Raw genomic sequence first — 104,884 nt, forward strand, 5'->3', positions numbered from 1 at the left:
CTCCGGGGGAGCCCCTGGCGAACGCTAACCCCGCCCCTGCCTCCAGTTCTGCCTTCCTCAGAATGCCATGTGGTTGAAGTCATAGAATGTGAGCCCCTTCAGATTAGCTTCTTCCACCTAGTAACGTGCATTCCAAGTCTCCTCCATTCCTTTTCCTGGCCGGACAGCGTTTTTTTTAATTCATCTGACTGCGTCAAGCATCGCAGCCCTCAGAGTCTTCACTGCATCACGTGGGGTCTGTCCTTGGGCGGCACAGACTCTGGTTGTGTCTCTTGGGCTCAGTAGTTGCAGGAAGCAGACTTTGTTGTTCCACAGCAGGTGGGATCTTAGTTCCCTGACCAGGGGTTGAACCCAGATCCCTTGTATTGCAAGGCAGATTGTCAACCATTGGACCAAAAGGGAAGTCCTGCTCATCTCTTCTTAACACTGATAAACATTTCATTGTCTGTACCGCAGATTACTCTTCACCAATTGCTTGCGCCCACGTCCTGTCAATTAGGGATAAAGTTCCTATAATCATACACGTCAGGTTTCTGGGCGCACACACTTCACTTCCTTTGGATAAATACCAAGAACTATCATTGCTAGATCAGACTGTGAGGTTTAGCCTTGTGAGAAACTGCCAAATGGCCTTCCAGAGTGAGCTGCACCATTTTGTATTTCTACGAGCAATGACTGCAAGTCCCCGTGGCTCACATCGTCACCGGCATTTTGTGTTGTTAGTGTTTTGGTTTGGGGCCGTGCGAAAAGACGTGTAGTGGTGTCTCCTTTTATTTCCCATCCTGGGAAGTCTGGCATGCTGCAGTCCATGGGGTCACAAAGAGCTGGACATGTTTTAGCGACTAGACAATGCCATGCAGTGTTGGGAACCTCTTCACATGCGTATCGCTGCCTGTATGTCTCTGGTGAGGAGTCTGTTCAGATTTTCTGCCCAGTTTTTAAAATTGAGCTGTTGGGTTTCTTAACTGGTGAGTCATACTATCCACTTTTCTACCATTTACATTTTTAACTTAATATTCTTCCCAAATTCTGGCCAGTTCAGTTCAGTTCACTCAGTCATGTCTGACTCTTTGCGACCCCCTGAACTGCAGCACGCCAGGCCTCCCTGTCCGTTACCAACTCCCGGAGTTCACCCGAACTCATGTCCATTGAGCCGGTGATGCCAGCCAGCCATCTCATGTTTCACCCAGCTTCATGTCATCCTGGTTACTGGACGTGTCTCACTGGGTCACTGTGCCATACTCTAACAGGCCCCTTATGGAAGAGCACTTTTCAGATGGTCTCCAGCTTCTCACCTCCTTGAATGTTCTGGTGAACATTTGCTCAGACAGCTGCTTGTGTTTGTTTAGTTCTCTGCTGCTACGTGGTAGACCTGTGAACTTAGTCGTCGAGAAGAAACAGTTTATTCAAGCTCACAACTTATATGAGTCAGGCATCCCAGCAAGGCTCAGTTGGGTTATTGTTTTGTTCTGTGCAATACGGTAAAGATCTCCAGAGCAGCTAGAAGGTGGCATTCAACTGGTACCTGCACCAGAGCACCTAGAGTGCAGCCTCTCCAGCCCAGAGCTTTTCTAGAGAGTTCTGAGAGGCCCCAGTGGAAGCTGCCAGACTCTGTGACCTCACCTGGGTCATCCCAAGATGACACCTCACCACATTCTGTTGGTCAGGTGAGTCCCTGGGGCCAACCCACACTCCAGGGGAGGGGAAGGTAGACCCGTACTTCTCAATGGGAGGAGTAGCACTGTTGTGGCCATATTAATCAGCCCATCATCTTATTAGTTCTTTAAGATTAAGCTCAGAAATTGTATTGCTGGCTCAGAGGGCATGTTGTAAGTGCTGGTATTTCTAAATGCACTGGCCGAGGGGACAGTTAAACTGACACTCAACTGAGTATGTTTCTACTACAGTGAACCCTAGATTTCATCAGGCTTTATTATCTTTGCTTAACATGATATGGGGGAAAAAAAAAAAGAACCTCAGTGTCTGTGTCTCTCTGATTCCAAGTGTGGCTAAGCAGAGTTTCACAATCTGTTGGCTGTTTGTAGTTATTCCATCACCGTATGTTCTTCCCCATCATCTGTGGAGAAACAAAGGGTAGTGGCCTTCACATATCAAAGACACAATCTGTCTTCTTTCATTCACATAAGAAGACTTGATGCATTCTGTTACAAAGACCACTTTGCTGTTTAGTTGCTAAGTCAGGTCCGACTCCTTTGTGATCCCACGGACTGTAGCCCGCCAGGCTCCTCTGCCCATGAGATTTCTCAGGCAAGGATACTGGAGTGGGCCCACCATTTCGTTCTCCAGGGGATCCTCCCGACCCAGGAATTTAAACCCACATCTTCTGCACTGGCAGGCAGACTCTACCAGTAAGCCACCAGGGAAGCCCAAAGACCGTTTTAGAAACTGCAAAGCTGAGCGATGATTCCCTCACTATTGTCGACTGAAGGAAAAAACTGCACAACCTAAACGTTAAGAATCAAGTTTTATCTGGAGGACTGAGAGACTGCTTCGAGGAGGTGAGGAAGGAACCAGGATATATGAGAGTGTCTGAGCAAAAACCACACAGTCAAAACATCAAGAGAGTACTATTGATTAACCAGACATCTCAAGTGAGTCGATTTAACGCTTTTCTGTGTACGGGAAGATGCAAGCACGGGCTCCTTGGACTCACTCCTCTGGTGTGCGCCTTAATTCTCTGGGGCCAGGATCCTGCTTCTTAGGGGCAGCTGCAGCTGCTGCTGGCTTGACGGGTGCCACATCCTTTGTTGACTGATACAGCAGGCAGCATTTTTCATCCCTGCTTTTTATTTCTGTGTGCTCTGGATAAATCTCTGATAACAGATTTCACCCTTAGGACTACTGACACTCAGCCCCGCAGGCCTGTGCTGGGGTGGGGGAGGCACTCTCCGTGCGTGTCGGGGGCCAGCAGCACTCCGGGCCTCACACTCGATGCTGTCAGACCTGCACCCCGAGTCGCGATGGTCAGAATGCCCCCCAGCTGAGAGCCGGTGCTTGAGGGTAAGGCCAAGCTACTCTAACAGAGAAACCCACTCAAGCTCAGTTACGCAGAAAAGGTAGAGCTTTACTTCTGGAACAGTCCAGGAGGCGGGCAGCCATGTTCCATGGGGTCACTCAGGGACCTGGACTCCTCCCAGTGTGGCATCTGCCCCCAAAGGGCCTTGCCATTGTCTCTGCAGTCAACCCTGGAAACGCGAAGACAGGTCTGGGGGCAGGGGCAGAGGCGCAGTCTGCCATGTGAAGGAGACGCACCACAGCTGCTCGCGGCTCCCGGGCAGGACAGCCAGAGGGCCATGTCCACTCGCAGGCACAGCTGGGAGGCGGCAGCCCACAGGGCATGGTGTGCCCAGCGCATCTCGTTCTTCTGCAAGTACATGAGTGCTGCAGAATGAATATCGCCCCTCAGCATTCACAGGCTGAACCCCTGAACCCGCAGTGCGACTGTGTTTGAGAGATGTGAGGAAGAGAAACCAGACCTCTCCACATTTGTGCAGCGGGAAGGCTGTGTGTGGACCCAGTGAAAAAGTGGTCATCCGCATGCAACCCAGAGGGAGACAGCAGCCCTCCTGGCACCTTGAACTTGGACCTCCAGAACCGTGAGGAAAATGTGCTGTTTAAGCTACCCAGTTTGTGGCATTTTGTTCTTGCAACCCAGCTGAGACAGGGAGAGGTTTTGGTGGATAGCAGTGAAGACTGACCGATCCCTGGGATGGAAGGTGCACCAAGCAACAGGTACAGTCAGGGCTATAGGGCCTCTACTTAATGGAAAGTCTCAAACCCACAAAAGCAGAGAGAACCTAACGGACTCCATGTGCCCATGGGCCAGTTTCAGCAATTACCAACTTCCCTTCACCTGCCTCCATGCACATGCAGGCCCAGCACCCTAGCCAGGATCTCCTGCACAAAGCAATGCGCTTTGCCCACCTGTCAGGCCTCCCTGGTGGACTCGCACTGTTCAGGGCAGACTGGGCTAAAAACCTGCCACGAGACTTAACTGTCAGCGCAGCAGGGCACAGAGGAACTGGACACACAGATGCCTAGGCTCTCCTACTCCTGTGTCAGGGGTGTGAGGTCAGTACCGGATGCGTGGAGGTGCTGCAGCCACCCTGGGGCTGAGGGACAAGCTAAGAGAACAGGTGAGTTGCTGACCCAGTGTCCGAGATGACTAGCGGCAGAGACAGTTCTTGGCCTCACTCTGGACTCTGTTATGCGAAATAACTAGATTTCCTGATGACTGAAGCCCCTGAAGCTGGCATTCCGGCTGTTGGTGGCGTTTAGTCGCTGAGTGCTGCTTCTTTTAGCCAAGTGAGAAACTTCACTGTACGTTTGCTAGTATTTCCTGCTTTTAAAGGGCATCCACGGCTCCCCAGCATGCAGGGGCAGGCCAGCCAGGCTGCCCCCATTTCCATGGGCGACCAGGAAGGCTGGGCTCTCACAAGCTGAGGTCCTGCCTGTGTTCCTGCCTGTCAGCCTGGTGAACTCATCCTGCTGATGTGGTATAAGGCTGTCCAACCTCAGGAGGGTCTCTACTGTAAGCCCATCATCCTTTTGAAGGCAAGATGTTAAGTTTCAGAAAAAGTTAATCTAAGGCAATATTGGGCTGTTAGCGTATCAGCGACCTTTTGTAGATTGTACCGCAGTAACAAAAGGCCCCAAAGTCGCGGTGGACTCGGCTCAAAATTGTTTATTTCCAGCTGGTGCTCCCTGTCAGCGGCACTGGTGTAGCTTGGCTGTGTTCATTCCAGAAGTTAGTGTTAGTCGCTCAGTCGTACCCGACTCTTTGTGACCCCATGGACTGCAGCCCTCTGTCCATGAGATTTTCCAGGCAAGGATACTGGAGTGGGTTGCCACTTCCTTCTCCAGGGGATCTTCCCAACCCAGGAATCGAACCCAGGTCTCCTGCACTGCAGGCAGATTCCTTACCAACTGAGCTACAAGGGAAGCCCAGAACCCAGCGTGAAAAAGCAGCCGTAATTGCGCAAGTGCAGGTCTCAGACTGGGGAATGGAAGACGAGGGTGGTGACCTGCACACCAGCTTTCTTCCTGAAAGTCGGCTCCGGTTACTTTACAAGCTCAACATGAAGGACGAAAGCCAATTGGGAATAACGGAATCTACCACCCTTCCAGGATCCACAACCCAATCAAGCAAGGGCCCATCAGGAAAACGGAAGGCTACCACAGGGGTCTTGGGTCACAGCGAAATCAAGGGCTTGCACAAGTGAGGTGGGGGCTGCCAGGACCTCAGCCTCAGCACTGAGGTAGACAGTCTGCAGCTCGCGGGGGTCCGCGGCTGCCCCCAGCACTCTCGGCCGCCTCTCGTCCGGGAAGCCGGCGCTTCTCGAGGACTCCCCGGAGAGCAGCCCTCAAGTCCACGGCCACATTTCCGGCCGTCTCCGAGGTCCTCCGCGGCCAACTCGAGCGTTCTGGGAAACGCGGCTCCCAGCACGTAACGGGCCTGACGCTGCTATCCGCACCAAACTCCTAGGGTGAGGTCGGAACCCCCACGAGTGTGCCTGGGGACGAGCCGTCGGAGGCCACGAAGCCCTGAAGGCAGGACCCCTAGACAGGAAGGCAGTGTTCGCGCCCATAAGACGACAGCCGCCACCCTGACGGAGCGCTTCCGGGGGCCGAGCCGCTGGCCCTCAAGACTCCCGCCGCCGACGAGTGGGCAACAGGCAGGCCCCAAGGCTGCAGCCCCGTGCTTTCGCTGGAAGCGCGGACGCCCGCGCCAAAGGCGACGGCCTGCGCGCCGACAGTCTGACCCGGAAGAGGCGGTGCGACAGAGGCACCCCCGACCAGTCGCCCCGCTTCCGCTGTACTAGTCCCAGCCAATCCGGTCACGCCGGCCCAAGCGAGCCAATCCCGTTGCGCGCCGCAGACGCCGGCCCGTGTGAACCAATCCCCGTGCGCGCCGCGGACGCCGGCCCGTGTGAACCAATCCCCGTGCGCGCCGCGGACGCCTGCCCGCGTGAGCCAATCCCCGTGCGCGCCGCGGACGACCACAGCCAATGGGCGGTCCGGATGGTCCGGGGCAGTGGTGGCGGGAAGGCGCGGCGATGGCGGGCCGCCGCGGCGCGCTCATCGTGCTGGAGGGCGTGGACCGCGCTGGAAAGAGCACCCAGAGCCGCAAGCTGGTGGACGCGCTGTGCGCCGAAGGCCACCGCGCCGAGCTACTGCGCTTCCCTGGTGGGCGCGGCGGGCCGGGCGAGCGGGGTTTCCGGGGGACCGGGGATGGGGACGTGACCCGGGGCCTCTCCGGGCCCTGAGGGTGGGAAGCGAAGGCCTCGCGGGCCGGGCCCGCCCTCGTAGATCCGCGGGTCGGGGCGGAGGGGCCGGGCCCGTGTGATGGCTCCTGAGCCTCAGCCGGACGCGTCTGTGGTCATTAACGCGCGGCTGACGTGCAGTCAGTCAGTCCTGTGTTTAGTGAGTCTCAACACGTGTACAGCCCAGAAGGCGTCTTCACAGCCAGAGTAATGACCGTCAACCCCTAAGTTTCCTGGCGCTGCTTTGTAACCCAAGTCTCCGTTTTGTTTTGGGGTTCCTCCGCCCGCCCGCCCTTGAGTGTTTACCTTCTGACTGGTTTTGTGTCACATTTTTAATTTTTAACGTAACACATTGGTCTTGAAAACGCTTGTAAGAATGTCATCAATACTTAGGTATTCAAGAGAAGTTCAAGGTTTACAAACCAGAGGTGGCAGCGGTAGAGGGAAAATGCTTCCTTGAATATTTGTCGTTTTAATTTTTAAGCGAGACAGTCTGCAAATGTTATACAGTTGAGCCTTTGAATGACATAGGTATGAGCCGCTTGGGTCCACACAGACACCTTTTTTCAATAAACAGTACTCTGCAGTCCTGGGTTGGTGGACTGCAGGGACGGAGGACCTCGGATACAGAGCCAGCTGCAGCACTTAAAAATCCTTCTGGTGTCAAGGCAGGTCCTGGAAGCAGTCCCCGTTGGCTGGCTCTGCCTCTGGTTGCTGCTTCCTACCTGAGCTTCCTCCTCCTCAAGCTTTGTTCATCCCAGTGGCTGCTCGCTGCTGCCCTTCCTCGGGTGAAGGTGTGAGCCTCTCCAAAGCTGCAGTAAAATAAACTTCAGAGTTGGACGGGTCAGGGCCAGAAGTTCCGCACAAACTGTTCCTGATGTCCATGGCGAGCCTGGTCTCATTTTCTGTGTGTGTTCTCTCTTGTTTTAGAAAGATCAACGGAAATTGGCAAGCTGCTCAGCTCCTACCTGGAGAAGAAGAGCGAGGTGGAGGATCACTCGGTGCACCTGCTCTTCTCTGCGAATCGCTGGGAGCACGTGTAAACACCTTGGCCCTGCCACCCTTCCTGCTCTGCACTCCCCCGCGACTCTGGGCTCTTGTATCTGAGTGGCTGAGTCAGGCTGGAGGCCGTCCCTTTACACATTCTTTATTCACAGATCCCCAGAGCTCTAGTTAATACCCCCCACCCCACTCCGTTTGTGACGTTAGGTCGTTTCAGGTGCACAGAAAAGCCGATGGAGACGAACAGAGCGTCCCTAGCTCGTCCTCCCCCTCCCGGAGTCTCTATTTATGCCTTGGATGAACTGGTGTGACATGTCACTGAGGCTGACAGTTGATGTTGGGGTTTGCCCTCTCCCGCCCCCTCTTTGCTTTACATCACCTTGGTGGGATCCCTCTGTACCCAGCACAGCTGTTGACAGCCTGTGGGGCACACTCCCAGGTGCTCCTGTTGCCATCTGCACACGTGTGTGTCAGCAATACGTATGTCACAGGAGGTGTTCTAATGAATAAACGGGGTCCTTGGGGACAGATCACCTCACGGCGTGCTTCCTAACTGCCTCGCGATCTGCGTTCCACTCTCCTCTCAGCTCCTGCGGCCTGCTGTCCCGAAAGGCTGCTCCACTGTGGATGGAGCAGTTCCTGCGGGTGGGCGCGCAAGGGGCTGTGCCTGGCGCCCTCCCACGAGCAGGCTGGCACCGCTCCCTCTGGCCTGGGTTGAACCAGGATCTTGTCTGGAAAGGCCTACCCCTTCCACGTGTTAGATGAAAAGGAGGACAGGTTTATTTGTTTCTAATTTTCTTTTTGGTTGCACTCAGACTTGTGGGATCTTAGTTCCCCAACCAGGGATTGAACCTGTGCCCTCTAGGTGGAAGCACAGAGTCTTAACCATCTCGCTTCATTGGGATGACCAGGGAAGTCCCAGGGAGGTCATATTTATAACCTTTAGCACATCTAGGGTTTCTTGACCTGGGTGTTTTGCTTTTTGCTTTTTGTGGGTTAGTAGAAAATAACATCAGATCAGTTCTGAATAAGAAACAGGACCGCTTGCCGCCTCAGCCCCGGCCTTGCCCAGCTGTGCCCGCCTGTGCGCCCCGGCCCATTTGTCTGCCACAAGTCCCCTTCAGGTCACCCCAGCCACTCCCATCAGAGCAGTTTTCTCACCCGCGGAAGTCCTTGGCTGACAGGTTGAATTCTGGGCCGCTGTCCGGCGCCGTCGTTCGCCAGCTGCGTGGCGTTGGTCTTGCTCGGCGTCTCAGCCGGAGCTTCCTGGGCAGTGCGTGGGCAGAGCGCCCTGGCCCGTGGTGCTGTGTTGCGGCGCTGCCTCCACCTCCTCCCCGCCTGTCAGAACCTGCTGGTCCTCCAGGGCCGTCCAAGGATTCATCCTGAGGAGTAAGCGCGCTCTCGCTTTCCACGCAGTTCAGCAGCGCCTCCCAAGCGTCACCTGCAACAATGTGCTATCACGTTTGTTTTGCCCCTTCCTCTCTTTGTAAAGATCGCAGGCTGTTAGCGAGATGCTGGGTTTATGTTTCTTCCCGAGTGGATTTGGGTTTGCATTTTTGGCGCGGTACCACAGAAGTGACGTGGGTCCTCTTGAGGGTAGGAAGTCCCCATGTGAGCCCACTGAGCACCCGTCTTCCTGAGACCCTGGGCCCCCTGTGGAGGGCGTCCTCAGCCCCTCCTGCCCTCAGCCCCCTCCCAGAAGGAGAGGCATCTGTCGTCCCTCCAGGCCGCGCCCACCCTTCTCCCCTTGTCCCGGCTTCTCCCTTCCTGGCAGGGCCTGGCCCCCTGTGCCCAACGGCCGAGCTGCCCCTGGGCCTCTGCCAGCTCCAGCTGTGTTCACAGCCCTGGTGGACTTGCCTTTCTGCACCTGCTGTTGCTGGGCTGTCCACGTGGCATCCTAGGGGGAGGATCAGAGCTTCGGGGAGTGAAAGCCCGGCCACACGCTGCCTGGGTGCAGCCCTGTCCACATTGCTTCCTGAGCTGCTCTGTGTCTGCAGGGCTCTCTGAGTCTGAGACTCGGGAGCTGAGAAGCTGGGACCAGGGCTCACAGGCATCCCCTCTCTCGTAGGCCATTAATGAAGGAGAAGTTGAGCCAGGGCATCACCCTGGTCGTGGACAGATACGCCTTCTCCGGGGTGGCCTTCACCAGCGCCAAGGAGGTGAGTGCCACTCGGCCTGGCGCGTAGTCTGCGCCCCGTGTGGGCTCAGCGGCCCCCGTGGGTGCAGAGCCATCAGAGCGGAGGCCCCGCGTCAGCCCCCAGGGCCCTGTGATCCCCTCTTCTCCCAGCCACGTGGACAGGACGAGCAGCCTCTGTAGGTGCGGGTTGTCCCCGCAGACACGGCCAACACATTTCACGTCAGTCACGCAGGGGTCGGTGGGCAGACCGGTTTCATCCAGCGCCTTGTTTTCAGGAGAGACGGTGAGAGTGTCTAGGGTGCTGTTCTCCTGAACCCCGGTTCCAGGGAGCTGCTGTTTCACAGGTACAATGGCCCGTGTGACCGCACGGCCCTTTGTCCTGCCTTTTATTGAGGGTGTTCAGACAGACCCCAGCAGAGAAAGGGCACCTCCAGCACCAGCTCCTGCCTCAGCATGCTCGTCTCTGTGACCCGCCAGACACGGTGTCAGCCCCCGTGAGCGTCTCGGTGCACGTCCCCAGGAGCGCTTTCCAGACCCTCGTCCCAACCCCAGCGAGTGGGCAGCCATCCCCCAAAGTCCTTCAGTCCGTGCTCAGGGGTCCCGGCGCCCAGATACTGTTTGTTCACCTTAGGTTTTTACAGTTAGGTTGAACCAGAGTTTGGCTAATTAAGTCCCATTCTTCAGATGTCCCTTGACACTCTTAATGTGTAGGTTTCTGCCTCTCTTTCCTTCTATTTAAATGTTTGTTGATGTTCGCAAGGCTCCTGCCAAGACGCACACTCTGTCCGATAGTCTTGTAACAGTCTTTGATCGTGATTAATTCACAAAAGGTTGCAGAATGCTGACCATTTCATTCTGCCTGTCCTCCTGGCACAAGCAGCTGGGGCCTCCTTTAGGAGAGTCCTCCCGAGGGTCTGGCCCCTCGGCTCCGTCTGTGAACATCACACGGGCTCGGGAAGGGTGGACAGGGGCCCTCGTCCTGTGCTTGGGGCTCTGAGCCCACAGCTGGCTTCTAACCCTCAGGCTTCACTGTGGCCCCAGGTCACACGCATCCTGGGTTTTCCTCCAGAATGGAAACACTGCTCCTAGAATTGCAAGGGTGAAGGAGAGTGGATGTGTCACAGAGGGCACATGGGGTACTGGCGAGGGTCTCCCCCTCTCCTCAGGACGGGGGCCACCCTGGCCTGGGCTGCTGCGTGGCTGGAGGGTATGGGGTCCTGGGCCCCGGGCGCCCATGGACAGAGCACTGTTTCAAGAGAAACCACACGCAGCCTAAAGGACACCCGCTGTCGAGTGAGAGTTCTCCCCGACACCCCAGCTCCCTCTCCCGCTTCTTGGCGAGTCTGGGACCGGAGACGAGACCGCGTCACGCTGGCTCCCTCTCAGGGCGGCTCTCTGTCCCCAGAACTTCTCTCTGGACTGGTGCAAGCAGCCGGACGTGGGCCTCCCCAAGCCCGACCTGGTCGTCTTCTTGCAGCTGCAGCTTGCGGAGGCAGCGGCGCGGGGCGAGTTTGGCCGCGAGCGCTATGAGAGTGGCCCTTTCCAGCAGCGGGCCTTGCAGCGCTTCCAGCAGCTCCTGGCAGACCCGAGTCTGCCCTGGAAGGTGAGTGCCGCCCGGGCCCCGGAGCTGGTGCAGGAGGGGCCGCCGCCAGGCCAGGGCAGGGGCGTTGGGGCTGCGGTGCGGCAGCTCATGCGTGCTTGGGTCCAACACGGGACCTCCCAGGCCCTCAGCATGGTTCCAGCGCTGGGCCATGCAGGCCAGGGGCCTCCCCCGTCGCCCTGGCCGCCACCTCTGCTGTGGTCCCCACAGCCTCAGGGCACTTCCCAGCCCCGGCCCATCTCCAGCCTCCCTGAAGCCAGTGTCCATGGCTGCAATGGGCCACACACCTGCCAGCTGGGCTCACGCGTCTCCCTGCCCTGTGTCCGTGCCTCCCGACTGCCCTGCTGAGCAGTGTGGCCAGGGCTCCCCGTGCAGGTTTAAAGCAACCCCTGACCTTGCTGTGTCTCGGGGTGCTCAGGGCTGGGGGGAAGGGCGTGGTTTTACCCAGGCGGAGGCTGCAGTGTGGGGCCTCAGCTGCCCTGCCCTCTGCTGGACGGTTCCATCAGCTACCGAATGCCAGAGTTCTCTATTTTTTTGGTTTTCTTCACGTTTTTTTCCTTAATTTGTTCTCACCAGTTTTCTGTTTTTTGCCGTGCCCTGCGGCGCGTGGGGTCTCAGTTCCCCGATGAGGGGCGGCACTCAGCCCCTTGCAGTGGAGGTTGCAGGGCCATAACCCCTGGACCGCCCGGGAACTCCCCCTCTGGCTTTCTTTCTATTGTACGTGGTGTAGATGATCTGTGGCTCACGCTGTGCTTCGGCACCTCCTGGGAACAAGACAGGAACCCACAGCTTCGGGAGTGGTGGGGAGTTGGGGGGAGCGGGCCGCGGCTGCCTTTCTGCCAAGCTGTCCTCTCAGCTGGGTTCCCAGAGCTCTAGGAGCTTCACTGATGGTCCTCGTAGGGCAGGTCCCCTCGCAGAGTCTTGGCTTCTGTTGATCTGAAGCTTACTTAGCATTTTTCACATCTTTAAAGCAGTAACAGACTTAGAGAAGACTTCTGGGGACCGTTTGACGATACATGTCAGTGCCTGCCGCCGTCCCGTGTGGGCCTGGGCCGTTCACACGGGGCCTCTCCTGTGGCCCGGACACAGGACCCGGGCTGACGTTTGTGACCACGGACATGGTGCCCGCTTGTCGCTGGCCTCCTGCCTCTGAGCGTCTCAGCTCAGTGTTTCTAAAGCCCACAGGCTCCTCGTCACGGAGCCTCCGCTTGCCTCGTGGTTGGGGTCAGGTTGTTGCCTCTGCTGGGTGGTCGCTGCCAGGTCATGGGGCACGCGCCTTCAGCACCTCCGTTCCAGCCGTGCTCCCCTCCACCTCGGTCAGGTGGTTCACGGTGACGTCCCGCTGCGTCCCTCTGAGGAGGGGCTTTGAGTCTACATGAAACCAAAGCGCCCACAGACTGGTGTGCAGGGCTCACCAGCAACCTGCCTTCCTCGCTGTCCGAGGCCCACATTGCCCAGGTCTGGCCTCCAGGAGGCCACTTCACCTCGGGGCCCTTTCCAGTCCCGCGCGTTACGGTCTCGGGGCTCATCCTGGGCCTCCCCGGCCCAGCATCTGCAGTGACCCTGGCTCCGCCCTGTGGCGGGGCTGTGGGGCACCACGCACAAGGTCACATGGGAGCTGCCACCTCTGAGGCCCGTGCTGGGGGTTGCGGTAGCTGAGGGCCTCTGTTCCTGGGGCTCTTCCAGAGCTTGCTGCCCTGCGGCTGCCGAGAGGCTGTGCCCAGCGCATGGCCCTCTCTCAGGCAGAGAGCGGTTCCTTGTGGGCTGGCTCCCTGGTGACCAAGGGTCCCGTGCTGTTCACTGGGCGGCGGGGTCTCAGCAGCGGGGATGCAGGTGGGGAGGAGCGGGTGCGGGCCTGCCTGGGGCTCCGGGTGGTCCAGGCGCAGCGTGGAGGGGGTGGCTGCCCTTAGCACGTCTGCTGCTGGCACCAGGGTGCCGCGGGGCAGCTTGGGCCCCCGGCAAGGCTGGGGGTGAGGAGCCGAAGCTGTGCCCTCTGGCCTAGCCCGCCCACTGAGAATGTTAACGCCTTGTGTCCCCCGCCTCGCACAGACAGTCAACGCCTCCAGAAGCATCGAGGACGTCCATCGGGAGATCCGCGCGCTGTCTGAGGACGCCATCCGAGCCGCCGCACACAGGCCCCTGGGGCAGCTGTGGGCGTAGGAGGCCGGCCCCCTGTGCCCCAGAGACGCTCGTAAATCACTATGCTTCCTCACGGAGGCCTCACAGCTGCACCCAGCAGTCCCATCGGGGTCGCTGAGACCCTCAGCCTGTCCTCAGGTGCCATCAATAAAGACAGATGGAGACAGCAGTGGCGGCTGGGGGCCTGGTGCGGTGCAGCATCCTTGCCTGGGGCCCCTGTGCTGTCAGCCGGCCTGGCCCTGCCTGGGCTGAGTGCCAGCCTCACGACCTGGCCTGCAGGGCCCAGCCCAGCCTTGTCGGGGCAGCATCTGTCTCATCTGAATACGTCTGATACATGTTGGTCATTCTGTTGAGATGGAAGACGCAGCTGTATAACCCTCTGCATCCTGTCCCGCAGTTACTCCAGGACGAGCCCTGCGGTGGGAGGCGGGCAGGGTCCCTGTCTACAGGGCGCCCCGGGGCTCAGCGCTTCGAGGGTGTGGGCCGGAGGCTGGGTCCCAAGCAGAGCGAGACCAGGTGCCAGGTCCAGGGTCTGGAGCTGGGGGAAGGCCCCCGTGCCCCCTGCATGGCAGAGGTGCCCAGGCCCCGCTCCTGCACAGCAAGGGCGCCCCCCAGCCCAGCTGCACAGACGAGGCTGCCCGCCCACGGGCTTGAGCAGGAGGAGCAGCCCAGCCCTCATGGGAGGGCGGAGCAGCCAGGGTCCCTGCACCTGGACGGCCGTGTGGCTGCTTCACAGAGGGCCCCACCGCAGGTGCTGGGCCAGCCTCAGGGGCGTCCACCCACCTGGCAGCACACACTTGAGGTCGGGGCAGCAGGTAGGGGCCACGCGTGCAGCTGGACCACTGCGTTCAAGAGTCCTGAGGGCATCTGCGGGGATGGTGGGCGAACCCTGACCTGCCTTCTGACCTCTCAACACGACCGAGGCCACGTGCTGGGGGAAGAGAACACAGCGGGGGCAGGGGTCCTGAGGGCTGGCCGTCACGGAGGCCATGGGCCTGGGCGGGAGCCCCCTGCCGGGCAGCCCTCTGGCCCAGGTTAAGACGGGGCCCCGCAGGCTTTGGAGGCAGAAAGGTCTGGTCGGGGAGATGCTGCAGCGTGTGGGGTGTGGGAGCTTGGCAAGGGAAGGAGCCAGGGCCCCGGGGACGGCACTGCTGACCACTGACCTCCAGGGTTCTAAGAGGATCCTCAGCTGGAGTGTGGAGGCTCCAGAAGCCAAACAGGCTGCTTCCAGAAGCCAGGCCTCAGTCTCCGGCCGCAGCGCTTCCTGTCTGGCCCTGGTCCCCGCAAGCCCACCACAGCGGGCAGGTGGGCAGAAGCAGGGCGCGGGAGGGCTCAGTGTAGCTCCAGCACTCCCGCCAGGACCTCCTGGGCATGGCAAGTGGCCTCGCTCAGTCCTTCCTGGTGACTCACTAGGTGACCAGCTGAGGCATCCACCCGTGAGGGAGCAACAGAGTCTGACCTCCCTGCACGTCCTGCTTTAAACGCAAACCACAGGACGGCAAGGGTGCTCAGCCATCTCGGTCATGTCCAACTCTGCGACCCCGTGGTCTGCAGCCCACCACCAGCCACCTCTGTCCATGGGATCCTCCAGGCAAGAATGCTGCAGTGGCTTGCCATGCCCTCTTGCAGGGGATCTTCCCGAGCCAGGGATGGAGCCCGTTCTCCTGCGTTGTAGGCGGATTCCTTACAGCCGAGCAACTGGGTGGTTTTCCCAGCAGTCGTGCACAGATGTGAGCTGGACCATGAAGAAGGCTGACCGCTGAAAAATTAATGCTTTCAAATTATGGTATCAGAGAAGACTTCACAGTCCCTTGGACTGCAAGCAGATCCAGCCAGTTCTGAATATTCACTGGAAGGACTGATGCTGATACTGAGGCTCCAATGCCTGGGCACCACATACAAAGAGCTAACTCCTTGATGCTGAGAAAGACAAGGCAAGAGAAGAGGGTGACAGAATGAGATGCCTGGGTGGATCACGGACTCAATGGACGTGAATCTGGGGAAACGAGGAGGTGGTGGTGGGAGGGAAGCCTGGTGTGCTGCTGTCCACGGGGTCAGTCGGACGCGACTGAGCGACTGAACACAAGAACCAGCGCCGTGCAGAGCAGGTCCACGCAGGGGGCACCACCTGCCCAGGCCTGGGAGCCACGAGCTCGCCATGCGTGTCCACCAGGTCCTTCCCAGGGGTCCTGACACTGAGAAAACACTGTCCCTGTTCTCACCATGTCCAATTACAGCTCCGGGAAAATCAAGACACACACGAATTCTGTTTTCTATTGAAACTGTTATTATTTGCAGTCAGGAACCGCGAACCGCATCACTAGGAGTGAACACTCTTCAATAAGCCTTTCCCGACACACACGAGACGGGCCCTCTGGTCTGTGGTCCCGGCCGGCACCCCTGCTGCCGGCTGAGCAGAGGAGACCCCGTGCGCCAGCGGGGACAGAGACCCCCCAGCTCTGCCTGAGGGACGGAGGGGGAGGAGACAAAGGGAGACGAAATAACTTAGGCGGACAACACCCGGCAGGTGGGGGCTCCTGGGAGGGAGGCTGCCCACACCTGAGCTCCCAGCCGGTCTGCACTCCCAGGTGGGACACAGGCCGTCGGTGGGGCCCGAACGCAGGCTGAAGGTGGCAGGTGGCCCCGGGTCAACGTGAGCAAGTCCGGGTGTGCCCCCGCTGTGAGGGGCGGCACACCCGCCTCACGCCACAAGCGGAAGGCTTGACCCTCGGGCCCCAAACCATCTGAAGCTGTGCCGACCAGGAGGGAGGCCCTGACGAGGAGTGAGGTGGGGGGTGCTCCAGGGGCAGCGGGCGAGACAAGCAAGCGGCAGCAGGGGCCCGTGGCCTCCCTGGGGCTCCAGCTGGGCGGCACTGCTGTCTGGCACGGCGCGCAGCAGCATCTGTGGGCCTGGCCGCCTGCCCCCACGCCTCTCCTCCTAGTGCAGGACGCCCACCGTGCTCCTTGGCCCTTTTCCCACGGCACCCTGCAGACTGTGTCTTCAGAGCCCGTCTAGGGATATGCCCAGCGGCAGCCATGTCCGTCATGGAGCTTCAGACAGGGCTTTAATTCCAAGATGAGCGGCCGGGCCAGGAGGGCACGGGGCACCGGGCAGGGCTGGCAGTGCGACGGGAGCGTGCGCCCGGGGCTTCCGTCACGCGGAGGCAGCTGGGCTGGGGCGCTGGGCGGAGGGCAGCGGGTGGATGAGACGCGGCGGCCAAGCGCCCCTGCAGGGCTAGTGAGACCATCCCCACCTGCAGGACTCTCAGAGGGACAGGATCTCAAAGTCTTCGTCTTCTGAGTCAAAGAATCTTTCCAGTCGCTCCGCATCAGAAGAGTCTAGAAAAAGCAAGACAAAGCCTTGGTAGACGCAGGAGTGGGTCGCTCAGTCTGGGGCTGAGGGTCAAGTGCCCGAGGGCACACAGGCCTCATCCCACATCCCACCCGCGTGCCCCGTGAGGAGCACGTCCTGCCCAGGGCCCGACTGTCAGGGCGGCCTGGATGCAGATGGGGGGGCGGGGCAACTGAGACTGCCCAGCTGGGGCGCCGTGCTCCTGCCAGGGTCTGAACAGGCAGCAGAGCCCAGCGCTGGGACTCAGGGACAAGGGCCCCCCACAGGAGGGCGCCCAGCCGCACCACACGGGCCCCCTCTGCACGAGCTCCACTCACACTGGGAAGGTGTCCCCAGAACCACAGGGCTGCAGGGACCGAGCCCCAGCAGCTGCTTCACCGCAGAAGGCCTAGCCTATCCTGGCTCCCAGGAGCCCGGGGAAGTGTGAAGCGGACTCGCGTGCTGGGGTCCCTCACGAAGCCCCAAGGAACTGTGCTGGGGCTCAGGCCAGCGTGAGAGGCCACGGCTCAGCAGAGCAGGCCCTGGGGAGGCAGGGTAGGACAGCGTCACACAAACCGCACTCCGGGCCGAGACCCTGGGCCTCTGGACTCACCTAAGGACAAGTTGAGGACATCGGGACAGGCCAGGTGGGAAGGCTGCTGCTCCACCAGCTCAAACATGGGCAGGGCGCCTCCCAGCAGGGACAGCTGTCGGCAGACTATGCGTCAGGCCACGGCGGAGGGAGGGCCAAGCAGAGGCAGGACCCACCAGGCCGAGCGGCCTTCCTGGGCGACCCCAGGGATGGGAATGCCAGGGGGCCTGTGACCACAGCAAGCATGGCCGGGCATCCCGAGGCAGGCAAGGCAAGTGTGGCCCCGCACAGGGCGGGGCAGCTGAGTGGGAAGCTGGACCCCAGACTCCCAACCAGCCTCCAGCCCACACCCCACGGGACGGGAGCCACCACCAACCTTTCTCACTTGCTGACACCAGTCGTTAAAGTCATCCTCAGTCTTACAGAAGAACCCCTGCAACCAACGCCCACAGTAAGCAAGGCTACCGGGCCCATGGGCCCTCAGGTGCACCTGGACACACCGGGCCTGCCTTGGTGTCTGGCCGCGGTGCCCACCCCCCTCCGCCCAGACAGACTCAGACCCAGCCGCGTTCTCACGAGCTCACAGGCAGGCTCCTGTGAGACCCCTGCCGATGCCCTCCCAGGGGCCACGGGCCTCTGGGAGTGACCCAGACCCAGAGGCAGTGCGTCTGGGGTCACCCCTTCTCAGAACCAAATGCCTCGTGTCCACAGCTTGGGTGACCCGTACGTTCTGATTTCTAGGGATCCCTGCTGCTGCTGCTGCTGCTGCTAAGTCACTTTAGTCGTGTCCGACTCTGTGCGACCCCATAGATGGCAGCCCACCAGGCTCCCCCGTCCCTGGGATTCTCCAGGTGAGAACACTCGAGTGGGTTGCCATTTCCTTCTCCAATGCATGAACGTGAAAAGTGAAAGTGAAGTCACTCAATTGTATCCGACTCTTAGCCACCCCACGGACTGCAGCCTACTAGGCTCCTCCATCCACGGGATTTTCCAGGCAAGAGTACTGGAGTGGGGTGCCACTGCCTTCTCCAAGGGGTCCCTGGCCTCCCGCAAATGTTTTCTGAGCCGAACCAACCCTTCCCGCCTTGCCGTCAGCAGAGCGTGAGCGAGCAGGTACATTCTTAGGGGCCACCCAGCAGACACAGCAGCTCAGAAACCAAGCGGAAGTGCGCGGGGTGGGGAGCCCGAGGAGGAGCCGCGGCGGGGGCGGGGCCAGGGCCGCCCTGCGCGGGCTCTGAACCGCGTGACGTCACGCTAAGCGCATGGCAGTGAAATTCCGGGAACCGGGGGCCTCCCTCCTGCAGCAGCAGCAGGGTAGCGCTGACGGCGGACACGGGGGACGCACCACGGCGATGGACGGGTCGAGCTCCGTGATGCTCATCCTGCCGGGCGGGTGCTGGCAATGGAAGCTCTCGTCCGGGACCGGGCAGCGGTCAGCGGCCGCCACGGCCGGCTGTGTGGTGTGGGGGTCCAGGTAGATGAGCTCCTCCCCTGGGTGGGCGGCGGGCGGGTCAGCGAGGGCAGGGCGGCCCCACTGCAGCCCCCAAAGCCACGCTGGCCTCGCGGAGGCGGCCTCATGTCCAGTGGCGGGGGGCACCCTGAAGACCACCCTCTTCCTTCAACCGCAGCAGACCCCCACTCACCAACGTAGCCGATGAAGTAGTGGGCACTGTTGGGCTTCCCTCCGATCACCCCCAGGGACTGGGGCATCCGGAAGCAGTGCTGTGGGGAGCAGCGCTGTGAGCAAGGGCCTCCCCCCGCAGGGCTGCGAGCACAGCCTCGCAGAGCGCGGCTCCCGACCCCGAGGCGTGGTTCCTTCGGGGGAGCCCCAGGCGGGGTGACGGGGACGGCAGGGCAGCAAGCAACCGCACACGGGTCGGCCCAGCCGCGGGTGGGGCAGGCTGCTGTGGGGAGGAGCTGGCACGACCAGGGCGCAAAGAGGGGATGGCGGAGGACTCCGGGGAGCAGCCCCGGCCGCAGGAGGGGAGGGGCCGGCACAGACCCACCTTGAGCGTGCCCGCGTAGGCCGCGTTCACGTCCGCCAGCCCCAGGCGCAGCGGGATGAGCAGCACCAAGGGTCTCCAGGGCGCCGTGCACTCGCCGCCCTCGGCCCCCGCCGGAAAGCCGTTGCAATGCCGCTCGGAGTCTGCGGGGAAGGCCTCAGCCCCGGCACACGGAAGGCCGCTCCTGCACAACCTCCCTGCAAGAGGCAGACTGTTCTCAGGGCCTGAACGGGAGGAGGCGCGAGTCCACCGCCAAGACACAGCTGTGAACAGTCCAGTGCGCCAAGTACAGCTCAGACCTGGAAACTGAGCCTAAGGTAAAGCTGCCACTACAGGGAAAGACGGAGCACACGCTCCCTGCGTGTGTGCAGCTGGAAACTCTTACTGTGAGACGCAGCACACACAGCAAGGGAACACTTGCGTGCACCTGGGAAGCCAGCCCCGCGGAGCCACCAGCCAGGCGGACGCAGCACTGACCGCAGGCCTGAGGCCCCCTCAGCAAGGACAGCACCAAGCGGAAACGTTTCTGCTTTTTCTTCCGTCTAAACACATCCGCTAATCCCTCAGAGAACAGGTTTACTCCCGAGTTCAGTGTAGGAGACCCTCCAGCAGCCACAAGCACCCCAGGCACCCAGCCATGGCTCCTGGACACCCTTCCCCGCTAACGGGCCGAAAGCACAGGGCGAGAGTGTGCCAGGAAAGGGGCTACGACAGCACACAGGCCACCGTCAAGGAGCCAGCCACGCCTGGGGCGGGAGGCACGACCCACAGGGAAAACACCTTGAATTAGAAAAAGGTCCGTGAGTCCACTTGCTCGAAGAGGGCCAACAGATACCCGAGGCAGGGATGGGTGCACTGAGGAGTCAGACCCCACTGGGCACCGCCTCAGAGCCCATCAAACACCCTCTCACGTCCACTCACAAATCAGAAGGGGCCAGGGGTGCGTCCTGAGCAGGTGCCCCCAACCCCTCAGACCTTCCTGAGGAGTGCCATGGAGCCGTCCCTGGCTGTTACTGGGGGCTCTGGAGAGCCTTGAGGGAGGGTCTGGGTGCAGGCACCCCTCCACGCCGCTCCAGGGAGGGGAGCTGTTCAGTCGGCAGCAGATGGCGATCTGGTCCCTCGGGCCTGTTGGTGCTGCCTCCATAAATGCTGGGAGGACTTCCAGCGTCTCTCCCATTGGCTGCCTCTGAGTCCTGTCCTTGGGAACCCGCGTGCTCTCCTGAGTAAAGTGCTCCTGGGTCTCTTAGCTGCTCCAGCAAAGTCACAGATCCGAGGACAGGGTCATGGAGCCTCCAGCCAGTCTGTCGAAGCACAAGTCCACCACCTGGACTCGCCCTGGGGTCTTCAGTGGGGGGTGTGTGTGGCGGGGGGTTCAGCAGGCCTGCAGACGGGCTCAGAACTGAGCTGAACTGCACCACGCCCAGTGGGTGTTGGGGAACTGCTGGGCTGGGAAAACCCACGCACAGGGGTCGGCGTCAGGCTCTCCCCTCCTGATTTCCACACACATTTCTGGGCTTCTCCTTACCCCTGACGCAGCTGCTGGTGCGGTGCACACTGCTGCGAAGAGCCAGCTCTAAAAGGTAGTGCTGCTACCACACCTCCTCTTAAAGCGTTATCTCTGCACACGGCTTTATTAACGCCACGTTTCTGAAGCTCCTTCCGTCGCCGTTACCGGTCCTTTCCTAGGCTCTTGAACTGGACTTCACTCCGTCACTGTTCACTGTGCCGTCACCAGCATTAAAGGTACGTGCTCTTCCCTGAGTCTTGCACAAATCACCTTCTGATGTGTAACTTTTAAGCTTGATTTTTTCAACCCAAAAGCTGAGACAGAAAGCTTGACATTTCTAGGTAGTTCAGGTCCTGTCCTTTTTTCCTGCCTGCTCCACGTAGGCTCACGCGACTGCCCCGTGGACGCATCTGCCCTGATGCGCCGTCTCTCAGTTCTATCTCAGTTCTGCTTTGCCAACCAAGAGGCCCTTCTGTGAGGAGGACACCTTCCTGCTGGCACAGGGTCCCCCCACGCCTGGCCCAAGACAGAAGCGGCTTGCACACCCCACGCAGCCCACCCCGCGCCGCGCCGACAGGCCCTGTCTGTGCATTCCAACCCCGTTCAGACCGCCAGCGTGCCTGAGCTCTGCTCTTCCCTCAGAGACAACAGGCAGACCACGCCTCTGCCTCCAGACCTTGTGAACCCGGGTGCTCCTCGGACCTCTAAACCTTTCGCAGCGTCTGGGGGCCAGGAAGACGCGGCGGCATTCCTCGCGGGGCGTCAGACCACACACAGGCCCAGCACACGGGCACCCTCCCGCCCTGCCTGGGGCCGGCGAGGGCCCTCAGCCCGGGGCCCACTCACTCACTGACGTCCGCCATCACCACCGTGTTGTCCATCGCTACGTGCACAGCCAGGGCGCTCCAGGCGTCGAAGACAGCCAGCTTCCTGCCGGGGAGGGGAGGGGAGGGCGCCCCGATGAGCCTGCCCGGCTCGAGCCTCCTGGCCTCTGCCAGCCGCGGCTGTGCAGGGGAGGTCGCGCGAGCAGCCGTTCCCAATCAGGCCAGCACACGGGCAAGAGTCAGACGCCAAGCCCAGGCCTTGCCCAGCTTGAGGCAGCCCGGCCACCCCAATCAGCCCCGCCTGCGCCCCGCGAGACGCTGAGCTGACAGCGCAGTGGGAGGCACCGCACAGGGCAGGCGCCTGTGGCCGAGGAGTCACGGCCTGACGGGAGGGGGCTCTGTCTAATCTGGGGGCTCTGCAGGGGCTCCCAGGACCCAGGTGGGCACACCCTCACTAGAAACAGATTCCGACCCCTAAGACCACTCGGCACGGTGACCTCTGAGGACCTTCCTGAGGGTTCTGAAGAGGCTGAGAGAGTAAGAGGCCCCTCACTCCCTTCAGCAGCAGAGGCCCAGGCGAGTCCACGCACCCCGGGCACGTACTTAAGGACCTGGGCGACGGTGTTGGGCCCGTACCACTGGCCGATGGACTTGCCCTCGCCAACGCCCATTTGTGCTGCAGGAAACAGAGCTGGTTAGCGACCCTCGCCCCCCGCGTCCCGAAACCCCTCCCCCTACCCAGCTGAGAGGCCGGGAACACTGGCCGGGAAGCCTGCCTCATGGCAGCTCCTGACTAGTGCCAGGATGCACCACCGCCGCCCGCAGGGACACCCTTCTCTCCAAGGCGCGCCCCCTTGGACCCCGACCCCCAGCCCCGTCGGGGGAGCGGACCGAGGTGGCGTGCAGCTCGGTGAGCACAGAGCTCCGCCCCCTCCACGTGGGTGGAGGCAGGACACGACCACCTGGCCTAGACGGCGGGTGTCTGGACAGGCAGTGCTGCCATCACGGGTGCCGAGGAGCAGCCCGCAAGGCCTGCGAGCTTCTGTTTACCAGTGCCAGGCTGACAGCACGGGAGCTCGGGCAGAGAGGCGCACGGAGCCCCTAGCCCTCCCCACAGAGGCGCCCTGGAGGCCATTGCCCAGCGTGCCACGCCCCCCACCTATCTGGTGGATGGAGTAGCAGCTGTCCTTCCTGTCCAGGAACGCCTGCAGGACGCGGCAGTAGCTGTCGGGCTGCCTCTTCCGCTGCGCCCACCTCCAGTCTACAGGGGAAGACACGCAAGTTCAGTCTCCCCAAACACAGGCAAGAGGCCGTCATCGCTATAAAGCACTCGAAACATGCGTGGTGCCCAAACTTCCTGAGAAATTCCCCAAGTGGGAGAACCAAGTTCTTCAGGATCTCAAATATACACGTGCCAACACATCAAACCAGATGCACACGAAAATGGAAACTGGTTCGGTGCTTTAAAAACGGCTTCTGAAACACAAACGCTTATGAGCGTCTTCAGAGCCACTTTCTTTAATCAACGAAAACTTGCAGGTTGTTACAAAGAAAACCCCACAGCCCTGAGAGTGATGGCGATGCCCCCGCCCCCGAGAACGCGCTGACGCTGGGAGACTCACCGCGGCCCAGGTGCCGGCACACCAGGGCTTGGGCGAAGATCATCTGTCCACACCTCAGCATGCAGCCCCAGCCCGTGTCCGAGGTGGGGCCGGTGCCCCCTGCCATGGAGGGCGAGAGAGGTGTGCACCGTCAGGCCCAGGCCGGGCCTGCGCGGCTCACCGCGCCAACGACCCGCCGAGGGACACGCCCTCACTCCCCTCATCAGGGGCCGACGTGTGAACAAGTCTCAGAGAAACAGACCGTCTAGACACACGCGAAGAGACCTCAGCCTCACAAGGGAGGCCGAGTGGGAGCAGCGTCCCTGGGTGTGCACCAGGCCCCGAGGTAGAGGCGGTGGGACCTGCAGACACGCAGCAGACAGAGCCTGCCCTGGACGGCGGGCTCAGAGCGGGCTGAGCGCCTGCAGGCGCAGCCTCGGCAGCACGCGGGTCGCCCCACCGCGCATGGTGGTCTCGTGCGGCGGTCAGCGGCACAGACCACGGCCGGGAGAGCCGCCGAGCGCCCCCGACGGCCCCTTGCGCAGGCTGCCGCCAGCTGCCCTGCCCTGGGGCTCAGACAGCGCTGCCAGCCCAGCGGCTCCAGCCCCATCGGGGCCCAGCAGGAGCTAGAGAGCGCCTGAGGTGTCTGACAAGCCCACCACAGGACGTGGCCCCTGGACAGGGAGGTGCCCCAGGCTCCTGAGCTCTGGGGACAGATGGCAGCCCCCTGAGGAGGGAGCTGATGGAGACCGGGCGCCAGGGACACAGGGAGGAGCTTCACCTTGCCCTTCAGGGCCTATAACCAAGAGTGGGACCCGTGAGGGCAGCCAAGGGGTGCGACCAGCGCTTCCCAGCAACCAACCCACAGCGCCACCAGCTCCAACCCGGGCCCAGCACAGAGGCCCAGAGCCTCCAGGAGCAGAGGCGGCCTCAGCACCGAGAGGGGCCACGCGCTTCCCGCTGCACTCCACTCTGCGCTGCCCACGCCAGGCGTGGCTCATCGCCCAGGCCCCAGGCCCCAGGGAGCAAGCGTGGCTCACTGTCGAAAGCATCCCCGGCGCGGCAGGGCTGGGGCCCTGGGCTGCGGTCAAGCTCTGCAGCCAGCAGGCTGCCTGAGGGCGACACCGGGGACGAGCCCAGGTGCTGAGCTCTACCCTTCCCGCTCGAAGCTCTCCTGAAGCAGGCGGCACTCACCAATGGCCGGGAAGTTCTTTCTGTACGTAAACCACAGTCTCGATGCCACGTCGGCCAAGATCTCGTCCTTTTCTAGAGGGTGAGAGAAGGGACACGCACACACAGCAGTAAGCGCCCAGACCTGTGTCTCAGGAAGTCACAGGCAACTCACCGTCACGCCGCTCTCTGCAGGAGAGCAGCGCACCTCCGCGGGCCATACCTGTGAGGACACTGTACTTCCTCCCCAGGATCCAGACGGGCTCTGAGGTCTCAGGGAAATCCTCAAACTCAGCGAATCGGAGAGTGTCGTAGGTCAGAGTAGCTATGGAAACCAAAGAAACACTCTGATGGCCGTTTCCTGGTTTTATAAACGAGGATCAGAGATCCCGGACAGCGTCTCTGTACAGAGCCCACATGGAGTTCAGGGCCTCCGTGCGGCCACCACAGGGAGAAGGGGGTGCTTGGCGCTGGGCAGCAGGGGCCAGGCCCAGGCACAGAGGGGCGGGAGGAGCGGCCCGCACAGCAGAGGGGCCGCCTGCAGTGCACGGGGCGCGGGTTTGATCCCCGGGTCAGGAAGACCCCTGGAGAAGGCGTGGCTACCTACTCCAGTGTTCCTGCCTGGAGAGCACCACGGACACAGGAACCAGGCGGCTACAGTCCACGGGGACACAACTGAGCGACTAACACTTTAAGCCCCTAACTGTTTCAGACTCGAACCGAAGAGACAGACAGGCCCAGACCTCCATCTCTGCACGCGGGGCTGATCTGGACGGCACACATGGCGGAGCAGCAGCAGTCTGGCCGGGCCACCTGACCTGGCAGGGTGCCACTGCAGGAGCCAGCGCGGGGCCTGGGGCTGCGGGCGCCCTGGAACCTGGGGCACACCCCCCACTTCCCGCCGAGTTGCGTGTGCGCTGTGTCCACCTGCGGCCCACCCACCGCGCAGCTTCAGAGAGGCCGGAGCCTGGCACACACCCTCCCTCTGCCCGGGCTCCCGACGCGGCAGCTCAGCCACCGCCCACGGGGCGTCCCGGGCACCCCGTTCCAGGCTGCCGCCTCACCAGCTCCAAGAGCGCCCCCACTCCCTCCACTCAGCTCTCCAGAAAATCAAAGACATGGAATGAGCTTCTCCCACACGTGACTTTATTTTTCAATGACAGCCCTACATTTCGGTGAACAAGTTTGCTAAAACAATCCAAAGGCCACAGGATGTAAGGCATCAGCTGCAGCCGCGTGCTTCCCTGCAGGAGCCGTCTGTGCCGACTCACCTGCGTTTCTTTGTCCGGAGTCCTGGCGCCTCACGGCGTCCTGCCTGCACCGCCAGCCCCAGGAAAGGCGGGCAGAGAGGCACAGGTCCCTGCGGAGCCCTCACAGCTGGCGGTGCCTGGGCAGTCAGCCTCTGGGTGGGGAAAGCTCCTCGCCCATCACCCAGGACACGTGAGAGGATGCCTGCAGCACAGCCGGGACGCAGCCCTGAGCCGTTCCCAAGAAGGGCTCACGAGAGGCTCCAAGGGCGGCATGCGGCACCAACGTCAAGGACGGAGGCACGCGGTCTGCTGGCCCTGAACGGCTGCACTGCTGCTCAACCAACCTGCGCCCCAGGGCTGCGGAGGGCACTTGCGACACCACACGCCCGCAGCGAGGGGCCCTGTGCTCAGTGTGCACCAGGAGCCCTCGGCGCCGGGGCCAGCCCTGCCTCCTGCCCGTCGCCCGGAACCCCACGGGCACAGAGGGGCCCTGCGCTTCCAGAGCGGCTCCCGAGGGCCCGGGGCGAGGCTGCCCTGCTCTGAGGGCCTGCCTTGTCCGCGCGTCCCCCACATCCACCAGGCTGGCTTGCGATCAAGGAGTAGTAACTTAACCTCCAAGTTTCTCTCTAGCCCTTTCCACGCAGGGTTGTTTGTGCACGTGACTGCAAACACCGAGCAGGAATAAGCCACAGTTCTGTCTTCTCAAAGAGAGAACACACCCGTGCCTCTGCCTGTGGAAGCCATCCCCACATCTTCAGAGGGCACGGCCTTCTCAGACCTCAAGGCTTACACACCTGTGGACTCACGCCCGCCAGGATGACTCCAAGGGTGCAGGGCCAAGAGGACCTGTCTGATCTCAGCCCACAGCGCTGCAGGGCAGTGACGCTCACCCTGCAGGATCAGAGCTCAGAACCCGAGGTGGCCCTGCCTACTAAGCCCCGGAGTGCTCCGAGGGTAGCGGGACACGCGCACATCAGAGGGCTCTGGGATGCTCCGGAGATACCAGCTTCCAGTGAGATGAGCAAGGAAAGGAGACGCAGCTGCTCTGACGCCGGTGACAGCAGCCGCCCGCAGTGGGCGGGTTCTCATCCAAGAAGGGACACACGAGGAAGCAGGCACGGCCCTCAGGGTAAAGCGCCGACTTTACAGGCCACACAGCCAACTTCAGAGGGAAGGGGAAACACGTGTCCTCCCTGTCAACATGTCACTGAGTCCCCCGCCGTGACTAACAACATTACAGGCTGGGCAGCCTCGCAGCCTTCACTGCCTGAGGCTCCTGAAGGAACCACGTGGGCAGGAAGCCGCCAGGCTGGGCAGCCGCGAGCTGACAGGAGTCCCGCAGCCCACACCTCCCACTCCTCCTGGAGGCGGGACCCTTCTGGGCACAGGTCACGGCTCCTATGACATCGGCCTAGGACACCCCAGGCCCGGCTCCCCTCTCTGCACCCTGCGGTCTCTGCCCACGCCCTCCTCCCCTATGCCAGTTAACTCGCTGGCAGAGCTGGAGCCAAAGAGAGAAACGGATCAGCACATGCAACAAGGCCCTGGTCCTCCCAGGGGGTCGCCGGGAGGGCAGCACACCCGTCTCCACAGTCTGAGCTGTGACACCCGGGACAACGTCCTCCAGAATCAGCCCGGTCCCCCAGGTGATCTGAGCAGCCCTGGCCCCGAGAACAGGCCCGCCCCCAGCGCCAGCACGGAGTCCGCGGACCTGCAGCTGCAGCCAGAGGGGCAGAGCCAAGGGCTTCCCAGCCTGGGGGGCACGGGCCAGCCCCCCTGCCCCCGACACCCGCCACAAGCCCCCGGCAACCCCTGACCTGAGGCTCGGCCTCTGCGGTGAAGGAAGGACAGACCTCTCCAAATCCCAGTCACTTCTACGGTTCGACTTTCTATTGTGATCTGACTCTGCAAGCAGAGAACCCACCTGCTGGCGGACACAGGACGCGCAGTTTTGAGCCTCCGTTTCTTCACCCAGGAAGTAGGGCGAGCGGCCAGCTCTGCCCACGGGATGAGATTGCAGGCTGGCGCCAGGGACGCAGGACCCCAGCCCGGCTCTCAGCCCCTCCTGCCCCCTCCCCGTGAGCTCGGGCCATAACGTGTGTCCAAGGAAACTCAATCGCCCTCCGCCGAACTGAACGCCACTGCTGTTCGTTTTCAGTATTGATTTCGCCAAAGTATGTTTCCGTGCTTCTGGAGGGCAGAAAGCACTGCAGAGCACCAGGTCAGCAGGGACTCCAACAGAAACCCTGATGCCTTTCCGTTCTTAAATGGGCGCTCACAATCGCTAAGCCTCACACAGACCGATCCACAAGAGGAGTCCATCCTCAGAAGTTCCTGCACTGACTTGTCCTCAGACTGACCAGCTCCACCAGCTCAAGACCAGCAGTCTCCACACTCGGCCTGGAGGGCGCCTCGTCTCACAACACAGACCCGCAAGGGGAACCTCGGGATCCTCGTCTATGAAGCTCACAGGCCTCCTGAGCTATAAGGAGCCCGACTTCGCAAAGAATGCCAGTCTCCAGATGCTTGGGTAGTGACTCTGATTTGAAGTAAGAGAACACAGTAGAAGCAAGACACGTGCCATCTACTTTGAGAAAGAAGGCTTTTAGAAACATTTTTTTCTACCCAGTCACCTCTTCCTCCCAAGGGTGTCCCTGATCACACCAGGAAGAGAAAACACAAAGTCCACAAATAGAATGGCAATTCTATTTTTAAATGTTTCAATTTAATGTTATTAACATGATTGAAAAATAGCAAACTGTGCTCAATACACTTAACCAGATGACTTGGTCTCAACTGCACAGTAACTCAAGCAGGGAAGAGCACGAAAGCACACACCATGAGAACTCTTTAGAGCTCAGTGTAACGTACCACACTTCAAAGACGTTTTCCCAACGTGTATATTTCTGGGAGATTATATTTTATAAATACGTGTTATGCTTTGTAAACATGTGTTATGTATGCTTTTAAAACAAAACCAAAAGAAGGGTCTTCCCTTCTTTTCTTCCATACGAAAATGCTTATGTTTAAAATCACAAGTTTGCAAGTAGTTTTTTTTCAAATCCCAAATAGTTTATATGAAAATGCTGGCATTGGAAGGACTGATGCTGAAGCTCCAATATTTTGGCCACCTGACGCAAAGAGCCGACTCATTAGAAAAGAGCCTGATGCTGGGAAAGACTGAAGGCAGGAGGAGAGGGGATGACAGAGGGTGCGATGGTTGGATGGCACCACCGACTCGATGGACGTGACTTTCAGCAAGATCCGGGAGTTGCTGATGGACGGGGAAGCCTGGCTTGATGCAGTCCCTGGGGCCAGAAAGAGTGGGACACGGCTAAACAGCAACAGTTCTCAATGAAAAGATGAAGCAAGGGAAGGAGATAGATGGAAGGAAAGAAAAGCTGGAACTTTAGGGGCACCAGGACACTGCCCAGGGCACCCCAGTGAACACACCGGAGAGAAGGGGCTCCAGCCGGCCCTCAGTGAGCCTGACTGCCCTCCTCATCCCCTGCGCGTTACACCAACACACGGGTTTCCATCATACACAAACCCTGCAGCCCGGGAACACCCACAGGATAGGACCGTGTGCATCACCAGCAACTCACGTTCTGCTGCTTCCATCACCAACCACCTACCTGTCAGACACAGGCAAAGCCCAAAGATGAAGCACAAGACACCAACCCTGTCCTCAAGGAGCCGACAGCATGTCAAGTCCAGTGCCAACCAGAGCAGGCTGTGAGGACGGGCCTGGGGTCTGGCCTGCCACCCGCAGCCCGGCAGCAGCCCTGGGCCTCCAGCCCCGCCTCCCCTCCCACTCAGGCCCTTAGAGCCCTTGCCCAAACCAGCCGCACACACTTCTACCTCCAGCCCAGGCCTCCGCTCTCAGCTCCAGGCCCGCAGACCCGAGGCTCCTCGGACGACACAGCACAGACGCCTAGCAGGTGCCTCACTCTCGCCCCCTGCAAGGCCCACCTCCTAACATCTCCCTAGCAAGGGGGGCTCCCCAGGTCTCCCCGCGCGCATCTCCCAGCTCAAGCCACAGACCGCGGCACTTCAAACCCCTCTCAACACGTGGCTGGCCCTCACCCTTCCCACCACCACTGTCCTCCTTGCCCCGACCTGCAGAGGTACCAGATCCCAACCCCCTCTCCCTGCGAGGACCCGGGGCTCCAGGCCCGCGCCTGGCTCACTGCGGCGGCCTCCTGACGGGCCTCCTGCTCCTCTGCAGCAGAGCAGCCAGTGCAAGCCGCGCTGCTCCTTGAAAAGGCCCCCGAAGCAGCCCCGTCCCACTCACATGCCACGAGCCAGCAAGTCCAACGACCAGACCCTCTCGCTGCCCCGCCTTCAGTTTGCTCACCCCCACCCACTGCGCCCTGGCCACTGGCGGAGCAGGCCACAGGCCCTTCCCCCTGCACCACTTTTGAGTCCCAGTCAAAACTGGCTGCCTCTGTGGTGAGATCTTTCCAGGCCATTCTGGTGATTCCAACTCCCTCCTGCTGGGGCCACAGCACTCTCCCACGAGCCACTCCGTGGGTGTCACGTCTAACACGTCAGTCAGCACACACTTTTTGTCTACTTCGTTCACGTCTCTAGTCCCAAGATGTAGAACAATGCCGGACACAAACACACACTCAGTAATAAACACAGCTATTGAACAGATGACTGTAAAAACCACCAGAACTGCATAATGTTTGGCCAGGAAGGCGGAACCTGTAAGGACTCCAGGAATCAGGGCAGGCTGGACATTAATGATCCCAAAGGACGCACAGCGTCAGGTCAGAAAGAAAACTGACCCACACACCCTAGACGTTTCTGTCAGCATCAGCAAAGGCCTTCACATGCAAACAGCTCTGCTTTGAAGCAGGGATCAGGGTTCCATGGAGCCTCCATCATGTGGCTGCTCTTAACTTGAACAGGACGGCTTCCACGTTTAAGGTAAAATGACCACCATAACACTGTGCTTTCCACCCTAACCGAGTCTCTCAAGGGATGGTCTTAGTAAGTAAGTAATTCTATTCCTTCCCCCATCCAGGGGAGTAGTCCTTTTTGTTTTAAACAGCTTCACAACACATCTGGTTAACATTTTGGGAATCATGGCTACCATCTCCTACTACTACCTAACACGTTGAACTAACAAGATGCCACAAATCACTGAAATATTGGCCATAAAGGTTTATATCACAGCTTCCAAGTTGACAGTCCAGTAAATGCCCATTGAAGCTGCTGTCCAGGAAGAAAAAATGAAGCAAAAACAATGTCATCCAGGATAACAGGGGGGATTAAGCCAGAGGAGAGTCTGTACCGTTGGGAAGGTTCTTAACACAGATCACTTCCTACAGATTTTATAAAAAGAGTAACCCTGCTGTGAGATGGAAAAAGAAGGCCTTTCAAGGTGTAAGAATGCTTTCAAGGATACTGGACAAAAATCCCCAACAGCGTGCCAGCAAAAATTAAAGAAGTGTCCCCTCCGCAGCAGAAACACAATGAAAACAGACGGAAACAGCGCACAGAGAGACACGGATGCGCACACACCCTCCCAACCCAGTCCCACACATTCTGCACTGCTGTAAGCAAGCTCCCAAGAAGTTGAGACACGATGAGGCGGAGTCCGTCTGTCCTTTCAATCAAGGGGAACGCTGGGGTCATTTATTAGTTACTGAATTTGAAGAAGAAAACATCCCTGCGTTGTGAGTACTGAAGTATGCCGCTCGCCTGCAGCCTTTAACTTCGTGAGAGTTGAAGTTTCCCCTTCTCAACTCCGGGCGGGGGGGGGGGGGGGGACAAAAGCTTCCCGCCGCCGCGTCAGAGACCGGCTTCGCCTGCCCCGCCGCGCCGCCCGGCGCCCCCGCCCGCGCCCCGCGCCGCCCCTGCTCGTCCCGGCCGCCGTCGGGCCCCCGGGAGCGGCCGCCGGGGCGCCAGACACGCCGACCCTGACAGGGCTGTCAGCGCCTCGCCGGCCGCCCGCGCCGCCTCAGGGCCGCGCCCCGCCCCGCGCCGCGCCCGCGAGGCCCCAGCCCAGGCGCCGGCGCGCAGCCGCTCGGCGAGGGCCTCCCCGGCGGACCCGCGCCCCGCCGGCCCTCACCTGCGTCCATCTTCGCTCCAGGGCCGCCGACTGAGCGCGGCGTCGCTCCGACGGCCCCGCAGCGCGACGCGACGGGCCGCCGCCCGGGCCAATCCGGGTCGCGCGGCGCGGGCGCGGGCGGGGCCGGAAGTGCGGGGCCGGAAGTGCGCGGCCGCGGCGCCGCCGCCATCTTGGCGTACGGCGCGCCCGGCGCGGCGGCCCGGGCCCGCGCGCGCGGCCTCCCGGCGGCCTGCGTCGCGCCCCCGGGGATCCCCGCGGCGATTCCCCGCGGCCGCGGAGGCCGGCGCCAGGGAGCCGCAGGGCGCCGGGGCGGGCGGCGGGCCGGCAGCGCGCGCGCGCCCGCCGGGGCGGCCATCTTGCCGTACGGACGCGCCCCGGGCGCCATGTGGCCGGCGGGCGCGGCGGGCCCGGGGCGCCGCCCCCGCCACCCCCGGCCCCGCGCGTCTCGGGCGGCGCCCCTCCTGGCGCCGGGGCCCTCGGGCGCGCCGAGAGCCGGGCCGGGCGGCCGGGCGGCGGGCGGCCGGGCGCCGCCATCTTGCCGTACGGCGGGGGCCGCGGGGCCGGCTCCCACGTCCCGCAGCCGTGTCGCCGCGCGCCCTCCCCTCGGGGCGGTCCCGCTCGGGGCTCGGCGCGGCTAGACGAGGGCCGGAGCCTGGCGGCGGCCCGAGGCCCGAGATGGTGATCTGCTGCGCGGCCGCGAACTGCTCCAACCGGCAGGGCAAGGGGGAGAAGCGCGCCGTCTCTTTCCACAGGTAAGCGGGCTCCGCCTGCCGCCGCCGGTCCGCCGCCCGCGCGGCCCGCCGGCCACGCCCCCGCCCGGCCCGGCCCGGCCCGACCCGACCCGGCCCGGCCTGGCCCTGCGGGGCGAGCGGTGCGGCGCGGCCCGGCCGGACGCTGGGGCGCTCGGGGCGCCGGCCCCGCGAGTGAGTCAGCGCGGCGCTGTGTGACCTTGGCCCGCCGGCGTCTCTGGGCCGGGCTCCTCGGGCCACCGCGGCCCCCGGAGCCCGCGACCCTCGGGCGGTCGTAGGCCGCCGGGTGCCCTGAGCCGCCGGGGCTCGGGCTGCCGCCGCCAGGCTCCGGAGACGGGGCGCGCGGGGGACGCGCTTCCTCGGCGCGGCCGTGCTCTCGCGCCCGCGGTCACTTTGCTGCCGTTTCGGTCGCGGGGAGCCCGCCTGGACCTCTGGATCGGGACGAGGCCGAGCGAACGCACCCCGCGCCCCGGGGACTGACGCGCCCCGGGGCGCTGTGTCCTGGGGGCCCCCCGGACGGCCCCGGGTCCCGGGGGGCGCCCGGCCGCGTGCTGCCGGCCCGGCCCGCCCCCGCCGGGGCGCCGCTGCGAGTCGTGGCGCCGCGGAGGGTGGCCCGGGACGGGGTGGGGGTCGGCCTTCTCTCTGGCTTGGCCCGCACCAGGAAGGCGCTGGGACTCAGCCCTCTTCAAAAGCGAATGGTTTTCTGCGACCTCCCCGCCTGCAGTATCAGAACGTGAGCAGAAGAACCTCTGTCCGAACAGCCTCCCGCCGCAGACTTTTCTCTTTGCTGTTTCAGGGGGATGTTTAAGTTTCCAATACCTGCACGAAGGCTCTTTAGAATCTCACTGGAAGTTGAAGTTGGTTAGCGCTAAGTCTCAAATCGTCACAGTCTGCTAAGATATAATAGGTTATTGCAGATGCCAGCTCCCTGGTTTCTCACGTTCCCTCCGGAGCCAGTAGTTTTCTCACCTGGGAACTGGGGGTGGGGCGAGAGTCTTAGGGTAATGGGCTCCCAAAGCAACGAGGAAATTTAGAAGGTCGGAGTGGTTGGGACTTGCTGAGGAGGTGGTCTTCCAGCAGCCCACCCCCACTCGCCGCCGGGCCGGTCCCGCAGCACTCCGGTGGGTTAGGCGGCCTCAGATGTGGCGAGCAGCCGTCCAGCGTGGGCGCACCACCCCGACACGTGCGCGCGCAGCTCCACTAGAGTTTTCTAAACAGAGACCTTGCTTGAATGAAGAAAGAGAAGTTAAGTATTTTATTCAGTATCTTCCGGGGGCTGGTTGCTCTTTAAAGGGAGTGGTCTTACTCCTGGTGGTGGACGTCTGTCGGGAGCGCAGGCGCCCCCTCTTAGAGCTGTCTCACACCCTTGGCCCCGTGAGCGGCAGCTGGGGCACCTTGGGGTGGAGTGCCCTCCTGGCCTCTTGCCCCCATCTCTGTTGGCTGACTCCGGACCTGGCTTTTAAGTGGGGGGGCGGGGTGCCTGTGGGCAGCCATCCTTCCTCCTCTCGGCGCCTAGAGTCCTGCATCCCAGTTCACCGTGAGGGCTGGCCTGCTTCGAGCTTCCAGGAACTACTTCCGGGAGCCTTCCTGCTGTCTCGATGCCTTCGGCTCTGTCTCTCCCAGCACTCTGCCCTTGCAGGTTATTTACCGCAGCCTAGGAGGAGGTATTCGCCTTCACCTCTGATTTGCCCATGGACTCTAGCTTCTTAAGGGTAGGCAGTGTGAGTCTCATCTTTCTGTTCCACTAATAAGTTGCAAGTACAAGGTGTTCCTTAGATCTTTGCTAAGTTTGTAAATGGGAAAGTCAGTACAGGTTTGGGTATTTGTAAAGACTGTTATTCTCCTGTTACAGTTGATAGTATTAGGGGAGGCTTTTTAATTATTTTTTCGTAATTTTCTATTTGTCCTGCAGATTCCCCCTAAAGGACTCAAAGCGGCTGATGCAGTGGCTGAAGGCTGTTCAGAGGGATAACTGGACCCCCACCAAGTACTCTTTCCTCTGCAGTGAGCACTTCACCAAAGACAGCTTCTCCAAGAGACTGGAGGACCAGCACCGCCTGCTCAAGCCCACGGCCGTGCCGTCCATCTTCCACCTGGCGGAGAAGAAAAGGGGGGCTGGAGGCCATGGCCGCCCCCGGAGAAGGGACACCGGGAGGGCCTCGGCGGGTCTGAGGGCACAGGCGAGTGACACCGCGGTAGGGAAGGCAGCTGCAGGGGCACCGTCGTCCTCAAGCGCAAGCCCAATGGCCAAGCCAGAGCCCCGCAGGCTGAAGCGGGCCGTACCGCAGGGCCGAACCGCGGCCAGGGTCGCCCGGGAGACCGCTGGTCAGGAGTGGTCGCGGCAGCCTCCGGAAGGACGCGGGGAGGACGGTCCGGCCTCCACCGCCACCTCCAGCAGCCAGGGAGAAGCCGGCACAGGGGCCGTGGATGCTGGCGACGAGGGCGCCAACCCCGCCGACGGCGGCCAGGTGGACAGGAGCGGCGTTTCCGCGGACGACTTCACGCCCCCGGGCTCCGGGGCCTGCAAGTTCATCGGCTCGCTTCACTCCTATAGCTTCTCCTCCAAGCATGCCCGAGAGAAGCCGGCCGTCCCCCGGGAGCCTGTGGAGCGGAAGCGGCTGAGGAGAGACGCCGAGCCCAGCCACAGCGGGAGTAGCCCCGGGCCCGGGAAGGGGCCGGCACAGAGCCCTCCGCGCGCCTGCCCCCCCGCGAGCTCGTCGCTCACGGCCACACCGCAGAAGCCAGCCCAGGGCGCCTCGGCGCCTCCCACCGACGTGACCCCGAAGCCGGCGGCTGAGGCCGTCCAGAGCGAGCACAGCGACGCCAGCCCCATGTCCATCAACGAGGTCATCCTGTCGGCGTCGGGCGCCTGCAAGCTCATCGACTCACTGCACTCCTACTGCTTCTCCTCCCGCCAGAGCAAGAGCCAAGTGTGCTGCCTGCGGGAGCAGGTGGAGAAGAAGAACGGCGAGCTGCGGACCCTGCGCCAGAGGGTCAGCCGCTCGGACAGCCAGGTGCGCGAGCTGCGCCAGAAGCTGGACCAGCTGCGGAGGCTGAGCCTGCCTCACCTGAGCAGCCTGCTGCCCCCTGGCCGCGGTCAGTACCCGAGCCCCGGCCCAGGGGCCCCCATGCGCTGTCTCCAGGCCCCGCTGGAGGGATGGGAGCCGGAGCGGCGGCTGTAGCTGAGGTTTTTAGGCAGCGCGGAAGGAGGTGTGGGAGACCCAGGGCGGCCGGGAGGGCCCTGGCCAGGGAGGCCCTTCCGGTGCACACTGCAGGCAGAGTCCTGGGGAATTAGGTCTGAGTGTAAGTTAAGACAACTCAACCTGCTAGAGATGAGAAGAGAGTCTAAATCAGAGGGAGGTTCTTCACAGTTGCATTGTGATGGCTATCCCTGACATTAGGTAGTTTTGAATGTTAATACTAACCTTGAAATTGCAAACACCTATTGAAGTAGAGTACGTTCTAGTAAGAACACTACGGAAACTCAGAAATTTGTAACCCAAGAAACGGTAAAGACTCCACTTTCCCATTTGGGCTTCCCAGATGGCCAGACTAGTTTTTATGCTTTTATTTATGTATTTTTGTATCTATACAATTAGGTTGGATATATATTTTATATGTTATCACTTTTGTTTCTGCTTCCCCTCCTAGTTTACTGTTTGTTTCTTGGAAAATTTGTTCTGAGGATAGTCTCTCTTGCCCGTTAAGTAGATGAAGGTGGAAACCATTTTCCTCCCACGTTGTGCATTTAGTCTGAATCCGCCTTTGTCTTCCTGGTTGTAATTAATTGCAGGTGAGGAAAGGCTGGCGTGTGACACAGGGTCTTCACGGTTTCCTGGACTAAACCCCGCCCCCCCACCACCACCGCCCACCCAGATCAACAACCAAAAATGAGCAAAACCCAAACCCATCCTGATGTACTGGTCAGAGTCACACACTACATTCTCTCCTAGTGTTTTACAGCGGTTTTGTAGTTTCTCGTACCTAGTAACTGCTTTCTGGCACTTTTTCTGTTCCTCTTGGTCAAACGGCCCTCAGTGTATCACTGTAGCAGCTCTTTCCACGCCGCCTGCGCTGATGAGGTCTCTGCTGCTCTTGCTCCTTCATTCACCCTCATTTCTTTCTGCCCTCTTATGTCCGTGGCTTTTTTGCTCAGGAGGGCAGTGCTGACTGGGTTGAGACAGTGCGTGTTTCCCGATCCTGCAGGTGAGGCTGGCCCCTTCTGCCGCTTTGGCTGTGCGCCACACACCCACCTCCCGCTGCTTTCTGGGCAGTTGGTTTCTACAGCATTTGTAATTTTAGCCTGATTCCCTCTTTAACCTGCGTTATTTAGGAGGGTGCCATGGTTTCTGGCTTGCATAGCCTGGGGGAAGGGAGCTAATTTGTGTTTCATTGTTCAGGCCCAGTGCTTTGGCAACCTTAGAGAATCTTCTGAGGTTTCAGGGAGGCCCAGTACTGTCTGCGCGTGGCCACCTCCCTGAGCCTCCCCGGCAGGGAGGAGAGCTTGTGCTCTTCCCAGGCTGGTTACATTGTTCTTGTCAGCACTGAATCTAGCTTATTTCATTGGTCAGCTGATCTGTTTCCTAACTTATTGTATCCACTGCTCTGGGTTTCTGAGAAGGGAGGTAGGCCTCTCACTTGCTGCTCCGAGAAAGTCTTTGCAATTTCACCTGCATTTATTAGGCGTGTGAGTGTGCCTGCACGTGATCAGACAGAAAAGCCAGTTTTGTCCCATTTAAAGTTTTATTTATCTCCTTATTTTCAAACCTTTTCTATACCTTTCAGTTCAGTTCAGTTCAGTCGCTCAGTCGCGTCCGACTCTTTGCGACCCCATGAATCGCAGCACACCAGGCCTCCCTGTCCATCACCAACTCCCGGAGTTCACTCAGACTCACGTCCATCGGGTCCATGATGCCATCCAGCCATCTCATCCTCTGTCGTCCCCTTCTCCTGCCCCCAATCCCTCCCAGCATCAGAGTCTTTTCCAATGAGTCAACTCTTCGCACGAGGTGGCCAAAGTACTGGAGCTTCAGCTTTAGCATCATTCCTTCCAAAGAACACCCAGGGCTGACCTCCTTCAGAATGGACTGGTTGGATCTCCTTGCAGTCCAAGGGACCCTCAAGAGTCCTCTCCAACACCACAGTTCAAACGCTTCAATTCTTCAGCGCTCAGCCTTCTTCACAGTCCAACTCTCACATCCATACATGACCACAGGAAAAACCATAGCCTTGACTAGACGGACCTTAGTCGGCAAAGTAATGTCTCTGCTTTTGAATATGCTATCTAGGTTGGTCATAACTTTTCTTCCAAGGAATAAGCGTCTTTTAATTTCATGGCTGCAGTCACCATCTGCAATGATTTTGGAACCCCCAAAAATAAAGTCTGACACTGTTTCCCCATCTATTTGCCATGAAGTGACGGGACCGGATGCCATGATCTTCATTTTCTGAATGTTGAGCTTTAAGCCAACTTTTTCACTCTCCTCTTTCACTTTCATCAAGAGGCTTTTTAGTTCCTCTTCACTTTCTGCCGTAAGGGTGGTGTCATCTGCATATCTGAGGTTATTGATATTTCTCCTGGCAATCTTGATTCCAGCTTGTGCTTCCTCCAGCCCAGCGTTTCTCATGATGTACTCTGCATAGAAGTTAAATAAGCAGGGTGACAATATACAGCCTTGACGTACTCCTTTTCCTATTTGGAACCAGTCTGTGCCTTTATTTTGTACCTATATTTTAACTCAACCCGAGAGCCATTTTATATAGTAACTTAATACACTTACAACTGGGATGATTGGTAAATTGAAACTTGGGCCTGCTTCTTCACCCTTTAATCTGTTAGGCTTTCCACGCTGGTGGGTGACTGCCAGCGCTCGTCCTGTCTTTCTGTAAATGCTTGAGTGAATCGGCCCCCAGCTGCCCTCCCGCCCGGGTGTCGTCTTGTCTGATCTGCACGCTGTGTCCGCAGGTCCCCATCACCCCCGTAGCTGGATGCTTTACCCACCGCTGTGCATCACTAGCGATTTTGCCCTTTTTTGGGGAAACAGTTAATGATCTGAGGGGAGCTCCCGTGACAGTGACATTCTGAGAGGAGTCGAGTTTGAGACGGCCCTCAGGTCTGGAGCCAGAGAGCCAGCGCCCAGCCGCTTAAAATGGCACCCGTGTGTCTGCAGCGTCAGGTAGAAGGTGTTGCAGAAAGGGGATGCTCAGCTGGGCTGCAGCAGCTCCAACCAGAGTGGAGGAGAGATGGCTGCCTCGGCCACATGGGGTCACTGGTGGCCAGTCTCCTCGGACTGATGTGGACAGAGCTGGGTGGGGACCTAGTGAAGGGAGGGGCCGCTGAGGGTGGCCAGGGACCAAGCTCTAAGAGGGGTGGCCGTGAGGGGCCTGGGGAAAGTGGGCAGCAGCTGGGAGAGAGCGTGGCTCCCTTCCCTCAAAACGGGGAAGTTTTGAGGAAGAGCCTTGAGGACTGAGAAGAATAGCCTGGGCCTGAGGGAGGGGCTGCAGGAGGGACTGAGGGAGGGGGCCCCTGGGGGTGGGAGAGCACCAGGGAGAGGGGCCTGGGGAGGGGAGCATCAGGGGGAGCGGAGCACCAGAGGGAGGGGCCTGGGGAGGGAAGCACCAGGGAGAGGAGCACTGGGGAGAGGGTCCCAGGGGGGGAGCACCAGGGAGGGGAGCATTGGGGAGAGGGTCCGGGGGGGGGGGAGCACCAGGGAGGGGAGCACCGGGGAGAGGGGCCCGGGGAGGGCAGCACCGGGGAGAGGGTCCCGGTGGGGGGGGGGGCCCACCGGGGAGGGGAGCACGGGAGAGAGAGCACGGAGAGAGGGGCCCGGTGGGGGGGGGCACTGGGGAGAGGGCCCTGGGGAGAGGGCCCCGGGGAGGGGAGCACGGGAATAGGGTCCCGGGGAGGGGATAACCGGGGGGAGAGAGCAAGGGGGGAGGGGCCCGGGGAGGGGAGTATGGGGGAGAGAGCCCCGGGGAGGGGAGCACGGGGAGGGGAGGGCCCAGGGGAGGGGAGCACCAGAGAGAGGGCCCCGGGGAGGGGGGCACCGGGGAGGGGAGGGGAGGGGCCCGGGGAGGGGAGCATGGGGAGGGGAGGGCCCCAGGGAGGGGAGCACGGGGAGAGGGCCCCGGGGAGGGGAGCACCGGGGAGAGGGCCCCGGGGAGGGGAGCACCGGGGAGAGGGCCCCGGGGAGGGGGGCACCAGGGAGGGGAGCACGGAGAGAGGGCCCCGGGGAGGGGAGCACCGGGGAGAGGGCCCCGGAGAGGCGGGCACTGGGGAGGGGAGCACGGAGAGAGGGCCCCGGGGAGGGGAGCGGGTGCCCCGAGTCCCCACCTGCGAGCCCCGCCCACTGCCCCGCAGACCGGCTGCTGTCTCGGCCGCCCTCGGCCGCCCGTCAGCGCGGGGCTCTCCGGTCGCCTCGCAGGGCTCTGTGCTGAAGGGACTGCGCACGTGTTTATCCAGCCCTTCATCTTCAGCCAGGCCCCCGCTTTGGGGCAGAACAGCCACAACAGCAGCCGGGCCGCTGGGGCTGCAGCTTCTGGGTCTGGGAAGCTTGCCCCCCAGAAGCTGCTGTTGAGTGGCGTTTCCGCAGAACGGGCGCTCTCGCCGAGCCCAGGCTCGCTCCGGGTGTGCGGCTGCACCAGGCACGCTGCAGGCATTTGTGTGGCCCAGCAAGGGTGAGCGTTTTTGCGCCTCATCCCATCGCTGCCCGGCCCTGGCCACGCTGTTCCCACCGTGCTCGCTGCCCTGTGAGTGCCCCACAGACGAGGATGTCCACTGCCAAGTGTGATTCAGCTGTGCCCCAGGTCGGTAATTTAGTACTTGCCTCAAATCTATCTGAGTTTGTTTCCTATTGTTTTACTCCTTATACGTTCAATTCTTGAATTAACTTGGAGTTTTAGAAGCTTTTATTGTGGAAATCTTGGACATGGACAGATGAAACAGAAAAGTATAGTAACCCCGCTGAACCAGCTTCCCACCCCAGCTTCCACATTTAGCAGTATTCTGATAATCTTATTTCATCTGTGTTTCTACCTCCTCCCTGCCTTCCGTTGATTATGTTCTAATGAATGAAAGTCGCTCGGTTGTGTCTCTTTGCGATCCCATGGACTGTACAGTCCTTGGAATTCTCCAGGCCAGAATACTGAAGTGGGCAGCCTTTCCCTTCTCCAGGGGATCGTCCCAACCCAGGGATTGAACCCAGATCTCCCGCACTGCAGGCAGATTCTTTACCAGCTGAGACACCAGGGAAGACCTATTTTCTAATAGTTTGGGTTTTTTCTTTTAAGGAAAGTTTTACATTTACAGAAAAATTAACAGACAACACAGGATTCCCCTTCCCCGCTGTTTCCCCACTGCTAGCACCTCACACTTGCACTTGTGCTGGAGGCTCACTCTTACTAGTCATGAGCCCGTGCGCTGATACGTTGCTGGTAACCAAGTCTCAGAGGTCACATTTAGGGTCACTGTCTTATATTTGAGGTTTTTTTTTTTTAACCCACTGACAAACTTGTTAACAAAAAAGAATATCTTTCAAAGATACAAATCTCAAGAGGATCTTAAGACCAACTCTGTAGAAGAAACCAAAATATTGGACGGATAGGAATTTTGGACCATTGAAGGTGAATCTGCACCACCAAAAAAAACACAGTGGGGAAAAGACAGAAAGGAATCTTAAATGAATGCAAATGCAGGAGCCCCCAGCCCCGCCCTGGTTAGGGCCTGGTGGGAGGCGAGCCCTGCAGGCCGCTTGGCCGGGGTCCAGGCACACCCCAGGGATGCCGGGCAGGTCGGCCCGCGGGATGCCTCCTGCTTGCAGTCTGACGGGCACATAGGCCACGTGTCCTCGGAGCAGCAGTGCAGAGTCATGTCCCTGTCCTGAAGCTCTGCCTGCCTGCTGACGCTGCCCCTCCCAACCCTGCAGCCACTGGTCTTGGGACTGTCTGCACCTTTGCCTCTTCAGGAGGGTCCCGGGACTGGGAGGGCAGATGCTGTGAGCTCGGGCACGCAGCCTCTTCAGGCTGCTTCCTGCACTCAGCAGCATACATGCAGAGCTCCTCTGTGTCTTTTTATGGCCAGATAGCTCATTTCTTTTTTTATCATTGTTGTGCCTTTTTTTATATTGAGTTAAAATATAAACAACAAATGTTTACCGGAACAGTCTGCGCCTTCGGTGCAGTGGCGTTAAACCCTTGCACGCTGCTGCACAGCTGTCACGCTGGCCATACTGCAGCTCAGTTTGCATCTGAGACCGTCCCTATGCGTCAGTGTCCTCGCCTCGCCCAGACGCCAGCAGCCACCATTCTGCTTTCTGTCTCTGCAATTTCGACTCGTGTACATGAGATCACACAGTATTTGTCCATCTGTGATTGGCCTCGTGTCCACAAAGTACGTCCATGTTGTCGCATATTATAGAATTTTCTTCCTTTGGAGGCTGAGTAATATTCCACTGTATGGATGGACCACATTTTGTTTATCCAGTCATCATACAGTGGACATTTGGGTTATATTAATTGATTTTAGATTGGTGAACTAGGCTTGCATACTGGAATAAACCCAAGTGATCATAGTATATATGTATTTTTTATGTTGTTAGATGGTGTTTGCTCATGTTGAGTTTTGCATCTGTGTTGATGAAAGAAATCCGCAGTTCTACTTTCTTTTCATAGCTTTGTCTCATTCTGACAGTAGAGTGGTTCTGGCTTCATAGACTCGTTTAGAAGGGGTTCCCTCTGCTTCTCCCTTCCAGAGGAGATTGTAAAGAATAGGTAACATTTTCCTGAGACGTTTGATAGAATTCACTGATACTCTAGAAGGCCATCTAGGACTGATGCTTCCTGTGGGTCAGTGATTCAGTTTCTCTGATATAATAGATATAGGCCTGTTCAGATTATTTCTCCTTGTATAAATTTTGGTAGCACTGTCTTTCAAGAAATTGATCCATTTTACCTAAAGTATCAAGTTTGTAGGCATAAAGTTGTTCACAGTCTCCTTTAAACAGTTGAACGTCTGTGGGATTTCAGTGGAGGTTCCTCTTCTATTTATGGTGTGGCAGTTTGCGTTTTCTTTCCTCAGTTAACTCAGCTAGAGTGGTACAGCTTTATGGACCTTATTGGAAAAGCCGGCCTTTTGTTGATTTTATTTTCCTGTTTTCAGTTCCAGTGGTTCCTGCTCTCTTTTATTTCCCTTTTCTTCTGCCTGCTTTCAGCCTAACCGCCTTTCCTTTTCTGCTTTCCTAAGGTGAAGACTTGGGTGATCGATTGCAGTCATCTCTCTGTTTCTGAGCTACGCGTGCAGGTGTGACTGGCTGCCTTTGTTTCCCCGTTTTCAGTTCCCGTGGTTCCTGCTCTGTGTTTTCCGTTTCTTGCGCTCGCTCTCATGCGCTCAGCTTCGCTGCCTTCCCTTCTGTGCTCTCGGCTCCCAGTGCCGCTCCCTTTCCAATACACGGTTCAGCTCCATGCGTCTCTCTCCCCCCGTTGCTGCCGCTGCGTGCCGCAGATTCTGGTAAGTTGTGGTTTTGCAGCTTCATTTCCATTCACTTTTTCTTCTGTTTCTCCTGAGACGCCCTCCTTGGCCCGCTCAACGCTTAGAAGCGTCTTGTCTAGCCCTCAGCTGCTGGTGGTCTCTCCGCCCTCTCGCTGTCCCTGGCTCCGGGTTTAGCCCCGCTGTGGTCTGAGGGCGGCCTTGTGGGAGCTGGGCTCCGTGCGCGTGCTGGCTGTGTTCTGCGACCCCAGCAGGAGGCCTGTTGCGCTGAGTGGCTCTTGTGAGCCTGCGCCTGAGCACGGTGTGTGTTCTACTGATGTTGCCTGCAGTAGCGGTTAGTCAGGGTTCTTTGGAGAAATGGAACCAGTAGGCTGTCTGTGAGTATACGGAAGTTTTTTGCAGGAATTGTCTCCCACAGTTATGGATGGCAAGCTGGAGAACCCGGAAGGCTGGTGGGGTGATTCAGCCCGTGCTCCAAGGCCTGGGAGGGGGTGGGGAAGTCCTGGTCCACCTGGAGGCCCCCGTGCAAGCAAAGCGAGTCTGCCCCCCTCCACCTCTCTGCCCTGTGAGGCCCTTAGTGCCCCCGGCGTGCGAGGGCCACAGGCTTACAGCGCCCCGTTCAGATGCTGACTTGCTCCTGGAAGCCCCTCACAGACACCCCATGAAACAGTGTCCCGCCAGCTGGCTCAGCAGCGCCGTAGCCCAGCCAAGCTGACGCCTAAAATCGGCCGGCGTAGTGGTCCGTGACTGGGGCGCTCGCGTGCGCCTTACTGGCGGCCGCCTGCGAACCTGCCTGTTCCTTGCAGCGTGTTGGGGTCTCCCACTGTGACTGAATTTGAGCATTTCTCCTTGCGGTCCTGTTTCTCCTTGTCTCTTGCTTTGATGCTGTGTTGTTAGGTGTGTAAGCATTGAGAATTATTACACCTTCTTGGAGAACTACCCCCTAGCTTGTTATGTGATGACGCTGTTCTGTGTCCTCGCCGATTTTTCTCGCCCTGATGTCTGCTTTCCAGCTACTCCAGCGGTCTGCGAGTCTTGCTGGCTGGTGCGTCTGTCTCTGTGTGTGAGGCGGGCCTCACGGCAGCGTGCAGCGAGCCGTCGTCTGCAGTCTGCTGCAGTGACCGCCACCTCTGGGCGGGGCGCCTCGGGCCACTCCAGCGCCCTCTGGGCACTGCCTCCCCTGGACTCCCGTCTGCCCCGTTTGTATCTGCTTGCCGTTGGCTTCTTTCGTTTTGCTCCTCCTTTCAGCCTTTGGTTTCATTCGAGCGTTTCGCTTGATTTCTCTCCCTTCTTAGCGTGTCAGTTATGCTGGTTTTTAGTAGTCGTCCACAAGTTCACACTGTCCATTTACCGCCAACCTGTGTCCACTTCAAACAGCTGCGCTGCTTCATGGCCATGCAGGCGCCTTGACAGAGGGTCCCAGCTCCTCCTCTCGTCCCTGAGGACCTGCGGTCATTTCTCCCACTTACTGCTGTCCTCGCCCTGGTACTGCCAAAGATTTGAACAAGCCTCTGTCCACTGTGCCAGTTAAGAAAAAGAAGCATCTCATCGCTCCCTGCGTTTGTTCCCTCTCCGGTGCCCTCCTCTTTATCGAGACTCGGGTTTTCTGGCCGGTATCATCCTCCTTCCCTCTGCGGCACTTCTGGCATTTCACGCAGGGCATGTCTGCTGGCCGCAAATCCTCTCAGTTTCTGTTTGAAAAGTCTTCATCTCCTCTTTCCTTGGGAGGGTCGGGTCACTGGATGCAGGCCTCTGCCCTTGTCCAGCTCGCATGTCTTCCGAGGAGCAGTTCATTGTGGTTCTCAGCGCTCTTGCTCTGCAGATGAGGTTCCCCCTCTGGCCTCCCTCACGGTCCTCCTGTCTCAGGCCCGCTGCAGTTCAGGCGTGACGCGCCGAGATGCAGATGTTGTGGTATTGGCGGTGCTTGGTGTTCTCCGAGTTTCCTGGATCTGCAGTTTGATGTCTACTGTTGACGTTGAGAAATTCTCAGCTCTTTTTCCTTCACATATCTCTCTCTATTCTCTCTCCCTTCTCGTCTGCATGGACCGCTTTTTATTGTCACAGGTTTCCCTGATACTCTGTTCTCTTTCCTTCTTTCTGCATTTCAGTAGGGGAAGCTCTTACGGACAGGTATTTCCCGCCCCTCTTTCCTCAGCCCTGCCGTCGGCGTTTTTCATGCTTTGTCCACATTCCCTCTCTCTTCTTACATCACGTGTCTGTTCTTAGACTTTATCTGCTTTTCCCATTAGAATCCTTAGCATATTAATCACAGTTACTTCAGATCCAACTCTGAGAATTCCAGAATTTCTGCTCTGCATCTTCAGACTCTTCTTTCTTGCCTTTTAGCCTGCCTTGTATTTTTGTAGAAAGACGGACGCGGTGTCATCAGGGAACTTGGGGCAGGCGGGTGCGTGGTGCGGCGCGTGGGGCGCCCTGACGGGGGCTGGTCCCCGGTCGCCTCCTGCAGCCGCGCTTGTCAGCGCTTCACGTTCTTCTCGTCCTTGCTTGCTTCCTCCTCCTTGACTCTGGGTTTCTCGAAAGACTTTTCATAGAGTCTGTGCCTTGCGGCACTTTCCCCTGTAATCCTGTTGTTATGCTAGAGCCCTGAGGAGTGGTCTGGGGGAGGGGAAGCATTTCTAATCTTCTGATTAAGTTCAGCGTTTTAGTGGCTGGTGTTCCCGGGTCGTGACCTTCACAAGTGTTTCTTCCCTTCCTCTCCGCTCCTTGGGTGAGACCAGGGGCCAGTGTGGGGAAGGGCCTCCCCACCCCGTGAGATGATCTGGGAGGTCTTCACACCACAGCCCAGGCCCTTGTTTTGGAGAAACAGGGCTTGCGGCCAGGGACTCTGGTGATTTCTTTCCTTTCTTTTCTTGCTGTCTCTGGTGAGAACCAGGCGGGTTCCTGGAAGTGAACCCCAGGACACTGTGGGGCCCCTGGCCTGGAGTCCCGTGCAGCCTGCTGTCCCCAAGAGTTCTAATAGTTTCTCAGTCGAGACTTGGATTAACTAGATAACCAACGATAACGTTTATCTGCAAGTAATAATAATTTGGACCCTTTCTAGTATGTCTTTTGTATTTTATGGAAGATATACTGTATTTCCTGACATATCCTGTGTTCCTGGGTGTGCATGGGGGCCTTTCCATCTCCTGGATGATGAAGCGAGGGCCTCGCCCTCATTCCAAGGCAGCAGCTTCCCCTGGGTGCCTGTCCGGGGGAGCCAGCCGGACCTCCCGTGCTGCATGGGCCCTTCGCCTGGCACAGCCAGCGCTGCCGGGCCGCCAAGGCTCTCCACCCTGCCTGTGCCCTGGCGGAGAACACTGGAGTCTTGCAAGGCGATAGTGGGGTGCGCAGTGCCTCAACGGCGTCTGGCCCTGGGTCCCGGTGGACAGATCTGCTTGTTTCCTGCCCTGGGGGCCGTGGGCCTCTGCTGACAGGTGTGCCAGGAGTTTCCAGAATGTGTGTTCCAGAAGCAGCTTTCCTGCACACTGGCTGCACGAGCCACCGTGCTGCACGGGCCTGTCCCCGCTGGCCAGCAGTGCCGGTCAGAGGGCCAGGTCCACTCCTCAGTCTGCCCTGGCGGCTGGCCCTCTGGCCTGGCTGACTCTCATGAATTCGCCTCGGCTCCGCAGCTCCTCTCAGCTCGATGGTTTGGCTGTCTCGGGTCCCCCTTTGTTCCACTTTGTCCTGAAGAGGCCCCTGTGTTGTGGAACTACAGTTCCCAGCATGCCTCCTGCAGGCTTGGCAGTTGCTTCCTGCGAGCTGTTGGCGGCCAGGTGCAGCGTTTCCCGTGTGTTGGCAGAAAACAACCTTGAAGGACCTTGGCGGCGCCTGGAGTATAGGAAGCTTAGGGATGGGTAAGCCTGCGCTCACTGTCCCAGGCCCTAAGATGAACGCTTAAATTCCTTGGAGAAAATTTAAATGTCTGATTCTGCGTGTTGGTTGAGATCTTAATGAAAGAAAAGTGAGACTAGGGACACAGCACGTCGAGGCCTGTCTGATGTGCCTGAAGAGGTTGGAACGGCAAGCCGGCCGGCCAGACGCCTGTCTGTCGCGCCTGCCCTTTGTCTGACTTTCAGTCTGTGCTGTTTTCGCCTCTCTGGTGAAGTGCGGTCAGGGTGGAACGCGCAGGTCTTACGGGCGGCGCTGGGCGGCGCTGGCACGTGTGTGGGCTCGTGTGCCACGGCATTCGGCTTTCAGGAGCCTCGTGTTGGTCTTTCTGTCCTGCAGCACTTGAGGGAAAACACGGGGCGGGCCCGTGGCCCAGAGTCGACCGCGATTCCAGGGGGCAGAGCGGGCGGGAAGCCAGCAGGACCTGCCCAGGCTCTGTTGTTCTGGCCCGCGTTAAATTCATTGCAGTTAAGAGCCCGTGATGGCAAGCGGAGAGGACTGGGTCCGAAGTGTCTCGCAGAGCAGAGCCGGACGTGGGAGCCTGTGGTTGTAAGCGTGCGCTCGGAGGGCACCAAGGCTCTCCTGACGGCCAGCAGCGCGCTTCTGCCCTTCCACTCCCACGCACACGACTCCTTCCGGCACTGAGAGAAGCACCGGCTTAGCCACGTCTCCTCGCGCTCCGCCCAGAAGGCCTCCTTTGCCCCCGCGCTCCGGGCGGCACTCCGCCCCGCGGCCGCTGCCTGGGCTGGGGTCCTGCGCCCTCGTGTGCGCTCCTGCCTGCCGGCCCGCGCACAGGGCACGAGGCTGAGTCTCTTGGAGGCTGGGCTCCCAACCCTCAGCAGTCGCCCAGCCCACTCTTCCCGAAGCGCCCCCACCCCCCGTCCAGGGGCCGGGCCTCTAGGGCTTCTGGCCTGTCCTGGGGGCAGCGTCCACCGTGGTTCCTGTGGCCGCGCGGCCCCCAGCACGCCAGCCGCACCGGGCTCGCCCCACCTCCAGCCTGTGTAGTCTGCAGCCTCGCTCCTCATGCTCTGGTTTTGGGGCTCTTCGGGCTCCTGCCTCCACCTCCCTGGCCCCCACCCCCTGAGCTGGTCAGTCCCTCCTCTCGCCCCGGCTGTGGCTTGCATGCCCAGCTCCTTCCCTGCCTGGGCCCCACCAAGCCTTGCGCAGGGTGGGTGGCCTTTGTGTAGACCCAGCCCAGGGCCGAGGTCAGGGAACAAGATGGGGGGCAGGACCAGTGTTCGTGGACCTCCAGACACCCATCTCCTTGTCCCGTGACCCTGTGGTGTGAACAGCCCAGTCGGGGCCGGCCCCAGGACCCCCAGCCCAGCTCTCCTGGGACCAGCTAGGCCCTCCCCTTGGGGAGCAGCTGCCCCCATGTCTGACCTCCCCATTCAGGAGCAGCTGGAATCCTATCCCTTTAGAGCAAGAGTCCCCAGCCTCTCGGATCTAATGCCTGGGGACTGAGGTGGAGCTGACTTAATAATAGCAGAGATAAGTGCCCAATACACAGGATGTGCCGAGCCATCCTGAAGCTGCCGACCCTCCCCTCCCTGCCCAGTCTGCAGGAGACCTGTCTTCAGGGGACACGCGGGCGCCGGTCCACCCGGCTCCTCCCAGCTTACCTCTGTCCCAGGACAGCCCCTGCACTCTGCTGGAGTCGCTTATGAAAACCTCTCTTGCCTCCAAGCAAAGGAGCCTACAGTCGAGCCCCCTCGGGGCGTCTTTGATCCGCCTTTGCTCCATGCCCTCCGCCGTCCAGGCGCTGGGGTTCCAGTGAGTCCCTGGGCCCCCGGGGCAGCGGAGAATCTGAGCAGGCAGAGCTCAGGGGCTCCGCAGCCCTGCGCTTCTGCGGACCTGCCTCAGCCATGTTCTTGCACGCACCCCAGCAGGTTCGTGGCTTGTTCCTGCTGCGCTTGCCAGGCAGGCGGGCTCACGGGGACGAGGGGCTGCCGGCCTGTCCTGCTCTGGGCGGGCAGCACCTCTCTGTCCACAGCAGCTCCCGGTGCGTCTCCAACAACCCCGTCTCCTCGCGCTCCGCTTGGAAACCCAGCCGAGGCGGCTGCAGCTTCCCTCGGCGCTCTGGGAGCCGTTGGTTCGGGCTGCAGGGGGTCTCTGGTGCCAGCAGCCTCAGGCTCTGGCTGGAAGAGGGAGGGGGTGAGAGGCAGAGAAGGCCCCCACCCCCTCACGAGCCACGGCCGTGCGGCTCATGCCGGCACCACTGGGGTGAGGGCGTGTGAGGCGCCGCAGCCTGCCCCTCTGGTGTTAGTGTGGGCACGTCTTTAGGAGTCGGGGGGTGTAACCCCCACGCCAGCGTTTCTGTGTCCTTAAAACACCAGACCCGGGGCGGCCCTGTGCTGCTGTGACGCGGGCAGAGGGCCAGGGGGCGGCGCCTGCTCTCTTCTGAGGCTCGTCTGCTTCGTGGCCATCTCGCTGTGAACAGCTTTACCGCAGCGGTCACAGGGACGAGACAGAGCTGTGTGCGGGCGAGCCGGCAGCCCGTCCTCTTGTGCCTGCAGCTCCCCTGCCGGATCCACGTGCCTGTTCCGGATGGTTCCAACCAGTAGAGGTGTGGCACCCATACGTTTCTGTGTCTGGCATCTCTTTCTTGACTTGTTTCAAAGAACGTCTGGACCGTTTTAATTTCTAGTCTCGTTGCATTGTGATTGGACGGGGAAGAGAACGCTTCAGTTTTTGGAAGTTACAAGTGCTCTCTGACCAGTTAAAAGTCAGTCTTCATGGGTCTTTCAGAGGAACTTCATGGAGTGTTCTCACTTCAAGCTGCGAAGCGTGTGTCCTCAGGGCCGCCTCATCCGTTATGCTCTACGCGGAGTTATTTCTGTTTCGTTATTCGGATCCTGCGTGCTCGCACGTGGAGAGGCGTGCAGGGGTTTCCTGCAGTTTCTCTCTGTCGCCCTCTGCACATCTTCAGTAGCTTCTGCTGTATAAACGCTGCTGCTGCATCTGGGGCCTGAGTGTCCACAGACGCCTCCACGGCGACCGTGCCCCGCGTGCTGCGGGGCCGCTCCGCATCCGCTTGTGTGCGCTGGGCCTGGCCTGCCTTCTGCCTGATGTCAGGTCCTGATGCCTGATCCCGGCTGTCTGCCTTGGCCCCACCTTCTGACACCTTTCCAGATTACTTCAGCTGCATCTCTTGTTGACAGCAGACGTTGAGGGTCTTGCTTTGAGATTCCGTCTAAGCAGCTGTTTCTTCTAACGCGTGGCCCCGGGTGCGTGGGGGTGCTGGCTCTCTCACCATCTATGGTGCGCCTGCTCTGCTGCTTTTAAAGCGAGTCTCCCCTGCGGGATCTGCTCTCGGGCCGGCAGCCTGGAGGCAGTGGCTCGGGAGTCGGTGGGCCCGGCCCGCTCCCCGGCACATGCTCCTCCTGTGCAAGCCGAGCCCAGCGCCCGCGCCTGTTTGCCGCAGCTGCTCTCACGTCTTTCAGTGAAGGCTCGTGGTGACCTCTTAGCAGATTTCACGGCACAGCATCCCCTGAGTGTTGAGCGCTCCTCTCCAGTGCTATCAATGGGAACATGGTGTGCGTTCCCACCTAATTTAAATTTTCTACTAAATGCGTCAAAAAGGTAAAGGGAGATGAGTGAAGTTAGCGTTGATAAACCATTAAACTCAATATTGTATGAAACGTTTGAACATGTGGCCACCAGTACTTCAAGATTGCTGGGGTGGGTGAAGTTCTGTATTTTAGGGTGAGGTTTTGAAATCCCACAGGGGGGTCTTGTGCTGGAAATGCGTCTCGGGAGCAGCCGCGTTTCACAGGCTCGGTGTTGGGTGTCGGGAGGAAGGCTGTGGGGACCCGCCTGCCCTCCCCGCCTCCGGGGAGCCACCCCCTGCAGCTGGGCTGCGCGCTGCGTAGGTCTGGCCCCCCTCTCCCAGGCATGTTTTCCAGGCCTTCCTCGTGGAGCTTCTTGCTGGCACTTCCCTCCTCTGAAACCAACTCACGCCGTGTCTGCGTGTTCTGTTGGCCTCCCGACATGGGAGGGCATTCGGGGCGTTCTGGGTGAGCTGTGTGTTCAGGCCTCGGGGCCGCGTTTCCGTCTCTCTGGGGCAGCTTCCAGGGCCGGAGGGCTGCCGGCCTTGGTTTCCTGCCCTTGCCGCTGCCCCCCTTGCTGCCGCGGCCGTTGCTGCCGCAGGGCCGCATCCTCCTCCAGCTGCTTCCTGCAGCCGGGGGCCAGGGCCCTTCCGGGGGCTCGGCCGGCCTTTCCCCGCCCCCCCGGCCCGCCAGCCAGGGATTCGTGCTGCACCTTCTGTCCCTGAGACGCCACCCTGTGAGCTCACTCCCGCGTGTGCTCCCGGCACGTGTGCGCATCTCCCGTCAGCTCGCTGCTGAGTTCCTCTCCGTGGATGAGCGTCAGCTGCGTCACCCAGAGGAGCGAACAGAGCCATGTGTTGCCAGAGATCAGAGCAGCGGGGTCTGCTGGCCCTGAGACCGCCAAGTCCGAAGCTCCTGGTCTTTACTTCCACCAGAGGTTGTGACTGCAGTCCTGATTTCGGTTTTTCTTGCTGTCTAAACGTGAGAGCGTTGTCAGTCAGCTCCAGCGTCACCATCCTCAGCTCTGACTTTCCACGGGCGATTTGGAAAGGGAGTCCTGGGGGAGACAGCCAGGCTGGAGGAGGAAGGAATGTGCCTCACCCCCCCGCCAGGCCGCCCCATTGTTGCCTGGGGATCTCAAGTCGGAGGGGCCACCCTGCCCTCCGCCCGCCGGTCCTCGAGCCCAGCCCCCTGCGCGCCGTCCCCAGCGCTCTCAGTCAAGGGCGTTGCTTCTCCACCGCCAGAGCCCTCTGAGCTTCCCACAGTCATTCTCCCAGACCTCATTCCAGCAGCAGTCGCAGGCCGTGTGATCTCAGGAGCCAAGATGCTTCCAGAGCACACGTGTCCCCGAGGTGTGTGTACGCCTGAGAGGTGCTTCTGGAGCACACGCATCCCCGAGGTGTGTACGCCTGAGAGGCGGGTTCCTTTGTGCTGGCGTCTGGGGCTTGTCAGAAGCTGCCATTCAGTAGTGTGGTCCGAGGTCTCCCTGGGGTGCGGGGTAGGACTCCATGCTCCCGCCGCGGGGGCCCAGGTTCGACCCCTGATGGGGAGCTAAGATCCCACAGGCCCCGTGCTAAGCAGAGAAGAAGTGTGGCCCCTGGCGGGCTCGGTGGCACCCGCCTCTCCTCCCCTCTCCTCTCCTCTGTGTCGTGTGCACTGTGTCTGCCTGAAGACACTCAGTCTGAGGTGCAACCGGGTGTGGGAAGCCGGCAGACTGGGACCTCCTGTCCCCATGCCCGGTGGCCCGTGCGGGCCCAGCCCCACCTTCCCACGGCCTCAGGGAGTCCCACGGGCCAGAGGACCCCGCGAGCTGGTTTCTGGAAAGCCGCTCAGCAGCACCTCCACCCTGACTGCGGGGGTGTGGGGCCTGGGCACCGAGCAGAGTGGTCTGCGCGCCCACACTCGTCTGTGGTCCCGTTGCCCACCTGCCGCCGGCCCTCGAGGCCGGCTGTTGCCCTCCCCCTTAGTGGCAGGGCCCTTTGGTGCCCACGGGTAGCAGTCTCTGCCCGGTGCTGCCGCCGTGGGCCCCGCCTGGTGGGCACGGTGTGCCCTCCTGGCCCAGGGCCCCTGTCGCACTGCCCACAGTCTCACCCTGCCTTCACCCGCAGCGCCAGGCTGCCATGAGGGGGCACCCTGCCCAGCCCGGGGGCTGGCGATGCTGCCTTTCCAGCCCCCTCTGAGGCCCTGGGCCCCTGGCCTCCCCCGCCGCCCTGCCATCCTCCACGTCCCGGGAGCTGCAGGCTCTGGAGTTCGTCCAGCAGGACGGGGTCTGCTGCCGGCGCGGTCTTGTTCTCCCCACCAAGAGAGGACGTTGAGGCTCATGTTGGCTGCTGGTGAGGTCAGGCCCTGCGGGTCAAGCTGTGATGACCAGGGCCTGCAGGTACATGGTGTGCGGTCCACACCAAGCTGCCCAGGACGGCCAGCAGCAGTCGCTGACGCCCCTCTCTGTCCACAGAGCCCCCCAGGATGAGCCCCATGGTAGAGCCGCTGTCCTGGATGCTGGGCACCTGGCTATCAGAGCCGCCGGGAGCCGGGACCTTCCCAACGCTGCAGCCCTTCCGGTACCTGGAGGAGGCTCACATCTCGCACGTGGGCCAGCCCATGCTCAACTTCTCGTGAGTGCCCGCCCCGCCCCGCCCCACAGGATGCGTGCCCGCCCCGCCCTGGAGGATGCGTGCCCGCCCCCAGGGACAGGCTGGAAACACTGAGCGCAGTCTCAGCTTGTTAATGCAGACGGGAAGCACGCATGGCGCCCTGTGGAGATCAGCCACCCCAGGCCTCGCTTTCCTGTGGTCCTACCCTGAGCCAGCCAGGGTCTCAGAGAGGCTGGGGGATCACGGGTCTCAGAGTCTGACCGGGCCTCCTGCCACTCTCGGGGCGGGGGGCAGCTTAGAGCAGGGCGCCTGGGTGGGTAGCACCGGCCGGGGGTAGCTGAGGAGGTACTATCTCGTACCTTTTCATTTTATTCTCGACTGCAAGGGTGAGAAGAAAGAACAGCCTGCGTATGAACCAAGAGGCGGAAATGCTGGGTCGCGTGAAGCAGAGCCTTGAGCCACAGCCTTTTAGCGGGACTCGCGACCAGCACCCATTAGCCTCCTCTTGGCACTGGCCGCTCAGTGGCTGCCGTTACCAGAAAGGGAGGAGAATAGGGCTTCTGGTGTTTTTAATCAGATAAATAAAAGGTGGTGTCTTGCTTTGGTCAGTGTGACACTGTGTGTGCAGGCAGGCAGTGGGTGTCTTTCTCGTGAGGGGTCATGCTCACAGCAGGGGTGCGAGCCGGGCCCCGGCCTGTCGCATACTGTCAGCAGGGGCTTCCCACCCGGTGCTGCTGAGCCCGCGGGCTGTGAGTCGTGAGCCAGCGCTCAGGCCGAGGCTTGGCGCTGCCCCTCAGCTGTGGGCCTGCAGCGGAGATGGGGTGACGAGATGCGGACTGCACCCTGTTCTCACACATGAGCCTGTGCACCCCTGAGCAGGATCCTGGCTTAGCGGCGGGAAGACCGCGTGGGGAGGATGGACTTGACGGTGTTGGTCGGGGCTCAGACTGAGGAGTGTGGGAGGTGCTGGCGGGCCCTGGGCGGGCACGCCCTGCGGGAGAGCGGGGTCCAGGCAGGCCTTGCAGCGGGAGAGGAGACCCGAGTGAGCGGGGGCCGTCCCCATGCTCCCCGTGTCTCCACTGTGTCCTTCACGCGTCTGTTCCGTGTGGCACCTCACGTCCGCTGGGTGAGGAGAGGGTGGCCTGCCGCGCCTGCACGTGCTCTGCTGGGCACCGGGTGCTGGGGCTCCACTGTCGCTTCCCGGTCCAGGTTCAGCGCCTTCCACCCGGACACACGCAAGCCCATGCACCGGGAGTGCGGCTTCATCCGCCTGCAGCCGGACACCAACAAGGTGGCCTTCGTCAGCGCCCAGAACACAGGTAGGCGCCTCCCCAGGCTGCCCCCGCTCACGCCCTGCCCGGGCCCTGTGGGCGCCTTTGGGGTGGGGAGGCGGCGGGAGCGTTGCGGGAGGCCCTCTGCAGGAGCCAGCTGGTTCCTGGCTCAGCGCTCCCGCTCATGTCTGTGCGAGCCCCACGTCTCCTGTGCCGGTGGGCCTCCGGGGGGACCTCGACCAGGAGTGAAAGTCCTGTCTGGAAGTCTGCTTTGCCCCGGGAGAGTTCATCAGGTCCATGAGTTCAGACCCTGCCTGCGTCACCCTTATCTCGCTCACTGGCTCAAGTGAGCACTCGCTTCCTGAAGCTGGTAGGCCAGCAGGGCCAGCCGCGCTGCCCTGGGGGTTGGCGGCCTGGAAGGTGGCGGGGGCGTCCCCTCCTCTGGCCGCACACCCTCCTGTCAGGTCTCTTGGGAACAGGAGTGCAGGGTCACCCCAGACGTCACCGGCCTCAGCAATGGGAGGAGCGGTGTCTTCCCTCCTGATGCCTGGGGGTCCTCGCAGGCGAGGGGCCATGGCTGCTTCAGCAGCTGCGGTGTTAAGATGGATTGAGCTCTGGGCTGCAGAGGTGGGCGGCTGGCGCAGGCCACGGGGCTGACATGTTCCCTTGCAGGCATCGTGGAGGTGGAGGAAGGCGAGGTGAACGGGCAGGAGCTGTGCATCGCGTCCCACTCCATCGCCAGGATCTCCTTTGCCAAGGAGCCCCACGTGGAGCAGGTGAGCCACTGGGCCCGTGGCTCCAGCTGGACCTGGCCTCCCCCTCCTCCGGGGCTGGGCCGCCTCCAGGCAGCGCTCTGCTCGCGCGCACGCACACAGCGGTGTGATCGCCCGGCCCCTGCTGTGTGCGGTCAGGTGTCACCTGCCCCCCAGCACTGCCGGGGACCTGGCTTCCTGCCCCTCAGCCCGCACAGTGTGTCCTCCGGGCTTCTGGGCTTCTTAGTCAGGGAAATAAAAGGCAGAGTCTGGCTTCTGCTTCGAGCTGTCGCTTATGAGCGAGGGGCGTGTTGCGCTCATGTGCTCGTCCGGGTGCTCGGGGCTGCTGCCTCTGCGCTGTCCGCCTCCTGTTGGTTCACGGTGGGCTCTCACGCCCGGTGGACGCCGTGCTGCCATTCGCTGTGTGGGTCTCGCGCCAGCCCGCTGTTTGCTGTGTCCTGCGCGTGGGAGCACGCCTGCCTCTCTGTAGGGGCCCCTCAGGGTCTCTCCGTAAGGCTGTCCGAGTCTGGGTTCTTGCTCAGGAAGGTGTTTGCTGCTGCAAAGTGATCGAGATTCCCCTTCCGTTCCTGGTGCTTTCACAGCTTCCCTTTCCGCGTGTGGCCTGCTCGTTTCTCTCAGATCTGTGGTTACATGGTAGGCGCCAAAGACGCCCCAGGTGGCTGAGCGCGCCGGCACGGGATGTCAGCAGGGCGTTCGGACCTGGCTGCGTGTGTTCCAGTAGACCCTTCAGCACCCATCACGGAGGCCTCCGCGGTGCCGCGGTGAATGCTGAGTGCCCTGTAGCTCGCCACCACGGGCGCTCGGGCCAGGCCGCAAGCGGAGGCTGTGCTTCTGGCTGCCGAGTGGCCTTCCGGTCCCTTGTGGTGTTAATTACATTTCGTGGTGGCTGAGTGTGGCTCATTCAGCCTGCGGGCTCATTTGCCACTTGGATTTTTTGTTTCCTGACGTGAACGTTCAGATCCTTTTCCTTTTTCTCCGGTGGATTGTTTGCCTTGCCTTTGAGGTATAAGAGTTTGCTGTATACTCTGGACACAGGTCCTCCATCAGGTAGATGTGTCAAGACTGTGTTCTCGACTTAGGGCTTGTCATTTCATTTCTTTAGCAGACGTGTTAGTTTTGATGAAGTTTTGTGCCCAGGCATTCCTCTCACAGGTACTGTCTCTTGTGGCATCTTAACGTTTTTGCCTAACACAGGCACAGACTTGCACCAGTGTTTCCTTTAAGAATGTTTGCAGTGTTCCCTTTTACGTTAAGGTTTTGATTTGAGAATTTATGTTTTTCTGTTGTAAGAGGTAGGGGTCAAGATGCTTTCATTTCTTTTCCCAGTTGTTCCAGCACCATTTTTAAAAGATTAGCCTTATCTCATTGAAGTGTGTAGATTTACCAAGGACCCCTCGCCGTGTGTGTGGCTCTCTTCCTGGACGCTGCCCTGAGGGTGTGCAGTCACCTCTGCAAGACCCTGCTCACCAGTTCTCTGGGGGTGTGCCTGGGAGTGGGGATCTGCGGGCATGAGGCCGACTCGGTCAGTGATGTTCTGAGGACCCACTCTGCCCTCTCCCGCTTCACCTGCACCATCTTAGGTCCCCATCGGCACTGCGCGGGGCTCCGGCCTCTCTGCGTCCTCGTCAGCGCTCACTGTTTCCTGGGTTGGTAGGGGCCTTCCTGGTGGGTGCCAGGTGGCCTCTTGGGGTTTTGGTCTTCATCTGCCCAATGATACTGATTGATTTTCATGAATGCCGGTTCGGTTTTTCTTCATTGGCTATAAATTGGTGCCCAGGAAATTAGTGCCAAATCCAAGGCCATTAAACCTGCCCTGTGGTTTCGTCTAAGAGTTTTACAGTCTTAGCTTCTCAAGGCTGTGGCTTATCTTGAGGGTGCTGTCTTACTGTCAGGTAAGGGTATGGTTTCATGCTTTCGCATGGGGACACCCAGTTTTCCAGCACCATCTGTTGAAAAGACTGTGCTTTTCCCCTTGTATAGTCTAATTTTAGGATAGATCTTTCTATTTCTACAAACTAATCGTTTGCGTTTTGATTTGAATTTGTCAACTCTGTAGGTCTCTTTGGGTAGTATTTATTATTAATGATGCCAAGTTTTCCAGTTCATGAACACAGACTGTGTTTCCAGTTATTTGTGTCTTCTCTAATTTCTTTCTGGAACGTTAATGCAGTTTCCTTACACGTGTCTCTCACCTCCTTGGTTAGTCCCTGAATTTTCTTTCATGCTACTGGAAATAGAATTGCTTTCCTAATGTCCTTTTTGGGCTATTCACTGCTAACCTACAGAAATGCAGCTGGCTTCTGTGTGTTAACTGTATCCTGTTACTTGCTGAATTCACTTACGAGCTAATAGTTTTGTGTGTGGAAGCCTTAAGATGCCATGCATGGCCCATCTGCAGAAATGGTCCTGCTCCCTCCTTTCCCGTGTGGCCCCTGTCGTGCCTTGCGCGTCGCGCCGGCTGGACTCCAGTGCTGTGCAGCAGCGTGGAGAAGGCGGCAGTGGGCGTCCTTGCCTTGGTCCTGGTCTCCAGGAGAAGCCGTCAGCCTCTGCAGGGAGCACAGTGTCCCCTGGGGGCCTTTCTCGTGCAGCCTTTTATCATGAGGACACTCAGCTTTGTCAGACGCTGTTTTGCGTCAGTTAAGATGACCCTGTGGTTCTTCTCCTTCGCTGTAGTTCTGTGACACGTCCTATTGCCTGATTTCTACATCTGGAAGCATCCTTGCTTGCATTCCAGGAATAAACCACACTTGGTCGCGGTGTGTAACCCTTTTACTACCCGGCTGAGTTTAATTTGCTTATTTTGTTGGGGATTTTTGTTTCGGTGTGCGTAAGGGATGTTGGTTTGTAGTTTGCTTGTTGTCTGTGTCTGGCTTTGATATTAGGGCAGTTCTGGCCTCTTAGAATGAGTTAGGAAGTAGTCCCTCGTCTTTATTTTTTTACACGGTTTGAGAAAGGTGGGTTTTTTTTGACTGTGCTGGGTCTCAGCTGTGGCATGGGGGATCTCGGGTCTCCCTTGCAGCATGCAGGGACCGAGCCTAGGCCCTGGCGCTGGGAGCATGGGGGCTTTCACCGCCAGGGATGCCCTGGTGTCAGTCCTCTGCACGTTTAGATCACTGACCTTTCACCACGAGGCCATCAGACCTAGGGCTCTCCTTTGTCAGCAGGTTTTTATCACTGTCCCGTCTCCGCGCACGGTGCAGGTCTGTTAGGGTCTCTCTCCCTTCACGGTTCAGGCTTGGTGGGCTCTCTGTTCTCAGGGGTCTGAGCCTGGTCTGCTCATATGCTCTGGTAACCCTCGTTCCTGCCCACGTGGCAGCAGAGCGCCCAGTGCAGTCTCTGAGCTGAGCAGTGTGAGTCTCCCGTCTGGTTCTCTTTGTCCACTGAGCTAAAGCTGTGTCGTTTTTGTCGATCTTTCTGAAGAAGCAACTTTCACTCAGTTATATTCTGTTCTCTACTTACCTCTGCTCATATCTTTATTATTTCCTCACTTCTGTTAGCTGTGGGTGTTAGTGTCTTCTTATTTTTCTAGTCCCTTAAGTTGTAAAGTGAGATTATCGACTGGAGATCTTTCTTCATTTTAAAAATGCAAGCGCGTGGCGTATGCATTTCCCGCTCGGCACTGCTTTTGCTGAGTCCCTTCAGTGTTGATATGTTGTGGCTTTGTTCTCAGTCATCTCAAGCATGTTCTGACTTCCCTTCTTTGGTTTCTTCTTTGATCCTCTGGTCCTTTTGAGTGCTGTTTGATTTCCACGGGCTTGTCATTTCTCTAGTTTCCCTCTTACTGATTTCTAATTTTGTCCCATTGTAATTGGAGAAGATACTTTGTATGATGTCTGTCGTTTTAAATGCATTGAGGGTTTATTTTTCACTAAACATGTGGTGTGTCCCGGAGCTTCCTGGTGGCTCTGATGGTAACGAATCTGACTGCAAGGCAGGAGACCCAGGTCCAGTCCCTGGGCTGGGAAGACCCCCTGGAGAAGGGCATGGCCACCCTCTCCGGTATTCTTGCCTGGAGAATCCCATGGACAGAGGAGCCTGGCTGCAGTCCCTGGGGTCACAAGAGTCAGACGCGACTGAGCGAGCGGCCGGCCTCCGCGTTTCAGGGTTGCCCTGGAGCAGCGCCCGTGCGCGTGAGTGGCGCGTCGCGCTGTCGGCACAGCCTGCTGCCCGCCCGTGGTTCCGCCCGTGGTTCCGCCCGTCGTGCACACTGCTGCCGCCCCGTCCGTTTCTCCCTGTGGTTCTGTCACTTTGCGCTCCGCACATCTCCCTGCTCTTGGAGCCCGTGACTAGTACGGCTGCCCATCTTTGTCTCTCGTAACCCGCTTGTCTGCTTTGTCTGAGGCTGGCATAGTTGCTCTTGCTGTCTCTTCGTGACTGCATGAAATGTCTTTTTTTCCATCATTTCACCTTAAGCCTCTTGGTGTCTTTGGATCTAATGCTGGTCTCTTGTAGACAGCATGCTTTTGCCCATTCTTCCAGTCTCTGTCTTTTGATTGGAGAGTTTAACCATTTACATTTAAAATAACCCCTGGTAATGGAGGGACTTCTGTCATCGTGCTGTGCTTTTCTGATATACCTCATGGCCTTTTTGTCCTTCGTTTCCTGCATACTATCTTCCGTGTCCAATTGATTTTCTATGTTGAAATGTTTCGATTCCCTTCTCGTCTCCTTTTGTGTATACACTGTGGCTATCTCCTTTGTGGTTACGGTGGGGACCGCATGTGACTGGCCTGAAGTTGCTGCGTAGCCGCTCTCGTGCCTCACTGCGCGTTTCCCTCTACTGACAGCTTTGTCTGTCTCTCCAGGTCGTGTCCGCTGTCCTTGCATTTCGCCTGCAGGACCGCGTGCAGCGGCCATCTGCTGGGGAGAGTCCCCTCAGCTCATGGCCTGAGGACGTCCTGATGGCTCCCTCCCTTTAAAGGACAGTTGCACTGGACACAGGGTTCTCTGGCGACAGCGTCCTCTCTCAGGACTTTGCTTGTGTTGGCTCACTGCTGCTGGCCTCCAGGCTTCCTGGCGAGGGGCTGCCAACAGTGTGAGTGAGGACACCCTGTCTCTGACAAGTTGCTCTTCTCTTGCTGCTTTTGAGATTCTCTGGTTTGGGCTTTAGATTAGGTTGTGTGTGTCTATGTGTGTCAGAGCTCGTCCTGGTAGTGTTCCCCGGGCTCTCTGCAAGCTTCTGTTCATAGGCCCAGCTTGGAGAGGCTGCAGTCCAGCCCCGACCGCCTCAGAAAAGGCCGTGTCGCAGTAAAGCGAGGTGCCCAGGATCTCTGCTTCCCCGGTGCGCACAGTGACTCTGTTAAGTGTGCAACAGCGTGATGTCTGAACGCATGCGTATGCCTCACTGCTAAAAATGCCGCCATCTGACCCTCCAGCAAGTCATAGCTGTGACATCAGAGGTCCCTGATCACAGATACCACCGCAAGCTCCATAATAATGAAAAAATTTGAAGTGTGAGAAATACTGAAAGAGAAAACGTAACCAAAGTGAGCAAATGTGTTTGGGAAGACGGCTTGAGGTCACCACAGGCCTCCACTCGGTCAGACGCGCAGCACCTCCGAGACCTGCAGATCGGCCGCCGCATCTTCCCGGCCTGCCTTCCCTCTGCTCCGGCAGCCGAGCCTGTCCGCCACCGCGTCTACTGCTGCGTCTGCCTGCTCGGCCGCCTCCAGGCCCCTTGGGTGAACTTTTCGTGTAACCGTCTTTTCAGCCTCAGAGCTTTTTCTTGGCTTCGTTTTCTGTCTCTTTATCAGTATTTTAGTTTGTTCATACGCTGCTTTCTTGAGCTTCCCCACATCTCCCTTCAGTTCTTGGAGCATCTTTGGGATCCTGGCATTTGTTTGTCGAGCAGTTTCTGTGGTTATTTTCCCTTCAAATGGGCTGGACCTCCCTGTTGCTTCATGTGCACTGTGGTTGTGTTCTTTCTGAACACTGGGCGTCTGGGTCTGCTTGTGTGGGGCCTGGAGGCGAGACCCCTCTTCGGCGGCCGCTGGGTGCGTTGCTGGTCTTGTTGGCCCTCTGGGCCTCTCGTAAGCGTTGGCATCTCTGTGCTGACGAGGTACCCACAGGGTGAACTTCAGGTCTGCCCGGGTCTCTCCTGAGCCTCCCACCGTGTGCAGCCACTGGCTGATTTCCCATTGGTGCCACTATTTCTGAGCCAGCCTTTGCCGTCTGGCTCCTGACAGGGGCAGGAGGAAATACGAAGCAGGGGGAAGGGGCGTTGGCCTGTTAGCCCCCGGGAGCCCCTGGAGAGGAGGGCCCCGAGGGCCGCCCGCCTCTGTCTGCACGTGGGAGCCCAGGCCTGTAACGCCTGTGCCGTGTCTTGCCAGGTGTGGGGGTTGCCAGCTGTCGCTGCTGCAGTTTCCTGCGGCGCTGTGACCGTCTTCCCTGCGCAGCTGCCGTTAGACACGCAGGCTTCTCAGTATCGCCCCAGTCTCCGCCTGTCTCCTCTGCCGCTCCATTGCCTGGGCTCTTCTCTCTGCAGCTGCTGCTTCTCCCCTTCCTGGCCCTGGGCCTCCTTCCCGTCTGCTCCCGCTGCCTCTCAGCACTCCCCTGCAGGGGTCGCCGGTCCTGCCGGCCTTGGGGGAGGGGGTGGTTATAGTCAGGAGCTGTCTCCACGGCTGTAGAACAGATTGTGCTCACCACACCTGCTGGGGCAAGGGCGCGCCTTCTCCAGGGTGGGAGCCCACATGATGCCAAGGTGAGGAGACGCCGCTGCGTCCGCAGGTGAGTGGACGACAGGGACGGCGCGTCATCCGCACGCCACTGGGGAGTGTGCCGCGGCCACGGAAAATGCCATTTGCAGCAGGACAGACAAGCCTCGAGGATGTCGTATTAGGTGGAATGTGAAGACAGGTGCTGCATGATTGCATTTAAAAATGGAATTTTAAAAAGGAAACTCACAGAAATAGACAGGAAGGTGGGAGCAGTGGACAGACGTTACTCAGTGGCTGTGAGCTTCCAGGTGGGAAATGAGTCGGCTCTGGGCGTGCCGCGGACAGCACGGGGCGGCAGGTAACAGTACTCCATTCCATTCGTGAAGTTTGCTAAGAGAGTGGACCTTAAACGACCTCACCACACCCAGGAAAGATGTGCTAACTAACCACATTGTGGTAAACATTGGGCCGTATACACGTGTGGAGCGATCACGTCTAAACTTGAACCTGAACAGTGTCACATGTCAGTCTCAGCTCAGTAAAGCGGGGGCAGAGCGGGGGAAGGAGCGGGTGTTGGGGCTCACCAGGGAGAGAAACTCTGCGGCTCGCACGAGTCCTCCGGCAGCTGGCCCCCATGTGCACCAGCTCCTCTCTCCACGGCTCAGCCCTCACTTACACCTCACGCGTCGTGTGGGGTGGCTTCCTGGTTTATTTCAGGACCTAGAATGAAATCAAATCTATCCTGCCCTCTCCCAGCCTGTCCTCCTCCACGTTTTTCCTGCTGGACAAGACACTGGTGCCACTCGGTCACGAAGTCCCATGCAGCTCTTTCAAACCCATGCACTGCAGCAGGGCAGGCCCCCCTATCCTGCACTCTCCCAGAGCACGCTCAAACTCATGTCCACTGAGTCAGTGGGGCCCTACCACCATCTCATCCTCTGTCCCCTTCTCCTCCTGCCTTCAGTCTTTCCCAGCATCAGGGTCTTTTCCAGTGAGTCGGCTCTTCCTATCAGGTGGCCAAAGTATTGGAGCTTCAGCTTCAGCATCAGTCCTTCCAGTGAACATTCAGGGCCGATCTCCTTTAGGATGGACTGGTTGGATCTCCTTGCAATCCAAGGGACTCTCAGGAGTCTTCTCCAGCACCACAGTTCAAAAGTATCAATTCTTTGGCGCTCACCCCTCTTTATGGTCCAACGCTCAGTTCTGTACACAGCCACTGGGAAAACCAGAGCCTTGACTAGACGGACCTTTGTTGGCAAAATGATGTCTCTGCTTTTTAAAGCACTGTCTAGGTTTGTCGTAGCTTTTCTTCCAAGGAGCAAGTGACTTTTAATTCTATGGCTGCAGTCACCATCCACAGTGATTTTGAAGCCCAAGACAATGAACTCTGTCACTGTTTCTACTTTCTCTTATTCGGTGTCAGGTTTAAGCCGGCTTTTTCACTCTCCTCTTTCACCCTCATCCAGAGGCTCTTCAGCTCCTCTTCACTCTCTGCAGTTAGGGCGGCGTCACCTGCGTGTCTGAGGTGGCTGTTTCTCCTGGCAAGCTTGACTCCAGCTTGTGACTCATGCAGCCCAGCATTTTGCATGATGTTAAATAAGCACGATGACAATATACAGCCTTGTAATACGCCTTTTCGAACTTGCCCACTGTTTCATGTCTGGTTCTAACTATTCTTCTTGACCTGCCTTACAAATAGCTGAGAAAAGAAGAGAAGTTAAAAGCAAAAGAGAAAGGGAAAGATACACCCATCTGAATGCAGAGTTTCAAAGGATAGCAAGGAGAGATAAGAAAGCCTTAAGTGAACAATGCAAAGAAATAGAGGAAAACAATAGAATGGGAAAGACCAGAGACCTCTTCAAGAAAATTAGAGATACCAAGGGACGAGTTCATGAGAAGATGGGCTCAATAAAGGGCAGAAATGATAAAGACCTAACAGAAGCAGAAGAGATTATGAAGAGGAGGCAAGAATATAGAGAAGACCTGTACAGAAAAGATCTTCATGACCCAGATAACCACAGCGGTGTGATCACTCATCTAGAGCCAGACATCCTGGAATGCGAAGTCAAGTGGGCCTTAGGAAGCATCACTATGAACAAAGCTAGTGGAGGTGATGGAATTCCACCTGAGCTATTTCAAATAATAAAAGATGATGCTGTGAAAGTGCTCTACTCAATATACCAGCAAATTTGGAAAACTCAGCAGTGGCCACAGGACTGGAAAAGGTCAATTTTCATTCTAGTCCCTAAGAAGGGCAATGCCAGAGTGTGTTCAAATTACCAGACAATTGTGCTCATTTCACATGCTAGCAAAGTAATGCTCAAAATCCTTGAAACTAAGCTTCAACAATACGTGAACCAAGAACTTCCAGATGTTCAAGCTGGATTTAGAAAAGGCAGAGGAACCGGTGATCAATTTGCCAACATTCGCTGGATCAGGGAAAGCAAAGGAGTTCCAGAAAAGTGCCTACTTCTGCTCCATCGGCTGCGCTAAAGCCTTTGTGTGGACAGGACATGGCAGGAAGAGAAGCCACTCTGAGAAAGCGTCGAACGCTGAGGAGTTCCGGAGTCAGGCTCACCTTCGCAGTCGCGTCTCTGGGGCTGTGCCGTGGAGGCCGCGCTTGCTTGGCTGACATGGGCATGCGCGTCGGCGTCGCAGTGACTCTCTTCCTGCGCCTCTGAGGCTCCCGGGCCTGCTGGCCCATCGTCTGCCAGTGGAGTTGAGCTCCCAGCTGGGCAGCGTTCTCTGCAGAAGGAGGCCCCCACGGCCCCGGGCACCCTGGAGCCTGAACAAGCTCCGCTTTGAGGCTGTAGAGGCAGACAGCTGCTTCCCCCTTGCCTTGTTTGAAGGAGGTCAGTCTGCAGCCCAGAGCGGTCCTCACCCTGAGCGGAAACGTGGGGTGACTGCCCGTTGCTGCTGGCGAGCCCCGCACTGGCCGTGGGGCACGAGAGATGTAAGGTACAACTGGCCCCAACTGCGGGTTGTTCGAAGAACTTCCATTTGAAGAGGAAAACAGCACAAGAAATTTCATCCAAGGGGCCACAAAGCCCAGAGGAGCCGAGCAGGTGATCCCTGCAGCCCTGCTTGGTGGTGGGCCACGTGAGCAGAGCCCCAAGTGCGCTCCCGGGTAGGCAGCCGTCCCTCACCCTCCTCGGTGGGGCCTGGGGCTGAGGGCCCCCCAGGACTGTCTCCCGCTTCCTGCTGCCTGGCAACGGGCTCTGGGATGAGGGGGCTACTACTGGGTGTTCACAGCTTCCAGCTGAAGACCACAGGAGAGGCTACACGGGTCTCCATCAGTGAAGCGGGCTGTGTCCACGTGGTGTGGCCACACGCCGTTGCAGCAGCGCGGAGACAAGACTACGGGTGCTGGGCACCCCGCCCCTGCTGAGAAGCCAGACGCTGCCTCAGCCCGTTGGGCAGGCTCTGTGTGGCAGATGAGCAGACGCCTCCCCTTTGCCCTGGGAAGGCCCGCAGCATGGGGCCCACCTGCATCCCCCTGTGCCCTGCCTGCAGTACGGCAGCGGGTGGCCAGTGGGAGGGCCAGGGGCATGTCCCATGGTGCCCGTGGGTGTCCAGGGCCCTGGGGCTGATGGATCTGGAACGGGGGCTGCTGTACTGGGTGCAGGGGGCCGATTCCGAGGCCGCAGGTGTGGGTCATGCCTGAGCCCCCGCCTCTCCCGCAGCCTGGAGGGGGTGGGCCTGGACCCCTGACCGTGTGGCCTCTGCTGCCCTCAGGCAAACAGGAGGCCACACAGGGGTCTGACTGTGTGTCACAGGCTCCCCGCCTCACTCTGTAAAACCTGAAGAACTTCCTCTAGTGTCTTCTGTGAGGAAGATGGGGGTCCTCCTGGTGGTGAGTTCTCTGGATCTCTGAAAGTGTCTGTTTTGGTGTCATCTTTGAAGGATGTTTTGCAGCCACAGCACCAGGGGTATGCTCACTTTCATGGCTTTGAGGATGTCCCTCCGTTCTCCTCTGGTCCCTTCCCTTCCGTGACTTCCCTGAATGGCAGACTTGTGTATGGGAACAGTGTGTACCTGAGGCTTTGCTAGATGTTACCTCCCGCAGCCAGCAGACCCCTGCTTCTCCCAGGTGGGCCAGGAAGGGCGGCTCCTGCTCACTAGAGACAGAGCTGCCCGTGTGTTTCTGGGTAACTCTGACTCCGGGCTGCAGCCCTGCGGGGGTCCCGACCTGTGCCGCGCAGCCCCGGGCCTCGGGTGCCCCCGCCTGCTCCCCAGGCTCCAGGCGGCCTCCACTCAGGCCTTGGGGGCAGCTGCTCCAGGCTGTCTCCTGGAGCAGAAGGAGAAGGTGGCCTGAGACCCTTCTGCCTGAGACCGTGGCCTTGCAGCCCGGCTGGTTCTCTGAGGCCTTTAAGTGGACTCTCTGAAATCTGGCTTTGCTCTTCTCCCTGTGGAGGGCTGGTGAGTGAGAAGCAGTTGCCTGGCCTGGCCAGCACGCCTGCTGTGGCGCTCGGGCGTCCCCAGCCCCACTCGGCACCAGGTGACCCCAGCTGGGGGTGCTCTGCTGCTGGTAGCGGCCTTTCCGCCTCCTGTGTCGGCAGGCAGGCTCCTCACCCCTGGCGCCACCTGGACGCCGTGGTAGCAGGCCTGGGCCCCGGTTCCCTTCCGGGCTCGGTTGCCCGGCCCTGTGTTCTTCTGGGAGGTCTGGTGCTGGTGGAGCGGGTCCCCACCTCCGGCTTCCGTGGCAGCCGTGCGGAGGCGGCAGGAGGGGCCGAAAGGACACCCTGGGGTGAGCCTGTGGCCAGGCAGCAGGACAGTGCCCGTGCCGACCTCCAGCGTCCCGGGGCAGCCGGGGGGGCGGCGGAGGGCGCAAGCCGGGGCTCAGGACGCCCGTCGGGGCTGCCAGCTGAGGGTCTGTTGCCCCCTGGCAGGGCCGCTGCCCGGCTCGCGGGCCCCTGACCGCCGAGGTGGGTGTCGCGGCCACTGCAGGAGCACGTGGCCTGTGCTGGCCCGGCAGCCCTTGTGGAATCTTTGGACGATAAAAACCAAAATGTTTGTTTTCTTCTGCTCAGATTACCCGAAAATTCAGGCTGAATTCCGAAGGCAAACTTGAACAGACAGTCTCCATGGCAACCACTACGCAGCCCTTGACTCAACACCTGCACGTCACATACAAGAAGGTGACCCCGTGACCCCGGGTGGAGCTGCCTGCCTGGGGACGCTGCACTGCAGGCGTGGGCGTGGCCACAGGTCGGGTGCCGTGGGTCGAGGGTGTGGCCTCGGCTCCTGTAATGACGTAGAGAAACCAAATAAAAGGCCTTTATTTTTATGGGTGAGCACCGTCAATGTTGTCACTTGCGCAGACTACATTTCTTTCATCTGCTGGTGATTCTTTGTTTCCAGAGTCTTCCCTAAAAACTTTAGAAAGGGTGACGTTCTCATTTTTTCCTGCAGTTTTGACAATATGCTTACGCCATAGCTCAGTCAGTAAAGAGCCCGCCTGCGACGCAGGAATCCCCCTGCGATGCAGGAGGCCTGGGTTCAATTCCTGGGTCGGGAAGGTCCCCTGGAAATGGAGATGGCAACTCACTCCAGTATTCTTGCCTGGAAAATCACATGGACAGAGGAGCTGGTGGGCTACAGTCCATGGGATTGCCAGAGCCGGACACAACTTAGCAGCTACACCACCACCAAAACACTTACGAGCATCTGGTAGTCAGTAATAAGCTGAAGACAGAGGTTTTGTTTAAGAGCTGAGCACATAAGACCCCCATTTCCTAGTGGACAGAGGGCGTTCCCAAGGCACGAAGGGGGCTGTGAGCCTAAGCGTCGTTACGTAGATGTGAGCTGATTCTCACTAACACACACCTTCGTTTCTTCCTGTGTCTAATTTACAGTGGAATCTTCCACACACACACTGGCCCTCGCCCCGCGCCCGCCAGCACGGGCCCCACGCCCGTGGCGCGTGTGCTCTCTCCCATCTGGTGGCTGAAGCGTCTCACGGTGAATTCCACACTGTGCCGTTTGAAACGCTTCAGCCTGTGTGCAAAAGCAAAAAAAGCCTCTCTCTTCTTCTCCATGGCTCGGCCTCCGCCGCACCCTCCTCCTTCCTGTTTCGCCCTCTTGGAGGGGGCGGGGGCACAGCTGGTTTCACCAGGAGCGTAAGTAGACATGGGGCAAGGGCGGCTGTGCCGAGGGCGGGGGTCCGCGCTGCAGCCACACGGCTGTCACGCACCCAGGGGCACAGGCGTCGCGGGCGCTGGAGTTGCCAGTGCCTGGTGTGCGAGGAACTCAAGGCTGCAGGGTCCCCCTGGCCCAGGCCTGTCCCCCGGGCCCCACTCTGGCCCCGCCCCATGGCTGGGCCGCAGCAGCTCCCCCTCCTTCGTGGGGTCCTGTCCTCCCTGAGCCCCCATCTGGGGTGCCCCTGGTGGGGCTCTGCCAAGGTCGTGAACCTGAGGCTCCAGGAGGCCCCATCCTTCAGGGTCCAGGGAAGGTAGCAAGGCCGTCCGTGGGGTCGCAAAGAGTCAGACACAACGTAACAACACAACAGCTACCAGCAAGGCCCCAGGGCTGTTGCGTCCTGCACGCTGGCGGAGACAGACACCCCCTCCGGGGGGCAGCCACCTTTGCCGTCCACAGGACTATGGGGGGCAGGCACAGCCTTATCCTCTGGGCCCCGTGGACGGACACCCCACTGCACAGTCTCTGACATGCCTCGGGAATCATTTCTCCATAGTCTGGATGTTAGGCCCTGACTTCGGGTTAGGTGGCTGCTTGTCACCCTGCCGTCTGGGGGACTTGTTTGTCGCTGACCAGCACCAGCCTCCTCATCAAGTTGGGCCACACTGTGATCTGTCTGAACGAGCTCTCAATGTCAGTAGGCTGGGGGTTTTCCAAATTCCAGGTCTGGTTCCTCTTGGCTGACGGGCTTCCCAGGTGGCTCACAGGTTAAAGCGTCTGCCTGCAATGTGGGAGACCTGGGTTCGATCCCTGGGTCGGGAAGATCCCCTGGAGAAAGAAATGGCAACCCACTCCAGTACTCTTGCCTGGAGAATCCCATGGACGGAGGAGCCTGGTGGGCTACAGTCCACGGGGTCGCAGAGTCACGACTGAGCACCTTCCGTTTCACTTTCACTTTTCTTCTTGGCTCACAGCTCTGTCTTCACATCTTCTTGGCTCTAACTGTCCGAGGGGAACAAGGCGCTTGCGCTTTGCTTGGAATGCCCAGCCAGGCACCCGGGCCACTGTCCACACGCTCTGCCTTCCTGCAGCCTAGGACACGCTGCAGCCAAGCTCTTGACAGAAGTCCCCGCTTCCATCTGAGTTCTCATCAGACTGGCCTTTACACCTGTCCAAGTCGGTAAACAGAAGCCATGCTGAGCTGGAGCCGGGAGGGATTCCCTTGTGGTCCAGGGGTTAGGACCCCACTGGCACTGCCCAGGTTCTGGGGCCAGTCCCTGAGCAGGAAGCTCAAACCGCAGAAGCTGCACAGCATGGGCAACACAGTTAATTAAAAAAATGTCGAGTGGGCAGGCCCCCGGGGGCGCTCTCAGCCAGCCCTACTGGATGTCCCCACAGGAGGGGACCACCTGGCCTCCAGCCAGAAGCTGGTCACCGCCCGCAGGGGGAAGAGTTTCTCCCTGCCCGGCAACAGCCCAGCCAATGAGAAGCCTCCAGGCTTCAGGCCCGCGCGCCTCCAGTGGACTGTTCACAGCAGCCTCGCCGACCTCTGCCTCCTGTGAAAGAGCTTCCTCTCCTCTTCCCTGGGCTTGCCTGTGGTTCACCAGCTTCTGACCTGAAACCCGATGCTTTGCTGTTCCTGAATGAACCCATTTTGTCGATAAAAAGTTGCTGTTGATTGTTTCAGGCCCACACCTCCATGTTTCTCCTCGCGCTTGGCTCCGGCCACTCGGGTTTCCTCTAAGAACGCGGAGGCTTCCTGCACAGCTCTCCTGTCTTCCTGCGTCCCCAGCATCGCCCCAACCGTCCACTCACAGGTCTGAGCTCACAGCCACCTCCACATGCTTAGATAATTGAGCCTTTGACTGTGTGGATCACAGTAAACTGTGAAAAATTCTAAAAGAGATGGGAATACCAGACCACTTGACCTGCCTCTTGAGAAACCTATATCCAGGTCAGGAAGCAACAGTTAGAATTGGACATGGAATAACAGACTGGTTCCAAATAGGAAAAGGAATACGTCAAGGCTGTAGATTGTCACCCTGCTTATTTAACTTATATGCAGAGCACATCATGAGAAACGCTGGGCTGGAGGAAGCACAAACTGGAATCAAGATTGCCGGGAGAAATATCAGTAACCTCAGATATGCAGATGATACCCCCCTTATGGCAGAAAGTGAAGAGGAACTAAAGAGCCTCTTGATGAAAGTGGAGAGTGAAAAAGTTGGCTTAAAGCTCAACATTCAGAAAACGAAGATCATGGCATCCGGTCCCGTCACTCATGGCAAATAGATGGGGAAACAATGTCAGACTTTATTTTGGGGGGGCTCCAAAATCACTGCAGATGGTGACTGCAGCCATGAAATTAAAAGACGCTTACTCCTTGGAAGAAAAGTTATGACCAATCTAGATAGTATATTCAAAAGCAGAGACACATTACTTTGCCGACTAAGGTCCGTCTAGTCAAGGCTATGGTTTTTCCTGTGGTCATGTATGGATGTGAGAGTTGGACTGTGAAGAAAGCTGAGCGCCGAAGAATGGATGCTTTTGAACTGTGGTGTTGGAGAAGACTCTTGAGAGTCCCTTGGACTGCAAGGAGATCCAACCAGTCCATTCTGAAGGAGATCAACCCTGGGATTTCTTTGGAAGGAATGATGCTGAAGCCAAAACTCCAGTACTTTGGCCACCTCATGAGAAGAGTTGACTCATTGGAAAGAACTCTGATGTAGGGAGGGATTGAGGGCAGGAGGAGAAGGGGACGACCGAGGATGAGATGGCTGGATGGCATCACTGACTCTATGGACGTGAGTCTGAGTGAACTCCAGGAGTTGGTGATGGACAGGGAGGACTGGCGTGCTGCAGTTCATGGGGTCGCAAAGAGTCGGACACGACTGAGCGACTGAACTGAACTGAACTACGTCTCAGTAATAACTTTCTGACTTGGTCCATTCAGACTGCTTTAACAAGAATACCACAGACTGGCTGGATTTTAAGCAACAGGAATTTACTTGTCAGCGTCCTAGAGGCCCAGGACCACAGTGCTGGTGACCGGCTGACAAGGGACTTTTCTCCTGGACAGCTGCCCACTGGACCTCACGTGCGGAAAGGCTGGGCTGGCTCTCTGGGATCACCCAGGCAGGTACTCGTCCCAGTCACAGGGTGACTTTAGGACATAGTCCCCTCCCCCCAAGGCCACACCTTCTCCTCCCATGATGTTGAGGTTAGCACTTAAACATATGAATTTCAGGGAAGACAGACATCCAGACCACAGCTCCAAGGTCAGACCAAGCTCAGCCTGGAGGCTAAGGCCAGAGCCATCTCTGTTGCTGGAATGATGCTAAGAGCACCTGGGAGCACCAAGGAAGTCCACTCCCTCCCCCCTACACTGCAGGCTCCTCCCTTCTCACAGCCGGGTGCGGGAGGGGTGGGCAGCCCCAGAGCAGAGCAGACAAGCTGGGGCATAAGAGACAGACGCAGGCAGTGCACACGGCCCTCTGGTTGTCCGCCCCTCCATACCCCACTCGTGCCGCTGGCGGGCCGGGGACTGGAGGGCATTCCCAGCCCCCTCGTTCCTCTGCCCTGCTTCCTGCAGCCTGGAGGCTGGGTCGCCCTTCTCAAGGGCTGCCTAGCGGCTTGCCTGTGCAGTGTCCGCCCGCCTCACGGGGCTGATCACCCCACCCACCTGGACCAGCACCTCAGCAGAGCTGCCCAGGGGCCGTCTCCTAAGCCTGTCCTCACGCCTACGTTCGGTGGCAGAATTCTCTTAGAAAATCTTCCCTCCATCCAGTTAGGCTCAGGTTCAGTTCCTCTGAAACAGTTCACGCTGGAGCCAGTGGAAACGCTCGTGTCTTCCCTCTGATGTCCAGTGTTAGCGCAAGCGTGCAGGGACGCCGGGGCTGGCCCGGGACCAGCCTTCTCACTCCGTGCCTCCCTCTCCTGCTTCTGCTACAAACCCAACACTCTCAGTCCAGTCTTTCTGTGGCAGAAGCAGGGGCCCACGTGACCCTACAGCTAGCCGGACGGAGACCCTGATGGCCTCTGTGCCCACTTCCTGCCCGGCACCTCCCTTCTCTCCCGCAGGGGTGGGGGTGAGAGGCCTGGGCAGGATCAGCTCCCTTCACACAGTTTCCTCAGGTACTTTCACTGAACTATTAGCCATCACACGGCCCTTCACTCCCTAGTGCTCCAGCATGGGACACGTGTATTCTTTAAGAAAGAGAAAAAAACTGCATCCACACTGACATTTCCCAATCTGATTCTTAGATTATGCAATTTCTTACTTAAATTCTTCTATTTCACCTCTTTTAAGAAAAAAATCTTCTTTATCATTATTTACTTTCTCCTACAGGATACTTAGGACTTCCTGATGGCTCAGTGGTCAAGAATCCACCCGCAGTGCAGGAGACACAGGAGACCCAGGTTAAATGCCGAGTCGGAAAGGTCCCCCACAGAAAGAGAAGGCAACCAGCTCCAGTACCTTTGCTTGAAAAAGTCTATGGACAGAAGAGCCTGGCAAGCTATACTGCATGATGCTGCAGAGTTAGACACGACTGAGCGACTAGTGCTAAGGACTAGAGCCTGGGGCTGCAGCGCGTGGGCCCCAGAGTTGGGCACCCCTGAGCGGCTACACCACCGCGGGACACGTATGGCTAACTCAGAACAGTGATACTGTTGATAAACTACTAACTGAAGTCAGTGTTTTGCTATTGTTTCTACAGCTTGCACACTGAGTATATAATGTTAAAAGCTATTACAGTTGGAATAACTGATTTCTCTGGCTGCTTATGTCACCAAGTCAGCCTACAAACTCATTTCTCTCTAATGTCGACTGCTTCAGTTAGCTTTGCTTATGCAAAACACAGATGGGACCCTGTTGTCAGCAGCGTGAAACAGGGAATTCCCGGGTGGCCAAGGGGCTGGGACTCTGCGCTCCCGGTGCGGAGGGCCTGGGTTCCGTCCCTGGTCAGGGAGCTGGACCTCACACGCTGCAAATGGGAACCCGAATGTTGCGGCCAAAGGTCCCACACGCCACGAGGAGGATCAAAGCCCGGCCACCGCAAGGCCCCAGCGCAGCCAGACAGAGAAATAAGGACAGAAACCCTGTAAATCCAGGTTCGTCCCGCTTCACGTGCGTGCAGAGCCCGCCCAGGCCGGCCTGCCGCGCTCTGTCAGCAGACGCCCTGACGCTGGGTCTCTGGGCTGTCTCAGTCTTTTGCTGATCAAATACCGTCACGATGAATAACTACATGCGTGTCACTCTGGGCTTCTGCCAGTGTATCTTCAGGACAGGTTTCTCAAAGTAGCATTACCAGCCCAAGGGCGAGCACGTGCGGGGCTGGTCCAGGTGGTGCCCTTCCCGACGGGCACTGTGCTGTCTCGCTTCCCACAGCAAGTGTGAGGTGCCCTGCCCCCAGCGAGTCTGTGGTCAGATCTGGGCGCGGCCGACCTGGTAGGTGAGGACTGGGGTGCTGGGGTCCTGGGGCAATTTGGGTCTGCATTTCAACTTTGTCTTTCCTTCTTGACTTTTGAGGCTGAGTAAGTTCGTTTGAATTATAAATAATCTTCCTGATTTTAAACTACAGCCTTTAATGGAGGTGAAACGCATGGTTACAACATGAAGTTCACTGTTGCACAGCGTCCACACGAGTGTGCGGCTGAGCAGCACTTGTACACTCGCGTGCGTGCAGCTGCCACCTCTGTCTGCTTCCAGGATAGCCTGTCACCCCGGGAAGAAGCCCCATGGCTCCCGTCCCTCCCCTCCCCACCCCGCACGCCACCCTCTGCCTCCCGCCTCAGGCTGCAGCAGCTTTTGAAAATGTTAAATGTCATAAACACTTTTCCCATCAAGTATATTGATATGTATATTATAAACATATATATAAATGTCGTAAACACTTTTCCCCATCAAATATATTGTCTTTTCTTGTTCCTGGATTTTATGTTTCATTATTTCTTAAACCCTCATGTACTCTTTCACAGTGGCCCTTCGTCTCCCTCGTTGCAGAGGCTCTCTCTGCAGTGAGCAGGGGCTGTTCTTCACTGCAGAGGCCGGGCTTCTCGTTAAGGCAGCTTCTCTTGTTGCGGAGCTGCGCTCAGTAGCTGCCCCACTGCGGCGTGTGGGATCCTCCCAGACGGGATCAGACCCCTGTCCCCTGCACTGGCAGGCGGATTCTCACCCGCTGTACCACCAGGGACATCCGCTTGTTCTCGGATTTTAAAACACATTTAGGAAGGCTTGCCCACTCCCCAGTTACAAAGAAACTCACACATTGCTCCTGCCACTTGCGGCACTTTCCACACTTGCTCTTGGACCCATGTGTGACTTGTCTCGTCTGGTGTGCTGCCTGGGTTTGGTCTGGTCTTCTTCCGGGTGCTGACTGCTCGTCCCATCGCTTGCTGACGACTGGTCTCCTCCACCTCATCATGGACTTGGTCCTCCAGGCTCCAGGGTCTGTCTCTGCAGGCCCCGCATCCCTGTGCTCGCGTGTCTGCATGTGCCTGGGGCCTCGGGGTCCAGGGGCAGACCCAGAGGCAGGGAGGCCCAGACCTTCCTCCTTTCTCTTCTTGGAAAGGTTTCCTCAGCTGTTTCTGTCCTTCCCCTCCTCATGTGAACTTTACAGTTAGCTTTAGATCCAGACAGGGAAACACACTCTAGTACTTTCTTAAGAGGAAGATACTTTGCTCAATCACGTCCCCCTCTTTTGTGACCACATGCACTGCGGCCCACCGGGCTCCCCTGTCCATGGATTCTCCAGGCAAGAATACTGGAGTGGGTTGCCATTTCCTTCTCGGGGGGATCTTCCCAACCCAGGGATCTAACCCGCGTCCCCCGCTCTGCAGGCAGAGTCCTCACCATCTGCGGGAACAGGTAGTTTCATAATGATTTTAAATTTATAAACTTCCTTGCTTGTAGAGAAATGGCTTTATGAGACTGTTTCCTCTAGAATGAAGGGTTTCCTCTCTCTGACCAAGTCCAAGGTGTCCTTGAGGAAGCCTGAGTTTGCCTCACGCGGGCTCACCTTTCTTCTCCGTCTCTCCCTCGCAAAGTCGCCTTCTGTGTTGCCGGAAAGGGCGCATCCCCCTTGTCTTCTGCCCAGCACCAGTCTCCCCACGGGGACTGGAACCTGCTTTCCTGACTCTGTGTCTGTGGCAGCAGCTCCCAGGGCTGGAAACGTCCCAGGGGGCTGATCCCAGTGACGGGAAGCAGGGCGCTGGGGGACCCTTCCTCTACCCCGTCCCCCCACCCCCCCCGGACTTCCTGCCCTGGGCACCCATGAGACGCCCCCTCCCCGCGGACGGAGCAGGCAGAGCTGGGAGGTGGTGCTGGCCCCCATCCGCTCCGCAGGAAGGGAGCTGAGGAGAGTGGTCCGGGGGGGCTGGGGCTGGGAGGTGGGCCCTGAGGGGGGACGCAGGGCTGCCCATGTGCACAGGAGCTGGCCTCTGGCTCTTCCCGCAGGAGGCGGGCCAGGCGGCCGGGGTAGCCGTCTGCTGCCCCCTGCCTGGTACAGAAAGGGAGCCAGGGCAGAGAGGCCACATGCAGTGGGAGGGCGTGGCCGGCACGGGCGGGGAAGGCTGGCCGCCATGGAGGGCAGGGCTGCGCGCACGCAGGTGCCAGCACGCGCACGTGCGTGTCCGCGTGGGCCCGGCAAGGCACAGGGCAGTGAGGCGGCCTCCCCGAGGGGCCCGGGGCGGCTCTGCCGTGCTGATTAGTCATGGCGGGGCTGCCGCCGTCCATCGCGGGGGGGGGGGGAGGCTGCAGGCAGGCAGACGGGCGCCCTCCACGGCCACTGCACTTTATTGGGGTCAGACACACACCATCGTCCTCATCCACGGGCTCTCACATCCACGGTTCCCTGCCACACGGGGACCCTGACGCACGCGTGGGGCACACATTCCCCCGGAAGCGGGTCAGGAGCCACCGCAGCAGCATCACACTCGGTGTGCAGGGTCAGCCGGCCCCACGGCGCCTCCGGCTTCGGCCAAGCTAGAGGCGCCTCCCTTGAGGACCGAGGCCAGCTCCAGTCCTGATGTGGTCCCGACATGGATGGGGCTCCCACTTCCTGCTTCAGGGCCGGGACGCGGTGCAGCCTTCTGGCCCAGGAAGAACGGGGCGGGCAGGGCTTCCAGGGGCAGCAAGGCAGAAGGGTCGGCACTGAAGCCCAGCTCCAGGCCTGGGGGAGACCCTCACGCCTCTGTGCAGAGGGCCTGGGCTTTGGAGGAGGGGCTCAGGGCAGGGCCTCCAGCGTCCACTCAGGGGCGGCTCCGAGGGTCTTCCCAGCTGGGGTGGGGTGGAGGGCCCCCTGGGCTCCTGCCTGAGCCAGCATCTCATCTCTCCGGCAACAGCATGAAGAAGGCAGCCTTCAGGAAGCGGCCAAAGCTGCAGAGCGCGGCCACCAGCCAGTGAGAGCGCAGGCCTGGGTCGGTGCTGACCACACACTTGAGCACGTCTGTCTGGGAGGGGAGAGGGCACAGTCAGGCCGTGCGGGGCGCAGTCCCGCCCCATCTGAGGCGGCCACGCCGCTTGACGGAGTGCCTGCAGTCCAGCTGGACGAAGGCCCGAAGTTGGACGTGAAGAGGCAGGAGTCTGAGCAGGGCGCTCCCCGTGTCCCCTTGCGGACGCCGTGGGGGACGACCCCTTAGAACAGGAGCCCAGCGGACAGCCACTCCTCACTTCCCTGTTTCTCCCTAGTCCTGCCAAGGAGCGCAGCCCCGGAGCCTGACCTCTGGCCGCGCGGGCAGTCAGCGTCCTGGCTGCCCCGGTGCCCAGCCCCGCCGGGCCCGAGGACAGGACAGGCAGGGGACGGAGCTGCCCGTGTCCCACCTGCCATGAGTCGCCCTGGCAGTCAGACCTTCCCTGCCCCCGCCGCCCCGCCTCCACCGGGGCCCCAACCCCAGCCCAGGGCTGGCCGCCGCCCCCATGGCCGGTGGGCTGCACACACCTCTGCCACCACCACTCTACAAAGAAGGCACCGCTCCCAGCAGCCCCCTGGCCGGGCCAGCGCTGGGCAGGTGACGGGGGATCCAGAGACAGAGGTGGGACATGGCTCTGACCCCCCAGGGGGCAGGGCAGCAGGCTTAGCTCTGGGGGGCGGGCACGCCCCGGGTCAGCCTTGAGGCAGGGATGCAGCCCCAGCCGCGACCCCCTCCCCTCCAGCCCGTCACCTCCCCCCCAGCCCGCAGGGGCCCTCACCCATCCACCACGCCTCCGCAGCCAGGTTGCCAGCGTCTTCCGTACAAACTCCCCGAGACAGTCGACGAGGGCGTGCACCAGGGCGGGCTGGGCCTGCCGCACACAGTCCACGGCCAGCCCCGCGGCCACGGAGTACAGAGACACAACCTTGCCCCACGTGATGCCTGCAGGGAGAGAGAGGGACGCTGGCCACCAAAGGCCACCAAGACCCCGCTTAAGGCCAGCCCTCAGCGCCACCTGAAAGGGATGAGCCTCCCGGAGCCACGCGCCCACCACCCCAAAGGTGACTGGGGTCAGCACCCAGGGCTAGCCTTGACCACCAGCTCCCAATCGGACAGGGAGCTACGTCACCTGGTTGCCGTGCAAGTCCCGGCCACCATCTGCTCAGGTCAGCTCTGCCAGCCCCATGGGCCATTCCTATATGTCCTAAGCTTCTGCTCCACACCTGCACACCTGGGCCAGAGCCTGGCGAGGACCCAGCCCACCTCTGCTGGAGAAAAGCAGTGCGGCAAAGAGGGACCTGAGCTGGTCAACGGGGCTCAGGGACCTGGTGCTGGAGGCACTGAACAGCAAGCAGCTTTGAGCTGCACCTGCCCCAGCCTGGTTGTCCCCGGAACAGAGCGGGGCGCTCGCCATGGAAAGAAGCTGAGGCCCAGCAGGAAGGGCCATCCCCAGGCACCGAGCTGCTGAGGGCAGAACTAAGATGGAGCCTCCCTGGGGGAAGGACAGACACGTGACAACCTGGGGACAAACGCCTGTCAGTCATAAAAAGCTCCTTAACACATAAAGAGGTTCTGCACATCAAGGGAGAAAAAAGACCCGCCGGAGACGGGAATGGCTACCCACTCCAGTATTCTTGTCTGTCTGGGAAATTCAAACAGAGGAGGCTGGCGGTCTACACTCCATGGGGTCCCAAAGAGTCAGAATGACGGAGCAGCTAACACTTTCACTTTCAACATTTTCTAAAGACATAGGAACACAAATTATGAATAGCTGATTCACAAAATAAAAAACACTAACAATACAATAGACATAGTCGATAAAGCAGAAGTAGACGTTTTTCTGGAACTCTCTTGCTTTTTCGATGATCCAATAGATGTTGGCAACTTGATCTCTGGTTCCTCTGCCTTTTCTAAATCCAGCTTGAACATCTGGAAGTTCACTGTTCACATACTGTTGAAGCCTGGCTTGGAGAATTTTGAGCATTACTTTGCTAGCCTGTGAGATGAGTGTAATTGTTCAGTAGTTTGAACAGCCTTTGGCATGGCCTTTCTTTGGGATTGGAATGAAAACTGACCTTTTCCAGTCCTGTGGCCACTGAGAAATCTGTATGCAGGTCAAGAAGCAACAGTTAGAACTGGACATGGAACAACAGATTGGTTCCAAATTGGGAAAGGAGTACGTCAAGGCTGAATATTGTCACCCTGCTTATTTAACTTACATGCAGAATATATCATGCGAAATGCTGGGCTGGATGAAGAACAAGATTGCCAGGAGAAATATCAATAACCTCACCTATGCAGATGAAAGCACCCTTATGGCAGAAAGCAAAGAACTAAAGAGCCTCTTGATGAAAGTGAAAGAGGAAAGTGAAAAAGTTGGCTTAAAACTCAGCTTTCAGAAAACTAAGATCATGGCATCTGGTCCCATCACTTCATGGCAAATAGATGGGGAAACAGTGGAAACAGTGAAAGACTTTTCTTGGGCTCCAAAATCACTGAAGATGATGACTGCAGCCATGAAATTAAAAGACACTTGCTCCTTGGAAGAAAAGCTATGACCAACCTTGACAGCATATTAAAAAGCAGAGACATTACTTTGCCAACTAAGTTCCATCTAGTGAAAACTATAGTTTTTCAAGTAGTCATGTATGGATGTGAAAGGTGGACTATAAAGAAAGCTGATTGCCAAAGAATTGATGCTTTTGAACTGTGGTGTTGGAGAAGACTCTTGAGAGTCCCTTGAAATGCAAGGAGATCCAACCAGTCAATCCTAAAGGAAATCATTCCTGAATATTCATTGGAGGGACTGATGCTGAAGCTGAAGCTCCAATTACTTTGGCAACCTAATGGAAAGAGCTGACTCATTGGAAAAGACCCTGATCCTGGGAAAGATTGAAGGTGGGAGAAGGAGATGACAGAGGATGAGATGGTTGGATGGCATCACCGGCTCAATGGACATGAATTTTAGCAAACTCACGGCACACGAGCCCCGGACTGAGCGACTGAACCGCACTGACCTGCATACACTAGACATGTGAAAGCCGCTGACCCTCACTGCCACTCAAAGAAGCGCCAGTTAAAACGAGGTGTAAAGGGTCGTCTACCAGGCTGAAAGTTCAGAGTGGCAATGTGCGGACCCAGGGAACTGTGCAGCATGGCCCCTGTGATGGGAAGGACAGCTCAGGGCACCTGCCATCACCGGTGAGACGACACGCCCTGGGGGCCGGGCCCTGGTCTGGCAGGAACAGCACAGGCGGGACGAGCAGGCCCCGGACCCCTGTTGCCGGGGACAGTCAGTCACAGGGGCACAAGTGAGCCAAATGAACGCTTGTTCACAGTCACCAAGAGGCGGAAAGGGCAAGACAGGAAGATACAGGAGTGGAAGAGCGTGAGGTGGGCCACCTGCACAACAGAAGGTCATTTGGCCTCCAGAGGCAGGAGCTCTGATGGAGCCAGGGCCACGCCTGCTGAAACAACACGTCCCCGAAGGATGCAGACTCGAGTGTGAGTCCATCCCTGACGCGGCGGGGCCAGAGGGCCGTGAGACGGGGGGCAGAGCGGTGGGCCCCGGGGCCGGCAGGGACAGCTTAGCGGGCCTGGGCACCGGCGGCTGCGCAGCCCTGCGGGTGGACCGATGCCACCGAGTCGCACACTCTAGACGCTTAACTGGGGCTTCTCGCAGGGTTCAGTGACCCAGACGCCGAGGTCCCAGTGCAGGCCCAGGTGTCGGGGAGCTCGACCACACGCACCCCGTGGTGAGGTCAAACAATGAACAAAACGGTTAATCAGACACCACATGAATTTCACCTCAATTAAACGAAAATGTAAAAACCCCATGGACCGGGCCGTGTCGCACCCCAGGCCCACCTGTTGCTTTGACTCCCACCCCCTTCCAAGCAGGTCAAGGTCTGAAGCCCCCGCGCCGGCCCCCGGCCCCCAGGACTCACTCCGCCAGCCTTAGCACCGCCCGCAGCGCTGCCCACCCTCAGGGCTCTGCTCACAGGCCCCCTCCAGGGGGCACCCAGGCCGCGGGGGCACCACGTCCTGGGGATGGCGCCATCACGCCGCGCTCCCTGTTCACCAGCTGCTCACAGCACACGAGCCCGGGCAGGCCCTCCCGGACTTGGCACCCCAGGTGGACATGTGGGCTCCACGCGACCGCCACATTGGACCTGGAGAGAAAAGCTCTAGTCTGGGAGCTGCCAGCAGGCTGGTCTCCCACGTGGGTCTTGGGTATGTCCTATTTTCTCTGAGCTCTTAGTGTTGTTTTTTATGGAGATAGGGTCTTGCTACCGGGCTTCCCTGGTGGCTCAGGTGGTAAAGAACCCACCAGCCACGTGGGAGACCTGGGTTGGATCCCTGGGTCAGGAAGACCCCCTGGAGGAGGGCATGGCAACTCCCTCCAGTATTCTTGCCTGAAGAACCCCATGGACAGAGGAGCCTGGCAGGCTGCAGTCCATCGGGTCAAAAAGAGGTGGACACAACCAAGCAACTAGGCACACAGCAGTCTCAGTACCGTCAATTCATCCTTCTGAAGCGTGAGATCCAAAAATCTCAAAAAGAAGACCCAGATGGGACTTCCCTGGTGGTCCAATGGTCAAGACTGCACTTTCAGCGCAAACAAAAGAGTGAGATCCAGTGTTCTTAGCATATTGACAATGTTCTACAACCACCACCGCTGCTGAATTCCAGGCGTTTTTACTCCAAATCCCTGTCCCCATGAGAAGAGCATCCCTGTGACCCCACCTCCTGGCACTCTCTCCTCTACTCGCCTCTGTGGATGACCTGTTCTGGACATTTCACACGAATCAAATCACTCAGTAGGTCCCATTTTGTGTCTGACTCCAGCCAGGGAGCAAAACGTTTTCCAGGTTCCTCATATCATCCTGTGCATCACCACCGCGCTCCTTGTTACGGCGGAGCAAGGCTCCATCGCGTGGACCGACCGCCCACCAAGAGACAAGCCTGGGCGGGGGTCCCTCTGCTGCTGGCAGAGGGTCTGAAGGCTCATGGACACACCCTCATGTGGACATGTGGCTTCCCTTCTCAGGGCGAACCCCAGGGCATGGAGCTGCAGGGTCAGGTGGGGACGCCATCAGTCACCCCACTGAAGACGCTGACAGGAGGCCCACCGCGGCGTATCTGCCTCCTGCGTGCTGGGCTCCAACGGCCTGCCTCCACCCCCAAGGGGTGCGAGCTGGAGCCTCGTGGCTGGGCGTGCATTTCCCTGATGACTGACGAAGGTCAGCGACTTCTCACGGACATCTCAGAAGAGACAACTATTCAGATCCTTTGCTCATGTTTAAATGAGGCTGCCTTTTTAGCACAGATTTCTGAGAGTGTTTATCTCATGTGTTTTTTGATCTTTCCATGGTAAAATACTTTCTTCTTGTAATGAAAAGTAAAAAAATGAAAATACTTGCCAACTTTATGTTTTCCCACGTAAGGGAACCGAGAAGCCCCTTCAGCCAAGACGCAGTGTGGGGGGCTCAGCAGCATCAGGGTGCCGGCACGTGGGGGGCACCCAAGCCCTACCCTGCAGTCCTCGAGCCGCCCACCCCATCGGCCACAGCCACAGAGGAGAGGGGCTGGCCCAGGAGGGTGACGGGGACGCGGGTCCAGCCCCTGGGTCAGCAGGCCAGGCCCTGTTGCGGGGAGAGGCCGCAGGGGTTCTGGGGTCCAGAGAGGTCGAGAAACTGCCTGCAACACACACAGCGATGAGGGCGCAGGCGGGCGTGGGGGCTGCCGCGAGGAGGGGGCGGAGCCAGCTGGGGGCGGAGCCCGGCCGGGGGTGGGTGTGCCGGCAGCCGAGGGGGGCTTGGGCGGTTTCAGACCGGGCCCCAGGAGCCACTGCCGCCACACGCCCGGTGCTCTGTCCGCAGGACACGCCTCCCTCCCGGCCTCCCGGGCCCTCCTGGAACCCACAGCCTTTCTGGGCTCGCCTCTGGTCGCCGGCCCTGAGTGGTCTGGGCAGGCAGGGCTGGACGCTCCGGCCGGGCCCCCACCCTCCCGCCACCGCCTTGGGCCCTGGCCCCCGCCTGCCCAGCCGCATTCCCAGAAATGACCCTTCCTTTTAAAGCCAGCCCTCAGCTCATAAACCAGCTGCCCGCCCGACAGCTCGGAGACACACACAGGCGGCCACCCACACGCCGGCGTCAGGCTGGGACAGGCCCGGGGGATGGAGGGGAGCCCAGTATGGTGGGCAGCCCTGGGTGCCCGCCGTGCCCCTTCCGGGCTGGCCCCTCCAGCCGCCTTCTCCACCAGGCCAGCCTGGATGCCCCTGAGCCCCACCCGAGGGCACCCTGGTCTCTCCTCACCCCTAGGGGTCCTGCCCATGGTGCGCTGACCCTATGAGGCTGGCCCACAGCTGGCGGTCCCGTGTCCCGCACCTTCAGTGCCGGCCTGCCCGCCAGGGGTCGGGAGGCCCCTCAGAGGGGGACACAGGAAGGCAATACTCTGAGGGTGGGGTCAGCAGACGGGGCCTCTGACGGGCCTGCAGCCCCTCCATCTGGCCCCATATTCAGTGGGTGAGCGGAGGGTCCCTCTCAGGGCAGGGATGGTGGTCCTGGCGCCTCTGCCCCGAAGCCCTTTGGTGCTAAGCACGCCTCGGCTGAGCAAAGGCAAGGAGAGCATCGGGTCACACCAGCAGTCAGCTAAGGGCTCGAGGCCTCCCGGCTGCCTGGGGCCCTCCTCTGCAGCAGGTTGTGGCCCCAAAGGCCCAGGGGAAAGGGGGCCTCCCCACTCTCAATGCTGCCTGGCCACTCACACCTGTCCTCCAGCCAGGATGCAGCCCGGAGCACTCAGCTGTGGGCCCGCACGGACCCCTCCCCGAGGCTGGGACCACCATCCGTGCCTCAGGGTCCCCGGCCGATGCGGCTCCAGGCGCCGGGGGGCACGCCGGGTCGTCCAAGGAGAAGGTGCTGTCCCGGGTGGGGCTCTGCTCCTGGACACCCGGCAACGCCTGGCACCTGCTCCGTACCAGGACCCGGGACCTCGGTGGCTGCACCGAGCTGGGCACCAGGTCACAGGTGGACCACAGGGAGCCCACGGGCTTCCCAGGAGGGGACGTGGGGATGGGGGGGAGGCGCTGGGGACGAGTCCGGGGGTCTCCCGTGAACCTGGAGGCAGGTGTGTGGACAGGAGCAGCAGGAGGTGCTCTCAGGTGAGGAAGTGAGGGAAGGAGGTGACAGGGATAGATGTCGCCCACCGCCAGGGCCCAGAGGGAGGCTCTGGGAAACCCACAGGGGCTGTGGGCCAGCCAGGTGACCCAGGTGAGGCACCCCCACTGCAGAGCACCACACCGGCTGGCAACGTGCCTCTGCCCAGCAGACTCCGGTGCAGCAACCCCGCGACTTTTCAGGTTCCAGGAGCCTGGCAGCGCCCACTCCGGCTGCCAGGGAGTGGGCATCGCACTTCGAGAAGCCCAGGTGAGCAGCAGTGCCAGCTGGCGGCCTGACACACGCCGCCAGCCAGGACTTCCAGCCAGTGCAGCCCCAGAACCCCGCGAGGGGCCAACCGCCCTCGGACCCAGGGAGGTTCCCCGATAAGCCCGCCTGCGCTGCAGCCCCGGCCCCGACAACTCCCAGGCCCCAGGCCCCGCTGGCACCGAGGGTCCCCGGCCTGGACACGAAGCCTCACCTGCAGAGAAGATCTGGGTCGCCACAGCCAGGAAGGCGTCGGTCACCACGGTCTCCGACTGCAAGGAGAGGTTCAGCTGGCGGGCCACGTTGCGGTAGACGCTGGGCCGGATCAGCTCCAGCTCGTCCGCTGCTCAGGCACAGGGGTGGGTCAGAGGGGTCCCATGGGCCGGGGGCCAGCCCACAGCCGCAGCAGGGGCCCTGACCCCAGCCTGATCCCTGACCCCCGACCTGTCCCATGCCTACCCACTTGACACCACCCCCAGGGTCCCCAGGGACAAGGCTAGGGAGGTGTGGGCACCCCAGACCTGCCTGAGGGCTGCCCTTCTGACAAGTCAGCCACGCCCCCCCCCCTTCCCGGGGCAGAGCCGGCTGGGCCGGTGCGGCGGGAATCCCGGGCGTGCCTGCTCAGTGACTCACAGCACACACCAAGCTGCCCGGGCGGGCGGGCAGCCAGCCCCAACGTGGGCAGGGTGGGGGCCAGCGACCCCACACAGGTGGGGATCCCGAGGCTGCCTCGGGGAGGGGCAGCCTCGCCAGGCCCAGCATCATTCAGGAAACCAGAGACCCAGCCACTGCCCGGAGGCGCCAGGCCTGGGCTCCTGGTGCCTGGCGGGGATGCCCGTCAGTGGAGGAACGCCCTCCTAGGGCCCCGTCTACACCATGTCCGCAGGGACGCGCCGGAACCCCTCTCGGCCCACGCACTGGGTGTCCCCCAGCCCGGCCGCCTCTCCAGCCAAAGCAAACAGGGAAATGCTTCCCACTGGAGGTCCTGGTGATAAGGGCGACGCCCTGGAGCCAGCTGCAGTCCGTCCAATTCAGGAAGATCTGAAGCCAGAGCGGGACTGAGGCTGGTGGGGCCACGGGGGCGGTGGCATGGAAACTCCCAGGGCGGGCCTGGCCAGCCGTTCCCACGCACAGACCCGGGGGGCGACCAGGGGCTGGCCCCAAGAGACCAGGCGCGGGGGCGCGCCCCCGTCTCTTCCTGTTTGCTGCTGCTCTCAGAGCGGGGCATCTGTGCGGGGAGGGGCTGGGGGTGCTGGGGGCAAGGGACGGCTCCAGGCCTTGACAAGAGGCGGGGGGGGGGGCGGGGGGGCTCACGTGGAGCAGCTCACAAGGGCCACACATTGGGAGTCCAAGCGACCTCCCTCTGGGGGCCCCTCGGCCGCCTGACAGATGCTGAGCCCAGGGACTGGCCGTGAAAGCAGCTTGGGGAGGGCCCTGAGGCCTGGCCCTGCGGAGGGCCAGCATGCGGCACTTGGCTGGACTCTGCTCCCCCAGTCCAGGCCGGAAGCATCCCAGGCTCCCTGGATCCGAGGTCACAGTTCGGAAGGGACAGTGATTAGCGGAGCCCACAGCGGGGCTTTCCAGACAAGTTCAAACAACAGGGACCCTGGCCTAAGGCCCTGTTCCAGGCAAGGCCGTGGAGCTGGGGGCCAGCAGGGCCGCAGGGCGGGCCAGGACAAAGGAAGCACTTCCTCCCGGCCACTGCAGGGGCCTCTCAGCAGCCCGAGATACCGAATTCCCCAGGGCCCTCTGGAACGCTCAGCCCAGGCTTGTCCCTACAGCCCAGCTGGAAGAAACGGTTTGGGCCCTGGCCTCAGGGGAGCACAGGCAGTCTGGACCTTCAGCTAAAACCTAAAGCCTCGCGTGCTCCCCGTGCTCCCCAAGACCCAGGCGGGCAGCACCCTCCTGCAGCCCTCAGCTGCACACTACGCCAACACTCCTGGGCAGACCAGGTCTGCACAGCCTTGCCCCCAGGGTCCGCAGAACACAAGGGCCAGCCGGAGAAGAGGCGGGCGTCCCTTTCCACGGGGCGCTGCCTCCAACCCAGGGTCCTGGGCCAGTCTCTCAACCCACTCTGCCTGGAGAGCCACCCAGTCAGGGTGCCAGCTGAGCCCCACACCCCTCAGTGCACACTCCCCACGTGGAAGGTCACACCGCGCGGTGTAGAACTGGGCAACCTTAGTCCCCGCTGCGAGATGGGTTGAATGAGTCAGCTGCAAGGGTCCCTCCCTCTCTGCGGTCCTTGGAGAAGATGGAGCCAGTTAAGCCGATGACCCACCCACGCCTACACAGCAAGCTGTGCGGGCGGGGTTCGCAGCGGCCCAGCCTCGCACCATCTCTGCTCTCCTAGGCGCTAATTTCCGCAGGAGCCGGCGGAGGCCTCCAAACCCAGAGAAAAGAGCAGCCCACGCAGGACTGCAGCCAGTAACTGTGAGGACCTATTTTCCAAAACAAACATCAGGACACGTGGTCCGACAAAAGATTTTTGTGCCCAGCTGAGTACAAGGGTCACTCTGGAAATGTAGCCACGAAAACATCATTCCTCGCGGAGTTTTCTATTCTTTATGGCCAGGATGTGTGCAGTCTGGGCTCAGCAGGCAGATGGGCGGTCTGGCGGGTGCACAGGCCAGCTGACTGGGGAGCTAGGAGAGGGGGGTGCTGGAGGGAACCCCCGCCCGCCTTGCGCGATAGATTCCTCAGGGCACCAGGACCAGTCCCCTCCCTGCCCCGGAGGGAAGACAGAGGCCCGGCCACCCGCTGGGCTGCCAGTTCAGGGACAGCTGTACCCGAGGCGCTGCGTGTCCGCCCGACCGGCTGGAAGGGGCAGCCTGGGGACCCCGCCGGCCGGCCGGCGCCCGCACTCACCCAGGCGCAGCAGCACGGCGCACACCTCCGCCAGGCGGCCGCCGGGGACCGGCGCGGCGCGCTCGGGCGCGCTCCAGGAGAGGCCAGCGCGTAGCAGCCGCGCGTGCACGAACTCGCGGCCGAGCGCCTTGGCCTGGGCCACCAGCTCCTTGTCGGTGGGTGAGCGGTCAAAGGCGTCCATGATCTCGGCGGCGAGGACCGAGGAGCGCCGCAGCACCTCCATGGCGGGGACGAGGGCGGGGGACGCCGCACCTGCGGGCAGACGGCGCTCAGACGGGCCCACCCTGTCGCCCCGGCCGGGCTGCGAAGGGGAAGGCCGGCCGCGCGGAGGGCGGGCAGTGGGGCGCGGGGAGGGGGCGCGGCGCGCGCCGGGGCGCACCGGGAGGCCGGGCGGGGCTGGGCTCCGGGGCAGGGCTCCGGCCGGCTGCGGGTGAGCGCTCCGGTTGGTGCTCCAGCTCTTTAAAAGCGCGGAGTCACATTCTTTCAGATGCCAAGCTCAACCACAAGGATCCTCGCGGCCGCCGAGGATAGGAGGGACCGCGGCGAAATGGCGATTTGCTCCGGGGCCGCCGCACCCGCGCGCGAAGACTAGTGCGCGGGCGACGGAGGCGTGGGCACGGCCCGACCTGCGCCCAGCCGGCGGCCGCCGGGACCCCGGCCCGGCCCCGCGTCCTGGGCCGCCCGCCTCCGCGCCTCGCGATCCTCGGTGCCTGTCCCCGGCCTCGCCGTCCCCAAGGCTCCGCCCGCCCGCTCACCTCTCCCGCCGCATGTCTCGGGCGCGGGGTGGGGGAGGACGAGTGCTGGCTTCAGGACCTGCGAGCCGCCGCCCCCGCCGCTCGGGATCCTTCCATTCAAACCGGCGAGGCCGCGCGCCCCGCCCCGGTGCCCGCCCAGTCGACGCCGAGCCGGCGGGAGCGCCGAGTGCGCCGGGCCTCGGGCCCTCCCGAGGCTCCGGCGGCGGCGTCGGGGGCGAGGGGAGCTTGGGTAGCACTGCGCGACTCTCCTCCGGCTAGAGGCGAGGCTTGGGGCTTTGCCTTCTAAGGGAAAGGCAACCCCGGGGCGGAGCCGCGGCCGGAGCTTCCCCGCCGCCTCCCCGCTTAAGGAGGACCGGGCTAGTTCCCAGGGCGCGCTCTGGGAGGGCCTGGGGGCGGGAGCTGTCCCCGCCTCGCCCGGTGAGCAGGACCTAGCGCGGGCCCCAGCCGCGTGGGCTCGCACCCGGCTCCATTAGCTTATTGATTTCTAGAGAGCCTTTATATATTCCGGGAGCTGTGTCCCTGGCCTTGCGCGTGGCTGGGCACCGTACCGACAGTGCGCGCTTTGACTGGAGTTAATGCCATTCTCCTCTGCCATCTTTGGTGCTGCTATGCTGAACAGTTTTCTCCATGACATCCAATTTATCACTTTTCTCACCTTCAGTGATTTTTCATTAGGACATTCTCCCCTGTTTTAGAAGCTTAATTGTTTTAGCATTCACATTTATTTCTGTGATGGATTGCAGATTAATTCTTGTGAATATTGTGGTAAGGGTCAGAGCTCGTCTTTTCCATATGGATGTCCAGGGGACCATCACTGTTTATCGCAAAGGCCATCCTCTTCCCACTGATGTGGAGAGCAGTCAGCAGGATAAACCGAGCAACTGTGTGCGTGAGGCTCTGTTCTGGGTGCTCTTCTGCCCCCTGCCCCATTTCTCTCTCTTGGTATGTGGGTCCTTATTTCCCAGGTCAGGGATCGAACCCACACTGTGGAAGAGTGGCTTTAACCAGTGGGCAGCCAGGGACATCCCTGTTTCTCTATCCGCAAGTCAGCATCCCACAGTTCAAACAACAAACAGGATGTGCCCACGTGCCTGAATTCACACGTGTACAGCGCTGCACCCGGCATCTGTGAACGCGTGTTCTTTCCATGTGTGCATAGGATGTCAAACGAAATAGATCATGTCCTGGGCCAGGGAGTCTCAACAAATTCCAAAGGATTGAAATTATACACGTGTGTCCTCTCTGAAATAAATTAAACCTCAAAAACAGGAAAACTACCAGAAAGCCTCCAAGGACTTGGAATTGAATATCACACTTCTAAATCATCAATGACCCAAATGATAAACCACAGGAAAAGTTGTGGAATAATTTGAAATGCACAGTAGTGAAAATATGGCGCATTAAATGCTGCGGAAGGCAGATAGAGCAGTCCTTTGAGGAAAACTTATAGCTTTAGAAAAAAGTTTGAAAATTAATAGCTCTAAGCTGCAACTCAAGAAGCTAGAAAAAGAATAACGAATTAAAGTCCAAAGTGAGAGGAAATAAAAGCAGAAATTGGTGGGAAAAAAAGCAAAACTCAGGTGAAATCAATCAAGCCAAAAGTTGGTACTTTGAAGAGAATGCAATGGATAAACCCCTGGAAATAATGGATTAAAAAAAGGAACCATAAATTCCAATGTCAGGAATGAAAAAGAGGACATGACCACAGACATAGCAAACATTAAAAAGGCAGGAGGCTCCCCTGGGGATCCGCTGGTCGAAACTCTGCTCGCAGTACAAGCTGCCTCAGCTGCCGCTCGATCGCTGCTCGAGAAGCGAGATCCCGCGTGCTGCAACTCAGAGTCCCATGCCGCAGCTAAGGCCAGGCACAGTCAAAGCACTCTTCAAAGGTGACGAGAGGACAGTGTGAGCAACTTCACAGAAGGAATTCAAAACGTAAATGAAATGACTCACAAAACTGACACTAGAAGCGATAGAAAATTCTGGATAGCCCTATAGCACTTAGATAAATTTAGTTCACAATTTAAAACTTCCCACAAAGAAACTTCTAGGTTCAGATGGTTTCAATGAGGCATTTCTCTAAACAGTTGAAGAAGTGTCACTGACCTTGTGCAAACCTGTGTAAGTTATAGAAAATGAGGGAGCCTTCCCCGCCTCATTTTGTGAGCCCGTCACGACGCTGACCCTGATGCTGCTGGAAGGCGCTGAGCCTGTCTGCCTCGATCTGCAGAGCAGAGAAAATGATAACACCTACATTCCGCAGACAGAGCCAGTGAACCCGTGTATGAAGGAACTCGTCATATAGGAACGGCTCAGGAAATCAGCCCTGAATATTCACTGGAAGGAAAGCTCCAATACTTTGGCCGCCTGATGCGAAGAAGTGACTCATTGGAAAAGACCCTGATGCTGGGAAAGACTGAAGGCAGGAGGAGAAGGGGGCGACAGAGGATGAGGTGGTTGGATGGCATCACTGACTCAACGGACATGAGTTTGAGCAGGCTCCAGGAGATAGTGGAGGACAGGGAGGCCTGGCGTGCTGACGTCCATGGGGCCCAAGACTCGGTCGCGACTTACTGACTGAAGAGCAGGGGCTCAGTAACTGTCACCTGTTTTTTTCAGAAAAAACCCTGAAATGTGAGTGTGCATTTAACACACTCTCTAATACAGAGCCTGGAGCAGGACAGAGTCTGCCTGTGGCATTTCTGAAGACCCCTAAGATTTGGATGGAGGAGGAAATGGCAACCCACTTCAGTATTCCTGCCTGGAAAATTCCATAGACAGAGGAGCCTGGTGGGCCCCAGTCCATGGGGTTGCAAAGAGTCGGACATGACTGAGTGACTGAGTACATAGTGAGATTTGGAATTACCCGTATTTTATAGATGAAAATGCGGAAGCTCAGAGCGGGGAGGGACTCGCCAAGGCCCCAGTGCAGGACTGAGCAGAGCCAGACGTGATTCCAGGGCCGGTGGACTGGACCTTTGACCGGGAGGAACCAGTGCCTCCCCCAGCATGTGGCCTCGGGCAGTTTCCTGCTCTGCTCTAAGCCTGTTTCCTCTTGCCAGAAATGGGATCCTGAGGAGGGACGCGGGCCCTGACCCGGGAGCCGTGGGCACGTCTGTGCAGCACGGCCCCTTCAGGACAGGAGCCACGTACCCGGGGATGGAGGAGCCCAACCCCGAGCTTGTTCACGGCATCCTCGAACCCTGAGACTCAAAGAATCACAGAAGTGGGAGGTGTCAACCCCCCTGACAGGGTCACCCCCACCCCGCTGCCCCGGCAGATCCAGCCCTCACCCCGGGAGGCCGCTGAGAGCCTTACAGGGGACACGCAGGGTTGCGGGATCAGAGTGGGCTGACTCTCAGGGGTCTCCTCTCGTGCCTCTGCAGCCCCCACCCGCCCCAGGGACTAAGAGTTGGGGCCGCAGTCTGGCTCCCACGCAGCTCCTGGTGTGCTGGGGGTCCCGCTGCGGAACCCCCACTGTCCCCTCTGCAGAGCTGTGTGGGCGCGGAGCGGGCCCTGCTCCCGAGGATGCTGCCTGGGGGTGCCAGTCCCGCTTTCCCGAGGTCAGAGGGGCTAACAGCGATGGGGCTGCCCCTTGGGGCCGGGGCACAGGCAGCCCCTCCAGGCTTTGGGCTTGGGGGTGGGGTGTGCCTGGGGGCTTCAGCATCACTGGCTCAGAACTGTCCAGGGCCAGCCCCTCCCTGTCTGTTTTCTGCCCGAAGTTCATTCTTCACGGGAAATCAGAGCCCAGGCCAGAGAGAGGGTTTTGTATAAACTTGGAGGAGAGTGAGATAAACAGCCTGGAGCCCGCACCATACAGGGCAGAATGGCCAAGGGAGGGGTCCACGTGCCCAGCTTTCCAGTGCACCCCACCGTGTGCAGGGGAGGCTGGCAGGGTGGGCTCCAGGGTGGTGTGGCCTCCTGCCCCGGGCCCCCTGGACCAGCCAGGCCGTGCCTGCCCGCTTCGGCAGCACCCTAGGGTAGTTGTAAGGTGTAGCAGTAAGGTGAAGTCGTATGTCTGCAGTGTGGACGGGTGCCGTGTTCTGTGATGCGCTTGCACGCCCCCAGCAGCCGATGGGGCCCAGCCTCTTCCCTTCCATCACCCTTCTGAGCTCCCGGTAGGGGTTTTTCTCGGTTTCTCCAGCCTGGCCTCTTTCTCTTATTGGCTGGGCCCTGTTCTTTATTTTCTGGGTGTTAATCTCTTGCCTGCAAATGTCCCCCACCCCCATCCCGCCTCCAAGACTCCTAAACCAGCCACCCAGGCTTTGTTCCTAGCCTTCTGCTGTGCTTTTTAAAAATCCATTTTTGTGACTGTTAAAAAGAGGCTTGTCTCTTTTTCTGCCCCAAATCAGGCTGGCAGTTGGTCTTGCATTTCCTACTGGAGACGCCTGTGCTTTTCCAGGACTTCACCCCCGAGCTGACCTACCCCGGCTTCAGGCCGTCGCCCTTCCTATACCTTTATTGTGTGGATTGATATCTGGCACAGGAACTTCAACTCCAGGCATTTTTGTGTGCGTTTCTTGTGTCCATAATCGAAAGAACCCAGCGGCTGGGGAGGGTTTTTCCACGACCAGCAGGCGTCCGGGGACCACGTCCCAGGCAAGCACTCTGCAAACCGCGGCTCCTCCAGGCGCCTCCTCGGAGGGACTCTGCTTCCACTGTGCCATTCTCCAGCGGGGCGCCTAAGGGGCGGGGTGCGGGGTGGGGAAGGAACTAGCTCCCCCAGCCACACGCCTACCTCCTGGCCCCTCGCTTTCTTTCTCAAGAATCTTTTATTGAGGGAGTTCCCTGGTGGACCAGTGGCTGAGACTCCATGCTCCCGGTGCAGGGGCGCTGGGTTCAGTCCCTGGGAACTGGCTCCTCCAGGCCGCAGCTAAGACCCGGTGCAGCCAAGCAGATAAAGAACAGTTTCACCTGTACTGGCCTCGAGCTGCTTCACCACGTGCTCCTCTGTGCTCCCTTCTGTGCCGGTTTAGCGCAGCGCACTGCAGCGCTCCCTGTGCTTTGGGGACCGAGCTTCTCCCTTCAATAGTTTGCACCTGCTGATCCCCGACTCCCACTCCACCGTCCCCCACCCCCGGGCAACAGCAGCTTGTTCTCTGTGCCTGTGAGTGTTTCTGCTTCGTTGGGGAGATCCTTGGTGTCGTATTTCAGAGTCCTCGTATATGTGATAGCGTAAGGTGTTTGTCTTTCTTTGACTTACTTCACTTAGTATGCGGCTACAAATGGCATTGTTCTTACTCTTTTTGAACGGATTAGTAATATTCCACTTTATATATATACACACACATACAGAATGCAAACTGCACCTTATTCTTCCATGCATCTGTCGATGGACGTTTAGGTTGCATCTTGTCTTGGCTATTATAAATACTGCTGCTGTGAACGCTGGGATGCATGCTTCCTTTTGAATTATAGTTTTGTCCGGATATATGCCAGGCTTTCCTGGTGGTTCCGTGTAAAGACTCTGCCTACAGTGCAGGAGACCTGGAGTCAATCCCTGGGTCAGGAAGATCCTCTGAAGAAGAGAATGGCAACCCAGTCCAGTACTCTTGCCTGGAGGAGTCCGTGAACAGAGGAGCCTAGCGGGCGGCAATCCCTGGGGTCACAAGGAGTCGGACACAATGCAGTGACCGACAGGCAACAGCGGCAGAGCACGGGCGGGAGTGGAGCTTCTGGGTCGGCTGGAAGCGCTCGCTCTCGTTTCTTTCAGGGACTGTGTGCCGCAGTGGACACGCCTGTTTATCTCCCCACCAACGGTGCCTCCCTTTTCTCCACACCCTCTCCAGCTTCTACTGCTGATGGACTTTTTAATGATGGCCATTCTGACCGGTGTGGGGTGGGGGTAGCTCTCTGCGGTTTTGACTTGCATTTCTTTAATCGTCACCAATGTTGAGCGTCTTTTCACTGGCACCCGATGGCCACCTGGATCCCTTCTTTGGAGAAATTCTGGTCGGGTCTTCTGCCCGTTGTTCAGCTGGGCTGTTTGTTTTTCTGTCACTGAGTCCCATGCGCTATTTGTATGTTTTGGAGATTAAGCCTTCGCTGGTCACATCATTTGCAGTCATTTTCTCCCAGTCTGTAGGCTGGCCTCCTCTTCTGCGCATGGATTCCTTTTCTTGTGCAGAAGCTTGCGAGGTTGATCACTTTCCCTTGTTTGTTTCCCGCTTGTTTACCTTCATTTCTGTCTCTGTTGCCTCAGGCGGCTCAGCTCAGACAGATTTCAGCATTTGGTGTATTTACGTCAGAGCATGTCTTGCCTGTGGTTTCCTCTAGAGTTTCATGGTGTCTTGTCTTATATTTAAGGGACTTCCCTGGTGGCTCAGACGGAAAGCGTCTGTCTACAATGTGGGAGGCCTGGGTTCGATCCCTGGGTCGGGAAGTTCCCTGGAGAAGGAAATGGCAACCCACTCCAGTACTCTCACCTAGAAAATCTCATGGATGGAGGAGCCTGGTGTCCATGGGGTCGCAAAGAGCTGGACACGACTGAGCAACTTCACTTTCTTTCTTTCCTCTAGAGTTTTATGGTGTCTTGTCTTATATTTAAGCCTTTAACCCATTTTGAATTTATTTTTGTGCATGGTGGGAGGGAATCACTTGTTTACATGCAGCTGTCCAGCTTTCCCAGCACCACCTGCTGAAGAGAAGGTCTTTTTCCTCTTGCATATTCTTGCCTGTTTGAGAAGGACTAGTTGTCTGTAGGTGTGTGGGTTTATTTCTTGTTGGTCTCTCTTTCTTTTTAAAATTTCCAGCTTCTTCTTTCCCGTAGGCTGCTGGAGGGTTCTGCTCTGTGTAATAGATTTGGAGTCATGCTCATAGCTCTAATTTTCTCGGGGCCTTCCACGTACCCCACAGTCCCCCCAGGCGTGTCCGAGCACCCAGGCTTCCCAGGACTCAGGTGACGACACCCAGCATGCGTGGGCCCTCATCCCACGGCCCCTCACTTCCTCGGGACACCCTCAGGACCACAGTGTTGTGGGCTGCTGTTACCCCACCATGCTTTTTCCCCCTAAGATTTATTTTTGTGTGAATTTCTTGGTTGTGGTGGGTCTTCGCTGATGCACAGGCTTTCCCTCTGTGGGAGGGGAGGGCTGCTTTTCCTTGTCCTGAGGAGGCTTCTCGTTGCAGCGGCCTCTCCGGCGGAGCACCAGGCTTCCAGGCCTAGAGCACAGGCGTGTGGGGTCCTCCAGGAGCAGGGGTCACACTGGTGACCCTGACTCGCAAGGCAAATGCTTAACCACTGGACCACCAGGGAAGCCCCTTACCCTGTCCGATGAAAGACAGGGCAACACAGAGCAAGCACGTTCAATGGTGCCCTGTAATCGTCCACACTGAAGGTGTGCCCTGGACTGCAAGGGGACCCAACCAGTCCATCCTGAAGACCAGAAGGACTGATCCTGAAGCTGAAACTCCAATACTTTGGCCACCTGATTGGAAAAGACCCTCATGCTGGGAAAGATTGAAGGCGGGAGGAGAAGGGGACGACAGGATGAGATGGTTGGATGGCATCACCGACTCAATGGACATGAGTTTGAGCAAGCTCCGGGAGTTGGTGATGGACAGGGAGGCCTGGCGTGCTGCAGTCCATGGGGTCGCAAAGAGTCGGACGTGACCCAGCTGAACTGAGCTGAAGGTGACAGCCCCCACAGTGGGCGAGGATGGAGTCTCCCCCCCCACCCCACGTCCCCTGTCCTCCCCTGTTAGCCTTGGCTGCCCCCGTGTCTGTGCTGTTCGCTGCTGAGCGGATTAGACGCGCTCCCTGCCCGGGGGTATAGTCGCCACCTCCCCCCTGCATCCATGCGCCAGGCACATCACGGCCCTGCAGAAACGTGTCAGCCGCTTTTCCAGACAGTCGGGCAGCGTCACCTCCCGCAGTCCCCTGGCCTCTGACGCCTCCTCCTCCTCCTCGATTGCTGCCTCAGCAGAGGACGCTGGGCTCCATCTGGGGGACTCCAGGGACTGTGGATCCAGGGGCTTGCCCGCGGCCGGCATCCCAGGCCTCCTGCTTGGTCCCCATTTCTCCAGCTGTTCCGTGTGATCTGGTCCCGCCCTTTGGGGGCGGGGGTGGCACCCTCGGCTGTCCTTCCACGAGAACAAGAAGGTGCAGCAGGTCCCCGTGGGGTCTGAGCAGAGCCTGGGGACTGGCGGCCTCTTCCTTGGGGTCCCTGAAAGGGGGTCCTCTTCCTGGGCTGCTCGAAAGCTTGTGGCTAGAGTGGAATCCGGAGTGCCGTCCGCTGGCTTCACACTCCAGGTGTGCCCGCCAGCCTGACTTTTGTGCCCTCCCCCTCATGCCCACCCCCGCCCCGCCCTGCCCTTCACCCCTTCCTCAGCTTCACAGAGCCGACCCTGCTGGCTCAGAACGGCAGACACCTGTTCTCCCCCAGGTCTGGAGACCGGACGTCTGAACACCCAGGCAAGACAGGACCGTGCCCTATGGGTGGTGGGGCAGGGGTGCCCTATGGGTGGTGGGGCAGGGGTGTGCTGTGCCCGCTGCCTCGGCCTGGCACTGAGTCACTGCTCTGTCTGCCCTGCCCATCCCGTGGCCCCTCAGCGTCCTCCTCACCAGCATGCTGATCGCTGTATGTAGGACATCAGGGTGACCCTATCCTAACTCGGTCACATCCGCTGTCTCCACTTCCGAATGAAGTCAGGCCCACTGGTGTTGGGGCTAGGGCTGCTGCTTCCTTGTCGGGGGTACACCTCCAATGCACAGCACCCACCGGGCACGCCCTGAGCAGGTGGGACTGAATGAGGGTCTTGAATGGGAGAGCATCCTGATGGTCAGGTGGGGAGGAGGGGTCGGCTCAGAGGGCGGGAGGATGTCTGACAGAAACCCCGTCACAGGCGGGCGCGGGGGGGCGGGGCGCTGCAAACCAGGGGAGGCTGGCACGTCTAGAGGCTGGAAGAGCCAGTGAGCAGACTCTCCCCGGAGTCTCCAAGAAAGCTGACCCTGCTGGCAGTTTTAAAGCCCCCCCTCCCCCGCCGCGGATGGCTGTCTGATAAGACTGGCTTGTCTTGGTCTTGAGCTCAGTTTGTGGTGGTTTGCGGCCCCAGGACGTGCAGGAAACACCACACTGTGGCTTCATCTTGGTGTTTAGACCCTGCCTTCCTCAGCCTGCTGGGGGACGGCTCTGCACTGCTGGCCTCTGACCCCAGGAGCTTAGTCATAAAACTCACACTGGTTCATTCGATACGTTCTGGAAAATATAGAAAACATGTTAAAATTTTGCACTGAAGACTCGCTCTGGCTCAAGGGCAGCCACAGAGGGGGAGGGGAGAAGGGCCCGTGGGATGGGCGAGGCCTGGGGGGAGGGGAGAGGGCCTGGGGGGAGGGGCGAGGCCTGGGGGGAGGGGAGAGGGCCTGGGGGGAGGGGAGAGGGCCTGGGGGGAGGGGCGAGGCCTGGGGGGAGGGGCGAGGCCTGGGGGGAGGGGAGAGGCCTGGGGGGAGGGGAGAGCCCTGCGGGGAGGGGTTCTGTCTGTTTCCCTTGTGGGCACTCAGCCTAAGCCTCACTGTACCATCCCAGCAGCAGCTTGGCATCTGTACCACGTTCCCCTGGACGGGCCTTTTACTCCCTCAGTCATGTCACTGGGTTTTGAAGTTCACATTTTTTCACGGTTGAGCTAGATTGCGTGTCTCTGGTCACTTTCTTGGCCTTGATGCCCAGCATCCCTGCGCCAGCAGGAAGGGGCAATTTGAAAGCTCCGCCTCTGGGCCGTGCTGTGGGACCCCCTGGGAGGTCTGTACCAGGATCTGAGCCCAACCAGGGCCAGCAGGTGGGGCTCTGTCCAGCGGGCACGGGACAGCGGGCCCTCGGGCTGGAGCCCGACCATCTTTCTCCAGAGAGACGGTGCTGGCAGCGTTCAGGAGGCAGAGGCTGGTGCCAGTCATCTCCAAACATCCTTCAATACTTTGGCCACCTGATGCGAAGAGCCGACTCACTGGAAAAGACCCTGATGCTGGGAAAGATTGAGGGCAGGAGGAGAAGGGGGCGACAGAGGATGAGATGGCTGGATGGTGTCACTGCCTTAATAGACATGAATCTGAGCAAACTCTAAGAAATGGAGAAGGACAGGGAAGCCTTGCGTGCTGCAGTCCGTGGGGCCACAGAGAGTCAGACACGACTTAGCGACTGAACAGCAGCGTTCTTCGGCGTTGGAAGGTGAAGCTGGCCGCCTGAGGCTGGAGAAGGCGGCCCAGGCCCCGGGGACGCCTGTGGAAGTGGCCGGCGGTGCCGCTTGCCTCTTGGCCATCCTGGGCGCTTGTCCTGACAGGTCTGCAGGCCGCCTGCCCGGGGCAGGATTCCCTGGGGTGCAGACTCAGGAAACACCGCGTGCCCCCAACACTCCAGACGCAGCGCCTACGTGGGCAGAGAGGAGCGCGGCTCAGGTCAGTCCCGGTCTCCAGGAGGCCAGGTTGTCCCCTGCACCCCACCCTTCATCCAGCTTGTTCTGGGTGTTCACCCAGGGCCACCCTGGGCCCTGCAGGCTGGGTGCTGAGCTCCCACACATACTGGCTGACCTTTGGCCAGAGTGGACACTCCTGGTTGAACGGCTCCTCGGAGAGGCCAGCTGAGGCCGGTGGGGAGGGAAGACCTGCCCTCGGGACCCCGCCCAGCCCCGATCTCAGAGTGAGGACTCCAGGCTGCTTCGAGGCTGGGCCCAGGCCGAGCTCCAGAGAGAGAAACAGGCAGGCAGCCCTCAGGGGCGTCCCAAGGGTCAGGTCTCAACTCTGCCCACCTGCCCAGGGGCCGGCTAGGGTGAGGAGGGGCTCTGGGAGGTGGGCAGGGGGCAGCTGGTGACCTCTGCACCTTCTCAGGGAGGGTCAGAGGTGGGAGGAGGTGGGGCGCCTGCAGAGTGGGAGAGGGCCCAGGGATGGGCAGGCGGAGGGCAGGCCCCGGGGCAGGGCTCTGCCGGGGGCATGGACTGCCTCCCTCCCTTTCAGTTTCCACACATGGGAGGATGCAGTGAAGAAGGGCCCTGACCACCCCCACCCCCGGCTCCAGGGGCAGCAGGGCACGCCGGGGGGGCCCCCCTGCCGCTGCCCACCTCCTTGTGGAGCTGGAGACCAGGGCACCCCCCTCCCCCAACTCTGACCTTGACCCTGCAGCCAGCCTCACACCCACTCCACTGAGGCCATAAACCGTGTATGATTTTCCTCTCGTCTGTGATAAACAAATTAACCACAGGTGTGGACCTGCCCGCCAGGCGCCAGCAGGGTGGATGGGTTGGGGGTAGCCCGAATGTGAAGCCTACCCCCGTGGGGCCAGGGGCAGCCAGGGGCCCGCGGCCCGCAGCCCACACGGCACAGAAAGCAGGGTCCTCGGGCAGCTCTGGCAGCAGGGGCAGGCACTGAGGGCCGGACAACCACAGGGCCCTCTTCCTCCTCTCGGGACAATCCCTTTTCCCGACAAAAGTTCTTTTTCTTCCGTTTTTCCCCCCTTCCTGAGGTCTGGAGGCCCTCTTTATGCACAAATATGCCATTTTGAAGCACTCTGCATCGCTCTGAGACTCCAAAGTCACGGCAGCAGCCAGAGAGAACGCGCTTTCCTGACCCACTGCAACAGTGAGCCCTGGCCAGCGAGTGTGCGTGGGAAACGAGGAGAGTGCAGAGAAAGAAAGGTTTCGGTCTGTGCTGCTGCTAGAGGCCAGGACTGATCTCGGCCTGCCCTCACGCCCAAGCAGCACACACGCTTGCCAGTGTCTCTGAAACCTTGCTTTGCCCTCAGGGCGCCAGCACCGCTGGCACCCCTTTAGTGCCTGGAGGCTGTGGGCTTCCGGTCCCATAACCAGAGGCTCCTGCCTGACCCACGAGGCGAGCCTTCCTGGGAGAGCCCTGCCTCTGCAGGCAGTGCCCCCCAGCTCTGAGAGTTGGCGCACCATATCACCCTTGGCAAGGCCAGGTCTGCCCAGGCTCTAGATTTGAGTCTGCTGCAGGGACTGGGCACTTGGCTCCAAAGAGAGCTTTCCGGTCCTGGGACCCACCAGGGCGTGTGTGGCTGGGAGGCCTCTTCTCTCTGCCGGGGGCCCACTCACCATCCCTGCTGGAGCGAGGGGAAGCTCAGGCTCAGCATGGGTGTGTGTGGGCAGCAGGGTCAGAGTCTGTAGGCGGGCAGCGACCCCAGGGGCCCACGGTGCCTGCAGGCCTGCGTGCTGGCCGGCCGGGTCCCAGCAGCCCTCTGCCCCGAGGTGCCTGCTGCCTGGTTCCACCCGTCGCCCGCCCAGGGGCTGCTCCGCCCGGTGACACCGCAGGATGGATGGCCCTGCAGACCCCGTGGCGCCAGCCATCGGCGTCCCCGCTCCCCACACATGCTGTCCTCTGCTCCCGCAGCACCCCCTCCTGTATCCCTGCATCCAGGGGGTGGTGCTGGGGGGACCCCGGGCACGGCCCAGCCCTCTGCACCCCCTTCCACGGCTGCGTGCGTCCTTGGAGGAGGCCAGAGGGGCGGGTTCAGCCCTGGGAGAGCAGGCCAGGCTGGCTCCGCCGCTGCCCGCCCAGCACGGCCTCTGCACCCTCTCTGCCCCCTCTCCACAGGGCCCACCTCCAGACTCAGCCCTAGGCCTGGCGGTTTCCCTCAGGGACCCGCTCCTGGGGCTGGGAGGCCCCGCTGGGCAGCTGCCCCCGCTCAGGATGCATTGCTCCGACACCCCGAGGTGAGCCGGCAGATCCTGGTGTGTCTGGAAGAGGCCGCCCTGTGGAGCAGAGGCGGGGCACCGACCCCACCCCGAGGCCCCAGACCCAGGCTCCCTGCAGAATTCTGGCGCCAGCACCAGGATCGCCTGGCCACTGGCGCCCCGCAGGGCACGGGAGCCCAGAGAGCCCGGGAAGGGGCGGCAGGGACAGGCAGTGCGGGGCCTCCCGGGCACCGCCAGGCTGGGCCTCGCCAAGGGCAGCACGAGGTCTGGAGGCAGAGGTGCCCCCAAGGCGGCCAGCGCTGGCGTCTGCCCCGGGACCCCCCGATGAGAGCAGCCTTGTGCGGAGGCCCAGGCCCCGTCCCAGCCTTCCGTGGCGTTCAGGAAGACGCACCAGCATTTTCCCACGCACACGTTCAGAGCCTGCCAACTTCCAGATGCACAAGCTGGATCTAGAAAAGGCAGAGGAGCCAGAGATTAAGTTGCCAACATGCATTAAGTAAAAGCAAGAGAGCTCCAGGAAAATAGCTACTTCTGCTTCATTGACTACGCTATAGCCTGTGACAGTGTGGATCACAACAAACTGGAACGTTCTTCAAGAGATGGGAATACCAGACCACCTGACCTGCCTCCTGAGAACTCTGTATGCAGGTCAGGAAGCAACAGTTAGAGCCGGACATGGAACAGTGGACTGGTTCAAAGTTGGAAAAGGAGTACTTCAAGACTGTATTTTGTCGCCCTGCTTATTTAACTTACATGCAGAGTGCATCATGAGAAATGCTGGGCGGGATGAAGCACAAGCTGGAATCAAGATTGCTGGGAGAAATACCAACAAAGTTAGATATGCAGTTGACACCACCTTAATGACAGAAAGGGAAGAGGAACTAAAGAGCCTCTTGATGAGGGTGAAAGAGGAGACTGGTGAAAGATGGTCGGGCTCCAGCCCAAGGGCCCGCTGTCCCGTGCCCTCTGACTTAAAAGTGAGCATTGAAAAAAATAAGATCATGGCATCCAGTCCCATCATTTCATGGCAAATAGATGTGGAAAAAATGAAAACAGTGACAGACTTTATTTTCTTGGGCTCCAAAATCACTGTGGTCGGTGACTGCAGCCATGAAATGAAAAGATGCTTGCTTCTTGGAAGGGAAACTATGACCAGCTTGGACAGCATATTAAAAAGTAGAGACATTACTTTGCCGATAAAGATCCTCACATAGTCAAGGCTATGGTTTTTCCAGTAGTCACGTGCAGGTATGAGAACTGGACCTTAAAGGAGGCTGAGTGCCTAAGAATTGATGCTTTCAAACTGTGGTGTTGGAGAAGATTCTTGAGAGTCCCTTGGACTGCAAGAAGGTCAAACCAGTGAATCCTAAAATAAATCAACCCTGAATATTCACTGGAAGGACTGATGCTGAAGCTGAAACTCCAATACTTTGGCCACCTCATGAGAAGAGCTGACTCATTGGAAAAGACCCTGATTCTGTGAAAGGTTGAAGGTGGGAGAAGGGGACGATAGAGGATGAGATGGACGGATGGCATCCCGACTCAATAGACAGGAGTTTGGGTGGACTCCGGGAGTTGGTGATGGACAGGGAGGCCTGGCGTGCTGCGGTCCATGGGGTCACAGAGAGTCGGACACCACCGAGCGCCTGAACAGCAACAGCAATCATTCTGACTCAGGGTCCTCCCTGGTGGTGCAAGCATCACTCAGCCAGGCGGGAGTCCAGGGGAGGGTCCTGGGAGCTTGGTTGTCCCCTCCCTCTCCGGCCCCTCCCGAATTCTCCTGGGGAGTCCTCACGGGTCGTCCTATTGAGAGATGACTCAGGCCAGCAGGCCGGCCGAAGCAGGTGGTTTTGGCTGGTGGATCCCTACCAGATCTGTGCCGTCAGCCTGGCAGTCTAGATGGCGGGGAGGAGGCCCCACAGCAACTTCCCTGAGTGGCTTCGCCGTGGGCTCAGGTCGTCTCCACTGGAGGCACCCCTGCCCCTCCCCTGCCTTCCACTCCTGCCTGCCCGCCATTCCTCTAGAATCCTGTGGATGAAATTGTGTCCCCCAAATTCATATGTTGAACCCCAACATGGCGGTGTTTGGAGTTGGGCCCGTGAAGGTAATGAGGGTTGATGAGGTCCCTGAGATAGGATTGGCACCCTTGCAAGCAGAGACCCCAGAGGGCCCCAGCTCCATCCGTGTACCTGTCCATCGTGTGAGGACACAGCCGAAATGGAGCCGCCTTCACACGAGAAGAGGGCTCTCCTGGGAAACGTCCTCCTAGCCTGGGCCCTGACCTGGCCGTCCAGCCTCCAGCTGTGGGAAATACCCGTCCACCCTCTGAGCCACCCGGCCTGTGGGTCTGTCCTGTGAGTCGGGACCCAGTCGTCATCTGGACTCTCTGTTTCTCCGTCACTGTCACCCAAGCATGTCTGTGCCCCAAACCGGAGGCTGAAGCCCTACCCGCAGGAGGGGCCGGCTGGGCTCCAAGCCTCAGGGCTGCCCCCTCCAAGATGTAGCCCCCGGCAGCCAGTGTGACACCGTCCGTGCTGACACACTCAGGACACAGAGGACAATAGGAAAATGGAGCAAAATGATCAAGTTGAGATGCATTCTTGAGCATCATTCTAAGTGTTTGCCTTAGTTTTTTGTAATGACTGCATGTGATGCCCGGCTCTCAAAACTCCTGAAAATTGAAGGACAAGCTCTTAGGAGTTCCTCCATATTTCCCAGCTTCCCCTGGAGGCTGAATCTCCAGCCTTGGGACGCACCTCTTCCACCCTCCCCCACCATCCCCCTAGCTCTCACCCTGGGGGGTCTTCTAGCACCTTCTCCACCTCCCTTGGTGTGGCTGCAGAGAGCAAGGCACCCAGGGCCAGCCCCTCTCCGGTTCTGGGCCTGCACTGGTTATGGCTTATGTGTGAGTCTGCTCCTTGGACAGAAGTGGAGGCTGAAGGACCAGGTAGGACCGGGCGGCTCCCGAGGTCTGGCCTTCCCCAGCCTGGGGTCCTGATCTCCGAGCTTGCGAGCAGCATGCTATCCTGCCCTGAAGTCTGGCCCTGGACAAAGGTCCATTGGGAGGCTGGTTGCCTCAAAGCCAAGTGAGCAGGCCCAGGAGGCCGCCGGTCTGCCCAGAAGCTGTGGCTCTCCTGACCTGAGGTCGGGGCACAGGTGGGAGGGTCGTCTGGGGCTCAGGGCCCCGCACCGCGGCTTTGGGGCAGCCTTGCTTCCTCTGTCTCCACGTCATCTTCTCCTCTAGTTTCTCAGGGTCCCGCACGAAGAGGCCCTGGGGGTACACCCTGCCCAGGCACCTTGGGGCAGTGCCACGCGGCTGTGGTGGGGCTGGCCTGGGCGGCGCTGCAGGGCTGGGCGTCTGGGGGCTCCTCAGCACCCCGGGCTCCAGGGCTTCCCAGAGGGACATGCTGGGTCCCCTCCACTTTGGAGGGGGTGTGCCATCCGATAAGGGTGACTCGCAGCTGCTCACGGAAGCCAGGGGCCTGGAGTCCCCCGTGAGGTTCCAGGACGGGACAGCGGCAGGCCACGTCGGGGGGCGATCAGCAAAGTGCAGCCTGGGGGCCTCCACAGAACAGGGGCCCCGGAGCGGCGAAGGGAGAGGGGGACCAGAGGCAGGGCGTAAGGCGGGGCCTCCCTGGAGCTCGGTCTGAACAAACCGCGCGTGGTCACATACGTGAAGCCACATCATACGGTCACACACGTCTGTGACATCTGAACACAGACTCTATATTTGATATTAAGGAGTCAATGTAAAACCTGTATCGCTGAAAAAGCACACTAGCACGGCCTTTCTTAGTGTAGAGTTCTCAGTTCTCTGAGCTTCTCTCACGGACGAGAGTGCGGGTCTGGGTCCCCTCCAGCACAGGCGGGACGCCGAGCAGCCCCACGGCCCAGACCCCCAAACGGAGCCCTGGGCCGGGCCCGGGGCCTTTAGCCTCCGGCTCCCTTCGCCCCCAGGATGCCCATGGCCTCCCCAAGGTGCTGAAGTACCAGGACTTCGCCCCTGCTTCTTGCGTGGATGCTCCAGGGCGGGGAGGGACCCCGGTCAGCGTGCTCACGCCGTTGATCCGTCTGGCTTGTTTCCAGTTTGGGCTGAGTATGAAGAGACATGCTGTAGGCATTTACGTGCAAGTTTTTGTGTGGAAATAAGCTTTCATTTCTCCAAGATAAATACCCAGGAGCGGCAATCTGGACCGTGTGCAGAATCTCTGCTTGACTTTTTAAGAATCGCCACATGCTCTTCGGGGTGGCCGCACCATTTTGCATTCTCAGCATTGACGGCCTGAGTGACCGACCAGCCTGCCGCCCCAGGACCTGGGGTTCCCGGGACAGGGGACTCTCAGTCCTGGAGCTGGGAAGCCATGATGGTTGGCCAGCCTGTCCTGTGAGCACCTGGTTTCTCAGCGATCTTTGTTTTGTTGCTGCTGTTGTTCGGTCAGTAAGTCGTGCCCGACTCTCTGCGACCCCGTGGGCTGCAGCGCCCCAGCTTCCCTGTCCTTCACCATCTCCCGGAGTTCACTCAGACTCATGTCCATTCAGTCGCTGATGCCATCCCGCCATCTCATCCTCTGTCACCCCCTTCTCCTTTTGCCTTCAATTTTCCCCTTTCCCTTCATCAGGGCCTTTTCAAATGAGTCGGCTCTTTGAATCAGGTGGCCACATTATTGGAGCTTCAGCTTCAGTTCTTTTGGGACTTCAGATGGTAAAGCATCTGCCTACGATGCGGGAGACCCGAGTTCGATCCCTGGGTTGGGAAGATCCCCTGGAGAAGGGAATGGCAACCCACTCCAGTACTCTTGCCTGGGAAATCCCATGGATGGAGGATCCTGGTAGGCCCCAATTCATGGGGTCACAAAGAGTCAGACACGACTGAGTGACCTCACTTTCACTTTTAGCTTCAATACAGTCCTTCCAATGAATATTCAGGGTTGATTTCCTTTAGGATTGACTGGGTTGATCTCCTTGCTGTCCAAGGGACTCTCAAGAATCTTCTCTCGCACCACAGTTCAAAAGCATCAATTCTTTGGTGCTCAGCTTTCTTTACGGTCCAGCTCTCACATCCATACATGACCACTGGAAAAACCATAGCCTTGATTACATGGACCTTTGTCAGCAGAGTGATGTCTCTGCTTTTCAATATGCTGTCTGGGTTTGTCATACTTTTCCTTCCAAG

At 59.6% G+C, this 104,884-nt stretch overlaps 4 protein-coding genes and 1 long non-coding RNA gene across 20 annotated transcripts; 3 read left to right on the forward strand and 2 right to left on the reverse strand.

Annotated features, from left to right (window-relative positions):
* Positions 1-5,014: 5,014 nt before the first annotated feature.
* On the forward strand, positions 5,015-13,331 carry DTYMK (deoxythymidylate kinase). Of its 2 annotated transcripts, none has more exons than XM_069583175.1 (5): positions 5,015-6,207; positions 7,215-7,323; positions 9,355-9,445; positions 10,829-11,026; positions 13,073-13,331. In XM_069583175.1, the coding sequence occupies exons 1-5, from the start codon at positions 6,030-6,032 to the stop codon at positions 13,181-13,183; spliced, it is 687 nt and encodes a 228-aa protein (XP_069439276.1). In that variant the 5' UTR covers positions 5,015-6,029; the 3' UTR covers positions 13,184-13,331. The 2 variants fall into 2 exon arrangements, with proteins under 2 accessions (XP_069439276.1, XP_069439281.1); XM_069583180.1 differs by having other exon boundaries at positions 6,013-6,207; positions 10,901-11,026.
* A 2,095-nt stretch (positions 13,332-15,426) lies between these two features.
* On the reverse strand, positions 15,427-31,922 carry ATG4B (autophagy related 4B cysteine peptidase). Its single transcript, XM_069583052.2, has 13 exons — positions 31,523-31,922; positions 24,414-24,515; positions 24,215-24,286; positions 23,042-23,140; positions 22,579-22,680; positions 22,023-22,095; positions 21,446-21,525; positions 19,092-19,285; positions 18,729-18,807; positions 18,431-18,576; positions 17,462-17,518; positions 17,107-17,200; positions 15,427-16,501 (listed from the first exon to the last, which is right to left on the reverse strand). The coding sequence occupies exons 1-13, from the start codon at positions 31,905-31,907 to the stop codon at positions 16,428-16,430; spliced, it is 1,557 nt and encodes a 518-aa protein (XP_069439153.2). The 5' UTR covers positions 31,908-31,922; the 3' UTR covers positions 15,427-16,427.
* THAP4 (THAP domain containing 4) lies at positions 31,684-66,771 on the forward strand. Of its 4 annotated transcripts, none has more exons than XM_069583010.1 (6): positions 31,684-32,274; positions 34,184-35,367; positions 52,646-52,805; positions 53,994-54,103; positions 54,728-54,831; positions 66,515-66,771. In XM_069583010.1, exons 1-6 carry the CDS (start codon positions 32,198-32,200, stop codon positions 66,632-66,634), a joined length of 1,755 nt encoding a protein of 584 aa, XP_069439111.1. In that variant the 5' UTR covers positions 31,684-32,197; the 3' UTR covers positions 66,635-66,771. The 4 variants fall into 4 exon arrangements, with proteins under 4 accessions (XP_069439111.1, XP_069439121.1, XP_069439129.1 ...); XM_069583020.1 differs by lacking the exon at positions 31,684-32,274 and adding an exon at positions 32,351-33,983; XM_069583028.1 differs by lacking the exon at positions 31,684-32,274 and adding an exon at positions 32,371-33,992.
* Positions 66,772-68,383: 1,612 nt separating this feature from the next.
* Positions 68,384-73,556, forward strand: LOC138436887 (uncharacterized). Its single transcript, XR_011255657.1, has 2 exons — positions 68,384-70,761; positions 71,971-73,556. It is a non-coding gene; the product is annotated as an uncharacterized lncRNA (long non-coding RNA).
* Positions 73,557-75,401: 1,845 nt separating this feature from the next.
* BOK (BCL2 family apoptosis regulator BOK) lies at positions 75,402-87,456 on the reverse strand. Of its 12 annotated transcripts, none has more exons than XM_069583125.1 (5): positions 87,079-87,456; positions 86,324-86,575; positions 83,673-83,801; positions 76,813-76,976; positions 75,402-76,073 (listed from the first exon to the last, which is right to left on the reverse strand). In XM_069583125.1, the coding sequence occupies exons 2-5, from the start codon at positions 86,544-86,546 to the stop codon at positions 75,948-75,950; spliced, it is 642 nt and encodes a 213-aa protein (XP_069439226.1). In that variant the 5' UTR covers positions 86,547-86,575; positions 87,079-87,456; the 3' UTR covers positions 75,402-75,947. The 12 variants fall into 12 exon arrangements, with proteins under 12 accessions (XP_069439226.1, XP_069439181.1, XP_069439247.1 ...); XM_069583080.1 differs by having other exon boundaries at positions 83,673-83,730; positions 87,079-87,450; XM_069583146.1 differs by having other exon boundaries at positions 75,402-76,069; positions 87,079-87,437.
* Positions 87,457-104,884: the final 17,428 nt, after the last annotated feature.

The sequence above is a fragment of the Ovis canadensis genome, chromosome 1 (genome assembly GCF_042477335.2).
Source record: "Ovis canadensis isolate MfBH-ARS-UI-01 breed Bighorn chromosome 1, ARS-UI_OviCan_v2, whole genome shotgun sequence".
In the NCBI taxonomy this organism is placed as follows: domain Eukaryota; kingdom Metazoa; phylum Chordata; class Mammalia; order Artiodactyla; family Bovidae; genus Ovis; species Ovis canadensis.

Coding starts and splice junctions, on each gene's coding strand:
- DTYMK (XM_069583175.1), top strand. CDS start 6,030: ATGGGCGGTCCGGATGGTCCGGGGCAGTGGTGGCGGGAAGGCGCGGCG. Junction 7,324..9,354: donor GCGAATCGCTGGGAGCACGT/GTAAACACCTTG, acceptor CCTCTCTCGTAG/GCCATTAATGAAGGAGAAGT. Junction 11,027..13,072: donor ACCCGAGTCTGCCCTGGAAG/GTGAGTGCCGCC, acceptor CGCCTCGCACAG/ACAGTCAACGCCTCCAGAAG.
- ATG4B (XM_069583052.2), bottom strand. CDS start 31,907: ATGGCGCCCGGGGCGCGTCCGTACGGCAAGATGGCCGCCCCGGCGGGC. Junction 23,141..24,214: donor AAAGAACTTCCCGGCCATTG/GTGAGTGCCGCC, acceptor CCTCCATGGCAG/GGGGCACCGGCCCCACCTCG. Junction 16,502..17,106: donor TGTCCTCAACTTGTCCTTAG/GTGAGTCCAGAG, acceptor TGCTTTTTCTAG/ACTCTTCTGATGCGGAGCGA.
- THAP4 (XM_069583010.1), top strand. CDS start 32,198: ATGGTGATCTGCTGCGCGGCCGCGAACTGCTCCAACCGGCAGGGCAAG. Junction 32,275..34,183: donor CGCGCCGTCTCTTTCCACAG/GTAAGCGGGCTC, acceptor TTTGTCCTGCAG/ATTCCCCCTAAAGGACTCAA. Junction 54,832..66,514: donor AGGAGCCCCACGTGGAGCAG/GTGAGCCACTGG, acceptor TCTTCTGCTCAG/ATTACCCGAAAATTCAGGCT.
- BOK (XM_069583067.1), bottom strand. CDS start 84,922: ATGCTGGCCCTCCGCAGGGCCAGGCCTCAGGGCCCTCCCCAAGCTGCT. Junction 83,802..84,435: donor CCTTATCACCAGGACCTCCA/GTGGGAAGCATT, acceptor GTGCCTGAGCAG/CGGACGAGCTGGAGCTGATC. Junction 76,977..83,672: donor GACCCAGATCTTCTCTGCAG/GTGAGGCTTCGT, acceptor CTCTCCCTGCAG/GCATCACGTGGGGCAAGGTT.